The sequence below is a fragment of the Astyanax mexicanus genome, chromosome 13, assembly GCF_023375975.1.
Source record: "Astyanax mexicanus isolate ESR-SI-001 chromosome 13, AstMex3_surface, whole genome shotgun sequence".
Classification (NCBI taxonomy): Eukaryota; Metazoa; Chordata; class Actinopteri; order Characiformes; family Acestrorhamphidae; genus Astyanax; species Astyanax mexicanus.
Window position 1 is genome coordinate 3,538,202 of NC_064420.1, and position 144,179 is coordinate 3,682,380.

At 37.7% G+C, this 144,179-nt stretch overlaps 3 protein-coding genes across 3 annotated transcripts; all 3 read left to right on the forward strand.

The window, feature by feature from the left end:
• The first annotated feature begins 1,177 nt into the window (after positions 1 to 1,177).
• Positions 1,178 to 3,933, forward strand: LOC103037687 (testis-specific serine/threonine-protein kinase 6-like). Its single transcript, XM_007241763.3, has 4 exons — positions 1,178 to 1,462; positions 2,160 to 2,975; positions 3,095 to 3,545; positions 3,658 to 3,933. Exons 1-4 carry the CDS (start codon positions 1,434 to 1,436, stop codon positions 3,709 to 3,711), a joined length of 1,350 nt encoding a protein of 449 aa, XP_007241825.3. The 5' UTR covers positions 1,178 to 1,433; the 3' UTR covers positions 3,712 to 3,933.
• Positions 3,934 to 5,079: 1,146 nt separating this feature from the next.
• Positions 5,080 to 65,109, forward strand: LOC111194087 (uncharacterized). The gene is made up of 17 exons (XM_022677208.2): positions 5,080 to 5,654; positions 7,073 to 7,198; positions 7,896 to 7,970; positions 9,233 to 9,406; positions 10,440 to 10,591; positions 11,152 to 11,343; positions 12,676 to 13,144; positions 14,033 to 14,195; positions 26,045 to 26,156; positions 36,481 to 36,571; positions 39,710 to 39,796; positions 47,772 to 47,924; positions 53,616 to 53,745; positions 53,884 to 53,916; positions 55,807 to 55,904; positions 57,756 to 57,839; positions 64,666 to 65,109. The coding sequence occupies exons 1-17, from the start codon at positions 5,601 to 5,603 to the stop codon at positions 64,768 to 64,770; spliced, it is 2,298 nt and encodes a 765-aa protein (XP_022532929.2). The 5' UTR covers positions 5,080 to 5,600; the 3' UTR covers positions 64,771 to 65,109.
• Positions 65,110 to 80,605: 15,496 nt separating this feature from the next.
• On the forward strand, positions 80,606 to 100,473 carry cbln4 (cerebellin 4 precursor). Its single transcript, XM_022676717.2, has 3 exons — positions 80,606 to 81,453; positions 95,378 to 95,494; positions 96,741 to 100,473. Exons 1-3 carry the CDS (start codon positions 81,178 to 81,180, stop codon positions 96,936 to 96,938), a joined length of 591 nt encoding a protein of 196 aa, XP_022532438.1. The 5' UTR covers positions 80,606 to 81,177; the 3' UTR covers positions 96,939 to 100,473.
• Positions 100,474 to 144,179: the final 43,706 nt, after the last annotated feature.

Sequence of the window (144,179 nt, forward strand, 5' to 3'; positions counted from 1 at the left end):
CTAGGCAGTTGCTAAGTGGTTGCTAGGCAGTTGCTAACGTTTTCCAAGTGGTTGCTAGGCAGTTGCTAAGTGGTTGCTAGGCAGTTGCTAACGTTTTCCAGGTGGTTGCTAAGTGGTTGCTAGGCAGTTGCTAACATTTTCCAGGTGGTTGCTAGGCAGTTGCTAAGTTGTTGCTAGGCAGTTGCTAACGTTTTCCAGTTGGTTGCTAAGTGGTTGCTAGGCAGTTGCTAACGTATTCCAGGTGGTTGCTAGGCAGTTGCTAAGTGGTTGCTAGGCAGTTGCTAACGTTTTCCAGGTGGTTGCTCAGTGGTTGCTAGGCAGTTGCTAACATTTTCCAGGTGGTTGCTAAGTGGTTGCTAGGCAGTTGCTAACGTATTCCAGGTGGTTGCTAGGCAGTTGCTAAGTGGTTGCTAGGCAGTTGCTAACGTTTTCCAGGTGGTTGCTAAGGTGTTGCTAAGTGGTTGCTAGGCAGTTGCTAACGTTTTCCAGGTGGTTGCTAAGGTGGTTGCTAAGCAGTTATTAGGTGGTTGCTAAGCCCTGGCTGGGGTGCCGGGGTGTCCAAACTTTTGACTGATAGCTGCTCCATACAGCAGCTCCTCCATACATTCACAGGACTGGAGGAGCAGGGGAGAGAAGGGGTTCCGTGCGCAGAGCTGCTCGTGTGTGAGATGGAACTCTGGGCCCCCCATTCATTTCTATGGGAAAACTTCGTACGACATTTGTACGAAAACCGTACGACGTATCGTCGAAACGTTAAAATTTTCGGAAAGAACGCGGTAGTTTCTATAGACCGTCCGATTTTTGTCTTTGTATGTCAAAAATTGTTACCTACACAAACGTTCAAAGTTGTCCCCCATTCATTTCCTATGGGAAAAAAAAGCGTACGTTTACGAAGTTTTTACGAAAACCGTACGATGTATCGCTTAAAAAAGCACAAGCAACCTAATCGGGTATAGGTCCTACGATACTGCAAAATTTCGTGATTCTACGTCAAAAGCCCTAGGAGGAGATGCGTATAGAAATTTGAGCGCGGAATAATAATAATAATAATAATAATAATAATAATAATAAGAAGATTACGAAGAACAGTAAGTTGGCTTTTCCAAGCCAACTTAATAATAATAATAATAATAATAATAGGAAGCCATTAAACATGAGAGATACAAAAAAAACATAGAAAATGTGCTGCTCTGTTTTAACATCAGAATCACAGATTTTACGGTAAAACTCTGGCTTGTAAAAAGGCGCAGGCCGCGCAGCTGGTGAAGTGACGTCATTCGCGCGAACGTTCCTCGCGTTTATGACGTCACCGCGGCGCGTTATAAAAGGCGCGCTCTCCGTCGCGAGCTCAGTGCGTGTAGTTATAAAGCTCCGTAAAGCGAGAGATAGAGAAATATAGATTTATTCTACCCAACAGCTTTTATTAGTACAGGATGGCATGGAGAGAAATTCGCAGAATAAGGTATTTATTAATATTACATTGCATATATTAATATTACACCATCACAACAAAAATAAAAACAACACTGACATCACATACAGGGTTCTAGCTATGTCTTAACCCTTTCAGACCCTGCATTTATTGCAATAGACATTATGTATGTTCTATATTGTCAAATGTATTAATAGAGTAATTAACAGAGGCCAATAGTAATTAATAAACAATAATTAATGGAGGCTATTTTTTAAATTAAATGAATGTGATTTAGAACACTTCTTATTAATGTGTTTTTAGGTACAGGTATAGATATAAAATATAATTTATATGATTCAGTGCAGGGTATATAACAACTGTAACAACTGTGTAAATTACAAGTTTTTTCTAAAAGGTGCATCAAATACCTTCATCTACTTTGAGAGGAACTGGTCTCTGTTGCTACTATAGATATATAAATATTCTACAATTATTTACATCATAATATTTACTTTTATTTTGACTTCACATTTTTAATCTCAATCAATCATAGCCTAGGTTATTCCAGCTCAAATGGAATAATTCAAAAGCAGAGTAGAATTTTTTTTACCCAAACTGGCTTTTAAGGGGCAATACAGTGCTGCTAATAGAGACTTCAGTTCCTTATTAATCATCTGTGGCACATGAGGGGTCTGCAGAACATTCTTAACCTTCTAACCCTGTGTTTTTCTTTTTTCATCTGCAGTGCGGAAGTTGAAACCAATCGTATGCTGGAAAGCTTCGGCTACACAGTGCTGGGCAACATCGGCGGTGGGAGTTTTGGTCAAGTTAAGGTGGCCACCTCCATTAAGCACTACAAACACGTGGCCATCAAAATACTGGACCGCAGAAGGATGTCTTCCACCGAAGCTAAATACTTTCTGGAACGGGAACTCGCCATTCTCAGAATACTCAGACACCCGAACATTGTTCAGGTGTATGAAATCATTGCGATGCCCACCGGGAAGGTCTTTATTGTCATGGAGGCTGCCGAGACGGATCTCGCTAAAAAGCTCAAGAGAGTCGCAAACATCCCAGAGAACCAGGCCAAAAAATGGTTCTCGCAGCTCGTTAGTGCGATGGTCTACATGCATGAGAAGGACATCGTCCATCGCGATATTAAATGTGAAAACGTGCTGCTGACCGTTGACAACCAGGTCAAATTTACGGACTTCGGTTTATCTGACTTTTCACTAGGCTTCCCCATGCTAACACAATGTGGGACCTTTCACTACCTGGCACCTGAGATTCTTATGGGTGTGCCCTACAACGCAAAGAAGAGCGACGTATGGAGCCTGGGTGTACTTCTTTTCGTGATGCTCACCGGACGCCTCCCATTCAGAACCTGTCGTCCCAAAGACCTTCTGCGGCTGCAGCACAGAACGTTGGATTATCCATGGTGGCTAGACATTGGGCGATCTTGCCGGGATTTGCTCTCCAAGATGCTGGAGGTCAACCCTAATAAGCGGCCTTCGATGGCGATGGTGGCACAACACCCCTGGCTGCTGCCTTGCTATAAAAGGTAATGAAACCATTCTGCTGGAACTGTAGTATCAAGTTCAAGTTTCATACATGCATTACATAAGAATTTGATTTAACATTTACTTACATTATACTTATATTGTATGTATTACATTTCAGGTTGCTGCTTGGCTGCAGAAGTCCTTCCAGAAATGCGGAGCCCTCCACCAGTAAAGAAGCACCCAAACCTGCACCAGCTGCTCCAAAAGTAGAGCCGGAACTCTTGAAGCAGCAGCCTGGACCTTCATCCTCTGTGAGCAATGAGGCAGAGAGAAAGTCATCGTCTGCCTCGGAGGAGGACGTTTTCTTCTCTGCTCTGGAGCATATCGAGGAAGAGTCTCCAGCTTCTCCTTCCTCAGATAAAGAATTAGTGAATGCTGATTCTGAAGTGGACCACAGTGCAGCAGCTGCTGCAGGTGTGGAGGATGCAAAAGAGAAGTCCGGCTGCTTTGCATCACTTCGAGAGAGGCTGAAGAAGATTTTTAGATCCACATCTTCATCAGCAGAAGATGCTCCCCCACAGCCCACAAAGAGAGAGGGAGTCTGGAGGCTGAGATTCCCTTGGTTTAAAGTAAGTGAGTCCAGTATTTAGTGACTGGGACAGTCCCAGGTTTCATAATTTCCCAGATATTTGATTTAAATGTTTAAGTTGGTTAATTTTGGTCATTTTATCCCTACAACAGATCCAGAGGAAACAGCCTAGAAAACGCAGTGCTGCTAAATGGTATTTGGAATAGCACCCACCCCCTTCATTTGAGTTGGTAATATGATTTCCCACACAGCTTTATTTTAAAGTTTGAACGTACCAGTCAGATTATATTATTATTTATTTTATGTTTGGTGTGCAATAAAGTAAAACAACCTCTTCTATACAGGTTATTATTAAAAGGAAAACATGGCGACACACTTGCTCACTGAACTGAACTGATGCTGACAAGAAATAAATATTATTTGAAACAGATTTACCAGCCTGAGATATCTGATTATTTTAGAATAGGAAATATTTGAAATAAATGAAAAAAACAAACAAACAAAAAAAAACAAAAAAACCCTGCTTTATAGTGTAGCGCCCCAACCAGGTAATGGAGTTACGGTAATTTAAAATATTAAATATAGCTGGGGCCCTGGTTCTTCTGTAATATACAATTAGGGACAGGTGTGTTTTATTAAATAACTTATATATTACAGCTAGGTTAGTGAGTTATAACTTAACTCATACATTAAAGCTAGGTTAGCTAGTCATATTTTATCAATTAAAAGCTAGGTTAGCTAGTCATAAATTAAAGCTAGGTGAGCTAGTCATAACCTATAGATTAAAGCTAGGTTAGCTAGTTATAAATGATAAATTAAAGATAGGTTAGCTAGGTTTAAATAAACACTTATTAAATAAATAACTTATTATTAAATAATAAATTACTTATGACACTGGAGATCTTTTCTAACTGGCTACCAGGGGGTTTACTCTTTAGGATACTATTACTCTTACCTTATTTAAAATCTGCTGAATAATATCTAGTAGCCACTCTGTTTACAACAACTGGCCAGTGTTGCCAACTCCTCAGTAAGGAAAGTAGCTATTGGCTGTCCTAAAAGTCGCTAGAAGTCGCTAAATGACGTCATCGCCTAATTTGCACAATACATGTTTTTAAAGCTGTAAAAGGATTAGTGTGGTAGAGAAAAAAGTGAGTAAAAAAACACCATAAATGGGTTAGAAATGTTACAAATGAACAACTTCTGTTGCTTTTTTAAATAGGAGGTCACTTTTTTACGTGAATTACATAAATTAGTTTTTTGCCATGTTCTTAAATGTTATTATAAGAGCAGCAGTTAGCCGGAAATGTTATTTTACGTTTTTTTTTGTCTGTTTGTTTGTTTTATTTTCTTTTTTTTTTTGTTTTACCTTTTCTTAAGTTTTCTTTATTTTTAAACCTATCATAGACAAATTGTTCAATGGTTCAATAGTTGTATTTATTTATTTATTTATTTATTTTTAGCTTTGTATTTAGCTTTGTTTTATTTTAATTTATTTTTTTACGTTTTCTTTATTTTTAAACCTATTGGAGCCAAAAGTCTCCAATAACACCACAAAAACTCGCTAGATTTGTCGCTAGTCGCTTTTTACAAAAAAAAGTCGCTAAATATAGCGACAAAGTCGCAAAGTTGGCAACACTGCAACTGGCTCTTCTTTAGCGCTGTGCGTTTTTAACTGCTTTTACGTTTTTAACTGGGTCCCTTTTTTTCAGACGGTCCCTTGCGATCTTCAGCGCCTCCTGCTGCAGTGATTCCGTCTATTTTCATTAAATGTTTTGGGAGAAAGGGAAAGTCAGGACTTTTGGGCAGATATAATGTGTATAGTTTGTTTTCTTTTCCTCTGTAGTTTGGAAAATGTAGTTTGGAAGAGTTTATGACGTTGTTTGTGAGCAAGAGAAGGGATAAAAAGCATAAATAAGTAGAATTTAGAGTAAAAACCAGCTGAGCAGCTCGTCTTTCTGCCGGAGTGACGTATTGTTTGCGCAGACAGACAGACAGACAGACAGCAGCAGTGTGTACACCTTGATTCCTCAGCTCCGGAGCTCAGTTTGAGGAAGTTCTCTACAGCTGAAGGCTGTGTTTCTACTTTTCCCTGATGCCACAGACCTTCAAACGAATGGAGGGCAAGACGGGGGTGCCCTTACCTCAGGTAAGCCTCACCTGTACAGCAGAGGCTTCTTCTGTCACGGTCTACTACAGGTCCATTTACTGATGCTATAGCTATAATCACTGGATTATCAGTACAAGAGAGCATGCAGCTAGTGTTTCCAAAATACTGTCCAAAACATTAGGCATCATGGTTAAATTATTGTACTTTAACAAGATTCCTGTCTTTTTTTTTATCTATGGCAGCTCCAGTGCTGCTGTGATTAGTGGACAGGTGTAACAGGTGTTTACAGGTGTAGCCGCCTAAATGCCTAAATGAGGTGTTAAAGTCTAAAATAATGTCTGTTACTGACATTTATGTACAGTCCCAGTCAAAACTTTGGACTAGTGCTGGATGGTATTGTATGTATATCATGGTATTTTTTATTATTTTATTTATTTATTATTTTTACATGACAGGGCTTTTATATAGGTTTGTCCGGACGGCTTTAGTTTCTCGGGGGGTCTCGGGGAAATTTTCTTTTTAATTTTATTCCCATTCGGAACGACCATTTATGTGTTTTTCTCAGACTGTTTTTCGCCAAACTCGTTTTTCGTCCTCCTGTAATTTTAGTCCCATCCGAACTCACAGTTTCCTCACCTCGCGTTTAGTAAAATAGCTATTTATTAAACAATTTGGTGTTGTTTTTCTATTTTTCTCTCGGATAAAATCACTCATAAGGTGAGGAACAGCAGCAGGAGCTCCTCAGATAAAGTTCTGTTCTCTTTTCTCTCCAGGCAGGACAGTGTATTAGCTTGTTATGCTAAATCGTTAGCGATAGCTAGCGAGCTGTGTCTGCTTTTTTGACGGTGCTGTTCTACTCAGCACTCTGCAGCGCCTCTAGTGGTATGGTGGTATGTGAAAAATAAACCGGTATATCGCCCAGCACTACTTTGGACACACCTCTTCTCATTCAATGTGTTTTCTTGTCTTTTTATGATTTTTTTTATTTATTTAATATTAAAATCTATATTAAAGTTATACAGGAACACATGCTGAATTATTCTGTAAATGATTGCTAATTGCCCCTAAAAGCCAGTCTGTTGTTCGCTCAGTCTAAAAGTTTCTGTTACTCTGTCCTGAACTTCTCTCAGAAGAAGAGAAACAGGAAGTTGTAGAAAGTCCAACAAATCAAGTGAAATGACATCATTAATCCATGATAAGCTTGCTGTTCCAGTACTGTTCCTTTGACAGGCCCTCATAGTGGGAGTAAATCACTGTGAGGAATGATTGATTGTTCAGATATGGACACTGACTGGAATTTCCTCCTTTTTTATTTAAAGGTTTTAGCTTTCGTCTTCTGACCACTTCCTCATTTCTCTTCACTGATGGATCCATACATGCATTAGCCTGGCTTTCAATAGCAGATACTCACAAGCATCTCTGACTCTGCTTAATATGTCCTGCTATTTGTTTTACAGCTCAGCAATGAGATGCAGCTGGATATTATGCACAAGGTGAAGAACGGGGAGCTGAGTATCGATGATGCTCTGGACTTGGCCAGGAGGGACCGTCAGCAGCTGCTGCAGAAAAGTTTCGATACCGAGGTGAAGTGGGAAAGCCTTGTTTTCTGTGGAAAAGAGATGTGCTCTAAAAGATACGTTCAATTTAAACCCAGATATCATCATCAATTTTTTATTCCATGTAGCATTGAACTTTTTGGTTGTGAAAAACGTTTGGCGGGAAATGCTACACAAAATACGTGTATATGAGGCCTGTGGCGATGAAAACGTATGAAAATGTATTATGATATGCTTTCCAGTCTGTAACACACCTTATTTAACCTGATGGTCTATGCTGTATTGCAGTTCTACAGCATTTTAAGGCCCATTACATTTAATACATTTTTGATTACCAGCTCTGCACAGTCTCAGAGTTTAACTGGACAGTTTCTATAAATCAAAAACATCCTCAGCGAGTCCACACCAGCAGTTTACTCTAAATACTCCGTGCCTGAGAAAATCTCACACATGGATGAAGTACATAAGTACATTATTACTGTGATACTATTACTCTGATGTCAATTGTGGTGAAATATGAGTGGAACTCTGTGGTAAGATTGGAATGGTTCCTTTAAGGAAGCGAAGAAACTCGCTGGGCAACATTTCAAAGGACTTGTTCAGCCAATCGCAGGCAGACGTTGCGGAAATGTGCATAGTTATTAGTTTATTTATTTTTAAAGGCACGGAGAAGGGCATTTTATCTGTGGAGATCATTGTTTTGTCTTTCATTCTTCCGTTTCAGGAAAAGCAAGCCTTGCAGTACAACTTCAGCGTGCACAAATTAGGCGGCTACAGATGGCAAAAACGTGTATTGCAGGTACCCAAAACACAAACATCTGCACTCTTTTATTCTAATATCTCTATATATAGAGGATCCACCCTCTTGGATGTCTTGTTCCTTAATTATTACTTTTATAAATTAAATCCTAGAGGATGAGCAACACTGTAAACTGCAGAAACAGATTCAGAGCATCTGTCTCTGGATTTACTTGTAGGTAGACGTGTCTAATAAACACCACCCAAATAATAATAGCTGCTCTGTGGTGAGATTTGTGATTTGACTGTGTTTATTAACTATGATTCTAGTCAAATGATGAGTTTCTTTGAATTTACCAAATAAAAAAATCACTGGAATATAATCAAGAGGAAGATGGATGATCACAAGCCATCAAACCAAACTGAACTGCTTGAATTTTTGCACCAGGAGTAAAGCAGCATAAAGTTATCCAAAAGCAGTGTGTAAGACTGGTGGAGAAGGAGAACATGATGCCAAGATGAATAAAAACTGTGATTAAAAACCAGAGTTATTCCACCAAATATTGATTTCTGAACTCTTAAAACTTGAGTATGAATATGAGCTTGTTTTCTTTGCATAATTTGAGGTTGAAAACTTTGCATCTAAAAATTTTGCGTCCTAAATTTCCTTCGGGATAAATAAAGTATCTATCTATCTATCTATCTATCTATCTATCTATCTATCTATCTATCTATCTATCTATCTATCTATCTATCTATCTATCTATCTATCTATCTATCTATCTATCTATCTATCTATCTATCTATTTTGTTATTTAGTTTTTTCAGTTTGGGAGAAATATTATAGAACAATGTTCATTTTACTCAAACATAAACCTATAAATAGCAAAATCAGGGAATCTGATTCAGAAACTGAAGTGGTCTCTTAATTTTAATCACAGTTTTCATGCATCTTGGCATCATGTTCTCCTCCACCAGTCTTACACACTGCTTTTGGATAACTTTATGCTTTGCACTCCTGGAGCAAAAAATCAAGCAGTGTAGTTTGGTTTTATGGTTTGTGATCACCCATCTTCCTCTTGATTATATTCCAGAGGTTTTCAATATGGTTAAATCAAAGAAACTCATCATTTTAAGCGGTCTCTTTTTTCCCAAAGCTGTATGACTTCTAAAGGCATGTGCATTCTACAGAATCAGGAAAGAAAAGTTCAGCTGCACAGTGGAGGTGCTATTTTAAGAGTCAAAGTGTCTCTGTTTTTGAGATGAAATTTGAGATGAAATCATTGTTCCTTCAGGGAAGTGCTTACCCGTGTCTGTTTCTAGATCGACTTCAACACGAAGATGATGTGCAGCATCGAAAGAGGCATTGTGAAGAGGCAGTTTCCTTTCACAGAGGTGAAAAACTGCCACGACGCCTCCGGGTCCAAGTTCACCGTGTCATTCAAGGGCCACCATGACTACGAGCTGGAGGCCATGTCCCCACAGGACAAGCAGAAGGTGAGACATTGTCTGACATTGTGATCACCTAGTTGATAATGGCAACAAGGAAGAGACCATTGTGTGTTAGAACTTAAGGTTTGACAGATGAAACACTAATAAAGATACATGGCAACCACAGTCTTTTAACTAAGTAAAGTAAATGATGTGTTGGTTGGTGGATGCTGCAGTTGGTCTGCAGGTTTAGGTTCAGCAACAGTATGTGCTTAAAGAAAGAATAAGGTCAGCTGACTACCTGAATATACTGAATATAGACCAGGTTATTCTTCCATCAATCTTACCTCGAAGACTTACTAGAACTAAAAATGTCTGCTTCAACACAGTTTATCAATTAGCAATTTAGCAATTAGCAACTCGGCCTCGGTCACGATAACTTTTTTTTTCCCAGGATCTTTTTTCTGGGCTTTACACAGAAAAATAAAAGCGTTTTTGGTTTGTCTTGCATTGAAAAGAAGTTAGATGTTCATGTATTGCTTGATTAATGGACATGATAAAATAAGGTGTGAAAGACTACAGTAGCAGTAAAACTGTACTCCCTCAGAAAGGAGAGAAAATAAAAGCAGGACTGACTACAAGTGAAGTCTTCGCTAAAAAATACAAACACTATGGGCACTATGGTAACGAGGATGGACAAATGTATCATTGTCATGTTTATTTATCATTATGATATGATAATTATGATAACATAATTATTGCAACAGGCCTATTAACAACCGATCCTGAGAACTTGTTAACATTGCAAGATTTTAATTCCTGGTTTTCCCCAGTACAATACACAACAACACATTATCTATTTAAGATAGTTAACCAAATTACTGACACCAGTATGAATTTGAGATTACCAGTGCAACTCAATTATAATAATTAGCTAGTTAGATTAGATTAGGAACACACCTTAATCCCAACTCTGCAGAATGTGAGCTTCCCACCTCATCATTTCTACTTTATTTGTATTCAAACACTTTCCTTAAGACAGTTCCTCATGCCTGCCATTCGCATATAAGGGTCCTTTATCTAAATCTCCTTTCTCTAGATTATGGAACTGATACATCAGATCATCTACAGGAACATCCATCCTGTAGACACACTTGAGGAGCCCAGCAAGCCACCAGCCTCCCCCACACAGCTTCACGAGGGACAGCTATTACTGCAGAGGGGAGGCCTAGCATCATGCAAATGGAAAATGTATGGAGATATTTAATATTTCTGTTTTACCACAAATATCCATATTAATTCACACAAATGTTCATTTTTATTAAGCCAACAAGGCATGTTTGGAGTCTTTAGACATGACTTTTTTAGTTTAGTTTAAATACTTTAATAAGGATCGCTGGTTCGAATCCTGGCTATGCAGCTTGCCATCTGCTGCCAGAGCCCCGAGAGAGCACAATTGGCCTTATTTCTGTACCATTACAGGTTAACCTTCCTGGAACTTTTCAAAATGTTGCTAAAGGTTTTTTAAATGTTCTGTCTCTGTTAGCTGGAAACTCCCATAATCGTCCTGCCATAAACACACTGGCAAGGCAGGTGTTCATCCATATTCACAAGATAACACCTCACAATTTATGCAGGTGTGGGTGTTTCCAAGCCATACCCTTAAGTAAAACTTGACAAACAATTTAAATACAGCTATCCCATGAATTTTGGCATGGCTATGGTGTAGGTAGCATCACGTCACACACATGTGACTTTAATATCAGTATGTATGAAATCCATTCTGAGTTTCTGTTGTATTTTTTTCTTAGGTATGATGCTCACCTGTACACAGGCCAGCTGACCCTGCTGCCGGTTGGCTATCGGCCGGCCTCCAATGACACGGATGTGCCGTTCACTCCCAGCCAGCCGCTCGTCATTCACCTATCAGACGGAAATGCGAGTGTAGAGACCCTTCGGTCCAGTGACACCTTCATACTGCTCACCAACCAGAACGAGTTCCAGTGAGTTTCAGGCTCTGCTGTGTTTAAAGATCATCCTGTTTACTGATTGCAAAGCTTTTTCCACTTAGAAAATGGCATCTACACTATATGTACAAATATATCAATCAATAAATCAATCAATCAACCTTTATTTTCACTTGATAATAATTAATTGGGGGTAACCCTCATTTTTTTTTATGCAGCCGAGCATGTACAACTAAAAAAGGACTGAAAAATACAATTAAATTAATATTTAAATTATAAAAATGATTTAAACAGGTTAGAATAACCCTAAAATAAGAGACATTATAGAAAAAAACATTACAAAAATAAATGGCAAACAATGTAGGATTTAATCAAGAAGAAGAAATAAAATAATTCAGAATAAAAGGGCAAATGTGGACAGCCTAAAATGTAAAGCAATAAAATAAAGAGATAAATATAAATATAAGTAGCTAAAATAACACAAAAATAAATAAAAAGAAAGCAAGTTATGGATATATAAAAAAATAGAATAAATAAAAGGACAAAATACATGAAACAAAAAGTTAAAAAGCCAAAAGTAAAACAAGTAATACAATAAAGTAAATTATGAAATACATAAAATAAATACAATAAATAAAAAGGTTAAAAGGTAAAACAGAAAATTGGATAAATAAAAAAAATAAAAATAAAATAAATAAAAGGTCAAAGAAAAACTCCCACAAGTCCATTTCACATCAGATATTCAATTCAATTCAATTTTATTTATATAGCGCTTTTTACAACAAAGGTTGTCACAAAGCCGCTTTACAGGAAAAACAGGTCCACGCCTCTTATGAGCAGCACCACAGAGATGCCAATTTTATGGTGACACAGTGGCAAGGAAAAACTCCCTTTAAGAGGAAGAAACCTTAGAAGGAACCAAGACTCAGTCCGAGGAACCCATCCTACTCGGGTTGACCCGCTCAGTACAAACAAACAACAAACAACAAACAAATAACAGAACAAAACAGTACAGAGAATTAATGTGAACTATGGCTAATATAACAGGTACTAATTTATGAATATAAAAATGTGATGGGCACAAACTATAGAGCTATGGCTAATACAGAAACAGATACTGAGTGTGTTAATGTTAATCAGTGCAGGGCTGCAGAGCCGGAGAACAACACAGCGGGCAGTGGAGAGCCAGGCTGGGAACATCAGGAACAGGGCATCTCCATACATGTAAAAGAGATAGATAGATAGATAGAGAAAACAGAAAGGAAAGGAAGAGAAAAAAAAAAATGTTAAAATGTTAACTTCAGCAAAATCCTCATCTTAATATAAATATCTTATTATATTCTCATACCTGTACCCATATCTGTCTAGTTTCCGGGTTCCCATGGGTGAGCAGATGAACACAGAGGACACCAGGAGTGAGCGGGACACCTGGGTCAAAGCCATCGACAAGCAGTGCGTGGACTGGAAGCGCAAATCCCAGTATGAAAACATACACAAAGAAGACCTTCACAGCGGACATATGGTACCAGTGATGTTACCCCAGAACCTCTTCAAACCCCTGCCAGCTCCAGTTCCTTTTCCTTTTCCTGAAGCAGCTTTAGCACTAAAACCATCGCCTGATTTCAAGCCACAGCCAAGACCAAGAAAAAAAACCCAGGTCTTTTCATCAGAGAGCAGATCAGAACCAGCACCACAGCTGAAGCAGAGTCAGTCTCCAACATCTCCTCCAGCCCTGGTCCCTCCACCTCCTTTACCACCTCCACTACCCATGAAGAAGAAAAAATCCCAATTAATGAGGACCAAGGCGTTTCACTGGGATCTCCTGTCTAAAGAGAAGGTATTATGTGTTTACTTTCATACATAAGTTTAATCGCTAAACTTGCTAAAGAGTCAGGAAACCCCTTAACAGGCCTTGACACATATATGGGACATATACAGGGGTTGGACAATGAAAATGAAACACCTGTCAATTGGAGCAGCCTGGTGGCCAATCTTCATTAATTGCACATTGCACCAGTAAGAGCAGTAAGAGTGTGAAGGTTCAATTAGCAGGGTAAGAGCACAGTTCTGCTCAAAATATTGCAATGCACACTATAACATTATGGGTGACATACCAGAGTTCAAAAGAGGACAAATTGTTGGTGCACGTCTTGCTGGTGCATCTGTGACCAAGACAACAAGTCTTTGTGATGCATCAAGAGCCACGGTATCCAGGATAATGTCAGCATACGATCAAGAAGGACCAACCACATCCAACAGGATTAACTGTGGACGCTGTAAGAGGAAGCTGTCTGAAAGGGATGTTCGGGTGCTAACCCGGATTGTATCCAAAAAACATAAAACCAAGGCTGATCAAATCACGGCAGAATTCAATGTGCACCTCAACTCTCCTGTTTCCACCAGAACTGTCCGTCACCACAATCAATTATTGTGCTCTAAAACTAGGTGTTTCAGTTTCATTGTCTCTTAATAGATGCCACTGTGGATTAAGTGTTATTAATCAGTATTTTTCCTTTCACTTGTCAGTGGTGCTAATATTATGGCAAGTCTGTGTAGTTTCCTGCTCTTAACATTCCTTCTGCATGCTCCCTCAGCTCATAAATGCATGGGCAGAAAGTGAAGTATGATAAGATCGTTTTTGCCCATGGTAATATTAGAGAGCTGTATTTATTGCCGGTTTCTGTGAAGGCAATGATGGTATTGACTGTTTTTGTCATTCTTACAGATTGTGAAGTCAGTCTGGGCGCGGGGAAGCCCTCGAGAAATTGAAATCGACACCAAGCGTTTGTGCGAGCAATTTGGAGTCAAAGACTCGGGCCACTTTTCTAACTCGGAGTCAAGCAATCATGTTGAAATCATGCTGAGTGTGAAAATTGCACACAACTTCAGTAAGTATCGGCTTTTCTTCTTTGGGTTTGAGCCAAATATACCTGTCAGTAGAATCATAGCATGTGAATATACAGCTGTGGAAAAAATTAAGAGAGCACTTCAGTTGGTCTCTTATTTTTTTTTCCACAGCTGTAGATCACGGGAATATAATGGGAAATGAGAACAGTGTAAATTTTTCTTTTGCTAAAACCCTGATGTAATAAATAGGGGTGGCTGATATGGCACGATATTTCAGGGTAAAATCGTAGCAGTAGCAGTTTTGTCTTTTGTTCTGTGGATTTGTAATAATTATTGATATCTAATGAATCTTGCATTAATTTTGTGCACACTAGTTCCAGAATTTTGATTTAAGTATTTTTGCTTCATGATTTGTTGGGGGAAAGCTGGGCACTGGTGAATTATGAGTGGTGGGGTATGTATCTGCATATCCTGCAGTAATAAGCACACTAAATATTGATTTTTCTGGGAAGATAAGGGTAGATAATGCTGCAGCAGATCAGGATATTGGAAACCCATGACAAATTGGCTTTTGAATAACATCAGTTTCATAACGCTCTTGTTAAACAGCTTTTCAACAAATCTGTGGGCAGAGAAAGACTTAGAGGTTCATAGTTTTGAAAAGGGTCTGCCGATTACAATGAACAACAGTTAAAGATTTTTCTTTCATCACTCCATAATATATTAATGCTGAATAAATCTTGAATAGCCTGCATTAACAAGTTTTACATATGAACCTGTACTAGACACTATACACTGGTTGTTTTTCCACTTCAGGGCCAGTTGGTTAGTGAGGTTATGTTGTAGTGTTCCATGCTGGTGTGAACCTGTTAAACCGGTTATGGTTTCTTTCACCATTTTCTTTGTTGGTAAATCAGAATCAGTTAGTGCACCTCACAGAGACTGTTGTCATTCCTACCCTGATTTCACCCTGAGTTTTTACCCTGAGTTACTAAAAGTGAAATGTAGAATTGTGAGTTTTTGCACTTTGTTTGCTTTTTGTTGTGTGCAAAGCTATGTAAAGCATTTTTTTTTATTGATTTGATTGATTAAAATTAGCCAGACTAATGATTTATCTACCGTAACTAAAACTAATGAATCTGGGATCAGTAAGAAAGCTAATTCTTTCAGCATAGTTCAGATTAGCCACAGTGTAGAATGAGATAATTAATGCTAGTTCTTTCATCATAGCTCAGATCTAGGCCAGAGTTAAAAAATACAATAGCTAAATGAAGCAACTAATCAACTAACTTTAAGCATCATCCAGGATTAGCTAGAGTAAAGAATCAGCCTGGGCTACGAGCTAACTGAAGCTAGTTCCTCCAAAATGGCTTAGAACAAGACCAGACTAAAGCAATATATAACTAAAGCTAATTCCTTCAGCATCGTTTAGAGTTAGCCAGAGTAAAGAATTAGCTAACTGAAGCAAATTTATCTAGAATCACTTTATAACTAAAGCTAATTTTTCCGGCATCAATAAAACGAAGCTAACTAATTAAAGCTAATTCTTTAGGCATTGTTGAGGATTAGCCAGAGTGAAGAATGGCTAACTTTGGCTAACTTAAGCTATTTATTCCAGCATAGCTCAGATCAAGTCCAGAGAGAGTGCAGAATTGGCTAACTAAAGTGAATTATTCACAGATCATCCAGATTAGGACTGAACTGGTGGAATAGCTAACTGAAGCTAGTTCTTTCAGAATTGCTTAGAACAAGCCAGAGTGCAGAATCAGAAAACTAAAGCTTATTCTTTTTAGCAATGTTTAGATTTAGCCAGAATAACAAATTAGCTAACTGAAGCTAATGTGTCTGGGTTTACTACGAAAGAGGCCAACAAAATAAAGCTAATTCTTTCAGCATGGTTCAGGATTAGCCAAAGTGATGAATCAGCTAACTGGAGATAGTTCTTTCAGCATAGTTTAGATCAAAACCAGAGTTAGCAATTAGCTAAATTAAGCTAAATCTTGGACACTTGCTAAGCAAATTCTTCACAGATCACAAAGATTATTGGACTAGACTTGAGGAATAGCTAACAGAAGGAATGGAAGAGATTGTGCTCATTATTTTTATTGTGTGCAAAGAAGCACTAAGTACACTTAAGGAATATGGAACAAAATTGTGAAAAAGAGCTGTTGTGTCTGCCATAGACTAAGAGAAGTACTGGCATGTTGTGTTACACTATTTATACTATACTATACTAGTTATACTATTTCTGTATGTGTATCTCAATAAATAGGAATCGATGTTGTAGCCTATATCAGTCTCTAAATGTTAATTCATTCATTGTTTCTGGTAACATTTATTTTTCATCTAAATAGCTTTGCAATTTCACACTTCCTTCTGGTTTAACTATTTTTTTTTTAAAGAAATGTCCAATATCATGTTTTTCATCCAATATCACGTGGCTCTAGTTTGTGTAATAGTCTTAAATTTTAGGATCTAAGTTATTCCAGTCAATGTCTTTTGCAGTTTTTGTAAATTTGTACATTTTCCTGTTGTTTTTTTTTTTTTTTACCAGGCCAAGCCTTAAAACTAAAACAACCTGTAGAAATAAAAGTCCCAAATGACCGCCAGCAGATGGCAGCACAGCATCAATATATTGCTTTTCAATTTTTTATAATAATTTCTTGCTTGGAGACAGTAGAAAATGAACAAACGACAAACAAACATCCCTGCGATATTTAATGAGTAGCCTCTGCTTATTTAAATGAAGCCGTGTCTAGAATATATTACATGTATTTGTATTGACACACTGACACTGCAGCATGAAATATTCTCATATATCTGGAAACACTGAAGGTTTTTCTTTTCTTGTGTGTGTTTTTTGAGAATGCGTCACTCCCTTTGATCAGTGTTGGGAGATGGATTGAGCGTATCATTGCACGCGGCACTACACAGTTATTGGGCTTGTGCTAATATTTTGCCGACCCCGGGAAGGAGCTCGCTGCAGCACAAACTGGGGTTGTGACTATTGCCGTTGAACTAAGATGACATGGATTTCCTGCTGTCGAGCATCTCACTGTCTGGAGTAACAAGCACAGTCTGCTCATTTGCTGGATTCTCACGCTGAGCTGTTCTCCTCGAATTCAAAGATTTGTTTAGGGGTCTGGGGACAGCCTTCCCCAACCCGCTGTCTCTGCTTTCAGCAAGAATATATATTAGTTCACAGTCACACTGCGCTGAACAATATGAAGACCAGCGTGAGTGAATGTTGTACGTACTGGCTAAAAACACTTTCTAAACACATTTAGGTATATAACTGAAGTTCCTAACATCTTAATTAACTTCTAAAAAATGGCATTGGACTGCATTCTTAACGACCAGATTCTAGGATGGCCCTAATTAAGACTAGAGTGAAGAGAAATAGCTGATTGAAGCTTATAATTTCATAGCTCAAAATTAGCCAGAGTGCAAAAATCTGTGAAATAAAGCTCATTTCTTCAGCATTGCTCAGAATTAGACAGAGTAAACAATCTACTAAATGAAGCAAATTCTTCCAGGATCGCTTTGACCTAAACCAGAGTTAGAAATTTGCTAAAAGCAGCAAAATCGTCCATGATCGCTCAGAATTAGCCAGATTTTAGAATCAGCTAACTAAAGCTTATTCTTCCAGGATATTTTAGAACAAGCCAGACAGAACAATCAGATAACTAAAGCTTGTTTTTCAAGTTTTTCATCAATTAAAATGAACCAAAGCAAATAATCAGCTCCCTGAAGCTAATTCTTCTAGAATCATCCAGATTGAGACCAGACTAAAGATTTAGCGAACAAAGTCTAATTTGTCTGAGATCAGTAAGAACGAGGCCAGACTGAAGAATCAACAAACTAAAGCTAATTCTTTCATCATGGTTCAACATTTCAAGATTGATCGGAATTAGCCAGAGAGACGACTTGGCTAAATAAAGATATTTCTTCCGTGATCACACAGAATTAGTGTAACAGCTTTGTAACAAATCCCTTGGGTTTCTTGTATTTAAATTTTTATATTGGGGTTAATCTACAGTTACAGCAGATACAGGAATCACCAGCCCAATATGCTGTACCTAAACTTCTGCATGAAGCACGTGCACCTAAAAAGGAGTTTGCTTTTGGCACAATACTTTTTTTCCTTTTCTAAAGTACTTTCACACTGCAAATGAACCATATTAAAAAAGTCTGAAGAAACACTTGTATCAAGACCAGAGAGAGGGAATAGCTCATTAAAGCCAATTCTTTCTAGACCACATTAAAGCAGCATTGCTGATCAGGTCAGGTTCCTCTGCTGAGAAGTGCAGAAGCACTGCGCCAATAAAATAGCAATCTGCCAAAGTCTGAGTGCACCTGGCTCTTAAAGGAAATGGCAGGTGACCCGCTGATTGGTTTATTGCACGTTATGCCCAAAATACACCCATGATAATTAATAGATTAAGAGAATTAGTACATACTTTTCAATACACAATAATACTTTTCCTGACGTTGCGATAGCAAGGACACAATGACATGCTCTGAATAAAGCTGTGCACGGTGCACGCTTGACAGTTCGCCTACAGATTAGATGGCTACGGGGATAAGGCCCATAGTCTTTAATAAGCCCTCCCACTAAACTGTTCTTTGGCCCCAAGTAAGGTTAGCTTCCTTTGCTCAGATTAGTTTTTGGCCCTGCAGTGAAAAAGCAGCTATTATAGAGTATCTCCCTGACGAAGCCCAAAGTGAACAGCTGAATTTGCTGGAAAATTAGCTTCAGCCTATTCTTCTCTCTGGTCAAGATTAGGACCTTCCTGCCGTTTGGCAGCAGCTGTAGAGCCTAATGACTGCTGGAGTGTTTTATAGCACTTGGTTCAATATTTTGTTTTCACCGGAGCTCCAGGAGTTCCAGCACACCTTGCAGCAGGATGTTAGCCCTCCTTAGGAAGCAGCAGCGCTAAAGGGTGTTAACCCCAGTCCCAGTGCTTATGCCCGCAGTGTGACAGCGAGAGTGTTGACGAGCGTTGACGCCTCTGCGCTAGCGTTGCGTCAAAGAAATGCGCCGGCACAGGCAGCGCAATTAGGGGAGCCGCATGAAATATGCATGGAACCAACGCCGGCCTGTTTGTCAGCCATGGGATCCTTCCTGAGCGTGCTCTCTCCGGCCTCTGACAAGGCACGGGAGAGAGGCAAGCAGGGCCCAGGGCAGCCCCCAGGCAATCCATCCAGCCCAGTGCAGAGTGAGGCACAGAGAAGGAGAAAGGCGCCTGAGCTCCACTGCGTAACTCCGCATAAGAGTATTAACTCAACCGGACTCAACCAACCATGGAACCGACTGTGTGGAACGTGCAAAAAGACAATCATCACATTATAGCATTATAGTAGAGCTTTTTAGAGGATTTATCTGAAAAAGAAGAAGACTTGTGGAATGAAGCTAAACGAATCCATTCTCATCTTTGACGTCGTCATGAACTGAATGGCATCAGCAACACCGTTTTTCAAGCCAATGTGAGAAATGCTAGCCAGTGCGTCAGCCTGGCTACACAACTGCCCTGGTGTGAGAAACTCTATCATGCCCAGAGGAAGGAGCAGATGTTTGGCTGGTAGCCTGTAGCTGGTTGAACAACCCAACTCCCAACTGTGATGCATTGCATTGTGTGTGCGTTTCATTCCAGCAGCAAGACAGAGAGTGAAACACAAATACACAAATACAGTGTTCAGAACGGAGCCCAAGAACTAACAGTTCCTTACATTGGGAAGACGATGATATGGAACATGATGCAAAATAAAAAACAGAATTTGTGATGTATAACGATAGTATATGTGGCATCACCCAGTTTCTGCACGTTGTTGCAACATTGTTTAAACACAACTACAATAAAGTGTTCAACTGCTGTTGATGCAACTGCAACCGGGCCAGCATTAGCATCCCAGCGCTAACGCTCGGAGGAAAGTGCAGCGACACGGTTCTGATACACTTCAGCTCACAGATGCAGCCTTGTGATGATCAACATCACCCTGGGTTGATTAGGGGAAAGAGCGCCATCTACTGTACCCACCCAGAGAGAGCAAGTCCAACTGTTACCCTTCCTGTTACCTGTCACCGCTTAAAATTCAGTTTGAGGCATAATTTAAAAGCTGCAGAGTTTATAATCAATAATGACTTATTAAAGTATTTGATACCTAATTCTCAGTTGACTCAGGTAATTAACGCTCGACTTTATTCCTAGAGACTTACTGTACGCAGGACAGCTTAATGTTTTGAACTGACACAGATGGCGATTTGAAGAAGGTACAGATGGTGGCATTAACAGATTTTAGGCACTCGATTTCCATCGGATTGTTTTTCGGCTCTCTGGACAGTGGTAGTTTCTGGAAAGTTAACTTTATTTTTTTTGTCCCCGTGTAGCGTTTTAAGGACAGCCAGTCCTGCTGGCTAGAGACCAGTTTAAGGTGAAATAAGCTCTCACTTCAGCCAGTCAACCATTTCATACTCTGCTGCATCCCCGGCATGTATTAGTTCTCTCTGGAATTTCGCAGTTGTAGGTCCTATAAATCTCTCTAATAAGCGCTGTAGCAGAATCCATGTGAGTTTATAAGCTCCAGGCTTAAAAGGCTTAAATTGAAGTCACTTAAGACCCCCTTTTATACCAGGAAATGCTTTTTTAAATGAAAAGAAACATTCCTCAAATAGTGTTTATAACTTTATTTGTGTGAATGTAATGGTGATATATGTAAGTGAATACATTATTAGAGCGAAAGGATCGGTTTACTGGGGAAAACTGTATAAAGGAAGCTTTAGTTCCCTGTTGGGCTGCCTCTAGTCTGAATAGTCCATATTTTTTCAGACTATAAAGCACACTAAAAAACTTAAATTCATCCCAAAATTCGTCAGTGCACCCTATACTCTGGGATGCCCTATGTATACTGTATTAAGGAGCAGTAAAGTCACTTTGCTGAAGTACAGAGTTATAAGGGTGAGTTTCAGTAGAGTTTCTCCAGCACTAAGGCTGGGTGCAGCAGCATTAGCATTAGCCGCCAGTCGCAGCACTAGCTCTTTCACTGTTCAGAGGTGAGTATATTATATGTCCTGTGGGCAGCATCCTGTAGGCAGCGTCTTGTGAGCAGCATCCTGTAGACAGTTTCCTGTAGACAGCATTCTGTGAGCAGCGTTCTGTAGACAGCATCTTCTGGGCAGCATCCTGTAGAGAGCATCCTGTGTGCAGCATCCTATAGACTGTGTCCTGTAGACACCATCCTGTGAGCAGCGTTCTGTAGACAGCATCCTCTGAGCAGTTTTCTTTAGACAGCGTCCTGTGGCCAGTGTCATGTGTGCAGCATCCTGTGAGCAGCATTCTATATTTAGCCTCAATGTCCTGCGGGCAGTGTCCTGTAAACAGCTTTCTGTGTGCAGCATCCTGAAGACAGCATCCTGTGGCCAGTGTCCTGTAGACTGCGACCTGTAGACAGCATCCAGTAGATAGCATCCTGTAGACAACGTCCTGTAGACAGCATTATGTAGACAGCATCCTGTAGACTGTGACCTGTAGACAGCATCCAGTAGATAGCATCCTGTAGACAACATCCTGTAGACAGCATCCTGTGTGCAGCATCCTGTAGACGGTGTCCTGTAGACTGTGTCCTGTAGACAGCATCCAGTAGATACCATCCTGTAGACAACATCCTGTAGATAGCATCCTGTGAGCAGCATCCTGTAGACTGCGTCCTGTGTGTAGCATCCTGTAGACTGCGTCCTGTAGACTGCATCCTGTAGACAACATCCTGTAGATAGCATCCTGTGAGCAGCATCCTGTAGACAGCGTCCTATGGCCAATGTCCTTTAGACAGCGTTCTGTAGCATCATGCAGCATCATATAGACAGCATCATGAAGACAGCATCCAGTAGACTGAATCCAGTAGATAGCATCCTGTAGACAGCATCCTGTAGACTGAATCCAGTAGATAGCATCATGAAGACAGCATCCAGTAGACTGAATCCAGTAGATAGCATCCCGTAGACTGAATCCAGTAGATAGCATCCTGTAGACAGCATCCTGTAGACTGAATCCAGTAGATAGCATCCTGTAGACATCATCCTGTAGACAGCGTCCTATGGCCAGTGTCCTTTAGACAGCGTTCTGTAGCATCATGCAGCATCATGTAGACAGCATTCTGTGTGCAGCATCCTGTAGACAGCGCCCGGTGGGCAGTGTCCAGTAGACAGCATCCAGTAGATAGCATCCTGTAGACAACATCCTGTAGACTGTGTCGTGTAGACTGTGCCTGTAGAAAGCATCCCGTAGAAAGGATCAAGTAGACAGAATCCTTTAGGCAGCATCCTTTGTGCAGCATCCTGTGAGCAGTGTCCTGTAGACAGCGTCATGTAGACAACGTCCTGTGGGATGAGCAACACTGCAAACTGTGCAGCAACAGATTCTGTCTCTGATTTTACTTTATCTACAGGATGTTTCAGCTGTAGGTAGGAGTGTGTACTAGAGTGGAGGACAGTGAGTGATGATTAAACACAGTGTTTAAGAACTCCAGCAGCACTGCTGCTGTATCTGATCCACTCACTAACAGTACCACCAGCACAACACACACTATAACACCTCATACACCACCATCACAATGCTAATCAGTGCCAATCACTGCAGTGCTGATAAAGCGCATAGTATTGTGACAGGGCTAAGTAAGTGTAAGTGCATGCATATACAGGTAATATGCAGTGCACCGTGTATTGCTCGCATGCTTCACTGCTGCAGTGCAGCACAGCCAATTCTACCCTGCATTATCCCACAGAACAGGTCAGTGTGGAAGTGAGAGACCTTTGTTTTGAGCCGCTGCTGTGCTCGCGAAAGTTTGAGGCAGGGCTAAGTTCAGGGGCCACTGCAGCAGTTTGAGTCATGAGCAGAAAACATGAACAGCTCTCAGCAGTGCTGAAGTGCAATCACACACTAAGGAAATAAGGTGAGCGGTGTATAATTTCCCTCTGAACAAAAGTGTCGCGTAAAAGGGCCGAGATCAACCCCCCCAGGAGGGAATTACGTGCGAGTGCTTCAGTTAAGGATTTAGAGATGCTCGAGCTGGAGTGCCGCTCCTTCAGAATGCCTAAATAAAACACTTTCCCCCCCGTTTACTCCGACAATAGCTGAAGCGCTTTCCATCCAGAGGCTCACGACCCATTATGCGAATTCCATAAAGTTGTTCTTCCTCCTTAATTGGCAAAATGAAACTGGAGCGCGGCGCAGGAGCTCCTTAAAAGGGCACAAATGTACTGCTGGGTGAAGGAAGCGAAGGGTTGGAGGTGATGCTTCTGGATGATGCTGAAAATGGAATTTATTTATTTATTTATTTTTCGATTAAGCAGCAACAGACCTTCTTCTTGGTTTACCTTGATGTGTTCCGAATTGAAAAATAAAAAGGAATACATCCTTGGGTTCGTTCCCATCATATAATTTGGACATTTGTTTGGTGGTATGTTAAATTTTTTTAATGAATGAGAAAGAGCTGGCCTTAAATTAAGATTTGTTCAAATCTGGACTGGTAAAAACAAGCCATAATGGTGCATTTTTATGGATGGACTGTCTGCATGAACGAGGGTTTTAACTGTTTAAAAGATTTTTATAGAGTTTCTGTTAAGATATTTCCTAAGAACTAAATGAAGATCATTTTTAGGATGTTGTTAGGATATCATAATTATTTCCTTTAATATAAATAATTTGTTACATAAACTTTGTCATTGGGTTTGTTCCCATCAAATAAATTAGACATTTGAGTGGATGAATCTCCCTTTTTAAGGACTGCACAATTATATCGGAATCATATTGGTATCAGCCGATAATTGCTTTTTGTAAAATCATCGGCTTTGGGCCAATTCCTAGATTTGGTCAATATTTTGAACCTACAATTGCTGAAGTGTTTACTGTATGTCAGAAAAGAACCAAGAGACACTGGCCACACTACTACTATTGGCAGACACTGGCCGCTCTATATTGGCTGCTCTATACTGGCCGCTTTACACTGGCCGCTCTATACCAGCCACTCTATATTGGCCGCTCTATACTGGCTGCTCTACACTGGCCACTCTATACTGGTCCCTTTACACTGGCTACTCTATACTGGCCACTCTACACTAGCCACTCTTTACTGGCCACTCTTTACTGGCCACTCTGTACTGGTCAATCTATACTGGCCACTCTACACTAGCCGCTCTACACTGGCCACTCTACACTAGCCGCTCTATGCTGTCCACTCTACACTAGCCGCTCTATGCTGTCCACTCTGGCCACTGACCACTTTACAATGGCCACTTTACATTGGCTGCTTTACAATGGTCGCTCTACACTGGCCATTCTACACTGTCCACTTTACACTGGCCACTCTATACTGGCCACTCTATACTGGCCTCTCTATACTGGCCAACTGACATTTGCCACTCTACACCTGCCGCTCAACAGTGGCCATTCTACACTGGCCGCTCTATACTGGCTACTCTACACTGGCCACTCTATGCTGGCCGATTTATCCTGGCTGCTTTATACTGGCCGCTCTACACTGTCCTCTTTACATTGCCTGCTCTACTCTGGCCACTCTACCCTAGCCACTCTATACTGGTCGGTATTTACTGGCCACTCTACACTAGCCGCTCTATGCTGTCCACTCTATACTGGCCAGTATTCACTGGCCGCATTGCACTGGCTGCTTTACATTGGCTGCTCTACATTGGCTACTCTACATCGGCTGCTTTACAATGGTCGCTCTACACTGGCCGCTCTACTGTATAGAGCTGTATGGAGGGCTGTATGCATGGCAGGAGAAGAACACAGCATTCCATGACGAACACTTAACTGAAATTGCTGATCCGAACAACCAATGAAAACCAAGGAAACCAAGGAAAATTCTGAACTTAAATTATGGTTGCTTTAAATTTGCCTTGGATTTTTGGTTTTAAGAACAAGCTCCAAGGCGTTTTTTTTTTTTTATCTCTCAGACAGATTGAAAGAGTTCAACCCCCCCCCCCCACCCCACACCCTTAACATTTTCCCAAATTGTTGCTGGCTATGCTTCCTTTGTAGTCATTTAGTTTTATATTGCTAAGCTTGTGGAGGTCAGTGTAGTGTTCCCTCTTGTCTTATTTTAGTAGAAGACTCCACGTCTACAGGAGAACTGTACCCTCCAGTTGCTCTCTGATTGGCCAATCATGGATCCTTGCATTGTTCTGGCTTGGCCCAGCAAATATGAAACACAACAGTGGGGTCGTGATTGGTCCTGCCTCTCTGTTCGAGTTTAAAGCTGATTTGCTCCATGTTTTTTGGGGCTTCTACATTTAGAAGCAGAGTACAATAGAGGTTTTTAGAGGGTTGTCTTTCTTCTTTCTCGTTCTGCCTCTCCTCGGTACCCTTGAACCCAGTGCCGAGGCTTGGGCGAGGCTTGAATATGCTCCGTAATGAGCACTTTTTACTTCATTCACCTGGATGCTGCTGCGGCTGCTGCTGCTGCTGCAGGAATATTCATAGCCCGTCTCTGCGTCTGTGCGTCTCTGCGTATACGGCGCACTGAGGTTATTAGGTAAAACAAAATTCTCATCAATTCAGATTTTGTACAATGCAAATCAGCATGCAGGTAAGGCCCCTAAGGCTTGTGTGGAGAGGTAATTAAGTGCAGGGCTTTTTTGTCTTCAGAATACATTTCTTTCCCAAAGCACGTAGGAAGAGTTCCTGTCAGGAGAGATGCTTTAAAGTGCTGCTGAATGCGTGCGCTCATATGTACCACAGTGTGTGTGTGTGTGTGTAAATGTGTGTGTGTTAATGTGTAAAAGTGAGAGAGAGAAAAAAAATGAGAGAAAAAAGAGAGAAAGAGAGAGAGAGAGAGATAGAGAGAATAACATTTTATTCTTCTGCTCTATTCACAGATATTTTCCTCAAAAGTTTTCCAGTGCAGCCAAAAGAACTCAAGGACAAATTGTTCATTGTTAATGAGGGAGATGGAGGCCTCTCCGATGAACACATCACATCCCTCCGGAGGTATGAAAAATTAACCGCCTCTCAAAAATTCAGTCTATTATATATGCAAGAATGTTTGCAAACAGAGTAGTGTCTGTCGGGTCAGCAGAATGTCAGCACCGTCTCAAAACATGTCTGTTATAATGTGGCACAAGATCTATACCAGTTGACGTAATGTGTCGTAATGTAAAGGTAATTTAATCAAAATAATATTTAATTTGTTAAATAATTGTTTAATAATTATTAAATTATTACAATTTCATATGTGACCTGGGTTATAAGAAATTCTGGTACCACTTTAAAATAAGACTACCTTTATAAAGGGTTTATAAATGGTTTACAATTAGTTTATTAATGGTTACTAATTAGCTTGTAAATGCCTTAAAAATCATTAATAATCAGTTATGTGGCTGTGGGTTCACTATTCGGCAAACAACAGGTCTACGTACATTTCTACGTATGTGTTATAACTGATTATTAATGATTTTTAAGGCATTTACAACCTAATTAGTAACCATTAATAAACTAAACCATTTATAAACCCTTTATAAAGGTAGTCTTATTTTAAAGTGGTACCGAAATTCTTCACCACCTTGGATATGAATTGACCCCCATCATTGGCTTCTATAAATCAAATTGAATAAAAACCTAACAGAGCATTAAGAGCATTAAAAGTATGTTCAAATTAGGTAAAGAATACAAAACATACGTACATTTTCAATTTAAAATATTTTATAAAAATACACATTAAATATACTTTCTCTGTATATATCCATCAAGTGTATTTTTAAGCAGTAATCTTTTTTTTATTTTATTTATTTGCACTCCTGTGAAAGAAGGAAGCAAACAGGAATGCGTATTACAGAAGTGAGGAAAAAAAGACGTGTGCTTATATACAGTATTTTCCCTCTAAATTATAAAACACAATCATAAGAAATGAATAATTGCATACATAGACATATACATATACATATACACACATACATACATTCATATACACATACATACATACTTACACACTAGGGGTGGGCAATATTATATCGTATACAATATATCGTGACACAGAAATATCATGATATTAAAAATCCATATCGTGATAATTCTGTCTTAAAAGTAGTCCATTATTTACTGTGAAGCTTTAGGTTTATTTATTGTATAATTGTTTTAGTTTATAGTTTTTGTTTGCAGTTTATATGCATGAAAATATTCTGCAATATTATTTGCTGCATTATATTATTTTATGCGATATTATTTATTTTGCCACATTATGATTATACTGTTATACTATTATACTATATTCCTGAAATTAATTAATTATTTTAGTTTTCCTATATCGCCAAGTATATCGTTATCGCAAAAATACCCTGAAATATCGTGATATTATTTTAGAGCCATATCGCACACCCCTATTACACACACAACGTTAATACAGTGATAGAGTTGTAAAGAAAGAAAATATACAGTAATTGACCCAATAATTGAATAGAGAATCACTCAATTTTACATATTTATAATATATATCCATTAAGAGGAGATAATGCTTTAGTTGTTTTTATGAAACGACTGAGTTGATTACAGTTCTTTAAATAAGATGGTAGGCCATTCCAAAAATCGTAGGTCCTCGGTAAGCAGAGATGGAACGTAATTAATTACATTTACTCAAGTTACCGTAATTGAGTAGATTTTATAGAGTAATTTGTATTTTTTTAAAGTAGTTTTTAAAGTACTATATAACTATTTAACTTTTACTCAAAGTACATTTTAAATTGAGTACTTTTTACTTTTACTCGAGTACATTTTTAGATGGGTACTTTTACTTTTACTTGAGTAGAATTTTAGCAAAGTAAAGGTACTTTTACCTAATTACAATTATTCAGTACTATTTTTTCCTCCTCTATCGGTAAGATATGGTAAACTGTCTAAGTAATGTTCTATAAAAGGCTGTATACAGTTTATTAAACAGTGTGGATAGAAAATATATATTTCTTGGCATTACATACTGCTTAAAGTGCACTTTAAATGTGTTCAAAAAAGATGGTATGTTGTATTTAAATACTTAGCTTAATAACAATTGAAATATGCTTTAATAGTTCTTTAAAAATAGTACCTATAGTATATATTTAATAGGGGTGGGAATCTTTTACTATCTCACGATTCGATTCGATTCCGATTTTGGGGGCCACGATTCGATTCAAAATCGATTTTTGATTCAAAACGATTTGATTTATAAAAATTTCTGCTTCTGGCTTATGAATCTTATTGAAAAAAAGCCTCCATAATATACACTGGTCCTGGAGCAGGTAATGTGTTACAAAAACAATAAAATGTGCAGGAATGTGGGTCCTCAGTGACAGAGGAATCACTGGGATATCACAATGACGTTAATGAACAATAAATAAATAATAAATAACACTGCTTTATTACCAGGCTACTAGCGGTGGTGTGTAGGTGACGCTGCTGGGCTGATGTGATGATAGCAGTGAAGCGCTAAAGTTCAGGAGCAGCTGCTGATTAACTAGTTAACTTTAAGGTCGTTGTATTTCTTCAGAAAGGGGGCAGGAGGTGGAGAAATTAATTCATATGGTCCATTCCTTAATTCCTCTGTGATGAGGAGCTGAAATTAGCTCTGATTAGCTTATTGTTATTTTTCCGTTCCGCCTTAAATGCTGCAGCCCGCTGCCACCTGTTGCATTATTTAAGGTGGAACTGGAAAGTTAGCTAGTTAGCTAGCTAACAGTTACTGAAACTAACTACTAGCGATCTTTTTTATGCTTGTTATGAAGCATTCTGCCATAAAACATTAAAACTACACGTTAATCTAAGGTAATATAGTGCTTGTTCTGCCATCTTACCGGTGATTCTCATACACCTACGCTCTGTGTGGGTCTGACGGTAAGTTCAAACTGCAGCGGCCACGGTCGCTTTGGGCAGTGGGAGGCGGAGCGAAAAACGCTTCGTGCCGCTGCAGTGTGAACTTACCGTGAGGGGTAGGGCCAAGGGAAGAAATGGGATTGGACCTTAGAATCGATTTTGGGACATTTTAAATCGATTCTGAATCGTAGTAAATGAGAATCAAGATTCTTATGTGAATCGATTTTTTGGCACACCTCTAATATTTAAGTATGTTTTCATTTTAGTGCTAAAAGTATGAACTTTTCCATGTTAAGTGTAAAAAAATATTCTTAAATGCATTTTTTTTATATAGATAATCTTTTAATCTATTACATAGACTTAAATTACTTGATCATAAATCAGATCATGTAATATTTTAATTAGCTGGTATTTGTGTTGTTTATTTAGATTTGTACAGAAGAAAAAAAATATATAAAACAAGCATTCAAAAATATTCAGTAAATAAGGGGTATAAAACAGGACAGGAAGCTGCTCTCCTTGGAAAATATGATAACTGCTGCGTGACCTTGGAAAACAGCAGATGAATATGAGAGCAGCAGAGGCAGCATAAGAGAAGCAGTAAAAAAAACTGCGGATTAATATAAAATCCACTGTTAAAGCAGCGCTTTAAAAAATAACAGCTTTCGAAGAATGCTAAATATATACATAGCTGCTATTCTGGGCTTGACATGCCTCTAACTGCACTGTGTAACTCTGGTGAAGTGGGCAGAAAAGTGCTTACAAGAAATGTATAATACTATATTACCCAAGTTATATTTATACACAGTTATGCACTGTAATATTACTCCTCTGCCTCGGTCCACATGATTATTTTAAGTTTAATGACTGTTCTGTGTTTCTCAGTTTGTCCAGGACGGTAACACTTTATTTTAAGGAACACAAATTAGGCGATTATTAATGTCTTATTATTTGCTTGATAAAGCCTTTATTAGACATTTGTAAATGATTTATTTACTACTTATTAGGCTTTATTCTGTGTTATTATTAAGTGTTATTGATGCTTAATTAGGGGTCTATTATGTGTATAAATGATTAATAATGGCTGTATTAGTTCTTATAGTGCACAATAAACAGTTCTGTTAGCACCCTGTTATTAAGCAGATTATTAAGCATTAGCTATTAGCTAATTCTAAATGTTATTAGTGTATAATTGGCAGCAGTTTGTGAGTTCTATGTGCGTTTGGTAAGGTTATGGCTGTGCTGGAGTTTATTATAAAAGAGTTAAAAAGGGGTTAATAACATAAGTCACTAATAGACCAAGAAGTGCACCATATTCTAAAGTGAGCTTCTGTTCACCACTAATTAGACACAAAAAAGAACTGAATAAATATATATTTAATCAATCACAGACCCCTAATTAAGCACCAATAACACTTACACAGGATAAAGCCTAATAAGTAGTGAATAAATCATTTACAAATGTCTAATTAAGGCTGTATTAAGCAAATAATAAGACATTAATAAGCGCCTAATTTGTGTTCCTTAAAATAAAGTGTTACCAGGATTTATTATGAAAAAATATTTGTTAAACATAGACAGGATTTGGAGTGACACAACAATGCAAAAAAAAAAATAATAATCTCTGAAGGATTTTATTTACTATATTTTATGGTAAAGTTTATAGTTAGAGAGTGGGGACAGGAAACAAATGCTATTTTTATTATATATTTTACTTTTGCAATGAGGTCATATACAAGACAGTGTGCTTAATAATTAAAATATATATTTTAAGTTATTTTTTGTGCACATTTGTACATGTATATACATTTCCTGGGGACAGAAATGACACAGATTCGGTGCTGTTCCAGTGACAGAAGGACCATACAGTGTGCTGCCGTTCCCTGGAAAGTCCAAACTTTGCGTACCCTGTATTGAGACCCTGCACTTTTACACACTTTAAAACGTGTTTGCAGGAAGAATGGGACAAAATAACACCTGAAACACTTCATCTCTTGTTATCCTCAGTGCAAAAACACCTTTTATGTGTTGCGAGAAGGACTTTTAACATTACAAAGTGGGAAATGCTTTAATGTACCAAGTTTTTTTTTACATCATTACTAGACCTAAATTAACCCAAGGCCTGAAATGCAGGAATAGTGTATATTAATGCATAAAATTAAGTTCAGCAGATAAAACGTGAAATATCTCGAATATCTCAATGAAATAAATGAAAAAGTAAGAATATGAAACATTTCATAGGTTCAGAGCAAGGTTATAATAATTTTAAAGGTTTCGTTTTAGTTGAATTTCTTCTAAAATTCAGTTCGTTTGAATTCGTTTTGCAGGATTCAAAAATGTATTGTGAAATAAAAATTGAAAAACCACAAAAGTCCACAGAATACCAGCCTTAAGCCCAAAATGCATGTAATACTGCTGCTTAAAATAGCAAATGAACTAGAACACACATCAACATGAAAAAAAAAACACAAATCATACCAGGGAGAAAGACATTAATAAACTCAAAACCCAATAAACTCTACAGGTTTTACTCATTATCACCAGAATTATCAAAATCTTTGAAAAGAGGCGGAGTCTGACTTCACATGTTTTATAGAAGGCATGGACTAAATTACTCCAAAAGGGCATGGACAACTCATCCAGGAGGTCACTAAAGAACCTTATTTCATTCATTTTCGTTTAACTTTAATAACCTTGATTCAGAGTTGTACATTTTTGATTGTGTTTGCATCAATTTATCAGACTATTCATTCACTGTTACAATCAGTTCGCTGTCCAATGAAAAACAAGGATCTCCAACACTGCATCTTTACAGGAGAGAGAAAAAATCTTGTAAACTTTCAATGGAACTCAATGTAAAAAGAGTTTATTTCAGGTCATTTTGAAGAGTTTCTATTGGTCCGTTCGTCAAGAAATTTTGGCACAGTGTAAGGGCCAGTTTATCTGTTTAAATTATGTAGTAAACAAAAAATCGACAAAAATGGAGATAAGTGTTTTTCATTGGACAGCGACAACATGCTGCACTCTGCTGGTTAGTTTATCATGGTAAGAGCTTTCATTTGTAGTAAATATCTGTAAGTTTCTTATATAACGAGATCATTATCTCGTTATATGGCAAAAACACAATATTGTGGCCAGCTCCCCTCCTCCACATCCAGCAGCATTACTGGGCCAGCCGTGAATGTCTGAGCTTGTTCTGGAGCTGTTCAATTATATTTTAGTGTCCCTCCATGGGGACACAGTTAGCCAAAGGGAAAGTGTGATTCATGTTTACTGGAGTGCTGTAAAGAGCTGGTGGATGGTCTGTACCGCAGTCTGATAAACGCTTAAATCAGGATATTGACTCGTGTTCCTGACGTAAATTCATTAAGTGTGTTTATTTAACGTGCATTTGGACAATTTGATTAGAGAAATAGCTTAAGGACCCATGCAGAAGTTGTCCCAAAGGAACTGAAGATAGTAGTCACGAATATGCATTCATTTATATCATGCTCATCATGCTAAAAAGTCTTTTTGCTTCTTTTTTTCATTGTCTGCAAAATTAGTATTCCTTAGTGATCCCTTACTTTAGGCCAATTGCTGTAAAAAACATGGGCAGTATGGTTCTGTTTTCTTCTGAACAAACAATACGGAGTGTTGAGTAGTCTAGTGAGTAGTCTAAATTGCTGGTTCGAATGCCAGTCATGCAGCTTGCCATCAGCTGCCGGAGCCCTGAGAGAGCACAATTGGCCTCACTCTCTCTGGGTGGGTACAGTAGATGACATTCTTTCCCCTCATCACTCCTAAGGTGATGTGGATCAGCACAAGACTGCGTCTGTGAGCTGATGTATCGGAACCGAGTTCGAAAAGAGGCGGAGTCTGACTTCACATGTGTCGGAGGAGGCATGGCATGTGCCGGGTAGCTGGTGCTGGTAGACCGAAATTAGTCCAAAAGGGCATGGACAACTCATCCAGGAGGTCAATAAAGAACCCAGAACAACATCTAAAGAACTGTATGGGAGAAAAAAAATATGTTGATGATCCACAGAACTTTATATTCCTTAGAACTTAATATTCCTAAGACTGACAAACTTTTTGGAAGGTGTGTGTTCCGATACACATAATAACACAAAATTTAAGAAAAAATAAATCATACTGAACGCTGTAAAACATGATGGTGGTAGTGTTATAGTCTGGGAATGCTTTAATGCTAGTTTCAATGCCAGTTTTTGCTAAAGTTAAAGCTTGATTGCCACCAAGAAACGTTTTTTTTTACTTTAATAAATAAAAGTATAATTCAAAAAGTGCTTTTTCTGATATTAAAGTTTGTTTGATAACCGGAAAAATATCAATAAGTCAAAAAAGCAAAACCAGAAGAAACCTATAGGGAGGAAAATCGTTTTTTTACCATGCCACTGTATGTTGTGCTGTCTTGTTCTCATTATACCAGACCTTATTATCGCCATTGTTATTGCTCGCGGTTTCATAAGACCACAGAAGGACGCACATAATTGGACGTGATGTATGATGTGATGTCGGACTGTAAGAACATGGACGTTGGGAGGGTTTCTGAGCGTTTCTGAGCGTTTCTGAGCGCGCGCTGTTTGAACATGAACAGTCACAGTCGTTAACAGTGACACGCACACAAGAACAAGTCTTAATGGATCCCGCGGAGACCGAGCCGAGTCACTGACAGTTCAGACGGTTCATGTCGGGGAAAAGGTAAAACAGCCAGCTGCCTTTCTTTAATGCTAATGATAAAGAGCATATGCCAGAACCTTTTACTCGAGCGGATCGGGCATGAAACTTTTATCAGTCGGTATTTGAGGAGATGGACACTATTGAGTTGCCCTGGGGGATATTGGTCTGAAAGCTGGAATAAACGTCTCTTTCAGCGTTTCTCTCTCTCAGCTTTGCGCTTGGTAGTCTTTGAGAAACATCCTCAAAGAGGTTCTGGGAGGATTAGCCGCTAGAAGGAAGCGGCACGCTAATGTACGGCCTGCGAGGGCTCTATACCTGTTGAGTCGAACGTGATGTATATTTCAATGTTTCTCTGCACGAGCCCCAGGAACACAATCTTGATAGATGTGCATGCAACACAGCCTGCAATATTAATGAGCGGCGACTGTAGACTCTCCGAGACTTTCCGAAGGTGCGTCCCTCGGCTCATGAAATAATTAGCGTCTTAGGTTCGGCTTTGAAGCGCACTAAAACGGCTGTGAGATGGAGTCCATTTCGGTAGAAGGCCGGGTTCACCCGGGGTGCAAAAGCGAAGAGTAGGCTGAAGCATCAACGGCCCCAACGCTTTATTCAAGCTGACTCGGGCCATCAGCACTACTTGGCTTTTAATCATTCCCCCATTCCTCGGGCCACTGGAAATCACTGTAGCATGAGAGGCAAAGAAAAAGCGAGGGGAGAGATGTCAGAAGAGCAGAGAGTAAAAAAAAAAAAAAAAAAGGGTTTCGCCGATTGAAAGCGGCTTCCGCCAGAAAAAGACCTTCTCTAACAAGGGCTGACGACACCGTCTAGACACCTCTTCGGCATCTGCACCTCTTACTTATGCACTTAAAAATTAGCGCTTCCATTTCCAGGTGCAAACATGCAAGATCAGAGCTCAGAGTTGAAAGCGCTGCTGAAAGGTTGATCTCGGAGTTCAAGGAAATGAGGATTTGGCTCTCTATCTTCGGAATCTAATTTGGAATACTTTATGCTCTGAGGATTTCACATAAAATAGAAATTTGTTCTTTGGCCGGAGGCTATAAAACGCCTTTAAAACACTCTATAGCCAATGAGAGGCTACTAAAATATAAAAGAGATTGACAGCTGTTGAAATTATGATTGACATTAGCACATGCAGGGACCTATCTTATATATCGTACACCCTGCGCAAGGCACGTCGCAATGCTCATTGCTATCTTTAAACTTGTCGACAGTCTATTTTACAGCAGGGTAAAAACATTGTACTCTCTATTCAAATCCCGCTGATCTGACTGGATAAATAAGATCATTCATAAATAAATATATGTATAAATATAAATATAATATTTGTCATATTGCCAAGTTCTTGCCAATACACAGCCGTAATGTGTACACACCATAGCAAGATGGCACAGAATTTACAGAATCAATTTGTATTTTTTGCTGAAATACAACTAAAGTTAATATAAGCCCTTATTCCTCAGTTTTTAGAGATCAGAAGCCAATTGGAACTGGCTTGATAGTGATTTTTGTAACCTGTTTGGATTACATGCCTTGCAAAAAACCCAAAAGCTAGACTTTGGTAGGCATTTCGCTCCAAGGTTTTGGTTTGGTTTGTTTTCACACAGGGAAAATTTCTCGCCTCTGATTGGTCAGAGTTGTCTGAGGAGGAGCAAAAAAAAAAATAAATACAAAAAGAAGGTCCTGAGTTCTGGACTAGAAATTACGAAAAGGGAGAAAAATATACGGAAAAAAAAAAAAAAAACATTTGGAAAATGCTTCATGCTTCATCACTTTCTCCTCTATTAAGTGTACTAACCTGTTAAACCTGCATTACAAAGTTTAGTATACAGTACGTAACCTATAGTATTAGTATGTACTGTGCAATTGTGATGCAGCAAAAATGCAAAAAAACAAAAAACAAAACTGGAATGTGCCACAAAAGAGCTGCAGTAAAAAGACTGTATTCCCTACCGTTAGCCTGATGCTAATTTAACACACAAGTTGAATGCAAAATGTGCCTTGATGCAGTTGAACTATTCACTCCAAAGAAGCGTGAAATTAGTGTTTATTTTACTAAAACTAATATTGGTGCTGAGTTGTGTTATCAGTCACGTTTTTTAGGCTAGCAGTTTGCCAGGTTGGAACTGAGTGTTCAGCTCAGTGTTCACAAAATCTGTGAGCCTTAGCATACATACCCTTTTTAAAGGCCATGTTTAAATAATCCCATAGCTTTGCTCTTGGCGTGTCAGTTTGGATGCCTGTAAAACCTTCCAAGTTTTTCAACCTAGCAAGTTCACATGCTAACGCTATGTCCGTGATTTTTGCAATTTTTTTTTACCATTTGAGCTGGGGAAATTTACTGGAATGACCCTCCAGGATGTAAATTATGTACCAGCATGAATTATCAAGCTCGGTAACAGTCTTCACAACCTGGCTGCTTTCCAGCTGAAAATATAGCTGTACAGGACTGGGATAGTAAGCTTAACTAGTAAACTTTAGCATTAGCTAACTTTTAGCTAACGTTTACTAAAAGACTGACTGCTTTTCTATGGGTAGATTTCACTCCACTCAAATATTACTTGAATTGCACTACTGAGGTAAATTTATGAGTAGAATAGCGGTGCTGAAATAAAGAAATGAGAATAGAACTTCTCTTCACGAATTTCGCCTCGGAAGTTTTCGAGGGTTTGTTTCTGAAAAATAGGGCCCTATCATATCAGTGTTATGATATCATATATGAGTCATATAATATACTTAAATATATGTTTTTGTTTTTGTCTTTTTTTTTTATCAGGTATGTGCCGACGGCTGATGACATAGAGATGTATAAGTCCTATAAAGGAGACGTGAATGAACTGCACATCGTTGATCAATACATGATGGAGGTAAGGAATGCTGGGTAAATATTTATATCTCAGGACTGTGAATCACATAAGGCCATGGTGTGAAAGAGACATGTTAAATAAATATATATATATATTTACTCACACATGCAGTATTTCAGTGAGACATGTGTATCAGCAGTATTTTATTCACCTTCTGTTTCGCTATGTATATATTTAGGGGTTTCGTAACAAACAGCCTCATCTTTCACCCACAGTATCACATGTGTCAGATGCCCATTAACTCAGTATCCCAGGCCCACGCTGAGCGGGCAGACTGGGCAGCAGCTGGAAGTGCTTCAGGCGTTATCCAGCACCTTGTCTTTACAGCCCCTCAGCTCAGAAAACAGTGACACCTGTCCCAGTTGTATTCTGTGGCTTTTGCCTCTTGCTGGTTGTGGCCTGAGATGAACTTAATCATCACTGAAAGGAAGCTCTACAGTACACACTCTGTATACAGTGAATAAAACACCTACAGGGGTTGCACAATGAATCTGAAACACCTGTCATTTTAGTATTGAAGGTTTCATGGCTAAATTGGACCAGTAAGAGCAGAGTGTGAAGGAGGTTCAATAAGCAGGGTAAGAGCACAGTTTTACTCAAAATATTGCAATGCACACTATAACATTATGGGTGACATATCAGAGTTCAAAACCAGAGGACAAATTGTTGGTGCACATCTTGCTGGTGCATCTGTGACCAAGACAGGAAGTCTTAGTGATGCATCAAGAGCCACGGTATCCAGGGTAATGTCAGCATTAACCACCAAGAAGGACCAACCACATCCAACAGGATTAACTGTGGAAGCTATAAGAGGAAGCTGTCTGAAAGGGATGTTCGGGTGCTAACCCGGATTGTATCAATCACGGTAATCAAGAGGAAGATGGATGATCACAAGCCATCAAACCAAGCAAAACTGCTTGAATTTCTGCACCAGTAGTAAAGCAGCATAAAGTTATCCAAAAGCAGTGTGTAAGACTGGTGGAGGAGGAGAACATGATGCCAAGATGCATGAAAACTTTGATTAAAAACCAGGGTTATTCCACCAAATATTAATTGCTCTTCAGTATACTTCCTTTTTACAGGGTTATCTATATCATACAGAATGATAAGAAAGAAACATCAGTCTTTAGAACCTGGCTGACTTGATTACTAAAAGACTAGCTGCTTAAAATTGCAGTACCGAGGTAAATTTATGGTTAAAATAGCAGTGCTGAGATTGCGAGTTGCTGTGTTCTTAATGAATGGTTGTTATAGTGTTACTAAGTGGTTGCTATGGTGACCCCAAGCTATTAAACATTACGGTTTTCTGATGTTCTTGCTATAATTTCAAAACGAGACAAACTGATTATAGTTCTAAAAAATCATATTTTTACTTTGACTTAAGTTTTTTACAGTTATCTCGCAGTATGATTGGTCGAGAGCCACTGCATGAAGTAATTTGATTATCAGTATATTAACACAGTTGTACAATATACCAAAGTCATTCTGTAGGTTTTTGATAGGCGGGATCAGTTCACAGGGTCAGCTGTGCTACAGAGCCCTGCTGATAGAAGGTCATGTTCTGACTCAGAGTCACCCGACACGGCCAAGAACAACAATGACATTGGCAGGAAGGGGCAAAATAAGCAAATGTGATGGGCGAATGGCCAACCACTAACTGCAGGCAATAAATATGATAATGAGTAATAACGGTGGCATGATCTCAATATTACACTCAGTCATTATGCATTATGAGACACTGGCTTGTGTATTATTTTGCAAAAATTAGAGTTTTCATTTTTTTCTCCACACTTTATGAATCAGATACACTTTAAACAGTACATGTATAATATATACTTTATAGTATATATGTATATTGCTCTATGTTTATATGGTAAAAGTAACCAGCATCCTTAAATACCTTGAGCTTCTAAAGAAATCACATTAATGTGAATGATGTTTTTATGTAGAAAAAAGAAATAATACCTTACTTGCAATAAATCCTGAAACAATATAGTGTGCATTAAAAATCATGACCTAAGGTGTCTTAAATGTATTGTAAAAACAGTGGAAATAAGAAAAAAACAACAAAAAAGTTGAAACTGAGTGAACTAAAGTTACGTAAATGATCATTTGCTGATCGTTTGTCTGTTTGTGAAGTTCATGGTCTGTCTGTATCTTTTCTAATTATTACAGTGTTTTAAGGTATTCTGTAGAATACAGTATCTCTGCTATACAATTTAGTCTAGGTGAGTGAAAGACATAAAAACAGGGGAAAAAAGAGAGATGGTAGCTGAGTTTCTTTGATTTTACCAAATTAAAAACCTCTGGAATATAATCAAGAGGAAGATGGATGGTCAAAAGCCATCAAACCACCAAACTGAACTGCTTGAATTTTTGCACCAGGAGTAAAGCAGCATAAAGTTATCCAAAAGCAGTGTGTAAGACTGGTGGAGGAGAAGAACATGATGCCAAGATGCATGATTAAAAACTGTGATTAAAAACATGTTTATTCCACCAAATATTGATTATTTCTGAACTCTTGAAACTTTATGAATATGAACTTGTTTTCTTTGCATTTTTGAGGTTGTATTTTTTTATATTGTAAAGTAATATTAAACACATGAAAACCGTAAATGGGCACATATGGAATTATGTAGTAAATAGTAAAAAAAATATCTGGATCTCTATTCACATGTGTATTTAGTTTCTACATTAGTTCTGTGTTACCAAACGTCGTTTCATCACCAAACGCAGTCAAAGCGTTAGATGCTGTGGTTTCAAGCGGCAAGGGAGGAATCACTCTACATCAGGCAACCTGGCTGAAGCATTAACAGTTCATTTCACTGGAACTAAGGGGCAGAGCACAATACCTGGAAAACAACCACACAGCATTATCCCCCCTCTACCAAACTTTACACATGGTACAATGCAGTCAGACAAGTACAACTTGAGAGACCTGCAGTTTTTTAAATGTTGTTCTGGGACATTTTGTGACCTCCTGGATGAGTTGTCCATACCCTTTTGGAATAATGCAGGTTCTATAAGTTTGATAAAAATGAGAGAGAGAGAGAGAGAAAAGAGTGGAGGTAGAAGATAGACAGGGAATAATAGAGATGTTTGACAGGTTGTGTTTACTGTGTGTCACTTTCTTCTCAGCTGTGTAATATCCCGTACCTGAGCACCCAGCTGGACCTGCTGCTGACCCTCAGAGAACTGCCCATCAGTATGGACGATCTGAAACCGGTCAGTGTCTCTCTCTCTCTCTTTTTCTCTCTCTCTCTCTGTTGCTCACTCTCTCCTCTCTAGACTCATCTCTGAGTGACAGGCTACTCTAAATCTTTCTGTTAGTTAGGGATGAAACTGAATATGAAGAAATGCCTTCTCTCCATCTGTCCTACTAACCAGATCGAGACACTATATTATAAACCCAGCTAATGTAAACCTGAACACACTATTTTATATACAGCAGTGCTGCAGATAATATAAACAGCTTTATATTAAAACTATTAACTATTAAAACTATTTTTATAGATATTAGAAATATTCCCAAAACCAAAAAGAAAAAAAAAATCAGTGGATGCTATGCACTGATCAAGCATAACATTATGTATAATGTATAATACCACATTATGATCATCTTTCTACACCCATTTTTCTTTTCTTTTTCTTTTTTCAGCTCCACTGATCATATAGATTCACTTTGTAGTTCTTTAATAATCACAGACTGTAGTCTTGTATCTGTTTCTCTGCATCCTTTATTATTATCCTCCTTTTACTCTATTCTTCAATACTCAGAACCCACAGGATAGAAAATTAGCTAACTTTTAGCTAACGTTTACTAAAAGACTGACTGCTTTTCTATGGGTAGATTTCACTCCACTCAAATATTACTTGAATTGCACTACTGAGGTAAATTTATGAGTAGAATAGCGGTGCTGAAATAAAGAAATGAGAATAGAACTTCTCTTCACGAATTTCGCCTCAGGAGTTTTCGAGGGTTTGTTTCTTTCTCTGCATCCTTTATTATTATCCTCCTTTTACTCTATTCTTCAATACTCAGAACCCACAGGATAGAAAACCACCACAGATTTATTATTGTTTTATTATTATTATTATTATGGATCAGATACAGCAGCAGTGCTGCTGAAGCTTTTAAACACTCACTGTGTTTAATCATCACTCACTGTTCTCCACGCTACTATTAGATATAATCACTTCTATTTATAGCTGCTGTACTTTGTAGGTAAAGTAAAATCTAAAAGAAAGTCAAAAACAAAAGGAATCATGCATTACACGAGAGATAGGTAGATATCTAGGTGCAATACTCTGCAGGAACAGGACGGAAATTAGAGATAATGTAAATAAACACAGTATAACAGGAGTGAGCAATCAGTAGCTGGGCGAGTGAGAGCGCTGTTGCGTCACGTGATTGGTTGTGTGTCAGAGTTACGGTGAGGGTGCATGCTGGGAGCTGGAGTCTAAGGGGAAAAAAGTTTAATATTCTTATTAATATTACATACATTTTTACGTGCATCTTCACAGCGTGAACGAGCAGGTCAGATTCCAGGTCAGGTTTTTTAAAAAAGGAAAAAATAAATGTTCTGACTTGCATGTGCAGGTTCCACTACGTTAAAAAAACTGTATGAATAATAATAAAAATAATAAAAAAAAAATGTATTCAGTGTAAATAGACCTTCAGACTGGACTTTTCTTTCAGAGGAAAGTGCTCTATTGTAGAGAAGGACCAAGGATGCAAAGATTATTATGCATTATTACGGCAAAATAGCAGAGAGCGAGAGTGTATGCATGTGTCTGAATACCAAGTGATGTGCGAGTGAGTGAGTGAGTGTGTATGTGTGTGTGGATATATGTGTGTGTGTGTGTGTGCACATGCACTTGATTTGTAGTTAACTGTGCATTGCATTGGTGATTATGATTGACAGCGGACTCATAACACGAAATTGAAAAGTTTGTTCTTGGAAAAAAACAATCTTATGCGAAGAGGAAACCGGCGCTGGACTGAGAAGGCCTTACGAAAGTTGCTTCCTGGGGAAAAAAAAAAAGGAAAAAAGAAAAAACTCCCTGAGAAAGAGAAAGGATAAAAAGCTCATTCACTAATGCAAAAGATAATTCCGACGGACAGCAGGCTCCTGGAGAAATAAGCAAAATGGATTTGTGGGAGGGGAAAAAAGAGTCCACGCATTAATATGTAGTGGCTCTGCTCCTAAAGAATCTGCACTTAGAGCCGGGTGAGTCTTTTTTTTTTCTTTCCTAATGGCCAATCTCTTCAGGAGCCCTTCAGGTCTTTTATTGCGGGGAGAAAGGTAAGGCAGGGCCAGGGGGGGGGAAGAATGGCACCATAAGCAGTTTGATAGCCTTTTCTTGCTGAGCGGAGACAAAGAGAAAAGTTTCTGCCTCCAATTCCTCCTCAATTTCCCAGTTGTTTTCGGAAGTTACCCTTTGTTTGACACTCTATTGTGGCTGTTGGTCTTTCTCAGGCTTTTCCAAGTGCATACTTTGTTTACTGAATGGGGATGATGTCGCTGCTCTTAAAACACTTTTCATAGGATAAAAGTGCAGCTTTTGATGTCGTTACGCTAGCTAAACACAGGATGCTGTTAGTGGATTACTCTTAGTCCAGCAGTTTTAAAAGGAGGTGTTTAAAAACTCCAGCAGCACTGCTGTGTCTGATCCACTCAGCACAACTAACACAACACATACTAACATACTGATCACTGCCATGCCAAGCATTGAAGAACAAAAAGAAAGTGAAAGGAGATTTTTTTAGCTTGATTAGTGTATATTTATGTATATATTTATTGAACAAAACAGACATGGACAAAGCTAAATCTTAAATCATCAACTAAATCACAGTTAGAAAACCAAAAAAAAAAAAAAAAAAAATCAGATAGAAAAAGAAACCCCAGAACAAAGTTAGCTCAACTGTTAAAATGAAATAATGCTCAGTATGAAAGTATATAACCAAACAGATGATATGTATATAAAACTCTGGAATTTGTTTTGTTTATATTTTATTCTATACTACGGACAACATTTCTCCCAAACTACAAATAAAAATATTGCCATTTAGAGCGTTAACTTGGCAAACAAGATGCAGCGCTTTCAAACTTCAAATAATGCAAAAAAATATTTATAATGTTTTAAGAGTTCAGAAATCAATATTTGGTGGAATAACCCTGGTGGTTTTTAATCAAAGTTTTTTTCATGCATTTTGGCATCATGTTCTCCTCCACCAGTCTTACACACTGCTTTTGGATGACTTTATGCTGCTTTTTACTCCTGGTGCAAAAATTCAAGCAGTTCAGTTTGGTGGTTTGATGGCTTGTGATCATCCATCTTCCTCTTGATTATATTCCAGAGGTTTGCTGTTTGGTCTGGGAAAGGTGTTGAGCATCATGTGTAACAGGAGGGATTTATCTGAGGTTGTGGTCTGAGGGGATGCACAGCACAGTGGGGGAAATGCACTCAACTCAGCAGTTTTCAGCCATTCGAGGGCTTACACTCTAGCCTCAGGGATTGACAGTAGTGGCAGCAGCATTGGCAGTAGTGGCAGCAGCAGTGGCAGCAGCACTATCTAACCAGCACACAGTGTCATCCATCTGTTTTCAAAAATATTACAGAGCAACATATTTCAGCTATTACTGTAAAAAAACATGTATTACAGTGTAGTTACTATTTAAGACATAGCAGAACATTATTGTAATCTGCTACTGTAACCTTGCAGTGCCAGTGTGTGATGATCATATATTAATTAAGAAATATATCGTATCGTCCAGCACTACAATGTAAATCTGGAAATTGCACAATTGAAAAGTAGTTTGTTAGAACGCAGGCAGAGCGCAGCCTGGCCCTCTGCAGAAAGCACCGTGCCGTAAACAAGATATAGCCCAGGCTTCTATCTCCACCGCTGACTCCAAATCCGCAGGATTGTCTGACATGCTAGACTTTTTAAGCCCACAACATTAAGGTGGATTTACCCGCCATCTGACGGGCAGGGCGCTAGGCTGGAAAATAGGGCCGGCTCAGCTGGGGGAAGGTGGAGAGCTCTCCAGGTGTGACCTGCTGTGTCTCAGCAGCAGGAGGAGAAGCTTCGGCCCCAGAGGTGCTGGAGTTCAGGAGAGCAGAGCTCTGCTGTGCTTAAGAGCTGATGAGTGAAATGAAATCAAATGAAGGAGAGGGAGACGTGGAGCAGGGATATGAAATATGAAATATAGGAACAACGTGATGATGAGCTGTGGATTCACCTCACAATAAATAATAATAGTAATATTAACAATAGTACTATAATTCAGGCTACCACTTTAAAATGAGGCTCATTTATTAAGAGTATATGATAAGTTTATATCCTTAACAACAGGTTTGTATTCTGGTTCTTGTCCTAGTTTGCTAAGAATGAATATTAAAGAAAAAGTATTTTATACACAAATAGAACCAACTATAAAAAAGCCAATATCCCCTTGCAAAAATGTGGAAAAAATTCCAAATTGCAAAGTAAAAATTATGAAGTTCAAATGTGTGGAAAATATTTTTTAAATAAGTTTTAAGGGTCCTTACAAATTTGTGCTAAAATACATTTATGAAGACAGTCCAAATAATGATATAAGTCTTTATTAAAAATGGTTAATCCAGAATTAAGTAGTAAAAAACAGGAAGGATCAAGACCAAATGTCGAATATGTAGGCAAGAGACATATAAGCAAGATATGTGTCATATATAGAAAATATACACAGAAATAAACATAACATGGGCAAGAGAACAACTTTGTAATGACGGAGGAACCAATCAAATATTCGGTGGGTATTTGAGTGTGTGAGATGTAAGTGAGTGAGTGAGTGAGTGAGTGAGTAATGTCAGCGAGTGGTGCATTCTGGGAAGTCCAGAGCTGGAAGATCGCTGGTTGGCACCAGGTGTGACAGATAAAGCCCATCATTGTCGAAAAACTCCAAATGATCAAATCTAAATTCGTCAAAAGAGTCACATTTAATAGGAAAAATTAACATTTTTGAGTGTAGTTATTTCTGAAGAAGAAGTATTGTGGCAAAGATTGAGTCAGTATCAAAGGGCAAGGCAAAATCAGAGATATATATACAGAAAAGCTATATATACACAGAAATGAACATAACTTGGGCAAGAGAACCACTTTGTAATGACGAATGAACCAATCAAATATTCGGTGGGTATTTGAGTGTGTGAGATGCAGAGGTGTACATAGTATAGTGCATGAAACAGGTGAAATTAATACTCAGGTGATTGTCATCTGGGAGGTGTCATGTGAGTGAGTGAGTGAGCGAGTGGTGCATTGTGGTCAATGGAGTCCAGAGCTGGGAGATCGCTGGTAGACACCTTCGGCACCAGGTGTGACAGATAAAGCCCAACATTGTGGAAAAACTCCAAATGTATATAAAAAAGTCAAATTTTATGGGAAAAAGTAAAATGTGTGAAAAAAATTCTAAAGAAGTCTTGTGTGCAAAGTGTGTGCAAAATTTATGAAAAGGTTATAAAGTTTAAATATGTGAAAAGGATTGATTCTGTACCCAATTAACCAATCAAATACTCGACAGGAAGTGAGGGAAGTACAGGAGTATGTACAATAAAGTGCATGAAACAGGTGAAATTAATACTCAGGTGATTGTGGTCTTGGGGGTGTCTGTCAGTGAGTGGTGCATTCTGGGCAATGGAGTCCAGAGCTGGGAGATTGCAGGTAGACACATTCGGCAACTTTGGCACCAGGTGTGACAGATGAAGCCCGACATTGTGGAACAACTCCAAATGATAAAATCTAAACTTATCAGAAAAGTCAAATTTAATGGTAAAAAGTCCAAAAAAGTTACTTTTAGAGCTAAAAAAATACTATATACATTATTTTTAAAGAAGAAGTCTGGTGTGGGTCGTTAGTTTTGCACTGTATCCTTAGACTCACGCTTGTGCTGTTCTATATTATCCTCGTATTTATGTGTACATAAGTTTGATGTTATGCAGTTTTTGATGTAGGAGCTTCAGGCCTGCTGATTGAAATTGGCTTATTTCATGTATTACTGTCCTCGCAGTCCTCTCTGCCTCAGCTGGTGGGAGGAAGTTGTGAGAATGTTCCAGATGGAGTGAGGGTCTCCAGGGTGAGGCAGGTGCCGAGCACAAGGCCGAAGGACACACACTGAGCTGGTAGCCAGATGCTGCGTCTCTGGGGCATTGTGATTGTAGCTCACATTGTGCTGTATTTGTGTGTGTGTGTGTGTGTGTGTGTATCTCACTGCTTTGTGTCCTCAGCATAGAGGACACTAAACCCACTGATAAACACCGACCCAAACAGCATCACCAATGAACAGCAGCAGCAGCAGCAGCATCTCTGAGCAGCTCTGCACTTTCTTTTAGCACAGGCACACCTGTTAGCATCAGCCCGTCCTCAAGAGGGAAATATTTACAGGGGTTGGACAACTAGAACTGAAACACTTGCTTTTAGAGCACAATAATTTATTGTGGTGACGGACAGTTCTGGTGGAAACAGGAGAGTTGAGGTGCACATTGAATTCTGTCGTGATTTGATCAGCCGTGGTTTTATGTTTTTTTTTGGATACAATCCGGGTTACCACCCGAAAAACATCCCTTTCAGACAGCTTCCTCTTACAGCATCCACAGTTAATCCTGTTGGATGTGGTTGGTCCTTCTTTGTGGTTTTCTGATATTACCCTGGATACCGTGGCTCTTGATGCATCACAAAGACTTGCTGTCTTGGTCACAGATGCTCCAGCAGCAAGACGTGCACCAACAATTTGTCCTCTTTTGAACTCTGGTTTGTCACCCATAATGTTATAGTGTGCATTGCAATATTTTGAGCATATTTTGACCTTTTTGTGTATTTAAAGCCTTTGTGGTGTTTGGTTGTCTTGTCTTGTACATTTATAGGTCAGTTCAGGTTGCTTGTGATTTTCTTATGCACTCTGTGTTCCTTTTGTTTACTAAGTTCTAGTTAGTTTGTTTATTTTTATGTCTTTCCAATAAATACTGCACATTCTTCCTTGCTCCTGAACACCTTGACACAAAGTGTAATTTTTTTTTGTCAAAATGTCCAAATTTGTAAAAAAAAATGTTAAAATTATGACGTCAGAAATTTGTGAAAAGTATTCCAAATGAAAAATCCCAAGTTTGCAGAAAAATTATATTTTATGACAATTACAAAAGTCCAAATTATTAATTCTGAAATTTGTTGGATAAAAAAATTAATAAAATAAAATAAATGTTGGTCTAAAAAGGTGCAATTATAAGTTTAAATGTGTGGTAAAAAACATTAAAAAACATTATTTTATGATAATTAAACTTAGTCATAAAAGTCCACGTTGGTCTTAAAACTCAAAATATGTGGAAAAAGTCTGAAGTCTGGAAAATCCTAAATTTTAAAGTCCAAATTTGTGAAAACGTCCAGATTATAACTTTCTAACTTGTGGAGAATCAGTAAAAAGTACATAATAAAATCCAAATAAAATAACTTTTAGAGAAAATTCATCTAAACCTGCATTTAGATCCTTCTGAAGCTCTTTCTGAGTTCTGGTGACAGCAGCATCATCATCATCCTCAGCAGCATCAGCAGCTTCGTCTCTGAGCAGCAGTGCAGGTTTAGCACAGCGCAGCCTGTTTGCAGGAGCTCGTCCTCAGGAGAGAAATCAGCTCGTTACTTGTGGAATTAATATGAATGCTAAACAGGCTGGTGTGTCTAATTTGGAGTAATTAATTAGAGGTAATGGATATTACAGGTTTGGTTGGAGGGTGGTCCCAGTCTGCAGGTTTTTGTGGTAGGAATTTGCTTGTGCTCTCGCTTAGGGAAGAGAGAGAGAGAGAGCGAGAGAAAGAGAGAGAGCAGGAGAAAATAAACACCATAGAGTAAAAAAGTAATAAAGCATGATCTTGATCTTGTTACAGAATTGAAACTTTTATTAAACTAATATTTGCAAACTTTTAATTTAATGAATTAACTGCGATCCCAGCTGAAGGCCTGAGTCGCTGCGCATCTCTGTGGAAAGCTCGCTCTGTTTCCCTACATTACCGAAGCCTGGATCTGATTGTTCATTAACCGCGTGTGCGCCGCGGAACGAGGGCCGTCATTAACGGCGGCGCTCGTGAGAAATCAGTGCAGTGCGGCCGGGCCGGTTTTGGCACCTGCGTGCGAGGGAGGTGACATGTTCTGGCCTTTCTGTTTGTCTCGCAGCTGATTAGCCAGAAGATCCACATGTGCCAGCAGCTGTGGGGCTGTGAAGCGTTCGTCTGCGTGCTGGAGTACCTCCTGACCATCGGCAATTACCTCAACCAGCACGCCGGCAAGGAAAAGGCCAAGGGATTCCGTCTCTCATCTCTAACTAAGGTAAGACCTCTCTCCACCTGCCGGTGACCTCCGGGAGGAGCCGAGCGGACCAGAGGCTAATAAGACTGCTCATTGGCATACAGGGAAAATGCCGGCTATCTCTGTTCACTGGCTCACTGGGTGGTACACACACTCACACTCTCTAACTCTCTCCTGGTCTTTCTCTCTTTCTCATGTGTGCTGTCTGACTCACTCTAATTCTAATTCTGTCTGTGAACTAGTGCTGGGCGTTTTTTAACGGTTAATTCGCTTAATTTGAATTACAGTTTTAATGCAGTTTTAATCACGATTTTACATACAGATATATTATCTGAAATCGCTACTCATATCTAAAGTGTTTATCCGTTTTGCCGTCCATATTTTAATTCCCCTCAATCCAAAGTCTGAACTGACTGAGTCGACTTAACCCAAAGTTTCTGAACACCAAACAGATATAAATATTCGTATATGGTTTGTTTAACACGTAATACTGTTTAATACTAATTTTCACTAAAATGTCAAGGCCTTAAAGTCTGCAGTTTTTGGGCTCTTTTTTAGTGCAGCATGATTTAGAGTGTTTCTGTGTGTCTTTGACAGTGATGGGAGTAACGGCGTTGAAATAAACGGAGTTACTTATGCCGTTACTTTTTTTTTACCATTTCCCACACCCCGTTACTGCCGCTCAATTAACTTTTACGGGAGCGAGTAACACAAAAGTAACACAATAGTTACTTTTACTGGTAACTAGTTACTTTTATAGTGGAGTAACTCTGAAGTAACTACTAACTATACCTAATTACTTTTTCAAAGTAACTGGTATTTGATAATGGTCGTAAGTGTGCAAAAAATATGCATTGCGTGGCTCAAAACATGCAAAAGGCATGAACTAATTCACTTTATTAATCATGGGTTGTTTTTTGTGCATTACGTGAAATAAACCACCACGCTCAGTGTGTCACTTGTCAGCTCTGACTTTGGCGTGTTCGTATCTTGACAGCGCATCGTTTTGTGCGTCTTAGCAGAGCATACTGACCTGCACGTTCACGCTGTGAAGATACACCAGCAGCTCATTTAGGGGACAACAATGTTATTTTACTCTTTATTCTGTTTATTGCTGAGTTAAAAGTCGGGTTTGTGCTCTGCAGTAAATGAACTTATAGGAATAGACTCTTGACTGTTGACTGTTGTCAGGGTTTTAATCAGTCAGTGGAGCTCCTGTGTTTTCCACCACCAAAGACTGTAGCAACATACCAGAAATTCTGGAAATATCTGAACACACCTCACTTCCAGATTTATTCCTAAACTCAAATGCCACGCTATTTTAACAGCGTTGGCACATAGACTGTGAAAATAGACTGTTGATGGGGTGTAAGATAGCAAAGAACATTGCGAAACACGCCTTGTGCATGTTCTACAATAGAGTGCAATAGAGCCCTTTGTTTTCCTCTTGTTTTCTTCAATAGTCTTCATTGTTTTCTTATAAGGTGTTCTGGGAATGACACGCCCCCTTGCTCTCCGTCTCTAAACCCCTCCCTGCAAACTGAGGCTTTAAGCAGTGTGCTCACAAACCATTCTGAACTCAGATAGGTCACTTTCACAGTCTCGTTTTTTTTTTTCTCCTCCTCTCTTCTTCTTTAGGAGGTAAAGGATGAGGGAGCTTGTTAGCCACCAGCACCCCCTCTGCACCCTCCCTCTACCTTCATTAGTTTCACGCTAGCCCGGCCGTGTGCATTTGTTTTGGAATTATTTCAGGCCTGGCTGAGTCGTTAGCGCCGCAGCTGTAATTTGTATTGATTTTTATCGGCCGGCGCTCTGCAAATCCGGCTCCCTCGGCGGTAAGATTTAAGGGCACTTGCCCCAGATGTGAGAAGACTTCCTTCCCGGCTAATGAGCCAACAGAGTCTGCTCCATCTGCTCTGCCGTTAGCTAGGACGCTACGAGAACTTTGCAGCACTATTAAGTTGTTCTGTTCAACAGGCATTCTGAAAAAAAAGAAAAAAAAACACTAATCAACTGAGTTGATTAGTCCAGTTAAAGCTGGAGTAGCTGGGTGATTTTTTTTTAGATAACATTAACAAGTTAGTAAGCCTGTTTCTGATTAAATAAACCACCCAAAAAAAAATGTCACTCTTTTTGATATACCATACAGTGTATCACACAGGACACCCCTCACATGTGTGCAGATATTTAAGTATATCTTTTTATGGGAAACACTGAAAAAATGACACTTTGACGCAATGAAAACTACTCTGTGTGCAGCTTATATAACAGTTTAATTTTATTCCTCCCTCAAAATAACTTAATATACAGCCATTAATGTCTAAACGTGAGTACACCCCTAAGAGACTACACCCCTAAATGTCAAAAATGTGATACCAGGTCTAAGGTGTGCAAAGGGAGCAGGTGTGTTCAATTTTGTACTACAGCTCTCACACTCTCTCATACTGGTCACTAAAAGTTGCAACATGGCGCCTCATGTCAAAGAACTCTCTGAGGATCTTGAAAGATGATTTTTTGTGCTACATGAAGACAGCCAAGGCTACAAGAAGAAGATTGCCAACACCTTGAAACTGAGCTGCAGCACAGTGGAAAAGATCATCCAGCGTTTTAAAAGAGCAGGGTCTACTCAGAACAGACCTCCCATTGGTCGTCCACAGAAGCTGAGTGCATGCTGTTTTTAAAAGATAAGGGCAGGAGTGCTGTCAGCATTGCTGCAGAGATTGAAGAGGTGCTCAGACCATACGCCGCCAATTGGTCTACATGGCTGCCACAACCTAGAAGGTAGCCTCTTCTGAAGTGTGTGCACAAGAAAGGTGATGGACTGGCCAAACATGTCTTCAGAACTAAACCCAATAGAACATCTTTGTGACATCCTCAAGCAGAAGATGGAGGAGCGCAAAGTCTGGAATATCCTCCAGCTCCATGATGACGTCATGGAGGAGTGAAAAAAAGCATTCCAGTGGCAACCTGTGAAGCTCTGGTAAACTCAACGCCCAGGAGAGTTTAAGGAAGTTCTGGAAAATAATGGTAGCCACAGAAAATGTTGGCACTTCAGGAAAGGCACTTTCACTAAGACTTACTAAAGTTACTGATTCATTACTTCACATGGCGTAATAATCAAATGAATTGAAATTTGTTTTGCGTTTGTATTTTAATTATTGCAGAATCACAGTATCGTTATATCGTCGTTATCGTAGGCAAGATCTTGTGATATGATATCATGAGATGCCCTGAGATTCCCACCTCCCACCTATGAGTGTCTACATCTACGCCAATCCAAACTTGATCTGATCACCATAAACAGATGCATTTTAATTGTGTACACTAGTGAATTCCTGCAGTGTATCTTTCCCATATTTCTGTAAACAATGCCCAAGTTGAGAACCAGTGAACCAGTCTGTACGACCCGACTGTGCTGCTGTTGCTTCTGCTTCTGGGCAAAGTGTCAGAGAGTCAGAGTGGAGCAAACTGCCAGCCGCTGTGATAGTGAACCGGCCCTCTGGGATCGGCTTCGGGCTTTAAATTGGTAAACAACACAGCCCAGAAACATCCCAGGATTAGCCGAGCCTCCACTGTGCTTCAATTAAAGCTGTGTGTGAGGAGACAGCAGCACATACAGCTCTATTATTAAACAGTAAAAACTGAAGAGTAGACAAAAGCATTTAATTTAGTTTAATTTAGTTTAATTACAGTAGTCATGGTAGATCAGTAGCACATTGGTTGTTTTAGTTTTGTATTGATTCAAATAGGGATGGTTTACATTGGATAAAATGGTATTTTAGATTGTGTAAAGAAGAAAACAATGATTATTTTATTTCTAGATACAGGAAAAGGTAAAAGTTGTTGCAGAATGAATGTAAATTGGAAATAAATAAATCTGAAAATAATGTCAAGTTTAACGTGACTTTTTCATTATTAAGGGTGTTATAATGCATTGTAACATTTGTTTATTGAATTTTAAACCCTTCCCCCCAATCTCAAATGGAGATTCTGATTGGTTCTGCCTCTGAGTTTGAAGTTCTATTGATTCCTCCCCCAAGTTGAAATAGAGATTCTGATTGGTTACGCCTTTGAGTTAGAAGCTCTAATAGTCTTTCCCCCAATCTTCAGTAAAGATTCTGATTGGTTCTTCATTTGAGTTTAAAGTTCTATTGATTCCTCCCCCAATCTCAAATGGTGATTCTAATTGGTTCTGCCTCTGAGTTTGAAGTTCTTTTGCTCCCTGTCCCAAGATCCAGTGGAGATTCTGATTGGTTCTGCCACTGAATTAGATGTTCTTTTGGTCCCTCCTCATAATTAAAATGGAGATTCTGATTGGCTCTGCCTTTGAGTTTGAAGCTCTAATAGTCCTTCCTCAATCTCCAATAAAGAATCTGATTGGTTCTTCAGCTGAGGTTGAAGTTTTATTGGTCCCTCCTCCAAGCTGAAATGAAAATTCTGATTGGTTCTGCCACTGAGTTTTAAGTTCTATGGATTCCTCCCCAATCTTAAACGGAGATTGTGATTGGTTCTGCCTCTGAGTTTGAAGTTATTTTGGTCCTTCCTCACCCTCCAGTGAAGAATCTGATTGGTTTGTACCTCTGAGATCTATTGGTCCTTCCTCCAATTTCAAATGGGGATTCTAATGGGTTCTGCCACTGAGTTTAAAGCTCTATTGGTCCCTCATCACAGCTCTAATGAAAATTCTGATTGGTTCTACCTCTGAGTTTAAAGTTCTGTTGATTACTCCCCCAAGCTTTAATGGTGATTCTGATTGGTTCTGCCTCTGAATTCGAAGTTATATTAATCCTTCCCCCAAGCTCGAGTAAAGATTCTGATTGATTTGTACCTTTGAGTTTAAGTTCTATTGGTCCCTCCTAACAGTTAAAATGGAGATTCTGATTGGTTCTGCCTCTGAGTTTGAAGTTCTTTTGGTCCCTTTCCTTAGCACCAATGACGGTTCTAATTGGGTGTGCTTCTGAATTGAAAGTTCCCAAATTTAGGTTCTTATTGGTCCTGCCTCTGGTTTAGATGTTCTTTTGGTCCCTCCCCCATTCCCTCCCCAATCTGAATGGTTCTGCCTCCAAGTTTAAAGTTCTGTTGGTCTTTCCCACAAGCTCCATGTTCAAAATGTGATGAGTCAAAGCAGGTGGGATCTACCACACTCCAACCTTCTTACCTTGAGCTGTCATATTCATAACACACCGCCCACCTACCCACCCAGGCCCGGGCCCGGGGCGCGCTGTATTACAGCCTTCTGCTGCAATGCTGCTTCTGCTGCTGCTGTACAGTGGTGAATAGTTACTGTAGGAAGTCAAGGAGAGGCTGTGCTTCCTGCCTACACAAAGGAAGCACGCTTCAGTACAAACACAAGGGCACTGAAATGTTCCATTTTTAGCCAGACTGTAAGTAAAGAGCACATCAGTGAATTTTCAGATAAGTCGTTTTTTTTTTTTTTTTTTCCTTGGCCTTGGGTTTTTTTTACTGTCTCACTCACTCAACATGAATATACACACACACAACAGTTTGTTTACGATTGTGCTCATATCAGGTGCTCTCAGCCCTGATAGGAGTGCTGTGTTAGGTGTGTATAGTGTGTGTCTTGCTTGTGCTTGCTTTTTTGTTCCCTCTTTTCTTTTTTTTTCTTCAGGTGGAAGTGCAGGTGCATGAAAGCCTTCCCCATCACCTCATCACTCACGGCCTTTTCTCCTTCTCTTCTCCTTCTCCGGATAGCTCATGCAACTGCGTGGGAACGAGAGGAAGTTCACCTTGATGCACGCCCTTGTGGAGCAGATCATGTTGCACGAGCCCCGTTTGGCCACTTTTTTCCGGGAGCTGGCGGAATTCGAGACCGTCCCAGGGGGTAAACTAATCAAAAACTGCAATCGAAAAAAAAAAAGCGAAGATTGGAAATGGTGGCGTTTTGAGCTTTGAGGTTTGAATGCTGATTTTTTAAATAGTTTTTTTTAATAGTGTTTTTTTCTGTGGTTTCTCCCTTTAGCTTCAATTAAAGGCCTAACAGCTGAAGTGGATGGTATGTATTCACTCCATTTGTAATACTTTTTAATATTACATGCGAATATGTACAGTACCAAGCAAAACTTTGGACACACTACAACTATGAAGAAAAACTGTTTCAGTCAGTTTTATGCAGTAGAGTCTGCAATCTGGAATTCAGGCTTTTAGTTAACACCTGTGCTGAACTTATCAAGAGTTAATAATTATTTGAATTTCTTGTCTCTTAATGTGTGAAAAAACAATACTTTTAGGAAAAATAAAAGTCAGTCAATCTGAACCATTTTAAAAACTTTAAAAGTATCCTTAAGTGGAGTTGCAAAGATCATCAAAAATGTTATGATGAAACTGGCACTCATCAGGACCGCCCTAGGAAAGGAAGAGCAAGAGTTTCTTAGTTGCACAGGATAAGTTCATTAGAGTTCCCAGCCTTAGAAACCAATACTTAACAGCTCCCTAGATTATAGCCCAGCAAGTGTTTATGTGTTCCTTCATAGACTGGATGTAGGAAAAAACGGTCCAAACTTTTGGCTGGTACTGTATATATATCATTTATTATATATATCATACCTAATCAAAAATATAGATTAAATTATAACCATCATTTAATGTTTTTGTGTCTGAAGTTTTATTAATGTTCATATTCTCTCTCTCTCTTTTAAAATAAAATTAAAAGTTTCGATCTTAGGATAAACTTAAAAAATCAACATTATTTTCCCCACTTTATATGTACATACACACTACCGGTCAAAGGTTTTAGAACACATCTATCTATATTTTAGTATTATATTTTATTTTATCATCTTATCAATTACTTTATTACTTCCCCTTGAAATGCTCATTGCTATCTCTCACCTTCCACCTTCTTCTTTTAATGAATTAAATTAATATACACGCATGTGGGCGTAGTGTTCTGGAAATGACGTGTATTCAGGTACATTTCTGGTGTTTTGCTATTTTAGCAACAGAAAATACAGGTGCTCCACTGACTGAATACAATCTAGGCAGATATCAATAGTCATTAATGTTCATTGCTATCTTGGCAACTCAGGTGCGCCATAAACTCCTGCTTGTTACAAACACACACGGACCTAACGCAGTGCACAAACCCAACTTTTACGTCATTAATAAAGAGAATAATATGATTATGATGAAAGTGTAAAATGTGCTTTGTGTGTTTAAAGTGTTTAAAATTATTATTATTTTTTTAAAATCCATTTCCAAAGCTCAGTTTATTTATTATATTTCCATTGCTGCAGATCAGCTGTAAATTGATGCCTATTTTTTTGTCAATTTCTCTGCCAGGTTAAGTAGGGTTTTAAAGGATTTTGCATATTTCAGGTCATTTTTTGGACCTGAAACTGAGCTTAAATGGCAAACATGAACAGAAAAAAAGAAATTTGGGGTGTTTTAAAACTTTTGACCGGTGGTGGAAAAAAAATGCTTGATTAAGTGTTTCTGGGTATCTGGATACGGCATATCCATAGCCGCAGTTAGATGTTACTTGACCCCCTCAGAAAGATGCACTTTGAAGCACTTTGCAGAAAAGCGGCACCAGACGCTCCCCAAAAAGTGTGGATCTGCATATCGCGGGTAAAAAAGCCGCCATGCCACGTCGGCTACAAACCTGTTGCTGTTTGCTTGAATGTCAGCGAGTAAGTGGATGAAGGCAGGGAAGTATTGCTCGCTGGGATGATTGATGTGCAGCTGTCAGGTTTAACCGTGAGCAATAGTAACTTTCACTGCGCTGATGGGCTCAGATGGCTCGGTTTATGAGCTGAAAGAGTTGACAGTGGTGTAAGATCTCCATTGTGGCCGTGTGAGGCCTGCAGAAAGAGGCCATTTAAAAGAAGGATCTGCCTCAGTGAGCACAGAAGATAGATGATCACTACCTTGTGTCACCTTCTAGTTTTGAAGAATGAGCTACAGAAGGTCATTCAGTACAGGAAAACGTACAAGGGGAAAAACCTGGGCAGCCAGCACACAAAATTCACCAAGGATCTGAAGGTAAGTCTGCATTTTTTTAGGTCTGGATTGTTTGATTTATTCAGATTATTTTCTTGATGGATTGATGTTACGATTAAACCTTAGTTGAATCAAAGTCATATTTGAAAGATAAAGCTGTTAATACAGGGGTTGGACAATGAAACTGGAACACCTGCCATCTTCATTAATTGCACATTGCACCAGTAAGAGCAGTGTGAAGTGTGAAAGTAAAATTAGCAGTTCAAAAGAGGACAAATTGTTGGTGCACGTCTTGCTGGAGCTTCTGTGACCAAGATAGCAAGTCTTTGTGATGCATCAAGAGCCACGTTATCCAGGGTAATGTCAGCATACCACCAAGAAGGACCAACCACATCCAACAGGATTAACTGTGGACGCTGTAAGAGGAAGCTGTCTGAAAGGGCTGTTCGGGTGCTAACCCGGATTGTATCCAATAAAAAACATAAAACCACGGCTGATCAAATCACGGCAGAAATCAAATGTGCTCCTCAAATCTCCTGTTTCCACCAGAACTGTCCGTCACCACAATCAGTTATTGTGGTCTAAAACCAGGTGTTTCAGTTTTATTGTCCAACCCCTGTATGTTAATATTGCACACTATTGAAAACTATAGTTCTTAAAGAATTTCGGAATTTAACAGTGATTCTATATAGAAAAATAAACTTTTAAAAAGCATATGCTGCTAAAAAGTATTTTAATCTTGTATAAAAAAAATAAAACGTTCACAAATTGCTCTGTCCATTTGAATTGAGATATATAATAATATGCAAATACAACATTATTATTCTTACATTTGCTTTTACATATACAGATCTGGAAACAAAAATAAGAGACCACTTAAAATAAAAAATTCTTTAATTTGACCAAATTGAAAACCTCTGGAATATAATCAAGAGAATCAAGAGGAAGATGGATGATCACAAGCCATCAAATCAAACTGAGCTGCTTGAATTGTTGTTATCCAAAAGAGTGGGTAAGACTGGTGGAGGAGAATATAATGCCAAGATGCATTTAAAAAAACTGTGATTAAAAACAAGGGTTCTGCAAATAAATGCTCTAAATGACAATATTTTTATTTGGGAGAAATGTTGTCTGTAGTTTATAGAATAAAACAGCAATGTTCGTTTTACTCAAACATAAACCTATAAATAGCAAAATCAGAGAAACTGATTCAGAAACTGAAGTGGTTGCTTATTGTTTTCCAGAGCTGTATTTCATTCAATGCTTTGATAAAGAACCATCACTTGATGGGTTTTCTTTGGACAACCAACCAGGGTTGTAGGTCTTAAAAGTAAAGCTCCTCCAGGCTTTATCTCCAGAATTCATCCTTTCATTGAACATTTACAGCTTTCTTTCCTTCAGAAAGTAGTACAGGAGTTGCTGCAATAAGAGTTTTAGAGGTCAGTAGCATTAGCATGTCTGCTAATGAAAGGATGAATTCTGGAGATATATATTCTATATATTCAATATAGAAGAGAACAGGCAGATGGCCTTGTGCTCAACATTTACCAAGAGATACCATAAACACGAGCCTTCTACTTTACTTTCTACTTTAAATAAAAAAAGTAATTTCTCTAAATAAATATTTTTCTGTCTTTAAAGACCTACAACCCTGGTTGGTTGTCCAAAGAAAACCCATCAAGTGATGGTTCTTTATCAAAGCATTGAATGAAATACAGCTCTGGAAAACAATAAGCAACCACTTCAGTTTCTGAATCAGTTCCTCTGATTTTGCTATTTATAGGTTTATGTTTGAGTAAAACGAACATTGCTGTTTTCTCTGAGAATGAGAAGATTAGATAGAGGAGACTCTAACTTCCTGTTGCTCTACTTCCTTTTCCTCTCCGGCTGCAGGCGTCCATCGAGAAGTACGAGGCCGATCTGAACCACCTGACGAAGAGGTGCGACGAGATGAGGAAACTCTACACTGACATATTGGTAATCCCTGAGTTATTATTCCAATATCTTTTGTTGTGTTGCCCGGGGAGACGGATGAGCCGGGAGCCCCCTGTTTTTTGTCGAGATGGGCCTTCTCGGTTGTTTCTCTGCTTATCTCTAGAGAGCGAGAAGAGAGGAAGGGAGGGTTATAATTCAGCCGGCCGATTCCTCAAGGTTACTCCACTTTATTTTCTCACTTCTCGCTTGGCAGACAAGAGCCCGTCTCTGTTGTGATGTACGTCCTGAGATGCCCTGTCTATAAAGCTGATGGTTTACTAATACTTTCTGAAACCGACATGTCAGCTCGGAGACTTGTAGTCTGCTCAGAAGACTATAAAACACAAATCCACTGTCTTACTGCGGGCCCGGCAGCTTTCTGCTGAATGTTTGACAATCAGCTCACTGTCCAAAAAAAAAAAAAAAATTTTTTTTTAAACAATTTAACAAGTAGCATAAAAAGTAAGTTTGGCACCCTGGTTACTGCATGAGAAAATTGTAAAAATTAATTGTAATCTATAGTCCAGGGGTCGACAATTAAACCTTGGGTAACACTTCCTATGAACCCTCTATTCATAATGCCTTATATGACATGCATAATACCTTATTATGACTGTAATAATCCTGTATAATAACTCATAAGTACTTACAGCGGTATTCATAACACATTATAAACTACAAGTACAGTATAAGAGTTAATAAAGAAAGGGCTTATAATGCCTTATAATATCTGGTCATTAGTACATTGTACAATGTAGTGTTGTAATGCACTAAAATAACGATTTGGTATATGTTGGTATAATGCATTATAATATGCAGCTAGGATTTCTCAAATTAAAATTTAAGCTTTTATAAAAGTGTGTAAGGCATTATTAAGCCTTATATACAGCACAGTCATAACATTTAGTTCACGTTTAAAACACACTTCACTTAAAGCCAGCAAAGAGCACTCATAATGCTCTATAAGACATTACAGAGAGGCATAAAAAAGTTTACTTCACGCTTATAAATAAAAAAAACACATGAAAACTCACTTTACTTAGTCAGTAATGACTGAAAATTAGGATATTATGATATTATATAAGAACAATTGGTACTTTTAGCAGTGTGGGCAGTGTGCCAAATCCTGCTGGAAAATGAAATCTGCATCTCCATAAAAGTTGTCAGCAAAGGGAAACATGAAGTGCTGTAAGAAGTGTTAGCCAATTAGCTTTATATCACTAACTACTGTGAGAAACTGATCAAAATTAAAAGAGTTCCTCATTTCCAAAAGAGATATAATTAAAGCTTATACATTTCTTTCATATATTAAGCAAAATTCTTTTTTGTGTTGCACTTTTTCAGTTTTAAAAGAACAAAAAGGTTTCTGAAGCAAAGCGTTTGGGAGTACAACAACTTGTGAATGTTTTGTAGCATCTTAAGAGTCTTTCTCTTCTTATTTTGGGGGATGTTCAACTATTTGTCCTTGTAAAATGCCGTTTACCTTACTGTTCATTGCGTCCACTTTTTTATCCAAATCTAAGACCTTGGTTGAAGATCTGAGAGCTGCAGTTGGGTTGCCAAAACTTTTTTTTTACCATAAAATTGTACAAAACAAAATAATTCACTTACCTTTTTTTTAATGCTGAGAACAGCGTGTCTGCTGGAGAAAAGCTAAACTTCTACTCACTTAACTTGATCAAAAAATAAGATTTTCTTTCTTTGGTATAAAACCTCTGTATAAAAATGGATAAAAGTGTAGTTATATCACATACAGTATCAGAATCCATGTAAGCAAGTATGTTTAAGAGTCTAGATATGGAGGTAAAACAGTGTCACCAGACTTTGAAATTTAAAAGCACTTGAATTTTTAGCACTGAATTATTTTACATTGAATTATTGCATGTGATTTGTTTTGCATGTGATTTGTTTTTTACACAGTAAGTGTAATATAGCTCAATATATTTATTTAGACAGTGGCCATTACACTAAGCAACATACTTTGCAGCAAAGTGTAAATAAGGTATTGCTAAACAAACCGCTAACTAGGTAGTATCTTGTCTATAATCGCACAGTCCCACAGCTAACTAGCAAGATAGGTAGCTATAATTTAGCTAACTAAGTTACTATCTCAGATTCTACAGTAGTAATTATCTTCCACACAGTCTGGCTGTATTTATAAATAATTGATCTAGTGTTCGTGTTTGAAGCTCTTTCTGAAATGAACAGAGGAGCTTTATTTATTTAGTTAGTTAGTTTAACAAGGTATATCTGGATATCTATCTTAATTTAATATGTTTACAAACCACAGAGCAAACCCTGGTTAAAGTGAGGATTTCTACACCGTTTAAGTGATATTACATGGCCACAGTGGTGAGGTAAATGCCCTGTTTTCAGCTGTTTTACACTCACCTACTCGAGAGCAGCAGCGGAGGGGGCTGTGACTCGCGTTGAGCGGCTCTGAGCCGTGAGGCGCTACCTGTCACGTGATCTTCGGAGCGTGATGTGATTGGCTGGTTGTTGGCTCGATTGAAGACTGAATCGATTGCACATCCTGTGTGTCCCGGATGTTTACAGCGAATTTTGAGCGTTGTATTTTAGCAGTCGAATTTGACAGGTCGAATTTGAGCAACCTGAATTTATTTTAACTGAATTTTTTTAAACTTGAATTTTTACTTTTGAATTTTTTTTACATTAAAATAAAATAAGTGAAAATGATATACTGAAAAATTAAAGTGTTTAATTCAGAGGCAAAAAAAATCATATGCAATAATTCAATGTAAAATAATTCAGTGCTAAAAATTCAAGTGCTTTTAAATTTCAAAGTCTGGTGACACTGTTTTACTTCCATATCTAGACTCTCTACTGTTTGATTTATATGTGTAATAGTGTACAGATACATCATTGAAAAGTTACTTTTTTAAGTATTTATTTAATTGTTGATGACTATGACTTACCCAAAAATCAGTGTCTCTGAAAATTTGAATATTATATAAGACCAATTTTCCTGCTGAAAAATGAAATCCTCACCTCCAAAAAAGTTGACACTCTGTGTGTAATCTATGTAATGTATGAGTTTCACATTTTTAACTGAATTACTTCAATGATATTCTATTTTTACAGTTTAGCCTGCGTTGGTGCAGCAAGTCTAGACATGAGCTTTAAATGCTGCATCATGCTCTCTTCCATAATGCCACGAAGAAAAAGGACAGACAGGCAGAGAACAGTCCTTTTTCCCCTCTCAGCCTGTAATGTACATCTCCCCAACCGTCCCAATTTCCTCCAGGACTATCCATCATCTCTAAAAGTGTTATTGGTCTTCTGTGAGAGTTTGGCCTGGTGAAAGTGTGACAGTGGTGAGAGGAGAGAGTCGGTAGCCGGGGAAAAGGAATTGCTTTAGTTCCACAATTACAGCCCAAACTTTAGGCCCACAGCACCAATAAAGAGAAGCAGCTCGGGTCAGGAGGAGAGAGAGAGAGAGAGAGAGAGAGAGAGGCCGAGTGAAAGATATAGAGGCCCAGCGAGAAATAGAGGCAGAGAGAGAGAAAGACAGACCGAGAATTGAGCATCAGTGAATGAGGTTGGGGTGTTGGGAGGACGAGCGAGAGAGAAAGAGAGGAACAGAAAGAGAGAAAGAGACAGAGTGCCAAAGGGAAAGAAAGGCAGAGCAAGAGAAAGAGAGGCAGAGCAAGAGAAAGAGAGGCAGAAAGAGAGAGAGGGAAAAAGAGAAAAAGAGAGAGAAAGAAAGAGAGGCAGAGAATTGAGCATCAGAAGTGAACAAGGTTGGGGCGTTGGGAGGACAAGCAAGAGAGAAAGAGAGGAAAAGAGATAAAGAGAGGCAGAAAAAGAGAAAGAGAGGCAGAGACAGAAAGAGAGGCAGAGAGAGAAAGAGAGGCAGAAAAAGAGATACAGAGACAAGAGAGAGAAAGAGGCAGAGAGAGAGAAAGACAGACAGAGAATTTAGCATCAATGAATAAGGTTGGGTTTGTTGAGAGGACGAGCGAGAGAGAAAGAGAGGGAAAGAAAGAGAAAGAGACAGAGAAAGAAAAAGAGAGGCATAGCAAGAGAAAGAGAGGCAGAACAAGAGATGGAGAGGCAGAGAGAGAGAGAGAGAGAGAGAGAGAGAGAGAGAGAGGCAGAGAATTGAGAATCAGGACTGAATTAGGTTGGGGTGTTGGGAGGAAGAGAGAAAGAGAGAGGGATGAGAGGAGTTGGACATTACACTGCTTATGACTCCTGCATTATCAGCAGCATGCTGGCCTTTCCCATGATCCTCTGGGGTTTTGAATGTTCCAGCATGATGATGATGCTGCTGATGCTGCTGCTGCTGGAGTCTGTGGCTGAAGATCAGGTCAGAAAACAGGTCTGGGTTTGCAGGTGATGCTTGTGATAAGGACAGTGATCATCTCCTAATATTAATCCTGGTATTAGAGAATAAAGGCGCTTTCATACAACCTTGTTATCTTACACCCCATCAACAGTCTACAGGCCTGTGTCGTTAAAATAGTGTCAGGAGTTCAGGAATATATTTACATATCGGTGCGCCACTGACTAATTAAAACCCTGACAACAGTCCACAGCCAGCCGCCCAATCAAATCTCAAGCCTCGTTAAACACAAGCACATGGACGCACTGCACCACGCAAACTTGACTTTTACTCAACAATAAACAGAATAAAGAATAAAATAGCATTGCTGTTCCCTTAAATTAGCTGCTGGTGAATCTTCACAGTGTTAATATAATTTTGGTGAACATGTAATGTAAAATCACAGAGAGATGTTACCCAGATATAAGGAAAAATGCATTATATTTTCAGTCCTGCGAGAAAACAGGTACAATTCTTAGAAAGAAATTGTTGCAGGAGATTACAGGTATCATTACTTAATATATGCAGCAGCAAATGGATTTGATTGGCTACCAGAGGAATTAAAAAACTAAATATTTTATATAAATACAGTTTGGTTTGGGTTTGCAGGGTTGCAGCTTAATTCAGTTGAGTAAACTAAATTAAAGTAAATTATGCAAAAAACACAGCAACTGCATATCATCTCATAAAGCCAGGACCACTTGCTAATGCTAATGCTAGCAATACTCTATACTCTAATGTAGTATTCTATACTCTATACTGATACTCAAACAATCATAACATTAAGAGCAGCTGCTTGTTTCTACAATCACTTTTTTTTTATCTTTTCACCTTCTGCTGTTTATAGAGAACACTGTCAAACACCTTCTAACTTGTTCTAGAAAGCCTGTGTGTAATATTTTATATTTCATATCCATCTTTTATTTTCCATCTTTTATTTCATCTTTTATAAAACATGATCAAAAAAGTGTTTAAATCACATAAAAATAGTTAAAATAGGCTGTTACTTTGCATCTATGGCTCTAGTACTACTGTTTTTCCAGGGTTTTTTTTCTGTTTTTTTATTGGTTTATAAACTTGGCTGGTTCATTGCCTTGTTCATGGTCTATTCTGATGAACAACAGCTTTCAAATATTAAAAAATAAATAAATAAATAAATAAAGTAAATACATGATGTCCATTGTAATGGATGCAGGGTCTGAAAGGGTTAAAGCAGGGGTGTCCAAACTACGGCCCGCGGGCCATTTGCGGCCCGTTTCCTTTTTTGGAGCGGCCCGCGAGGTATTTTAGAAATAGAATGAAAGTTGGCCCTCTGTTAAGCAGGTTTTTATAATGTGAGATTCAAAGTTTGAACGCTAGGTGTCAGAAACGGGCCAAAGAGTCTAAAAGCGGAGAGAGTGCGCATTTCTAGCGCAGAAAAACAGGCCAAAGAGTCTAAAAGCGGAGAGGGTGCGCATTTCTAGCGCAGAAAAACAGGCCAAAGAGTCTAAAAGCGGAGAGAGTGCGCATTTCTAGCGCAGAAAAACAGAGCAAAGAGTCTAAAAGCGGAGAGGGTGCACATTTCTAGTGCAGAAAAACAGGCCAAAGAGTCTAAAAGCGGAGAGAGTGCGCATTTCTAGCGCAGAAAAACAGAGCAAAGAGTCTAAAAGCGGAGAGGGTGCGCATTTCTAGCGCAGAAAAACGGGGCAAAGAGTCTAAAAGCGGAGAGAGTGCGCATTTGTAGCGCAGAAAAACGGACCAAAGAGTCTAAAAGTTGCCGTAATTAAGGAGTTTAATATTAAGAGACATCATGAAATTAAACATCAATTTGAAAAATCTTAGTTTACACAACACTGCCAAAGATAGATAAAGATAGTAAGTCATGTAAAATGGTGTGTCCATAAAAATAATCAGGAAAAAAGTATTATTTAAAGTGGTATATTTTATTATTTGTTTTATTACAGAGTCTGTGGCCCGTGACTTTAAATATATTTCTCCTTCTGGCCCCCAACAACAAAAGTTTGGACACCCCTGGGTTAAAGCATTAAATTCTTGTAAAATGTGCAGGTGGCAGCTGTATTCATAGGGAATCCCAAGACGCATTGCGTTCTACAGTTTTAATACAGAACATCATTAAAAAGTAATTTACTGTATGATTGTACTGTAATACACACAGGAATTTGTTACAGTGCATGTATATTTATGGCTCTGATCTTTCAAATCCTGTTGGATATTTCAGTGTGAAAAAATCCCACAGTCCTACAGTAGATATTCTTTTCCAACAAGTCTCATGAATGCAGTGTTGGTACTGGAACGGAAGAAACAGTGTTACGCCATGTTTGGCTGCAGTTGCGAGAGCACAGAGAGCACAGAGAGAGCAGAGAGAGCACAGTCTGTGATATGTAGTAAACAGAGACACACAGCAGGTCTGCATGAACTCTCAGATGATCCCTCACGCTCTGTTTTCTCTGTTTTCTCTGTTTTTCTCTGTTCTTTTCTCCGCAGGTGAAATTCGGCGAGCCGTTGAATCAGGATTCTCAGGAAGTGTTTGGCTGGGTGTGCCAGTTCATCAACGAATTCAAAAGGACTCATTCAGAGCTGACACGCTGAGAAATTCACCCACCTGCACACAAATATATATATATATATATATATGTATATAAATATATATATACAAAAAAAAATATATATATATATATACACATATATAAATATATAGACATATATGTATATAAATATATATATACAAAAAATATATATATAAATATATAGATATATTCTTTTTAGTTTACTTGTTTTATCTTTGACTAATATTTAAATTTGTTTCATGATCTGAAACATTTAACAAGCAAAACATGACAAACATGCAAAAAAAAAAAAAAAGAAATTATGAATGGGGCAAAAACTTTTTCACACCACTGTATGTAAATATATATATATATATATATATATATATATATATATATATATATATATATATATATAATATATATTAAATTAGTGGTGTCAATCGATGAAAAAATAACCGTATTATTGTTATTGCAACAATATTACATATATATTACATATTGCAACAATAATAATGTTTAACTGTAAATAAAAGGATGATTGCAATGTGAATATCAGTGTGGTAAATATTGTGTTTTTTTCATTTTCTGCAAATTAATGCTCTAAATGACAATATTTTTATTTGTCATTTGAGATAAATTTTGTCTGTAGTTTATAGAATCAAACAACAATGTCACCTAAATTTTACTTAAACATATACAGTGGTTGGACAATGAAACTGAAACACCTGGTTTTAGAGCACAATCATTTATTGTGGCGACTGACTCAGTTCCAGCTCTGGTGGAAACAGGAGAGTTGATGTGCACCTTCAATTCTGCTGTGATTTGATCAGCCGTGGTTTTATGTTTTTATGTTTTTTGGATGCAATCCGGGTTAGCACCCGAACATCCCTTTCAGACAGCTTCCTCTTACAGCGTCCACAGTTAATCCTGTTGGATGTGGTTGATCCTTCTTGGTGGTTAATGCTGACATTACCCTGGATACCAGGGCTCTTGATGCATCACAAAGACTTGGTGTCTTGGTCACAGATGCTCCAGCAAGACGTGCACCAACAATTTGTCCTCTTTTGATTTGTCCTCTGGTAATATTTTGAGCAGAACTGTGCTCTGACCCTGCTAATTGAACCTCCTTCACACTCGTGCAATGCTCTTACTGGTGCAATAATGTGCAATTAATGAAGATTGGCCACCAGGCTGCTCCAATTTAGCCATGAAACCAGTTTCATTGTCCAACCCCTGTACTTGTGTGTGTGTATGTATATGAGAGATTCTCCACTTGCTGCTGGCTGCTGGGTGTGATGTATGGTGCTGAAGCTGGAGTTATCCTCTCAAGCATATCATAGAAGGTGTGTCGGGTCCAAAGGCCATTTGAATGTCAGTGTAAACTGAAGCGCAAGGTGTTTTTGTGTGCGCAGCCTAATCCAAAGGGGTTTAGGGAGGATTTGCAGGATCTATTGCTGCGATGGTGTTTACTTTGATTAAAAGTCTCGGGCAGATTTAGTGAGAGAGCGGCTGGCGGACTCTCTCCACTCCATAACAAAGGCCCCGCTGGACGCACTGCTGGCTCAGGAGAAAACGCTCTGTTAGAGGCGGCTATAGATCGCCTGTTACTTTTTCGAAAGAGCTCTTTCAATGGAAGTTAGTGGGCTGGATAAGACAAACGTGGCCTGCCAATCTGCCAGGGGCTCCGCAGCTGGCCGGCGCGGTGGGAGCGTTTCGGCGGCCGGAGCCAGCTGAACCCCTTCCACACACACATTTCTCCAGACGCTCCGGCCGCCTCCCTCTCCCGCCCGACCGGGACGGACATAAGAGCTTTTTCTCTGGGCCGACCGGGAGCGTTTCCAGCTGAAAGCTATGGAGCGCGGTGACATCTGTGGCAGCCGTTAGTTTAAAGAGCTGCGTTTTTGTTCCCTCCTCCTTTCACGTTGGCGGCGGCGCGGGATTGAGGCACTAAGCCACGCTTTAGAGGGGTTCAGATTGATTTTGTCTGAGACTTGAGGGAGCAGGGGTGTCCATGCAGCTCACATTTTAAACAGACTTTAAAAGGTGGAAGACATCACACACATAAAGACACACACACATTTGTTGTTGTGAAGAAACACTTCAAGGATTTCTCAATCTGCTCTGAAACTGACTTTTCATAGACCTCGTTCACACCTGACATTAATATGCGTCCTGACTGATCCGATTAAAAGCGTCCAGCACAAACTACTACAGGTGTGAACAGGATACGGGGTCTCTTGAGGATGAGTGCATCTCAGTAATTCAGTTCAAAATGTGAAACTCTATTTAAAAAAAACTGTATATTCTATAGACGTATTTCTATTATTGTTGATTAGCTTTTTTTTTTTTACAGCCAATCAAAAAAAAAAACAATTGTTACTTTTGGCAGTGTGGGCAGTGTGCCAAGTCCTGCTAGAAAATGAAATCCGCATCTCCATAAAAGTTGTCAGTAGCAGAGGGAAGCTATAAGATATGAAGTGCTGTAAGATTTTGGCGGGAAAACAAAACACTGCACTGACTTTAGACTTGATAATAAAACACAGTGGATCAACACCAGCAGATGATGGACATGTCTCTCCAAACCAAACCATCACTGATTAGTGGAAACTTCACACTAGACCTCGAGCAGTTTGGACTGTGTGTCTCTCCACTCTTCCTCCAGACTCTTCTCCCTTGATTTCCCTTAAATGAAATGTAAAATGTACTGATGATCAGTGATGGTTTGTTTGGAGAGACATGTCCATCATCTGCTGGTGTTGATCCACTGTGTTTTATTATCAAGTCTAAAGTCAATGGTATTGTGGATTTTATTTTCCAGCAGGACTTGGCACACTGCCCACTCTGCCAAAAGTAACAATTGGTCTTATATAATATTCTAATTTTTGGGTTTTCATTGGCTGTAAGCCATAATTATCAACAATAAAATCATCAGGACCACCCCAGGAAAGGAGGATCATCACTAGAGTTCTCAGCATCCCAGATAAGAGCATCTAAATGTTTTACAGAGTATGTATAGATCGCAATTTAAATTGTAATTAAATGAGAAAATCAAAGTGCTATCAAGTTAAACCAATAATATTTTGAAAAGCACTTCTTCAATATTAATCATGTAAGTTTCTAATGATGCTACGTTAGGAATTTGGAGTAATATGATAGCAAATTAGAAAAAAATATATATTTTTTCCTATTTGGTTGTATATATAGCAGAATTCAGCCTCCTATGAATTAAGGCAATCAAAGAAATATCAAAATATGTGTTGAAGAAAACTAATAGTGATAATATTAATGGTATTAATATCAAGTTATATTACTGTAGCATTTTAAAATGATGGGAAGTCAAACTTAGTAATATTTTGAATCAGTTTTGAGATTTTAAGATTTTAGAGGCCTATAAAACAAGCAAATTAAACAATAATAATCAAATGATATCAAAACATTTTTGAAGAAGAATACTTTCTATTATATTAATGGTATAAATATCAAGTTAAATAAATAATATGTAGCATTTTATAATTTGATTAATAGAAGGTCAAACTTATTAAAAACGCCCGTTTAGTTTTGGAAAAAAGTGAATTTCTGGCTGAAAGATAAATATTATACACAGCTGGATATTTTTAGAAATGATTAATCATTTACAAACACTGCTAAACTAACTGGTTGTACATCTAATTTCATTTAATGTCACCGCTGTAAAAAAAAACAGAGCTGGCTTTCAGATGTAGCACACGCCGTAGAGAAGAAAAACAAACCCCCCTGAAATGATTAAATTACCATGTTTTTTTATTTCATATGTCTGTGGCATCTCTTCGGGCCCAGCAGGAGCTTTATAAAGCTCAGATCTTCATCTCAGCCTGGCAGACCAAATCCCTCTCCTCCACAGTGCAGACCCACAATCTGTGATTCTGAGGAATGTCACAACAATGTGCAAAAAAAACAAAAAACAAGATGAAATAAAAGCAGATATGACAATATGTCGTGGTATTTTGGGATGTTTAGCAAAGGCGCGCCATCATATTTCCCACTGAGGGCAGAATGAGTCTTTCATAGCATGATTTGTTTATCGATTTGCCTGTTTTAGAGGTCCGTTGGGATAATAGAACCACCAGTGTTGCGCCCAGAGATTAATTTGTAAATTAAAACAGTGTGAAACGCTATAACGTGTGTCAGAACAGGCGGGTTAATTGGGGTTTTAAGGTCATGAGCCACTAGGGCTGTAAAAATAAATGGTGCTATAAAACATTTGGGGCCATAAATAGCGTTATAGTGTAAGATAGACAATATATATAGTCCTCAGAAACCACAAGATAACAGCCACTGGTCAATCACTTGTTCGAATCCTGGTCAGGCAGCTTGCCGTCAGCTGCCAGAGCCCTGAGAGAGCACAATTGGCCTTGCTCTCTCTGGGTGGGTACAGTAGATGGTGCTTTTCTTTCCCCTCATCACTCCTAGGGTGATGTTGATCAGCACAAGCTCGATCAGCATCTGTGAGCTGATGTATCAGAACCAAGTCAGAAATTAGGACAATCAAAGAATTATCAAATGAAGTATATTACACATTTGGTATGTTTCAAGTAATTATACTGCACGAATTTAAAACAAGTTACCAAGTTATATTGCTGTTGCATTTTGGAGTAATGGAACGTCAAACCTAGGAAAAAGGCCCATTCGGTTTTGCATAAACCAGATTTGGGAGCCCTATAAAACCAGCAAATCAAACTGTTATCAAATGTCATCATTAAATTCTTGAAGAAGACTTTCTATACTATTAATGTCATAAATATCAAGTTATATTACTGTAGCATTTTGGAGTAACTGGGGTTCAAATCTAGGAAAAAATGTCCATTTGGTTTTACATAAACCAGATTTTGGAGTCCTATAAAACCAGCAAATCAAAATGTTATTAAATAACATCAATAAATTATTGTAGAAGACTTTGTTTACTATTGATGATATGAATATCAAGTTATTTTATTGTAGCATCTTTGAGAAATGAGAAGTCAAACCTAGTACAAATAGGTCCACTAGTCCATTCGGTTTTGCATAAACCATATTTTGAAGTCCTATAAAAACAGCAAATCAAATTGTTTAATCAAATGACATCAGTACATTCTTGAAGAAGCCTTTCTAGACTATGACTGATATGATTATCAAGTTATTTTACTGTAGCATTTTGGAGTAATGACAACTAAAACCTAGGAAAAATAATTCATTTGGGATTTTGGAGTCCTATAAAACTAGCAAATCAAATTGTTATCTAATAAAATCAATATAGTTCTGAAAAAGACTTTCTATACTATTGATTATATAAATATCAAGTTATTTTACTGTAGCATTTTGGAGTAATGGGAATTCAAACCTTGGAAACATGGGTCCAATAATCCATTTCGTTTTGCATAAACCAGATTTTGGAGTCCTATAAAACCATCAAATCAAACTGTTATTAAACAACATCTTTAAATTCTTGAAGAATAATTTCTATATTATTAATGATATGAATATAAATTATTTTAAAGTTATTTTACTTTAGCACTTTGGAGTAATGAGAAGTCAAACATAGGAAAAATGACTATATTGTTTTGCATTAACCAGATTTTGGAGTCTTATGAAACCAACAAATCAAATTGTTATCAAATGGCACTAATACATTCTTGAAGAAGACTTTCCACACTATTGATGTCATAAATATCAAATTATTTTACTGTAGCGTTGTAGCGTAATAGGAGGTCAAACTTAGGAAAAAGGTCAATTTGACATAATGATTTATAGTGTCCTTAACCTCTCTCCACTGTCCCTGTGAGGGTTCAACATCACCACACACACGGCGAGATTCCCATCCAGAGCTCCACACTGTTAGTCTGAGAGGATTACCGGAAGAGAGATGTTATTTCCTGAGCCTGGAATCATCCCACCTGTACCTGGGAGCTTTTGAGCTTTTCCAGTGATGCCCGGTTTCAATCAGATCTGCTTGTTATCCTCTAGAGTGCTCGAGCGGCGCCCTGTTACTGTACCTTTTATTTTATATAACCGGCTCATGACTGACTTCTGTTCTGCCGTGTCGAGAGCGAGCAGCCGGCACTTGTTGTTCTGTTCTTTTTTTGTTATTATTTATGGCCGCGTACTTCAGAAGAACAATGCTGAAGGGTTTAACCTATATAGGCGGCTTTTGTGGAGAATGGAGCTGAAGCACGCCGACTAATCTTGAGCCCGTGTTGTTCTTCTCTTCGTGTAATTAATTCCGGACAAGTCAACGGGGGAAACGCTGCAATCCTGGACGAGCCATGAAATGCTACAGCGTGACGCATCTGTATTGCATGGATTTACATCTTATTTAAATACGTTTTTCAGTGGGCAAAATGGACTTAAAATGATTTACATAGGTTGAGAATATAGATATGAATAGATAGATACAGGGATTATGTAGGTATTATGAGAAAAAAGGTATGGAGAATTACATAGTTCAATATGCTTTTACAGACTTTAGTCTTTAGTGTTTTTTTTTTCTTTTCTTTTTTAAGCTTAACCCCAAATCCAAAATACAGAACACGATAATACTTTGTGCATATTATGAACTCATGTTTTATTCACAACTAAAACACAAATCCATGCAGAAAGCAACTCAACTATACTCAAGTAAAATTAAACTATATTCAATTAATAATAAACTAGAGCCCTATCTGGATAGGATTAGATTCTTATGGGGTTTTAGGGTAATTTTCTCTTTTTTTGGGAGGGGGTCCTCTGTGATTTTATTCCTGTCTGGAACGACCATGTACTGTATGTGTTTTTCTCAAATGTCCTCTGAGAAAATAAAAAATTACAGTCTGAATGATCTACTGTTTTTCCCTGAACTCTGTGTTCGTCCAGTAATTTTACACACATCTTTGAGTTTTATCACCCTGGCTTTTAATAAAATCATTATTTGTCCACTGCCGCGCACTGTAATTACACTTTGAGTACGTGTTGCCATTTAAACATATCAGTGGATTAAATAAAGAGATTTAATTGAGCTGTGCAAGGTGTACTTTTCCTGGTGTTACAATAGCAAAGAGAGAAATCATCAGCAAACAGGTGAACTGCATTAGTATTCTGGTGAAGCTGATCTGATCTGTGCAGCAAGGAAACTCAACCTAAATTAAACATACAATTTAAGCCAAATTGAGACGTAGAACACCACAGTTGATCACATGCTATGCGTACATTAGCTAACATTTATTTAGAGGTTAAGTAGAAAAAACGTGGTATATATTTTTTTCAAAGTTTATATTGAACGTCTGTAAAACTGCAGAGTAGGTAATATATGCCCAGTACTGTTTAGAGCTGCAGAAATCTTATTGAACAGTGTTTGGAGTCGCTGGTATTTTATTCTCTGAAATGGGATACAGGGCTGATAAACGCCTGTCAGTCTGTAACTGTATCTTCTTTAAGAGGAGCTGTCAGTCACTGGCTCTGACCCATTTTTACATTTGATCCTTCGCGGTAAAGCATTCAATTAGCCTCACATCGGTCGTGCCTGAGGAGTTTTAAAGGTCTCATTCGGCTAAAATCCACTTTTTCTTGTTCTTTGTTCTTGAAATACTATAGATCTCTCTGAGTTGTACATGGATGCTGCATATGAGAATGTTTCTCAGCCTCTACTGTCTGCTAGTAAAAAATAAAATCCTCAGAAATACAAGTTGATCAGAGAGACGTTAGAGGGTGTTAACGTCAACTGTGACTGTGGGGGGAGGCAGCAAGTTAGCCAATCAGAGGCAATATATTTGCATGTATTCATGCGCCAGATCCAAATTCCTGTCTTACTTCAGAGACCACTTATTCGGTGATCTAAAGCAGGGCTAAATAGAAACACCAGCTCACGTGGCATTCATTCATAATAGAGACACAACTAGACTGTTTAAAATGAATTAAAAAACGATGGAATGAGACCTTTAAATAACTGAAGTTAGAAGTCTGTAGATTTTTGATCTGAAATTGGATTTACAATTCTTACAAAGGAAACTATGTTTCCTTTAACCTGCCACCAATAACCTGAAATCAATCTACAATCCTCTGCATGCCGTCCATTTGTTAGAAGATTGTCCTGCTTGAGCTGCATGCCTCATATTCTCGTCAAAAGTATGAAATCTGAGATTGGTTCAGGTCTTTGAGTCGCAGTGTATGCAGTGGAGTAGGGCTCTTGACCAGCTTTGCATCGACGTATTTCAGGCGCAGCGCTGTGATGTGACCCTGTTGTACGCCCCCCAGATTAAACAATTTCTCTGGGCCTCTCCGCAGGAGCGAAAGGCTGCCTGGGGTGACGGCGGCAGGCTGCCAATCTCCTGTCAGCTCGGCCCGCCGGGCGAGATTGGGCCTCGGAAGCCGCGGCTCTATTTGGGTCACCCCATCAGCTGTGGGTTAACCACCAGCTCCACCCCACATGCTTTAGACGCCGGAGTCACTAATAATGTGACCACAGCGATTATTAGCAACTGCCACAGCTGTCAGATGAGGCGTCGCTACATAAAATAGTGGATTGTGCCATTCATCAAGGCGCAAGGAAGCTTGGCTTCTGAAAAGCTCTCTAAATGTTTAGTATTATTGAACTGCTTGAAAGCTCTGGGAAGGTTTGCAGTTTAATATTTCAGCTCAGAAATAAAAAAGAAAAAACTTGCTTTGCCTGACCATTTCATTAAAACCCCTTGCTTTTTTTTTTTACCTTGAGCTACTTCTCGTTCTGACCGAAGATAAAAAAAAAGTTTTTTAAATCTATAGTGTTTCCACACTTGTAGATCATTTCCAGGCCCGTTCCAACAAGGCAAGCAAACCAATCAATTGCCTAGACAATATTTGGTTATGAAAACACAATTTTTGCGTAACGTGCAATAAACTGATCAGTGTCTCAATCAGCAATTCACTTTAAGAGCCAGGTGTGCTCTGACTTTGGCAGATTGCTATTTCATTGGCGCAGCTACCTGAACTTGTCCAACACTTTCAGCCAAAGAAAACTGATTATTGTTTCTTGTTGATGCAGACGTTTACGTAGCATAATATTGAAAAGCAAAAACTACTGTGGAAAAATGTAAGTGCAATCCACAAGATGCATTGTTCATGCACTATTAAAAGCACTTTTACATTACATTTTACTGCACTTGATCTCTTCATTGTAAAACATTCGAAAAATATTTGAAAGCCAATCACAATGCACAGGATCACATTTCGTCTAGGAACAGCACGGTATTCGTGTCTAAATGAAATGAAGTGTGAGGGTTCAGTTAGCAGGGTAAGAGCACAGTTTTGCTAAAAAAATATTGCAATGCACACTATAACATTATGGGTGACATAGTTCAAAAGTTCAAAAGAGGACAAACTATTGGTGCACGTCTTGCTGCTGGAGCATCTGTGACCAAGACTTTGAGCAAGTCTTTGTAATGTATCAAGAGCCACGTTATCCAGGGTAATGTCAGCATACCACCAAGAAGGACCAACCACATCCAACAGGATTAACTGTGGACGCTGTAAGAGGAAGCTGTCTGAAAGGGATGTTCGGGTGCTAAACCGGATTGTATCCAATAAAAAAACATAAAACCACGGCTGATCAAATCACGGCAGAATTCAATGTGCACCTCAACTCTCCACCAACTGTTTCCACCAGAACTGTCCGTCACCACAATAAATTATTGTGGTCTAAAACCAGGTGTTTCAGTTTCATTGTCCAACCCCTGTAGATTTTGCATGTTTCAGTGAATGAACTCGCTCTACGTCACCATTTCATTAAAACTCCCTGCATGTTTACCTTAAGCAAGCGACTTCTGGGTGTGAGCCAAGATTAAAGAAATGCTCTTCTTCTTTCTGCCTCGGCTCCTAGACGACAGAACGGTCACATAGCCTCAAAAGCGAGTGGCTGTTTGAAATGAGCTAGACACTGGAGGCTGGTGGATGAATTTTAATGTCATTTGCTCTCAGACTCAAAGGCGGCTGAAGAGTCGAGCCCGCAGAGAGGCCTCTTCGCCCACTTTACGAGATGAGCTGGCAGACATACACGCGTAAACACACACACACTTACACACACACACACACAAAACAGCGCGCGTCAATAAACGCGTACAGTCTCCGCGCTAAATAGACAATCTATTGACCGGCCACACCACACAGCTGCTGAAGTGGCTCTGTGTTCTCCATGGCCTCCAGTCTTGTCAGACTCTCCATATCCCGCTGAATTATAAACACGCTTACGATTGGACCCGAGAGGCTTCCCCACCGCAAACAGTGTCAATAGGTTCATATGACCAGGCTCCTCTCTCCCCACGCTCCCGGCCATGCTTACCAAACCGAACTGAAAACATGCAGGTCGCGGGAGGTTGATTCGTTTGCGGCGCTGAGAGCCCTGCTCATCTATCTACAGTCGACTAGGAAAAGACTTTTGCCCTGCGTCCTCCGGTGGGTTTTCTCCTGAAGCCAGCGCTGGCGAAAATCCAATACTCTTCCCTCAATCAAATCTTAATTCCTCATTTCACCGCTTGGGTATTGCCCAGGTTTTAGTTTCAGTTTATAGTCCTTGTTCAAAAAAAATTATTTTACAATAGAGAGTAGAGAGCTTAATGGAATGGGTTCTGTTTTTTGATGGAGTAGCAGAAGTTCCATCCAAACCTTACTTTGATGCAATGGTGTAAAGTTTCTAGAGCTTTGGAGCAATCTTCATTAATTGCACAATGCACCAGTAAGAGCTGTAAGAGTGTGAAAGGTTCAATTAGCAGAGTAAGAGCACAGTTTTGCCAGAGTTCAAAAGAGGACAAATTGTTGGTGCACGTCTTGCTGGCGCAACTGTGACCAAGACAGCAAGTCTTTGTGATGAATCAAGAGCCACGGTATCCAGGGTAATGTCAGCATTAACCACCAAGAAGGACCGACAACATCCAACAGGATTAACTGTGGACGCTGTAAGAGGAAGCTGTCTGAAAGGGATGTTCGGGTGCTAACCCGGATTGTATCCAAAAACATAAAACCACAGCTGATCAAATCACGGCAGAATTCAATGTGCACATCAACTCTCCACCAACTGTTTCCACCAGAACTGTCCGTAGAGACAATAAATTATTGTGGTTTAAAACCATGTGTTTCAGTTTCATTCTCCAACCCCTGAATATGATGTTTCAAACCAAATAATATCAGTAAATGACCCAAAATAGTGTCCATAGAAAAATAGTGAACCTACCCTGTGGCCTCCACAGTCACCGGACCTGAACCCAATCCAGATTTGAGGTTTGGGGTGAGCTGGAGCACAGAGTGAAGAAGGCAAAGGGGCAACAAGTGCTAATAAACAAACACCTCTGGGAACTCCTTCCTTCCTTCAAGACTGTTGGAGAACTTTTCATTTCAGGTGGCCACCTCTTAAAGCTCATTGAGAGAATGATGCCAAGAGTGTGCAAAGCAGTAATCAGAGCAAAGGGTGGCTCTTTTTTTTGAAGAAACTACAATATAAATATATATATATTTAGTTATTTCACCTTTTTTTGTTAAGTACATAAAACTCCACATGTGTTCATTCATAGTTTTGATGCTTCAGTGAGAATCTACAATCTACAATCTACAAAAACACAAAACAAACAGCAAAAAAGGGTTCTAAGGATTAAATTCGATTTAGGTACGTGAGTTTTTAAGGCAGAAAAAGAGTTCTGTTTTGCGAAGGATCTCAATAGAAGGCGTAGAGATGTAGATTATAATAAGAGGACACCTTTAGGGCGCGCAATTAGGCCACGAGCAGCCTGTTTCCCTCTGTGTGTGTGGTCTAATTAATGCGTTTTGCAATGTGAATAGACACTTCACATGTAATGTTACAGGAAGAACTTACGCCCACGCTCGTCTCCTCTCGTCTCACGCAGCCCGTACCTCCTCTGTGTTACTTTTTTAATAGCTAGGTGAGATTCACACGTAGAGCAGGAAGTGGAGAGTAGATGAGCTTCAGGGAAGAAGCTCTAGGTGATCCTGCGTTCAGAATATCTCAAATCTCCGGAGGCTCCACTGTTTATTTGTGTTCATGAGATAGATCATCTCCTCATTAGTCGAGATAAGTTCTAGGGCTCTATCTTACACCCTGCACAAGGAGCGTTGCAATGCTCATTGCTATCTTACACCCCGTCAACAGTCTATTTTTTGATGCCTTCCCTGGTGAAAAAAATATATAAAAAATATATACTTAATTGTACTTAAAATATATTTAGAAATGTCTAAGTATGCTGTTGATATACTAACAGCTTTACAGTATAGAAGTACAGTATAGTGTATTTAAAAAATATTGTAATATAAAGTACACTTTTAGTTTAATGTAATGCAATATACTTCTAAAATACATATTTCCAAATAAAGTATGTTAAAAACAACTGGTACAGTAGTTCCCTTAAAGTACCTAAAATGTATCATGTAACTATTTAGAAAGTAAATTAAATTACTACTACTAATTAAAAAAAAAAATGTAATGTAAATTTGTAGCTAAAAATAGAAGTACAGTATATTAAATATATATTTTTATTGCCAACGAAGTATACTAGAAGTGTGCTACTTACTTAAAAGACAGGAACAAGAAGCATATATATTTGTACTAAAATTATGTAAATATATATAAATAAAATATATAAAATATATTTAACATCAATTCTTAGTATAATTCTAATATACCCAGTGTATAATAAAAATAATAGTGATACAGTTGTAATACTCATGAAATGTATTATAATATATTTACTGTAAGCATATTTAAAATATGGGGTTACATACATGTAGTAGTATGTTACTTATAAAATACTTATTTCCAAATATACTTTTGTATATATTTTTAGCAAAGTGTTTTTAAAACATGTAACAACTGTACTTAAAATGTATCATGTAACTATTTAGAAAGTAAATTAAATTACTACTACTAATTAAAAAAAAATGTAATGTAAATTTGTAACATGCTAAAAATTGTAGTACAGTATATTAAATATATATTTTTATAGCCAACGAAATATACTAGAAGTGTGCTACTTACTTAAAAGACAGGAACAAGAAGCATATATATTTGTACTCAAATTATGCAAATAGATCACATATATTTAACATCAGTTCTTTGTACATTTCTAATATACCTGGTGTATAATAAAAATAATAATGATTCAGTTGTAATACTCCAGCATCTGTGACCAAGACAGCAAGTCTTTGTGATGCATCAAGAGACACGGTATCCAGGCTAATGTCAGCATTAACCACCAAGAAGGACCGACTACATCCAACAGGATTAACTGTGGAAGAGGAAGCTGTCTGAAAGGGATGTTCGGGTGCTAACCCAGATTGTTGAATCCAAAAAACATAAAACCACGGCTGATCAAATCACAACAGAATTCAATGTGCACCTCAACTCTCCTGTAACTAAGCAAATTTAGCAGAACCAACTCATACAATTTTTTGTAGATTCCTGCAAAAAAAGAAGAGGTTTCGAGGGTGTAGTGAACATGAAAACCCTTCCTGACACATGAACCGAACAGGCTTTTCCATAAAGATTAAACGTTATTTTTCTGCAGCGGATCTGATGTAAGGAAACCGAGGCTCGGAGGTGAAATACCTCACATTCATAACGACATAAATGCAGCTTAAAACCCCTGTAGAGTAGACTGTAGAGTAGACGAGATTAAATTCCTTTGCTGTGATCTATTTACTGCTGTAAACAAGGCACTAATACACTACCGCTCATCCAGCGTTTCCTCAAAAACCAAAGGTATTATTAATATCCTTGATTAAATAAAGCGCATTCATTTACGGATGAAGTGAAGTGATGGTACAGCAGCACCAGCAGCAGTAAATCAATCAAGAATTCTAGGAATGGCTTGGAAATGCTCATACCTGTATTAGTTGGGAGATTGGCTAGCATGCTCATGGCAAGGCAATGTGAATTATGGGAGTTGGAGTGACGATGGATAAAAGAAATTCACATAAACACACTACTAAACCTTGTGGAAAGCCTTTCTAGAAAAGTTGAAGAGTTGAAGCTGTTTTAGCTGCAAAGGTGGATGGATATTATATTAAACACTATGGATTAAGAATGGGATGTCACTCAAATTCATATGAGTATAATTTTTGTCAAGTTCATATATGTATACAGCTCTGGAAAAAAATGAAGAGACCACTACAGACACTATTTCTCCCAAATTCTAAATAAATTCTAAATATTGTCATTTAGAGCATTTATTTGCAGAAAATGAGAAATAGCTGAATTAATAAAAAAAGATGCAGAGCTTTCAGACCTCATATAATTAAAAGAAAACAGGAAAAAAGTTCATATCATGAAGTTTTAAGAGTTCAGAAATCAATATCTGGTGGAATAACCCTGGTTTTAAGGTTTTTAATCTTGCATCATGTTCTCCTCCACCAGTCTTACACACTGCTTTTGGATAACTTTATGCTGCTTTACTCCTGGTGAAAAAATTCAAGCAGTTCAGTTTGGCAGTTTGATGGCTTGTGATCATCCATCTTCCTCTTGATTATATTCCAGAGGTTTTCAATTTGGTAAATGAAAATACTAATTGAAATACAGCGCTGTATATACAGTATATATACCTTCACGTGAAACATATATAAAGTAGATTGATGTATTAGCATTGTGTAAGTCCCAGAGTATGCACTGACATGCCATATGTCATGTTTCATGGTTGTGAGTAGGTGTGCTACTATCTAAACCAGCTGAATGCAGGCATTAGAAAGAGTGTCCACAAATATTTGAACAGAGGCGATAGCCGGTGTATTTTTCGGCTGCTTAATAAGGGTGTTCTCCTCCACAGCCTCGGGGTGTACACATAATTCATGGGGCAAAAAATCAGGGTTAGGACGAAGCTCTTGCTCTCCCTCTCTCTGAGCTCTGCTGGAGTTTTGTGAGGGCATGTGAACAGTCCTTACTTACACTTCACATGCGCGGGGGTGGGAACATAGGGCTGCACAGATATCCAATAGAGATATCAGGGTCTTATTAACAGTTTCTTTTATTTATTTAGTTTAGTTCATTCCGGCAACTCTGGCCACTCCATGGACACACCCCCATCTCTGCAGACACACCCTCAGAGATGCCCTGTTACATTACATTATTTTGCACTAGCAGTTTTTGCACACGCTTGCACTGCAAATTTAAATTATTATATAACTGTGTACTGTGTACAGCTAGCTAGCATTTATTTGCAGAAAATAAGAAATGGCTGAAATAACAAAAAAGAAGAGATGCAGAGCTTTCAATCCTCAAATAATTAAAAAACAAACATGTTCATATTTATAGTTTTAAGAGTTTTAAGAGTTCAGAAATCAATATTTGGTGGAATGACCCTTTTTTAAGGACCCCTTTTTTAATCACAGATTTTTCATGCATCTTGGCATCAGGTTCTCCTCCACCAGTCTTACACACTGCTTTTGGATAACTTAATACCACTCCTTGTGCAGAAATTCAAGCAGTTCAGTTTGGTGGTTTGATGGTTTGTGATCATCCATCTTCCTCTTGATTATATTCCAGAGGTTTTCAATTTGGTAAAATCAAAGAAACTCATCATTTTTAAGTGTTCTCTTAAAATCAATATTTGGTGGAATAACCCTTTTTTAAGGCATCATTTTGGCATCATGTTCTCCTCCACCAGTCTTACACACTGCTTTTGGATAACTTTATGATGCTTTACTCCTGGTGCAAAAAAATCAACAGCAGTTCAGTTTGGTGGTTTGATGGTTTGTGATCATCTATCTTCCCCTTGATTATATTCCAGAGCATAAAAAAATTAACCTTACTAATCTTAAGCACTGCTGCTTTAAGTGAGCTGCTCTTTTATATATGTATATATTAATGCAAGGGAAGTGAAGCTGTAGCTGATATCTGGTGTAGAGTGTCGTCTCACCTCACAGTCAGTGGTGGTGAGAGCAGTAGTGAGGAGCGTGCGCGTGCGGAGAGGAGAGAAGCGCGAGGAGGGGACGCATTCACACACACACTCACTGTCTCTCTCACTCTTTCACTCATTACCTATTATCCGACAGTGCGCGCGGCGGAGTGCTGGAGCTGGGGCTGGAGTTGGAGAGGCTGTGGGGCGCTGGAACCACCGGAGGAGCAAAAAGCGCAGAGCCTGGTGCCGCGAGCCAGTCTGCCGCGACTTCCCGGAAACTTCCCCTGGTTTGTAGAGGAAGCTCGGCACGGATACAGGCACGGATGCTGATGCTGGTGCTGATGATGCTGATGCTGGTTCGCTGAAGACGCACGGAGAAAACACTGCAACAGGACGCAGGAGGAAGAAGGAGGAAGAAGAAGAGGAGGAAGAGGAAAAGAAGGAAGAGGAAAAACAGCACTTTTACATTTACCTGTACCTGAGGAGGAGGGAAGCTGCTTCTGCTACTCTTTCTACTGCTGGAAGTTGCGTCGCGCGCTGGCTGGCTTCTGCTGCTACTTCTGGAGGAGGAGAGGGGGGATAATCTGAGAACGATGCCGGGGAACAGGGTGACCCACGACTGCGTGGCTCTGCTGATCAGCGCGGTGGTTCTGGTGGCGGCGCAGAACGACACGGAGCCCATCGTGCTGGAGGGGAAGTGCCTGGTGGTGTGCGACTCCAACCCCGCCACCGAGCGCAGGGGCTCCTCGTCCCCGCTCGGCATCTCCGTGCGCGCCGCCAACTCCAAGGTCGCCTTCTCGGCCGTGCGGAGCAACAACCACGAGCCCTCGGAGATGAGCAACAAGACCAGGATCATCTACTTCGACCAGGTAAGAGTTAAACACCAGTTTTACACCAAGTTATTAATCAATTATTAAAGAGAATAAGAGAGAAAAAAAGTTGAATCAATGTTAAATTTTTCCATCGCTAATGCATGGATATCCGACATCAGAATTATTATACAGAATTTATTCGCGCAGGTCGATTTTACATTGATTCGACACTGATTTAACACGTTTCCACGTTATGGTTTCATATGTAGACTATTGCTTGTATTAAACTTTACATTATGCTTAAATTCATAATAAGTTCGTGCAGTGTAGAATATATAAAAATGCTAATTCATAATCCAAAAGCATTGATTGTAAGCGTAGATAAATGTTTATTCAGTGATCTTTGCTATATCAGCGACACTATCCAAAAGTAATGCAGTATGTTTAATCAACGTCAGAAATGAGCAACATTGATTCGACGTCATGATTTCATATTTAGCTTTTTGCTTGAGTTAAACTTTTCTTATATCAAATCAATTGTAAACTGGGACATTTAAGGAATAAAAAATTATATTATTATTAAAAGCATTAATGTGAGAGTAGCTATAAGACATCAGAGGCCAACCAATCACAGTCTTTAAATGAACGTTGTTTAATGCCTATTAGGTTCATTTAAATGAAGGTGAACGTTGGTGAACGTTTTAGTCAAAGATCTTTGTTATCAGTGAAACTACCCAGATAGCAAAAGTAAGTTGAACCAACGTTACTTTTTCCCATCTCTAATGTATTAAAACAAACAATGTTGATATAAAACAATAATCAATGTTAAATCAACGTAAAATTGATAGGCGCAAATAAATCAGCTCTGACAGTTTTCATTCATCTTTAAAAAAAACTATTGCACCAGGAGTGGCGGCGTAAAGTTATCCAAAAGCAGTGTGTAAGACTGGTGGAGGAGAAAACGATGCAAAGATGTATGAAAACTGTGATTAAAAAACAGGGTTATTCCAACAAATATTGATTTCTGAACTCCTAAAACTTGAATATGAACTTGTTAATGTGAATTATCCAGGTTTAAAACTAGTTTTAAAATCACTGCATACAAACAGATATGATCTCTTATTCTGACTGGTTAATCAACAAGAGATTAATGAGATTTATTGTGAGTGACTGAATGATTAATTCTGAACAGCTATTAGATTATAGGATTATAAACGCTGATGTAGTTATATTATAGGATTACATGCTCTGAATCAGTGACACTATAGGATTACACACACTGATAGTGGTACATACATATAGGATTAAAAGATTTTATAGACAATGGGAAATGTTTAAGATATAAACATTAGGGGTGGATTCAATGGCCCTAAAAAAAGAAGAAATTTATCACAAAACTACAGTCCAGATTATTTAGTGCATGCTATTAATGTGGATTTTTTAATATCACAATATTACTGTCACAATATATTGCATACTGTATGATAACACCTAATAAACATTATATTAAATTACATTATTTACACATTACTTACATATAAAATATAAAAAAAATGTTATGATATATACAGTTCTCAACTTAAATGTAGTGTTTTTTTATATTATTTAAATATATTCTGCATTGTAGATTAATACTTACGTCATCCAAACTAAAAAGAAAAACATATGGAATTATTAAGTACATTTTTTATATTTTAGATTATTAAAAGTAGCTCCTCTTGCTTAGATTAGACAGTTTTGCTGCATTTCTGCTGGATTTTCTCAGTCAGTTTTATAAAGTAGATTCACCTGGAATTCAGGCTTTCAGTTAACAGCTGTGCTGAACTCATCAAGATAAAGTAAAGTAGTGAAGAGGTAGAATTACAGGTATACAGTGAATAGGGAATATTTATAAAGTAATGTTCTAATCCAGATTATGAGAAGCAAGAACTACTCAACTAAGTAAAGCAAAAACAAAAAAAAAAAACTTGAGAAATGAAAGCCAGTCTATCCAAAAAGCTATGATGAAACTGGCACTCATTAGGACCGCCCCAGGAAAGGAAATGCAAGAGTTTCCTCTGTTGCACAGGATAAGTTAATCAGAGTTACCAGCCTCAGAAACAACAAGTTAACAGCATCTAAATGCAGAGTATTTACAGAGTATTTTGGTTTGTTTAACACTTTTAAGTTACTACATGATTCCTTATGTGTTCCTTCATATTATTTATCACTTCAGTATTAATTTGCAAAAAATAAAATATAATAAAAACATTGAATGGGAAGGTGTGTCCAAACTTTTGACTGGTACTATAATGAACTATTGTATTTTTAAAAATAGGAATAATGCACTTTTGTGATGATAATGATGATGATAAAACCACCTATATATGAGAGTGAAGTCCGACCACAGCACTGCTTTATCAGCTATATCAGCTGCTGTAAGCTCCGCCCACTGGAAAGACTGCAGTAGTGAATTAAGTCTCTGCAAACTGATAAAAATAAATAGTGTATCATTTTAATCATCACTGTGAATATTATTTCACAATTTTACACAGTGTTAATTTTGTTGTTTTCTGAATTCCAATATATTTCCAATTGGCTCATGGCATTATTTATTTGAATAATTGGCCAAAAAATTAATTTTAGCAAAGGAAAAATTTACACTGTTGCCATTTCCCATTATATATCTACTAGAGACCAGAGATTATATCTGTCCAGTATTATTTATTTTAATTTAATCCTGGATATATGGAGATATTGATATGATTTTGTATCATTGACTCCTGTTACAAATCTGTGAAAAAAATGGTCTATTTTCATACATAAGGTGCACCGGATTATAAGGCACATTTAATGCGACTCTAGTAAGAAACAGAGGTGTAATTCCTGAAAAAATTATATTTTAGACAAGTCAATTAACAAGTCATTAAACAACTGACAGTAAGCTATGATTTCCAGATTTCCACTATAGCTGGAGCTAGCAGGTAATGCTAACGCTGCTCCAGCAGTGCTAGCTGGCGTCTACAAGCCGAAAATGCTCAACTCTGGACGGGCAAAGAGCTAGTGCTTAGTGCGGTTAGTGGCTAATGCTAATACTGCTCCAGCCTTGGTGCTGGAGAAACTTTACCGAAACTCCTGTATAACAATGGACTTTGGTGAAGTGGCTTTAATGCTTCTTAATACCTGACTGGTAGAATTTATAGAATTTATGAGACCATATTTTACCGGATTATAAGGCGCACTGTTGATTTTTGGGATAATTAAAGGATATTAGGTGTGTGTTCTAGTACAAAAACTCTCACACAGAGTACTCAACAGTCTGAAACAGCGTTTTTTTTTCTCTTAGAATTTCCCCATAAAATGACATCAGTTGGTTACAGTGTATATTCTATTATGCTCTGATCCAATATGTGCTTTATCTCTTTTTTTTATAACGCACGGGAGTCTAAGCTTCTGCTTCTGTTTCTGCAGTATCTTTACTTCTGTCATTCTGTCACTTCTGCTCACCTTGCCCACATACGTTGCTTTGCTTCGGCATCTTCTCCCACTTCCCACTTCCGACTTCTTCTGCTTCTGTCATTCACTCCTCACTCAGATCTATCACACGGCAGCAGCTGGGCGTATTGTGTCGGCATGCCGTCAGTTTAGATGTGCGGTTCGAGCTGGCTGAGCTGCAGAGAGCTGACTGCATTATCAGTCGTTTAAGGATGTTCGGTGTAGAGCCTCTACTAAAGATTATTCAGGTAGTTGAGTAATCTGACAGGTATTTTTTTTTCGATTAGTCAATTATTCGATTAGTCATTGATTATTTCTTTTGTTCATTTTACTCCATCTCTGCTTTTTTTGAGTAAGGCTTTGGCCCTAAGCAGATTTTAATTTGGAGCCAGAAATTTACGAACACCTTAGTAAGTATCAGATGCTTCATTATTCCACAGGCTACACTATATGTAGTGGAATGTACCATTATGAAGTGGAACAAAAAGGGTTTGGGGGTTGTCTTTACCAACTTTGTGCATCTAGAGACTGAGATTTTTTTCATCCAAGTTCATACAGCAATTTTCACATTTTGCCCCTGAAACTCAATTTGCTCTAAACCATTCCACTGTAATGCCCTGGCTTTATGTTTAGGGTCATTGTCTTGCCGGAAGGTAAATCTCCATCCTAGCCTTCAACAGGTTTTCTTTCAGGATTGTCCTTTATTTAGCTCTATCCATCATCCTATCAACTCTGACCAACTTCCCTGTCAGTCAATCTATCTACCTACCTACCTACCTACCTGAAATATGGATTAAATCTCATAGCTAACTCTCACTGTCTTACACCTATATCTATCTATCTATCTATCTATCTATCTATCTATCTGTCTGTCTGTCTGTCTGTCTGTCTGTCTGTCTGTCTGTCTGTCTGTCTGTCTGTCTGTCTGTCTGTCTGTCTGTCTGTCTGTCTGTCTGTCTGTCTATCCATCGAGCTGCTCTGGAGTAATATTAAGGTCTTATATTCCAGTATTAGAGTTTGTATATGTCAGGTGATTGAGCTAATGTTTTATTGGGCTAATTTTAGAGATGCACCCCTGGGTTAAAGTAATTCATACATGGTGATAAGCAGAAGGAAATCACTGAGGCATCCATAAGGATGTGGATATGAGGGTATTCTTGTAGGCCCTAAAGGTTATTCCTACAGCTTAATTGAACAGTTGAGCAGATGGACCGTAGCATATATTACCGGTTAACGATGCAGTGTGTTAAAGCACACCGCTGGTATACCTTTCCTCCCTGATGTCCCTCTTCTGTTTTCTTTTATCTCGGCTTCCGCAAAGACAGCAGTAATAGCTGTACATTTTGATGCATGACACAAGCTAAAACCCGGCTTCTTTTCTGTTGAGATGCACTCTGTATAGGCTGCCCTTGAGGTCCTCTTATTCCCTACTCATTATTTTGGCTGGAGGGGCAGGAGGGGGGAGCTATGAGAGAAGGTAGCTTGACCATCTGCTCTCGGCCTCTAGTTTCTGCAAACTTTGACGCATAGATTCTGGACGGTGAACCAGCAGTGTAGCCGTGCAGCCGGCCGGCCTGTTCTCAGCCTCTGTCCATCCTGTGGACTGAAACCTCTCGAGGCCTTTATGTAACTCTCTGGCGAAGGTGCAAGTCATGCTGGCCCTTCTACATATTGTTTGAGAGCTCTGTGGTTGCCAGTTATGCTCCCAGTGGGAGCAGCTCTGCTGCAGATGCTCCTTAATCTTCTCCTGCACTTGCTGGTCTGAGCTGGCTGGGTTTGGACAGGACTATAGTGTGTCCACTTGTGAGATATCTGGAGCGCCGTGATAGGCCTTCGAGCGTGTCTTATCTGTGTCCCGGGATGGTTATTGGAGAAAAGAGCTTTTTTTTGTTGTTTTTTTTTGGGCAAGGACTGTTTGATGCAATTTTTGAAAAAAGCTAACATATATATATATATATTTTTATTTTTGTTCTTTTTTTTATTAAAGTAAAGACACTTTAATAATTTAATTAATTTACCATTCTGTTTATCAATCGATTACTCAGCAATTGCATCACATGCATCAAAACTATAGACACAAATGAACAATGAAATATAATTGCGTTGGCTGCCATTCGGGAGATCAGGAGATTCCCAGTTCGAATCCTGTTCATGCAGCTTGCCATCAGCTAGCGGAACCCATGAGAGAGCACAATTGGCCTTGCTCTCTCTCTTTGGGTGTGTACAGTACAGTAGATGGTGGGCTTTTTCCCCTCATCACTCCAGGGTGATGTGGATCAGCACAAGGCTGCGTCTGTGAGCTGCTGTATCAGAACCGAGTCGATGCGCTTTCCTCCGAGCGTTAGCTCTGTGATGCTACTTGACAATAACGCATCAGCAGCCGTTCAAAAAGAGGCGGTGGCTTTTTTCAACTTCACATGTAATAAGTGGCCTTGCAAATATGGGAGAAAATTGGAAAAAAAATGAATTCAATTGAATTAAATGCCCTTTAAATGCACAGAAGTTGTCGTTTAAAATGATCATATATTTAGGGAGTAAATGTGTAAATCTGTGGTGTTTGTCACTTTTAAAGTCATAAGTAGTGCTTTACAGATACAAATAATTGATTAGTCAACAATGAAATTTGTAGGCTCCAGTTGACTACATTTCATTTGTTGATATACTTTTCTAAATTGCATAAATTGTACTGTTATTACTATTCTATTACAGTTCTGCAACAGGCGATTGTTCATGGTGTAGACAGAATGGTCTAAAAGTAGTAGTTATAAAAGGCTAAGTCTTTGAAGGGCTTCAGTTTGTAACAAATGCATGAGAAAAAAGTTTTATTGGACAGGATTTGTATATTTCTACCTCTTTAACCCATATCTACCTATTAAATTGCTACTCAGCTGTATGTCCCCCATCCCATGCCCCAACACAAGGAGGGAATATGATATGAATATTTATTTTATTGCAGTTGCAGTAAATTTTTTTTAATTTTTTGAGTATTGTGATTGTGATATTAATTTAGCATCATATCGACGACCCATATTCTGGATCATACTTTCTGCTGCCCGGGTCACACACTGATTCTCACATTTATTTATACAATAATAAAAAAAAAACTTGCTCTATCTGTGTGACCCTCGCTGTCCCCATTACTAAGCACAGTTCTGGTCAGCATGGCTGAGTTTTGGCGGAATTAACAGAATTTAATGTTCTTTTTCAAGCTGTTCAGCTGTCTGAGGAAGTTGCATCAGCTACACTTCCAAAAAACGCTGGAGTTTGCAGAGCTAGCAGGTTAGCCTCACGCTCACAGCGCAGCGTTTACTGCTACTGAACATATAATCCAGAGTAATACGAGGCTCTTCTGCTGGATTAGAAGAGCAGGATATGGAAAAAACTAGGATAGGAAATATCACTGTTGGATATTCTCTCTCTACCTCACTCTGCCTCACTCTACCTCCCATACTTTGTTCTGCCTCACTTTGCCTCCCTTGACTTCATTTTTCCTCACTCTACTTCACACTACCTCACTTTTCATCCCTCTACCTCACTCTAACTTACTTTGCATTGCTGTACCTCACTCTGCTTTGCTCTACCTCGGTCTATCTTCCTCTGCTTAACACTGCCTCACCCTGCCTCACATTACCTTACTCTGTTTTGCTCTACCTCCCTTTGCTTTCCTCTACCTCTGTCAAAAAGTAGGCTATGAAATAACACTGTTGGATATACTCTCTCTACATCACTTTTCCTTACTCTACTTCACTCTACCTCACTCTGCCTCACTGTACCTCCCTTGACTTCACTTTTTCTCGCTCTACCTCACTCTGTCTTGCTCTACCTCAGTCTATCTCCCTCTGCTTAGCTCTGCCTCACTCTGCCTCACATACTTTGTTCTGCCTCACTCTACCTCCCTTGACTTAACTTTCCCTCACTCTGACTCACTCTACCTCCCATAATGTGTTCTGCCTCACTCTGCCTCCCTTGACTTCACTTTGCCTCACTCTGCCTCCCTCTATCTCTCATTACCTCATTCTGTTTCGCTCTACCTCAGTCAAAAAGTAGGCTATGAAATAACAGTATTGGATATTCTCTCTCTACCTCACTTTTTCTTACTCTACTTCACTCTGCCTTACTCTGCCTCACTCTACCTCCCTTAACTTCACTTTGACTTGTTCTACCTCCCTGTACCTTCCATTACCTTACCCTGCCTCACTCTACTTCACTCTGCCTCCCTCTACCCCTCATTACCTTACTCAGTTTCACTCTACCTCCCTCTGCCCTGCTCTGCCTCAGTCAAAAAGAAGGCTATGAAATAACACTGTTGGATATTCTCTCTCTATCTCATTTTTCCTCGCTCTACCTCCCATTCTTTGCTCTGCCTCACTCTACCTTTCTTAACTTCACTTTGGCTTGTTCTATCCCCCTCTACCTCACTCTGCCTTGCTCTACCTCAGTCTATCTTTCTCTGCTTAACTCTGCCTCATTTTACTTCACTCTGCCTCCTCTACCTCGCATTACCTTCCTCTGTTTTGCTCTACCTCCCTCTGCTTTGCTCTATCTCAGTCAAAAAGAAGGCTATGAAATAACACTGTTGGACATTCTCCCTCTACCTCACTTTTCCTCATTCTACCTCCCTCAACTTCACTTTGCTTTGCTCTACCTCCCTCTACCTCAATTTGTGTCTCTTTACCTCACTCTACCTTTCTCTACCTCAGTTTATCTTCGTCTGCTTCTAACTCTTAACTCTGCCTCACTCTACTTCACTCTGCCTCCCTCTACCCCTCGTTTACCTTACTCTGTTTCGCTCTACCTCACTCTGCCTGACTCTACCTCCCTCGACTTTTCCTCCGCTCAACTGTGCCTTACTCTGCCTCACTGTACTATACTGTGCATGCCTCTACCTCATATCTACATCACTTTGCATCGCTCTACCTCACTCTACCTTTCTCTACCTCAGTCTAACTTCCTCTGCTTATCTCTGCCTCACTCTACCTCTCATTACCTTATTCTGGTTTGCTCTACCTTACTCTGCCTCACTCTACCTCACTCTACTTCACTCTACTTTACTCAGCCTCCCTCTACCCCTCATTACCTCACTCTATTTTGCTCTACCTCACTCTGCCTTGCTGTACCTCCGTCTATATCCTTCTGTTCAACTCTGTCTCTCTCTACCTTTCTTTACCTTTCTCTACCCAACTCTAACTCCCTCACGTTACCTCACTTAACCTTTCTCTTCTACCCTCTATCTTCCTCTAGTTCAACGTTTGCCTAGCTCTACCTCACTTTTCCTTCACTCTACCTTAACCTACCTCTCTATTAGCTCTCTCTAACTGCCTTTACATCGCTCTACCTCACTCTGCCTCTTTCTAAAGTGATAACAGAAACAAAGGAAAAGCCATTTTGGATTGTAACAGATTCAAGTTTGGCTTAGCCAGACGTTTTTTAGTTTTGTTAGACAGCTGGTTTTGTTAATTATCTTATTTTCTGCATAATCGTGCATCATCCCTCTCGTTTAAATCTGCTAGCCACAGTCATTTCCCCTCTTCTGTTCCTTTGTGAATTCCTAGGGTTTAAATCTGCACTGTAATACAGGAGTAAGTCTGAGGAGGAGGTGTGGCAACTGTGTTTTTCTCTGGTCCAAAAAGGGTGTGAAAATATTCTTTCACAAGTAGATTCTAAATGTCAAACCCCCCTGTTGCGCTTCTCCCCTGCTGCCATTACAGCCACTGTCATTTTTGTCCAACAAAATATCAAATGGTTGGCAAATAAATAATGTTGGCATTAAAGCGTTAAATTGCTCTGGCACCAGTAGGAGACTAGAACCATATGAATTAAAGATGTGGTTCTTTTGTTTTTGCTTTTTTTATCTGATGTTTTTCCTCCTAAAGCAAAATCAGGACTGTTATAATAAGGTTATAACAGGTTATAACCAATATTGACTCGATCCGATCTGTGTGATCTTTGTGTTTGTATAAATAATCACACAGTGTAGATAAGATGTGCTGCTGATTATTACATTAAAATCACTTTATTATATATAAAAAGGCAAAAAAAAAGAGTCCACTTAAAAATTATGAGTTTTTTTATTTTACTAAATTGAAAACCTCTGGAATATAATCAAGAGGAAGATGGATGATCACAAACCATCAAACCACCAAACTGAACTGCTTGAATTTTTTTGCCCCAGAAGTAAAGCAGCATAAAGTTTTTCAAAAGCAGTGTGTAAGACTGGTGGAGGAGAACACTGTGATTAAAAACCACCAGGGTTATTCCACCAAATATTGATTATTTATGAACTCTTAAAACTTTATAAATATTATCTTGTTTTCTTTGTATTATTTGAGGTCTGAAAGCTCAGCATCTTTATTTCAGCCATTTCTCATTTTCTGCAAATAAATGCTTTAAATGAATAAAACAACAATGTTTATTTTACTCAAACATATACCTATAAATAGCAAAGTGCAATTTTTTTATATTTAGTTTTTTTTTTAGAATTCTGCATTTTTAGAAGGAGGCAGTCAACAAATATTTAATTTTATTTTTTATTATTGTATTAAAATGATTTTAATTAATCACACAAACAAATCACCCCTTTAGAATAATCAATGAATTAGTTTTTAGATTTATCAATTAAAATTATTTGTTAGGTTCAATCCTTCCAGCTACACCAAATTTGTATTTTATCATTTTATTTTATCTCATGTATTTTAGAAGTTCTGTAGATTAATGATATGTACATATATATATACTGTATTTCTTGCTCTGGGAAATAAGGCTGCTGAATGTAATGAAGGAGGAAAGCTGCTGCAGTAGAATACACCACACTACACACACCACACAACCAACAGTGCTGCAGTGAAGCTCTGTCCGTGTCCCTCTCTGTACACTGACTGAACATTACTGAAAATCTGTAGATCAGCCTGAAAAGAGCAGAGCAGCGAGACGCTCCCAGATCCTCCCAGATCCAGCAGCTTCAGACAGTAATAATAGGAGAAAATCCCCTAAACAAGATTTGAAGGCTTTCTTCACAGAGATCTTACAAACTGACAGACTCGCCAAAGGGCTCTTAATAACTACTGACCATGCAGAATACTCTCACGCTCACCTCAGGCCTTTTCCCTTCTTTATTAGGTTGAAACTGTAAAAATATATATTTTTAAATATTAAAACTGGGTAATTGTTAACTGTAGACCTTTTTTAAAATCAGGTCATTTTTATTTCTGCAGTTATTCACAATAATACATATACCAGATGGATGGATGGATGGATAGATAGATAGATAGATAGATAGATAGATAGGTAGATAGGTAGGTAGGTAGGTAGGTAGGTAGGTAGGTAGACAGGTAGATAGATAGATAGATAGATAGATAGATAGATAGATAGATAGATAAACAGCACAGAAAGAAATGTAAGAGTATATAAGATTCCAAACTGAGATTTGAAATGTTAACTATACCTTATAAGATATAAGTAAAATAAAAAGAAAATGTTAAACGAAGAATATATACATGAATACATAAATTGTGCTGTTAACTTGCGGTTTCTGAGGCTGGTAACTGTCTATTTTAGTGATCTATAGGAGAGCCGATTCAGGGCGTCTCATTGTGTCTTTGCTATCGTAACCACAGGAAAAGTACACCTTGCAAAACTCAAAATTTCACAAAAGGCGTGCACTTATTCTCTTCATTACCCTTGTAAAAGAAAAATGTACTAAAGTATAAAGTATATTAGATAGATAGATAGATAGATAGATAGATAGATAGATAGATAGATAGATAGATAGATAGAAAAGTACACCTTCCGCTACTCGAAATGCAAAAATAGGCGTGTGCTAACTCTCTTTATTAATTATGGGTATGTTTTTGGGCATAAGATGAAATAAACCAATCAGTGTGTCACTTGCAATTCCCTTCAGGAGCCAGGCATGCTCTGACTTTGGTGGATTGGTATTTTAATGGCGCAGTGCTTCTGCTCTTCTCGGCAGAGGAATGAACACCTGACTGTTGTCAGGGTTTTAATCAGTCAGCAGCGCACCTGGGTTTCCCGTAAATATAGTTTAAAACTCTGGTGCTATTTTAACAACGTGGGTGCAAAGCGTGAAAATAGACTGTTAATGGAGTGTAAAGTAGCAAAAAGCATTGTGCGAGGCGCCTTGCTCAGGGGCCCTAGGTCTTTATTTCTTTTTTTTTATATTTTTAATGATTTCATTAGGCCAGTAAATATATAAAAACCCAGCAAATATAAAACAATATTTTTTGTCTATTAGTGCTGCTAAAGTAGTGCGACAGCCCTGCTGATAAACCAGTACAGACTGTATATATATCTCAGCATTACAAATAAAAAAAAAATCACTCATAATAAGGCAAAGTCCCCCAAATCCCTCTTCTCATTTCAGAAGAGAAATGCTTTTTGGGTTTGAGGTTCTTTGCAGCCTAAAAGTGGCACAATAAAGAGGGTGAGCCAAAATCCCTACGGGCCTGAAAGACAATAGAGTCAGAAGAATCAAAATATATATCTCTCTCTATATATACAGCCATGTTGCAGAACTGAGAGGAGCTTAAAGAAGAAGGAAACACGACTTATTCAGCACAAAGCATCAGTTCAAACTGGACCGTCCTCGCTTTTATATCCTGCCCAGCTTCATCAATAATCACTGTAAAAAAATATATATATATATATATTTATATATATTTTTTTACTATTCAATGTTCTGTGTCTAAGATAATTTACTGTAAATGTGTGAAGGTCTTTAATCATGAGTTTTATTTAAAATATGATCTCATACAGGCCTAAAAATATATATTTTTATTGGACAATATATTGTTCCAGAAATATAAATGCGAATAATGATATTTTCATTTTAAGACATTTTAATTTTATGCCATTGATATAATGATCATATAATAAGCATTTCAGATTTTTAAAAGATATTTAACATATATAATGTACATTGCTCTACCTCACTTTACTGCACTCTTTTTGACTGTGCCTCACATTACCTCTCTCTACCTTCCTCTGCCTTGATCTGTCTAGCTCTACCGCACTCTACCTCTCTGTGCCTCACTCTACCTCACTCTAGCTATCTCTACCACATGCTACCTCACTTTGCTTCACTCTAACTGGCTCTACCGCACTCTACCTCTCTGTGCCTCACTGTACTTATATCTACCTCACTCTGCCTTGATCTGCCTAGATCACTCTGCCTCCCTCTACCTTGTTCTGCCTAAATCTACCTCACTCTCCTTTGATCTGCCAAGATTTACCTCATTCTACCTCACTCTACCTCACTTTTCCTCTATCTACCTCACTGTACATTGCTCTATCTCACTGTACCTCACCCTGCCTCGCTCTTCGTTACTCTGTCTCACACTACCTTAGTCTGCCTAGATCTGTCTAGCTCTACCTTACTCTATCTCTCTGTGCCTCACTCTACCTCACTCTAGCTATCTCTACTGCACTCTCTGTGCCTCACTGTGCTTAGATTTACTTCACTTTGCATTGATCTGCCTAGATCTACCTCACTCTTCCTCACTGTGCTTTAATCTACCTCTTTTCACCGCACTATACCTCACTATGCCAAGGTCTACCTCACTCTGCCTTGATCTGCCTCACTCTGTGCACTCTACCTCACTGTGCCGCCTCACTCTACCTCATTTTACCGCACTATACTTCACTATGCCAAGGTCTACCTCACTCTGCCTTGATCTGCCTCACTCTGTGCACTCTACCTCACTGTGCCGCCTCACTCTACCTCATTTTACCGCACTATACCTCACTATGTTTAGATGTGCCTCACTCTGCCTTGATCTACCTCACTCTAACTTGTTGTGTCACATGATCACAGTCTGTAGTGTAAAGAGCGCCCTCTGTTGCTGCATGCGGTGATGCAGTTAGAGTTTGCTGTAATTCACAATATTATTGTAGTTTTAAACAATCTGACATTCATGTTTATGGGCTCTTAATATAATAGAGCAAAGATTTTATTCATAAAAAACTATGAAGCAAAAAAAAATATTAATGCTGTTTTCATGTAACGTTCGATAAGTCGATTATTATCACAGACCCGCTCTCATATCACACAGTCACTATCATTAGTATGGCAGATCACAAGCGTATATATATTTTCATTCTGCTGCAGTAGAATCTACCTCACACACTGTGGCTTTGTTGGGAATAATTGATCCAGCGTCGCTAGACTGGTCTGGACCGTATTCACGCTGAAGAAATGAAGCCGTGAGGATGACTCACTCGTTTAGATTGAGTGGAAGAAATCCTGATTATTCTTCGACTGCAGTGAAGCATGACAGCGAGGAAATCCTCGGCTATGCACGAGCGCACGTATGAATCTATTGAAGTCTATTCCCATCTCACGCTAGTATTTTCAGGGCTTTTAGTTAGCGTCTGGAGAGAGAGCACAAAAGAGAAATACACCCTGGCTGAGATATTTCTTCATAATGGTGTTTTGCTAAATTCTTAGTTAATTTCATGCTTTGATACCTCTAAAATATTTCTCCCCCTGCAGGTTCTCGTCAACATAGGGAACTATTTCACTCTGGATTCTGTGTTTCTGTCCCCTCGGAAAGGCATCTACAGCTTCAACTTTCACGTCATTAAAGTATACCAGAGCCAGACCATACAGGTAAGATGATATATATATATATATATATATATATATATATATATATATATATATATATATATATATATATATATATATATTTATACAGTGGCGTGAAATAGTATTTCCCCCTTACTGATTTGTTTTGTTTTTGCTTTTGTGTCATACTGATATTTTTACAATGACAAAAATAACCTGGTTAATACACTGCCTGGCTGAAAAAAATTGCAATTTTAGAATATCCAATTTTGGAAGAACTTGCAAACTCCACCCAGATAAGGACTTGAACCCATGACCCCAGTACTGGGAGGCGAATTAATTAATTAAGACCTACTGTTGATCAAAAAAGATAAAAAATCAGCCAGTAAAACAGTATCTTAGCCCCGCCCACTGCAGTGGATCTATCTATCTATCTATCTATCTATCTATCTATCTATCTATCTATCTATCTATCTATCTATCTATCTGTCTATCTGTCTGTCTGTCTGTCTGTCTGTCTGTCTGTCTGTCTGTCTCTCTGTCTCTCTGTCTGTCTATCTGAAATACGGATTAAATCTCATAACTAATTCTCACTGTCTTACATCTCTCACCTATCTATCTATCTATCTATCTATCTATCTATCTATCTATCTATCTATCTATCTATCTATCTATCTATCTATCTATCTATCCATCCATCCATCCATCCATCCATCCATCCATCCATCCATCCATCCATTTTTTATTATGTTTAGGAAGATATAACATACAAAAAAAATCTTAGCTAATTGGATTTATTTTTATATCGATTTTTTATTAGAATAGTAGTGTTTAATTGTATGTGTATTACAGAAAGAAAACACTCTTTTTTTTCTTATATTATTCCAAATCTGGAACATAATTCAAGTCTAAAATGGTTAAAAATGAATAAAATAATAAAAAGGAATAAAAATAAAGTGTTACAATAACATCATTTTTATTTATTACTTATTTTCTTGGCAGTCTTGGTCTTCTCTTTATTGTTCATGGCTGTAAGTTAGAGAATTTTGAGGTGACCCTTAAAAAAACAGTCTCCAGTAAAAGCTGCTGCTGCTTTTAGATCAGTCAGGTCGTTTTACTGTATATCAGAGGGTCGCCGTTGTAGGACGAGCGCCGTGCGTTTGATAGATGAAGTGGCGTAGAGTGTCCCTCGCTCTTGATATATAAAGTCCGGCTGCACTTGTTTGACCGTGATCTTAACTTTAACTTCATGTTCTTTGGTGTGGCTCTGCCCTCCACTGTCTTCCAGGTGAACTTGATGCTGAACGGGAAGCCGGTGATCTCGGCCTTCGCGGGGGACAAAGACGTCACTCGCGAGGCCGCCACCAACGGAGTTCTCCTCTACCTGGACAAGGAGGACAAGGTGTACCTGAAACTGGAGAAGGGAAATCTGGTGGGTGGGTGGCAGTACTCCACTTTCTCTGGCTTCCTCGTCTTTCCTCTGTGAAGAAGTGGCGGCGAGCGCCCGTCTGCCACCTCCGCCGCGGGCCAGCAACTTATCGTCATTTTGTAACCAATCTGTCAGCATTAACTGGAAGCACCTGAACGGAGGCGTTCTTCCAGACGCTCATTAACTGTTGCCTAAAGGTGGAAAAGGGACCGATGGGGACATGCGGTGGCAACTAGATGTCCTGAAAGTACGCGTTCCCCTTCTCACGATGCGAAACCATCAATCTGGGGGATTGCTGAGAGTCATTGTTGCCTTCATATAAATATATATATATATATATATATATATATATATTTAGCGAATACAGCAGAAACATTTATCTTCAACTTTTAGACCTTTAGAGAATTTATGTGAATTTATTTTACTTATTTATTTATTTATCTATCTATTTATTTGCTTATTTACTTATTTATTTATTATATACAGGGGTTGGACAATGAAACTAAAAAAACACCTGCTGTCATTTTAGTGTGGGATTTTAGGTTTCATGGCTAAATTAGACCAGCATGGTGGCCAATCTTTAATTCTTTCATTAATTGCACATTATTGCACCAGTAAGAGCAGTAAGAGTGTGAAGGTTTAATTAGCAGGGTAAGAGCACAGTTTTTCTCAAAATATTGCAACACACACAACATTATGTGTGAAATACCAGAGTTCAAAAGAGGACAAATTGTTGGTGCACGTCTTGCTGGAGCATCTGTGACCAAGACTTTGAGCAAGTCTTTGTGATGCATCAAGAGCCACGGTATCCAGGGTAATGTCAGCATACCACCAAGAAGGACCAACCACATCCAACAGGATTAACTGTGGATGCAAGAGGAAGCTGTCTGAAAGGGATGTTCGGGTGCTAAACCGGATTGTATCCAAAAAACATAAAACCACGGCTGATCAAATCACGGCAGAATTCAATGTGCACATCAACTCTCCACCAACTGTTTCCACCAGAACTGTCCATTGGGACAATAAATTATTGTGGTCTAAAACCAGGTGTTTCAGTTTCATTGTCCAACCCCTGTATATATATATTTTTTTCAAACCATGCGTGGTTCACAGTCTGCCGGTTGCGACTGATTTCATCAGTCACTCGTCTGTTGGGGTCAGTCAGTCCGTATCCTGTATCGTTTTTATGGTTGATCATGCATTAAATGTTTGAATTAAATGTTGCCAGCCAAGCACTCTATATGATATACTTCTTTGGAGTGTTCTAGAGGAGGAGCACAGTGTATCTCCGTGTGTTGTTTCCGAAGCAAATACACAGCAATACGCTGCAGCACACAGGAGCCGAGTGAGTGAGTGGGCTGATTCGAATCCCGATCATGCAGCTTGCCGCCAGCTGCCGAAAGCCCCGAGAGAGAGAGCACATAATTGGCCTTGCTCTCTTTTTGGGTGGGTACATGGTAACAGTAGATGCCGCTCTTTCCCTTTATCACTTATAGGGTGATGTGGATCAGCAAAAGGATGCATCTGTGAGCTGATGTATTGGTGCGCTTTCCTCCAATGCTGCATCATGTGTTGGAGAAGGCATGTGCTAGTCTTCACCCTCCTTGTGTTGTGATATCCATCACCTGTGATGGGGGATATACAGCTGAGTAGCTTTTGAATGGGTGGGACAATTGCATAGCCTAGCTAAATTGGGAGAAACAAATAAATCTAAGCCAAAACTTTTAGTAGCAGTATATTATTGGTAACCATGGCAAGAGGAGGTTATACTACAGATATAATATAGTTGAAATATTACATATATACTACTGTACTATACACCTACCAGCAGCATTTGTATTCTGTATTAGCATCTAAAAGGTTAGCTAACAGCAGGTCTGCTGTTTGGAAAGAAAGTTTGGGTGGAGGATCATGCCTCTAACCCTGCCTCTTGCCCTGCCTCTTATTGAAGACTTGATATATGGTACATAAGCTACAGGTAGATGGTATTTACAAGGTTATATATGTACCCTACATCAATGTAGGGACGTCTTCGCACCCCTACATTACCCCATCTCCTCCTTATAATTCTCGTCTTTCCTTCCCAAAAAAATAGCATTGGTCAAATCGCTAGCTCCTAGTTTCCACTCCTTATTAGCAGCAGTGACAAAGCATAAAACACAGTGGATCAACACCAGCAGATGTTGCACATGTCTCTCCATAAAACCATCACTGATCATCAGTATATTTTACTAAATTGTATTTGTAAATCAAGGGAGCAGAGGCTGGAGGAAGAGTGGAGAGACACACAGTTGTCCAAACTGCTCAAGGTCTAGTGTGAACTTCTTGTGTATTGCTATCTTGGCAATAGAAAACATAGATGCACCACTGATTAATAAATGAGCTGCTTGCGCACCCTTACAGTGTGTACTGTGGAAAAAAAAGAGACCACTCAAAAATTATGGGTTTTTTGATTTTAACAAATTAAAACCTCTGGACTGAACTGCTTAAATTTTGGAACCAGGAGTAAAGCAGCATAAAGTTTTCCAAAAGCAATAAAGTACCTTTACTTTGCTAAAATTCTACTCAAGTAAAAGTAAAAGTACCCATCTAAAAATCTACTCGAGTAAAAGTAAAAAAAGTACTCAATTTAAAATGTACTTTGAGTAAAAGTTAGATAGTTACTTTTAATTATTTGATGTAAAAAAGTAAAAACAAATAATAAATTACATTTTTTATTATTCCACATAATAATTTGGACCTTTCAGGCAGTATTTGTTCAGACCACACCATAAAACAAGTATAAAACTGTACAGGTTTCTATCATCCATTTTTTTTTCTTTACTATTAAAAAGTTATGGTCATATATGTGACTATAAACTGTAATTTTATAGTTTTACAGTTTTACCCATTGCTCTGCTTTAACTGCTATTTACATGTTTTGAAAGCTGACAGCTCTGTCCGGCGGGGCACATTATTTTGTATTTTTTTGCCCCCATCATTTTATTTTTTACTCAGTAATTGGGAGTTTTCCAATGTAGCAAAGTAAATTACTTGTGTCAAAATGTATTTGAGTAAAAGTAAAATTACCTATTTTAAAAAACTACTTTAAAAACGACAAATCTACTCAATTACAGTAACTTAAGTAAATGTAATTCATTACTTTCCAGCTCTGTGTTTAGGTCTAGATAATATTGAATGCCTGCTCCTCTTGAATGGAGAGACGGTAATGTATCTGCCAGGCATCATAAAGATCTGCGGGGAGATGTTTAGCAGTTCTGACTGAGAATGAGGAGCTGAATGAAGTGCTTTGCTTCATTTACTATGATATTGATTTGTGGTCAGAGCTGATGGATCATAGAAAGGAATGATATCGAAGTTTTACCGTCCGTTTGGCAAAGCGTCAGGCTGTCTGTTGGAAAGCTGACAAATGGTCCTGAATGTTATATGAGCTGAAGACAGACTGAAGAACGACTAATAATAGTTCTCAGCCTGGAAAGCTCAAGTTCTGACCGGTGGGAGCGTGCACTGAAAAAAATGATGCGTAAAAAGAACTTTAAACATTTTTCAACTTTCTGCATTTGCTTTTTTTTAAGTAAATTTAATTTCAGATCAATTTAAGTAACTTTAACTCGTTTTCAAGACTTAAATAGAGTTACACAGAGTAAATAAGTGAACTGAACTTCAGTCAATCCTTTCTTTTAGTAAACTTTACTTCATTTCTGCATACAATATTATACCTAATTGTAATTACTTCATTTATACAATATTGTTATATATATTTTTAGTTAAAACACACATTCAATTATTAACATAATCTCAAAGATTTATTTTCTAAACAGACCAAGTCTCACTGTCTCAACACATGGATGCATGTAATACATTATTTTTAGTATAGTTAAAAAAATTCAGGAATTTTAATATATTATGTATCATAAATTATTTGAGTAATATTAAGTAATTAAGTAATTGTAATTAGGTAATATTATATGCAGATATTAAGTAGTAAGTTTACTAAAAGAAAGGATTAATTCAGGAAAAATAAATTAAGTAAAGATTAATAAAAGAAAGGATTGACTGAAGTTCAGTTCACTTATTCACTCTATGTAACTCTATTTAAGTCTTGAAACCGAGTTAAAGTTACTTAAATTTACATGAAATTAAATTTACTTTAAAACAAATAAAAAGCAAATGTGTGTTCAGGTAAATTTCTGGCGTGTTTCTATATTGGCGTCAAGAAATAAACAGGTGTAAACGCCACTGACTGATTAAAACCCCGACAACAGTCAACAGTCAACTTCCAAATCCTGTCTTATCCATGCAGGAGCATCGTGAGTGTTGCACGCGCTCAGCTTTTAACTAAACTATAAACTATATTTCACAAGTAAAATGGTCTAATTGTAAGGCAATAAATCATATTTGATTTCTGATGGCTTCTGATTAGCTTGATTTAGGAATAATCTGTTAATTCTAATCAGTCTTACTTTGAATTTTCACCTTATTTTAAGTAATATGAACCCAAAATAAGGACAAAAAACTCACCAGTCAAGCTATTCTGATTCTTATGTCCACATCTAAGCCCAAACATAATTTAGTTTGAATACCATGAACCATTTTCTTTTTTTTTATATCATATATCGTCGCTGTCCAATGAAAAATAAGTATGTCTATTTTAGTTTAGTACATAATTTTAACAGACAAACTGTCCTTTACACTGTGCCAAAATTTCTTGATGAATGGACCAATAGAAACTCTTTAAAATTACTTACAAAATAAACTTCCACTGAAAGTTTAGAAGGTTTTGGAGGTTTTTTCATTGGACACTACAATATGCTACAACATGAAAGTCATAATTGAAGATTTTATAAAGGTCATTATCGCTGTTTTATTTTCACACACAAGAACTTTTCCGAACCCTGGATTGATTGTGCAATTCCGTGGGTAGTGCAATATGTTGAAACAGGGTCATGTTACAAAATGAACCAATCACCCAACCCCACACCTAGCACAGGGAGCGAAAAGCTTACAAACCTACAGCAGACTGGCTGCATCAGAGTTTACTGGAAATTAATCCCAGAACACTAAATTTAGAAGTACTTTGAGCACCAATCCAGGCTTAAAAGCAGCTTTCACACTTGACGAAACCTTCCGTACCTGTGGAGCAAGCTCACATTTTTTTTTAACCACATCTGATGAGATGTTGTTAAGATGTTATGTATGAAAAATAGCTTGTGTGAAAGTTCTGGTCACTTCATTTCACTACAGAAAACAGTTATAATACGGTTGTAATTTGGAAAAAGGTCTTTTTCAGAGCAGTTGAGTAAGGCCCTCCACGCACAGTGTAATTATTAATGTTGCTTGATATTTTATAGCAGTCCTGTTACAAAATGAACCAATCACCCAACCCCACACATAGCACAGGGAGCGAATAGCTTTCACACTTACAGCAGACGGCTATGGCTGCATTAGAGTCAGCTGTAATGAATCCCAGAACACTAATTTCAGGAGTACCCAGGGATCGATACTCTGGACCAATCAGAGCTCAAAAGCAGCTTTCACACTTGACCAAACTTTCTGATATATACCGTATTTTATATAAATATAAAATACGATTGTAATTCGAAAAACGGGCATTTATTGGTGGAAAATAAATATATAAGTGAAAAAGCAGTTGAGTACGGCCCTCCACGCACAGTGTTGTTCTTAATGTTGCTTGTGTCAGTTGTAATATTGGCAAAAAAATATAAAAAAATATAAATATATATATATATATATATATATATATAGATTATGTTGAAGATAATATCATTAATGACTTTGCGTTTACCATTAAGAATGTAAAGAAAGTCAAAAAAGTCAAGAAAGTCAAGAAATGATGCACTTACGCCACTTATTTATGTTTCATTTATATTATTGATGAATTAATTAATTTTATTTTTGGTATTTTTACACTGTTCTATATATATATATATATATAAATATATATGATATTTTTATTTATTTTATTTATTTTATTTTATTTTTTTACATTTGTTTTATTATTTTATTAAAAGTATATTCATATATGATAGTAGGAATATGAAGTTTATTTATATGGACATTTATTTATATGACATTTAGAAATGAATAAATGAATGAATGAAGTGTAAACTTGAATTTTCTTTTTTTTTCATGCTTGGCTGGAGGCTTTTGTGAAATGTTTAAAAAAAAAAGAAAAAAAAATAATAGCCCTGTGTTGTCGCCATCACTCCAACTGTTACTGGTTCACTGATCTGGGTTCAGATCATACAGTTTAAAGCAGAAGAGAATGCTCGTTTTTCACCAGCAGATGCAAAGAGAAAAACTGCAGAAACTGCATTGTTTTGCATCGGTTTCATGTCAGGAGGGACTGTGATTGAGATCTATGGTTATTTCCAGTGTTTTATAAAGAAAAAAAAGAAGAAGAAAAAAAGAGGAGGAGAAGAAGCAGGATTTGGCACCGTTGGACCTGGTTGTGTAAAACACCACAGCGAATGCAGAGGGACTCGTATCTGCGGTCGTCAGGGGCGGCTTCAGCGACGCGGCAGATGGAGGTGTATCGCTGCCGAGTGCAGCCTGCCACTTTCCGTCCTTTAACGCTCCCCCTTTCATCGTTTGGAAAAACGTGATTGTGTCAGACGCCACTGAAAAAAATAAATAAATAAAAAATAAAAAACATGCGCTGGTGCTGCAGTGCGCAAACACGATGCGACGGGACGCACTGCATTATTTTAAACAGGCATTTAAAGACAGCGTCTGGTTTGTGTAATCGATTTCCGACCAAACAGTCTGGATTCTGACTGACTTTTTTTTTCTTTTCTTTTCTCAAAAAAAAAAAAGCCTTTAAAGAGTCATTATGTGTTTCTGTCCAATTAAATCAAAGCATCTGTGATTAACCGTGGTCCCTGTTGATTTGGAAGTCGGCTCGAGGCGAGGTACGGACACGTTTTCTATTGCATGCGAATGTCTGCTTTCATACTGCTTTCATACTGTAAAACAGGGGTCAGCAATTAAGTTTGGCCATGGTCCAGATATTTTCCAAGCCATTACGTGGTGGACCACACAAAAAAAATCAGTTTTGGAGAATGAAGTAGCTCTCCAGCCCAGAGGGTTGTTGAACCCAATTGCAGAACAGTTGGTCTTAAAGCAGGCCAACCCAAGAAAAAAGAAAAAAAAAAAAAAAAAAAAAAAATATATATATATATATATATATATATATATATATATATAAATAAATAAACACACAGTGCCTCACGCAGTATTAAACCAGTGTTGTCAGGGTCGTGGTCCAATACACTATCGCTGCCCCGGCTAGTGAATTGGGACACGGCCGGGAAAAAAAGACCTTATAAGGAGATAGGTAGTCAAAAAACGAAAACAGTGGAAACTAAAAAAGTCTTTTCTCAAAAAAAAGCCTTTAAAGAGTCATTATGTGTTTCTGTCCAATTAAAACAAAGCATCTGTGATTAACCGTGGTCCCTGTTGATTTGGAAGTCGGCTCGAGGTGAGGTACGACACGTTTTCTATTATATACGAATGTCCAGCTTCTTTTATACTTTATATCAGGGGTCAGCAATTAAGTTTGGACGTGGGTCAGATATTTTTCAAAAATATTCACAAAAAAATTCAGTTTTGGAAAATGAAGTGCAATGGGATGGAGTAATGAAGTGCTACTAAAGAAAAGCAGCTCTCCAGCCCAGAGGGTTCTTGAACCCAATTGCAGAACAGTTGATCTGAAAGCAGGTAAACCCAAGAAGAAAGGAATAAATAAATAAATAAATAAATAAATAAATAAATACACAATTGGGACATGGCCAGGAAAAAACGTCTTTATAAGGAGATATGGAGCCCAAGAACAGGTGGAAAAACAAGAACAGGGCGGAAAATAAAGTCACGCTGAGAGCGACAGAGAGAGAGACTGGGGAGGGATGTAAACAAAAGCTCACCAGAGAAACATTTTATTTATTTTTTATTTTTCTATTATCGTTTATTATAGTTTAAACAACCTCACGTTTCATTGGCTGCCAATTGTCGACCCCTGCTGTGGAGCCTGGAGGGACAGGGAAGCAGAATCCATACTCTGTAATTGTGCTGAGACCTGAGACCATCATTCCATCATATCATCCTCCCATCATTCTATCTAATGATCAGAAAAAGGAAAGGATGATGCAGGTCTGAGCTGTGTGAGTGCAGAAAAGACTTCAGAACAGCCTGAAAAAAGAAAAACTGTATTGCTCAAATCTTGATAATTGATGTCTCACGAGACGTATGTGTGATTCTCACTCAAATTTCACTCAAATATCAACTTTTTTAACATTTGCTTAGGAGAAACATCATCAGAATAAAATGAGACATGAGATTCTTCTGAGGTTAAAACTGTGAGTCAAAACTGAGAATTTAGGTTTTAGGGTGTTTTCCCACCTGTAGTTCGTTTCTATGGTCTGTATCAGTTGATGAGTTTGTTTATTTGGAGCGTATTCTCCCTCTGTTTGGTTTATTTTCACACAGGCACAAACCTAAACGCACCAAAATGCGCACCAATAAACCACGGGAGCAGGCTGTGTCCTCTGATTGGTCAGAGCTGTCTGGCGTGGGAGATATAAATATAAATATACGAAAAAAGTAAGTATGTAAGTCACTCAATAAAAGTAATATGGCGATTAACATGACAACAAATAAATATAATATAATATAAAAATAAATACATACACATAAAAACAAATATCTTAATTAATTGTTATTTATGGGTTTCTTTTTACTATCATTGTTAAATTGTTCTTTTCAATCAATTGTTTATTTATTTACATAACTATTTATTTCTGCATTAATTTATTTCCCGATTTATTTATTTTTTGATTTTCCTTGTCCTTATATGATAATGAAGGGGCTGTCCAGCAATGACGTCACCGTGTCTTTCCTATTGCATTCCTATTGGTTGATCGGTGTCAGATACCCTAGATCGATTGTACATGTCTTGCCCCTTCGGCGGTAACTTTGGATGCAATGAATGCAGAAATAAATACGTATATAAATAAATAAACAAATTAATCAAAAGAAAAAAAATATTTTTATGTATTTATTTTTTATATTAATTATAATTATTATTTACCATTTTAATCACCATATTACTTTTATTGGGTGATTTACTTACATTTTTATTTATTTATTTATTTTAAATTTTGGCAGTTTTACTCCTGATTATGCTCCTGATTACTTCGTTCTAAGTAGGTATTGGTATCCGCGAGTACAAAAATACAAAATACAATACAACAAAAATACATGTGCTTGTACTCTTTGGAAAAAAATGGTATCGATGCATCCCTACTTTTGGCAAAACAGAGTATCTTCAATCCTGATTATACTTTAATCTTTTATCTTCCAATCCTGAAAGCATTTTGACTTTACTATAATACCCCAGCCTCACACTGCGTCTCTTCCAGGAGGAAAGCAGAACGTCCTGAAAAGAAAATCAATCTGAAAAGGCAAGAGTGTAAAAAAAGAACTAGCAGAAAAAAGTCACAAAGGAAATTGAAATTGTCTGAATGTGAGCATTTCATAATTCAATTCAGCTGAAGAAGATTTAACATGCTTAGCATTTTTATCAGTTCATCCCGCGCTAATGCTGCAGTGCATGCACAAGGTTTTCCTTTTAATTGCGAATGCAGGTGTAGTATCTTGAGCTGTGATGCCATGTAGATGCATGAAATAAGTCTTCGCTGATACTGTTCTTTGTATATAAGAAAATTTATTACAGAAAAAAGAATAATTAGTACAAAAGATAACAGCATCATTAACAAGCAAACCGGTTTTGCAGGGAGAGAGCTCTTTTCCCAAATCTGATCCGTAGCTCTCTGGCTGGAATTGCTGAAGTCCAGCCTTTATGTTTGAAAAACACCTCACAGCTGGAAACACTTAACATACGCTCCTATAGCGCACATACATAGAACATACACAAGTTAGTCTGACGCAATGCATGGGAGGGGAAAGAAGTGCTCCCCCACACTAGCCTATGCTTGAAAAAACAAATGTGTTTAAGTTAGGGCTAACTCCATCTGTTCCCTGTGGTCCAGTGGTCATTCTGTGTGGAAAATATATATGATAATGGTGAATATGGTGAATATCCCATGTGTTTACACCTGTGTATGCTCAAATATACGTCACAGGAAACGTGCTTTGTGGTGTCAGTGAGAAGAGGAGCGTGAGAGCATGCACGCAAGTGAGAGAGAGAGAGAGAGAGAGCGAAAGAGCGAGGACAATATTTAATCGACTCGCGGGTTTATAATAAGAGCCAATTCACATCCTCTTGTATTTCTGCCTGACGAAAAAGTGTCTCCAAGCCATCTCCAGCATGACTTCTCTACAGGAAAGGAGGGAAAAGGTTATTTTAATAAATTAATTTCCATCAAAATCTTTTATTTTATCACCCCAAGTCTTCTGAAAACCTGTTTTCATACAGTATTTGTATCAACAAACACAGATTTCAGCGCATAAATAATAATGTATTATATAACCAACTAAAACCTTACTGAAATCATGATTTGGTACAAAAGCAGCATCCTGAGTCACATTCTTTGAGGAACATTAATAGGCAAAGAAATCCCAGTTTATCAACAAATATGTGAGAAAATTATTTAAAATGTTTAAAAACAGTCTTTCTCAAAGAAAGATTGGATAGGATTTTCATATTTCTCCATCTACAGCCCATAATATCATTAAATTATTCAAGGAATCAGGAGGAATTTCAGTGTGTAATGGGTCTCCAATCCCTCAGAAGCACTGCATCAAGAACCATCATTTAACAATACAGTGGTGAAAAGAAGTATTGGCCCCCTACAGATTTCTATTGCTTTTGCTTTTTTTTTTTTTTTGGTCATTTTTTGGCACCTCAAGCTGAACTTCTTAAACCTTTGCACCAAGAGAGGCATAATACCCAGTCTAGTTATCCAAAAGCAGTGTGTAAGACTGGTGGAGGAGAACATGCCAAGATGCATGAAAAAAACGTGATTAAACATCAACAATGTTTTTTTACTCAAATATAAACCTATAAATAGCAAAAACAGAGAAACTGATTCAGAAACTGAAGTGCTCTCTTGTTTTTTTCCACAGCTGTATATTCCAAACCATCACTCCTTTTTGTCCATCACTTTTGTCTGTTCATCTACCCACCATCTACCCTCCAGTCTGTGAATACGTCCTTTGAACCTCCTAGGACATGATGTCCACATGTGTGGACATCACATTTTGGGTTTTCTAGACCACAACTCTAAATTTTGCTCTACAAGGGCCTGGTGTCCACTTATGAGGCCATTATTCTGTCACCTAGTGGTGGCAGAAGAGTTTAACACGTTATCAAGTCCTCATATGTGGACATATAATTTTTTCTCAGAAACTACATCATGTAAAAAGATCATTTCTTTTTTGTTTTAAACTAATCAGGTGCCAGTTTGCCCAAATAGCAAAGAGAATTAAAAATGCATGGCATGCAAGAGTTTGGGTCTTAGGAAGATATAGGTCCTTCCACAATATTTCGATTGGATTAAGGTCAGGACTTTAACTCGGTCATTCCAAAACATTAACGTTATTCTTCTTGATGAAGCATTCTTAGATAGAATGACTTGTGTGCTTAGGGTCATTGTCCTGCTGCATGACCCACCTTCCACCAAGTGTCAGTACACCTCTGTAGTGCAGCAATAATGCAGAAAAGCACATAAAAGCAAGTTCCTGTAGACCAACATAGTATAGAGTGTAGAGAACAATGTGTCAACGACCCTGTTTCACCAAGACAATGCAAAACCACATGCTGCACAAACTACAACGGCATTGGCTGCAGAAGAAGATGGTATTGGTAGTGGATTGGATTGCCTCTCCTAACTGAAGACCTCAATAGAGTAACAACGTTGACCTCATACTTTCTTTTTTTGCACTTTAAGGTGTGTTTAAGGTGTTTGCAGGAAGAATGGGACAGAAATAACACCTAAAACACATTGCTTGGTATCTTCAGTGCTAGAACATTTCGTGAGAAGTGTGGTGAGAATGAATGGCAAAGTGATAAAGGTGTTACAGGACTGGAATCAGAAAATGAAACCAATGAAACTAAGTTGGCCAAGCAAAACAATAGAGAAGTCCTGAAGTAAATTAGATCCATACTGTCAGCAAATCAAATAAAAGTCACTGTGAATGTAAAAAAATAAAATAAAATATATATTTCTGATGTTGGGGGTTGTGTATATTTCACTTATTCACCAAAAACATATTCTCATAACCTACTAACCCTTACTAAAATCATGATTTGATACCAAAGCAGCATCCTGAGTCATCTGAGTCTTCGAGGAACATTAATGGGCAGAGAATTCCAGCTTATCAATAAATGTGTGAGAAAATGATTGAAATTGTTTAAAAAAAAAATAAAAAATCAGTGTTCCTTAGAGAAAGACATAGGTAGGATATTTTTTATATTTCTCCATCTATAGCCAATAATATCATTCTAATAACTATTCAAGGAGTATGTCCAGTCCCTCAGATGCACTGCACCAAGAACCATCATTCAACATATATATATATATATTTATATTTATGTTTTTCAAATTATCAAACAAACTTTAATATCAGAGAAATATACCCTAAGAAAATATGAAAAAAAAAAACATTTTAAATGATAATTTTATTAATTAAAGTAAAAAAAAAAACTGTGTGGAAATTCTTTTCAAAAAAGTATATGCCTACTACAAATTTATTTTGTTTTTGTTTTTTTCTTTTTTGTCATATATAGATTTTTCATATTATCAAAAAAACTTTAACATCAGACAAAGATAACCTAAGAAAATATAAAAAAACACTTTTTAAATGATAATTTTGTTTATTGAAGTAAAGAACTAAAAAACTGTGTGAAAAAGTTTTTTGTCCCCTAAATCTAATAAAACAAAGTTGGCAAGACAAAACAATAGTGAAGTACAATGGAAAAAATGATGATAGAAAGATTTACATAAAAAAAAGTTTCCTTTTTTTTTTAAGTTACTTTTAAATTTATCTGAAATTAAACTGACACAAAAAGTTGTGAAAGTTTTTTTTGAATAAATTTTACGCATTTTTTTTTTGTGTACTGAAGTAACTTGGATCCATACTGTCAGCAAATCCAATAAAAGTCACTGTGAATGTATATATATATATATATTTCTGATGTTGGGGTTGTATACAGTATATTTTCACGCAGGAAAGACGTGAGTAATCACCAGCTTTGACGTATTGGTAGACAGATCTGCGTCTCTGCACGGTCTCCTCCATAAATATCTCAGTGCTTGTGAAAGTTTCTTGCTCTGCAGAAGCTGAAGCTCACTACAGCGAGCAGCACCAGTCCAATTACTCTAAATATTAAATCACCCCAGAGCAACAAAAGCATGCCAGGAAACCCCGCTAAATGGATGCCTCCGCCGACAACAGCCAGTTCTGCACATTTTGGACGCTGACATTATGCAGAATCTGCACTTTCTATTTCTGAATAATTGGTCAATTTGGCCATTCCCCCCACATGGTCTTAGAATGATAAATCTGTTTTTCTGGAGGAGGAACGCATTAGAGCGCCCGGCAGCCAACGAGACCCTTAACAGGTAGGATGAATTTGGCTGTGGGATTCCTTCTCAAGTCCCTGTTTACTGGATTCTCCTCATTTAATATTAAACACAGGCCTTATTACTGTGACCATTAGAGAGGATGTGAAAGCAGCTGAAGAGAAGCTCTTCTGTAAGAAAGTTTAAATTGAGGTTGAAAGGCTACAGTGCTCCAATTAACCCAGCTATCACCCAATCTACCCATCCATATATTCATCCATATATTCATCCATCTATCCATCCATCCATCCATCCATCCACCCATCCACCCATCCACCCATTCATCCATCCATCCATCCATCCATCCATCCATCCATCCACCCATCCATCCATCGTATTTTTCTAATTCACTCATACATGCTCACATGGTAACACTTTATTTTAAGGAACATAAATGAACCACTTATTAATGTCTTATTATTCGCGTAAGAAAGCCTTAATTACACATTTGTAAATGATTTTTTCACTACTTATCAGGCTTTGTTCTGTGTATGTGCTATTGGTGCTACATTTTAGTGGTCTTTTATGTGAAAATGATAAATTAATAATGGCTGTATTAGTTCGTATAGTGCACAATAAACAGTTAGGTTTTATCTACCAGAAAACAGTAATACAGCTTGAATCAATAGAGAATAATTGTGCTAAAATGTGTTTTCTCTTATTATTATTTCATTAGGACGATTGCATTTTTAACATTCAACTTCTGTACATGAGAAGTCAAACACACAGTTCTTTTTAGTGTGTAATTAGTGATAAACAGAACTTTACTTTAGAATATGGTGCATTTTATGGTGTATTAGCGACTTATTAATCTCTTATTACCTAAATTGTGATGCAGATTGACTTAATAAATGTTTATAATGTGATTTTTACTGTCTAATTAGTGATGAACAGAACCACACTTTAGAATATGGTGCACTTCTTGGTGTATTAGTGACTTATTAACCCCTTATTAACTCAATAAACTCAAGCACTTGCCAAACTCACATAGATCAAGCTGCTGCCAATTATAATAACACTAATAACAATTAGTAGAATTAGCTAATAGTTAATAATGCTTAATAATCTGCTTAATACCAGGGTGCTAACATAACTGTTTATAGTGCACTATGAGAACTAATACAGCCATTATTAATCATTTCCAGATAACAGACCACTATAATTAAGCACCAATAACACTTAATAACACAGAATAAAGCCTAATAAGTAGTGAATAAATCATTTACAAATGTCTAATAAGATATTAATAAGCCATTAATAAGCACCTAATTTATGTTCCTTAATATAAAGTGTTACCGCATACATGTGTCCATCCATTCAACCAATCTATACATTCTACAGTCAAAGGTTTGAACTTAGCAACTTATTATCCAGACTACGAAGGAGCACATAAGGAAACAAACAATAATTGATATATGAAGCATTTAGGTAGACTTTTCCCACTATCTTGGGTGCTGTTAACTTGCAGTTTCTGAGGCTGGTAACTCTGATGAACTCTCAGGCTTCCTGCCCTGGGGTGCTTCTAATGAGAGCCAGTTTCATCATAACATTTCTCATGGTCTTTGCCAATGCGCTCGAGGATACTATCAAAGTTCTAGAACTTTTCAGATTGACTGACCTTCATTTCGTAAAGTTCCTTATTTTTCTAAACGTAGTTGAGTAGTTCTTGCTTCTCATAACACTTTATTAAGAGGCAAGAAATTCAAGTTCAAATTCAAATTGACTCTTGATGAGTTCAGCACAGCTGTTAACTGAAAGCCTGAATTTCAAGTGACTCTACCTCATAAAACTGACTGAGAAAATCCAGCAGAGATGTGCAAAACTGTCTAATCTAAGCAGGAGGTGCTACTTTGAAGGATTTAAAAAATATAAAACAGATTCGTGGCTTAATTTTTACTAAATAATGTTTGACTTTAGTATTAATCAACAATGCAGAACATTTTGAAAGAATGAAAACCTCTAAATTTAAGTGTGTTCAAACTTTTGACCGGTCCATTTACCATCCATCCATCCAACCTTCCTTCCATCCATCCATCCATCTATTTGTCCTTCCTTGCTACCCTGCCATGCACATCATTGTCTTTCAATGTTCTCCTGATGGTGAACATTACCATTAGTCAATGTGAGAGAGGCCTTCAGTTGCTTAGAAGTTAACCTTTGGGTCTATTACACGCTTTTACTGGATCATTTTCCTCATAAAAGTATAATAGTTTGTCTCATTTGTGTAACTGGGTTCTCTAGGTCTACTTTTAGGACTTGTGTGAAAATATGATGATGGTTTAGCTCATATTTATGCAGAAATATAGAAAACAAACACAATATTTGTATTGAATGAACACTTAATGACCTTAACTTGAGAATTTAAGACAGAAATAGTGTATTTACTGATGATGTTTTAATGTATGAATTAAGTTTTAACAAAAAGTATGTTTTTTTACAGTGTAGATTTTGACGCATTGCTGTGAGGACTTAATTGCATTCTGAGATAAATTCAGTGAGCATTCCAGAGAACACCCTCTAGTCTTGCCCACACCTGGCATTAGGCATGGCGCCAACAGGTTCATGCTCCTCTGCTCTACAGAGTCTACTCTATTCTATTGTATTGCTGAATGTATCCATTAGAAGGGGTGGCCACAGATATGTGGATATATATATTGTGATTTAAATGCATCACTGTGCAGCTCTTTGTCTGAACTACTTTGTCCGTTTCACTGGCCGAGCTTCGCTGTGGTGCAGAGCTTTAGGCGCTGGTCCCGTTTAGTTTGCATGAGATACAAGCCGAGGTCCTCAGTCATTACGGCCATGATCGTAATTATTCACAGCTGGTGTAATTAGTGTGGAATGCAATGCAATATCCATTATTCATATTGGGTTTGCTATTGTGAGCGCGGCCAATTCCTTTACAATAACACCATTCAGATTTAAAAATACCCAACAAAGGTATGTTTTGGGGAAAAAAGGCGCTGCGCTGGAAAGGTCAGTGAATCGGAGGGAAAATTACTCCAGGAAATTTCATGCTATGCACTAGCGTCTGAGTCATATTTTATTTGAACACTGCTATATTTAAAGGGAAATTACGAAATTACGAAATTAAGAAATTAAGGAAGCATGCAATAAAAAAGAAGCAAGAAGTTCAAGCACTGTACAGCTCTTGTCTGCAGAGCTAAAGCCAGTATTTTCTTACTACAACTATGTGGTTCTGCGCCTCGGCTCAGAACCGCCCACAGGCGTAACTTACTGCTTCTGTTTACAGAGCTAGTTAGTGTTAGCTATCTTATGTAAGAAACTGTTGGTTTAAATCGGATCTCCGGTTGATTCTGCGTTTTACCGAGACCTTAAATAAACACTAGAGAAGTTTAAGGGTTAACTTTACCTAGCACTCACTGCTATATCTTTACAAATAAGGCTGTATCTCTGAAAACATTTTGTCATTTGCTGTAAAATTGTGGGGACTGTGGGGAAAAGACAGGTAGGCGTTCTCTGCTGCAGTGCTTTCTGTTAGCCAATCAGAGGCGATATATTTGCCTGTATGAATATTCATGTAGACAAGCCAAACCCCCTGATTTATAGTATAATAAGTCAATAATATAATTATTCTGACAGGTCTGTTTTTTTGGGTTAAAACAGGGAATCTTGCAATAGAAAGAACAGCCCTCAGGTCCTCGGGGTCAGGCTGCATATTCTGCCAGCATGTTGGGTTTGACTGGCAGTGTGGCGCAGATGGCCCTGAGCGCGGCAGCTCAAGGTTACAGCGCACCCGAGCGATTTCACTCTGCTGCCTCCGTAACACGCCGGCGCCGAACGCCACATTTTAAAATTCAAACAGATTTCCTGTTAGCCTGAATAGTAAAATTAATGCACGCGTGCAGAATAACTGTATCTGATTACATATTTTTTGGCAAGGTTATCAGAATCTCACAGATGGGCTCGGGATCTGAAGCTTTATTGCCAGGTGAGGCAGACACAGGAACAATGCTGAAGAAGCTCAGGTGTGAACTGAAGTGTAATATAGGGCAGACAGTGGTGTAATAATAACACAGAAACACTGAAATACTGAAAGTGAGACTCAATCATTCAAACATCCACGAGTTAAAGTATTAAAGAACAGATAGTTAAAACATATAACAGTACTTTTACACTATAGATTACAGAGCATTCATTTTATTTATTGTGCTCATTTATAGAAACATGTCATAGATGTGTGCGCAGTTATTAAGTGGTTGCGTAAAGTGAAAGTAAAAAGGCTCACATGCTATTTTACAAGCCTATTTACAACCCTGTTATTTAGCTTTAGAATGAAACACGCTGTTTTTTTCTTTTTAATATATCAGATAATCTTAACCCTTTTCCCTAGATAGATAGATAGATAGATAGATAGATAGATAGATAGATAGATAGATAGACCCACTAAAAGTATTTTCTTCAACGCATTCTGCCATGCTGGTGTTCTGTCGAGTTATGCTACCCATCGATATGTGCTTCCTAAAAATATACATTTTTTCAATTTTTTTTTTACATTTTTTTTTCTAGAATTTTTTGTGCATTAAACAACCTGGAATTAAATAATAAAAAAAAATATTATCTATAAAAAATACAAAAACATTATAATAAATTCATTAATAAATTAACTAACATAACTTTACCCTGAAACTGTGATTTAGGCTATCCAAAAACAATACATGAACTTCTACTGGAAACATGCGCTAATATTGTGCTTCTTTTGCCTTTCATATTTTTACCTTTAAATATATACACAAAAGGAAGCACGGTTTGTAACTCTTCGTGTGGGCGTATCTGTGATGATTTTAAATTCAAATCAAGCAACAGATGTAGTCAATCATAAGTTTTAAGATTTTTAATTTTGAATCAACCTCACTGTGATTTATAGTTGTATAAATCCATATTTTGCCATTTTCAGCTTTTCCATGATTGAAAGATGCCTGTTTTGTGTGTGTGTGACGCTCGTATGCACGCGGCCAGATTCATTTGAATAAAGTTGAGCTTTGCTGAACTTTTTAGCCGGAGGTTGGGGCTGCGCTCAATGCAACCCAGCATGCACCGCAGCATGTGGTGACTCTTTTTTGTTTAGGATGTGTTGTGCTGGTGGATGGGAAGAGGATGAATCTGATTTTGACTGGTTACCTGGCAGAATGCTGTAAAGTTTAATGGTTTTCCTACAACAATATCATTAATATCTTTATGTCTTTAATTAGAGCTGAGATCATTTATTACACCAAGCTCTTCGTGCTCCAGACTCAGACACTCTTAAAATCAGAAAGTCCCCAAAGTCCAAACACTCCAACCGAACAGACTTATGATGAAACTTTGATGGTTTGTCTCATTTAAATATATATTTCAAGTCATTGCATAACCGTGCTGCCATCAGCCTCAGAAGGATTCTTCAGTGGGTTTAGAGAAAGACGGCGCTGGTCGCTGAGGAGCCGGCTGATCTACTGTAAGTGCTTTGATGAAGACCCGGCGTCACGAAGAATCACTCGGGCTTTATGTGTGCTCAGGATCCTGTCACACACTCAGAGACACACTCACACTGTGAGGACACTGGAGTGGCGTCCCCTGGTAAGGTGCAGAAGCCTGTAGTATTACTAAAAGCCACATTAGCAGCTTCCATCAGATTTATTGGTACCACTTTAAAATAAAACTTCCTTTATAAAGGGTTTATAAATGGTTTACAACTAGTTTATTAATGATTACTAATTGTACTAGTTGTAAATGCCTTCAAATCATTAATAATCAGTTATAACACATATGTAGAAAAGCAATAATGACCTGTTGTTTGCTAAATAGTGAACCCATAGCCATCTATATTGTTGCCCTTTCTATGTATGTGTTATAACTGATTAGTAACCATTAATAAAATAATTGGAAACCATTTATAAACCCTTTATAAAGGTAGTCTTATTTTTAAGTGGTACCCATTTATTTATTCCTTTCAGACCCTGCGTCTTTTACAATGTAAAACGCGTGTTTTCTTTTTTTGTTTGTTTTTTTATTGCAAATAATAAATTTTTTGGACAGTATAGAGCAGGACTAGGCAGCAGACTTCTTCTGAAGGAGGGATCTGTACCTACTGTCTGTGTGTTTTTTGTGTGTGTTTTTTTTAAGAATGACCCTAAAAGACTATGGTAGAGTATATTATCACAAGTCATTGAATTTACCTCTACCACTAGATCAAGTGAAGAAATGCCATTTCAAACATTTTGGTTAAGAACGTTGTACAGTACACAGCAGAATTAGCTAGCAGACTTCTTCTGAAGGAGGGATCTTGTACCTACTGTCCATGGCAAGTCTTCTATCACAGTTAAAGGAGAATAAATGCTCTAAAAGGCCATTGTAGAGTATAACATCACAAGTGGTTGATTTAAACAATTCCAGAAGGGCACTGAGGTGGTCATCCCTTATCAGTAGTCTGACACAGTCAGCACTTTCTTCTCCTTCACACTCCAGGCTGCCCCCCAGGCCCCCGATACACAGCAGAAAATCCACTATTGAATTTGCAGTGTTGTGAACTCTAGGGTTTGTGTAGAGTTGATTTCAGAGCTGCTCTGCCGGTTCTCAACACGTTAAGAGCGTTAAAAGATAACAGAAAAAGGTGTTGATAGTGAGTGATGTAATTAGATAACACTCCCTCAGAGTTTAATTAGTTTAAGCTCCTCTCGCACTCTTTTGTTCCAGAGCGCCGTTCTATTTTTTATTTTGTTGATTTCTGGCTTTGCCAATGTTCAGAGGTGAAATATGGCTAAAATTAGCATCTTACTATAGAGAATAATAAAGATACTTCAACAAGGTCTAGAAAATAAGTATATATAAAAAGTTATATAATATAATCAAGATGCAGCCATCAAACCAAGCTGAACTGTTTGAATTTTTGCACCAGGAGTAAAGCAGCATAAAGTTTTCCAAAAGCAGTGTGTAAGACTGGTGGAGAAGAACATGATGCCAAGATGCATGAAAAAAACTGTGATTAAAAACCAGGATTATTCCACCAAATATTGATTTCTAAACTCTTAAAACTTTATGAATATAAACTTGTTTTCTTTGCAATATTTGAGATCTGAAAGCTCTGCATTTTTTTTCTCTACATTTCAACTATTTCTCATTTTCTGCAAATAAATGCTGTAAATGTTCTAAAATCAATATTTTTATTTGTAATTTGGGAGAAATGTTTTCCATTGTTTATAGAATAAAACAAAAATGTAAAATTTCCCTCAAATATATACATATAAGTAGCAAAATCAGACAAACTGATTTAGAAACTGCAGTGATCTTAAAGGAGACATATTATGCAAAACTAAATTTTTGCCTGCTTTTGTATTTCCACTTGGGTCTGAACTGCCTTTACAAACTCCAAGCTCAAAAAATCCATCCTTTCATAATCATATTCCTCTATGAATCGTTTGGATGCTCCCTTATTGTGACGTTACAATAAGGAAACCTGCATAAAACCACTCTGGTCCCAGAGTGGTTGAGAACCTCAGAAGACTTCGTTTGAGGGAGGGATCTGTATCTATTGTCCATGGCAAGTCATTCATAGCAGTCATTCAAATAATGGGTTTTGTGCTTTTATCACAGTTAAGCACGAGCTAGCTTGTTTGTGTTTTGCCATTTAGCACAAGCTAACATTAACTTGTGGTAAACACTTACATATACAGCATATACATTGGGTGGACAGCAACAGCTTATTTGCATAAAAGTGACAGAGCCCTTAAATGGCTTGTTCTGAAATTGGTAAGAATTTAAAAATTTTAAAGCTGGAATTTAATACAGTTTTAAGATTTAATATGTGAAACCCTAAAACAATAATACAATAGCAAGACAGAGAAAGCAGGAAGATTTTTTTTCAGGTTTTAAATTAATTAATTAGACACGAATACACATTACTGCAGGCTTTTAGGCAACAACAACAACAACATATGTCTGCATTTATTTTTTTCCACAAATGTGTGTAATGTATATTTGAGTACTCGCACCTTTCCCTATTGGCCTCTAGCACTGTCTATTTGCATATTCGGTGTGATTTCCACTCTCTCCTCTTTTTAACCATCATTGTGTAGCCATTTCCCCTAGACTGTTTCCTTATAGAGCATTTTGTACTGAACTGTAACTCGCTAAGCCATCACTTCAAATAACCATTATTAAACCAGTATTAATGTTATATATATAATATATAATGCAGACTCGATATGCGTATTATAACATCTTCGAGAGATACGACTGATAAATGGTAAGTGTTATAATATGTCTTTTTCAGAGCTTTTCTTTCAACACTATGTTTGTAACACTGATATGAGTCATTAAAATGAACACAGAGTTGATTTAACACGGGAGGTTTTGCCATTAATAGTGGTTTACCATTTTACTTTTGCACATTTTAGTTTTACACATTCTACAATTAGAGAATAAAGAGTTTGAGTCAGAAACAAAAAGGAAAAAAAATGATCTTTTAATGAGTTTCAGAGATTAATGTTCACTTCAACCCTTTAACCCCACTGACGCAAATTGTGTAAAAAATCACACATTGTTTATTCAGCTTAATTACTTAGGAATGCGTTAACGCAACAACATAATTTATACATTGTGACAAACAGGAAACCCTATTGTTTCTTAAATTAGCACTGACATCAAGCTGAACTGAAGTGTTTTTGAGAAATCTATTGTGAAATACACCTAAAGAATAGGCTTACCTTCCTATTTCCAAGCTTTATTCTTTTTTTATAATGCCATTTATTGTCTCAAAACTGGTGCTGCTCATGTGTTCTGTCACAGCAATAAACCATATAATAATAATGATAATAAAAATCCTTATATTTTTCACTAATATACACTTTAATCTAACTATTACTGAAAAGAAAATGCATGTGTGAATTGATTTAAACATTCAAAAACAAAAAAACAGATTCTGGAAGCATTTACATCTGAAATTATGATACCCACTGTACCCAGTGATGTACTCTTGAGAGGGGTATCTGATTAGTTTTCTGATACTCACTATATTGGGCTAAGTAATATACTCTTGAGAGGGGTATCTGATTAGTTTTCTTATAATCATTATATTGAGCTGAGTGATGTACTCTTGAGAGGGGTATCTGATTATTTTTCAGATACTCACTATATTGGACTAAGTGATATACTTTTGAGAGGGGTATCTGATTAGTTTTCTGATACTCACTGTAATAAGCTGAGTGATGCACTTTTGAGAGGGGTATCTGATTAGTTTTCTGATACTCACTGTAATAAGCTGAGTGATGCACTTTTGAGAGGGGTATCTGATTAGTTTTCTGATACTCACGATATTGTGCTGAGTGATGTACTCTTCAGAGGGTATCTGATTAGTTTTCTGATACTCACTACATTAAGCTGAGTAATGTACTCTTGAGAGGGGTATCTGATTAGTTTTCTGATACTCACTATATTAGACTGTGTGATGTACTCTTGAGAGGGGAATCTGGTTAGTTTTCTGATACTCACTATATTTAGCTGTGTGATGTACTCTTGAGAGGGGAATCTGGTTAGTTTTCTGATACTCACTATATTTAGCTGAGTGATGTACTTTTGATAGGGGTCTCTAATTAGTTTTCTGATAATCACTATATTAGGCTGAGTGATGGACTCTTAAGAGGGATATCTGATTAGTTTTATGATACTCACTGTACTGAGCTGAGTGATGGACTCTTGAGAGGGGTATCTGATTAGTTTTATGATACTTACTACTCTTGAGAGGGGTATCTGTTCAATGTTGTTAAAAGTATTCCCACTGTTTTCTCAATGAGACACATTTGTTTTAGACATTCTGCAAATATTTTTATTGCAAACATAGATCATAAGATGTACTGTAATGCATAATATGATTCATCTATCATGATTGATAATTTGCAAAATCAACACAGTGAACAAACAATTTTTTTTTCCAATCTCAGATGAGGAAAATTGAGCAAAGCTGCAATTGAAATTATAATACCCATCATCTGATTATACTGAAATACATAATTGCCACATAATTTGTCTATTAAAAATAAAATTACTAATCAAAAGTGTGTTCCCATGCTACTAACTTTTAGCTGTGTGTGCATTTCACCACTTTTATATCCTCTGGAAGTAATAATAAATCAAATGTACAATCTTAAAAACTTCAACAGAGTTTTTTATTTTATTTTATTTAGCCCGGCTCACGTCTGTAGCTCTGCCAATGCAAATATTAGAGCTGAGACTGGCTGGAAACTTCGCTGTGGATGATAAATTGTGCAATACCTCATACTGAAATATCACAATATTAAAGGTTTCTCATAATTTAGATCTCTCTCCCACCTGAAGCCACCCCCCCCCCCCATATTCATCTATACTGTCTGTCTGAGTAGAGCAGCACCACTGTTCTAAATATGAATTTTTAAGCCAATCTTTCAGTCATGCTGCACACTCACACAGCAGAGAACTGCTGCTCTACGCTTCTTTCATTTTCAGTGCAGAACTTCTAAAGAGAAGCGCTCTTTAAAAACTGTCCTACAGAGATCCATAGAGTTGTTGTTTTAAATTGATGCTTAAATATCAATTAAAGAAGCTTAAAATCATAAAGCAATTAAAAAAACAGCAGCAACAACGTGCTGTACGTAGCAAATTATTGGATAAAAACTTGTAAAATAAAAATATAAGTATCAATAAGAATAGTTTAGATTAATCTATAATACAAGTGAAGTAAAAGTAAAAGTACATTTATTTGAATTGGATTTGAATTGAAATCAATGCCATCTGTAGAATGTGTAAAACTAACGGGAAGCAGAATAAAGAGTTCTGATACTCACTGTCTTACTGGGCTGTGTACTGAGTGGTGTACTCTTGAGAGGGGTATCCGGTTAGTGTTGTTAAAAATATTTACTCTGTTTTCTCAGTTTTGAGACAAATTAGACTCTAAAATGCAATGAATACTATGATCAAATGATTGGTCAATTGCAAAATAAACTTTTTTTTGATGAAGGTGGCACAGCTTTTATGCTTTGCTAGTGCCATGCGTTATATAAGCAGGCTGGAACATTTCATCTATATAGGTATTTATAGGTATACTATTTATAGGTATACTATTACTATTAAAATACTGTTGTTTGGGGTCAATTTGACAAGGATTTTTATCATTTTTAAAACGTTTAGAGCCCTAAAATAACAAAATTATATCTGTATTAGTGCAAGAAACACTGATAGTTCATTCGACATGAGAACTTTCAGTGGAGGAATATATTGTTCCCACAAATATATTGATAGTTTACACAACATAGCAGTAATACAGAGATATAAATCTAGGTTTTGTAGGTTTTTACAAATCAATTTTGACCCCAAACATAATAGTTGTTACTATTTTACATTTCTAAAAGTTTTATATTACGAAAAGCTTTACTTAGAAATAATAAGAAGACAATAAAATACCAATACGATCTTTATTTTCATTTTTTGTGGAAGTTTCTCCATAGTTGCATATCATGTATTCTGGTTATATAAGGGGGGAGGATGAGGGTATATATATATATATATATATATATATATATATATATATATATATATATATATATACATATTTTTTTTTTTTTTAAATGGTTACTTAAATAGTCAAAAAACACATATAGCATGTGTCATAATCTTGAGTAAATATCTTAGTGTTATATAATAATTTTCTCTGTCATTTAAAATAGCATAACATAAACATAAACATAAAAGATGTTATTAAATTTGAACATAATAGGAGGGTTAAAAGTTTACAAGGTTTTTTCTCTCTCCTGTAAAGTTGCTGTGTTGGAGATTTTTTTTATTGGACAGTGACGGTATGTTCTATGATGCATCTCGCTGGGAGGGATATTGTTTTGCATTGTGCTCGAACGAATAAAATGATTTTGAATGAATTTTTTTCCAAATGCAATATTGTGCTGTGTTGTTACGCACATTAATAGGCCTGTGCACTTGAGTGTCGTCTCATGACGGCCTGCTGGGAGGCCTGATCTGACGTCTAATAATCCAGTGTTTCTCATCAAGCTGCCAGACCAATAAACAGGTGAAGTGCAGACTTCTCAATGCAGACTATCACAGTCCGGCCTGAAAGAGGAGAGAGAAGAGTCCTCATGAATATTGGTGGGGATCTTTCGTCTAACGGCGAGCGCTGATGACTGACAATCCCGCTTTTCCCCTCTAATGGCTCGGCGGCGGATTGCGCCGTGCTCCGAGGACGGCTTAAAGCGTGGAAGTGTCAAGGTGAGACGGGATGTTTCAAGAGATTGTAATGGAATCGGTACAGCCTGTTGACTGGCTTTGTAAAGCAGGATGGAGAACTTAATGGGTGCTGACAGCGTGGGCCTCTTACATTTTACAGAGAACCACCAGCCAGAGCAGCAAAGCCACGTTCACCTACAATACGTGATATTCTTGTGAACTCGTGAAATTACAGTGGAATACATCAAACTTTTTTTAATAAAAACACTTCAAAGCATTTTAGAGAAGTTTCTATAGGGAACGGAGCTTCTGCGAAAAGCATGGCCCAATCAGATCTTAGCGATGACTGACAAGTAGCCAGATGCTGATGCTTCAGAGGCAGTAAATCACTGCTCTGATAGGAAGACTAGAAAAAAAAAACTAGAGAACTGTTTCAAATTCAAACAATTTATCAATTAAAGCAAATTTCACTCCGCAATGTGATTGGCTGAGAGACATTCTGGGAGCGCCAATACTGCACACTAATGGCCCTAGGCACAAATGATTTGTATGTTAGCCAGATAATAAACTAATATAAAAAAATGTTGCTGTTTACACACTAAGAGCATGGCATGTGCAGCGTTCACTCTCCTCTTTTCATTGAAAACACTGTTTAAAAGTGCAGCAGAAGATATACACACAAGAACACAGAATCTTCTCACTGTATTTACTTTCTTGCTACCAGACCAGACAGCTCTGACCAATCAGAGGAGACAATGTGCTTGCATGTTTTTTTGAGAAGCATTTTGGTGTGTTTATGTGTGTTTACACCAAACCAAAACAAACTGATTGAGGTTATATAGTCAGCAAATTAAGTTCTAAATCAAAAAGCTGAGATGTTTATAATAAAGTAAAATAGTTTCCTCTATCCAATTTATCATGCATTCTTTATTCCAGCGCCCCATGTCCAGGGCTTAATCTCTACTCAAATTTACAAGTATGTACTAGTATTTTAATTGACACTACTAATGTAAATATAATGACATTTTCTATTTTTTTTCCTTCAAATATCCACTAGAAAAAACTTGTGTCTTAAGAAGAACAAGTGTGATTCATCAAAGTTAATCACAGAATATTTTTTGATTGACGCCACTAATTGCAATTGACTTTTAAGTTGAGACATTTACTAGTCATTTACTTTGATTTCCTTGGGTTGTCCTCTGCAATTTTTACTAAATAAAGTTTTGGTCCCCTGCCGATTTTACTGTCCAAAAACAATGTCACCCTATATTAAATGGAGGTGGGTGGCTTTACCGGAGCTTTAGCTCTGAGCAGTTTGGGTACGGATGTTTGGGTGAATGATTTAAAAATGAATCTATATCATCTGTACACGAAAAGGGTGCACAAACATTTGTACCCCATTCATTTCAGAAGAGGAAAAAAATACTGTATTTTTCGATTATAAGAGGCACTTTCAATGAACGTCTATTTTCTGCTCTATTTTCATACATAAGGTACACCAGATTATAAAGCACATTTTAAGCAACAATAGTAAGGAACAGGGGTGTCACCATATTTCCCTTCTTATTCAGAAGGTATTGTCGCTGGGGGCGCCCAGGTCAACAAAACTGGAATTCTTAAATAAACATTGAAAACTGAAAACTGTTTATTTGGGTGAGTAAAGCACTTCTGTTTATTTACAGTAAGCTTAGATAGTCAATATTTTAACAGCGCAGTTAGCAGCAGTGCTAGCCGTGGTTAGCAGCAGCGCTAGTCGTGGTTAGCAGCACTTTGCAAGACTGAGAAACCCTGCGTGTACAGGTAAACCAGGGCGCTATCATCTTAACGGCTAACGCTAATGCTGCTGCACCTAGCCTTAGTGTTGCAGAAACTTTACTGAAAACTCTTTACATAACCCTTATAACACTGTACTTTAGCAGAATGGCTTTACTGCTCCTTAATACCTGACTGGTAGAATGCATACATAAAGTGCACCAGATTATAAGGCACTTTTGGGAAAATTTAATAATTTTAAGTGTGGTAATCCTAAATCTCACAACCTGACTGAACCATCTAGGCCTGAGACAGTGTTCCAAAATCTCAAACAAGCCTCAGAATGATATTAGTCTAACAATAGTCTCCTCTTTTCTTCCACCCCTGAAAACGCATGTTAGGAACAGTGTGGAAGGGGAACGGTGTCCATCTGATTTATGATCATGTGCCCTGAACCCAATTTTACTCACATGACTTATTATAGTGTCACACATTCGTTTCTCATTTTTGACTGAGAACACCAAGAGCAAGGGGTGAACTAATGTTATAAAATAAAACATTCACAATTTATTTCAATTTACTGAAAACGATCAGAATTAATTTAATGTGTTCAGATTCCCTGAGTGAGAAAAGTCATGGCAGTTCATGATAAATCAGATCAAATCAACTGCAGTCACATATCTTCATAAAACAAGTTGGAATTCACTGACATGCCGGCTGACATGGAGCAGAAGCTATTATCATGTCCCATGACTTTACCCATCTTCATCTCATATGGCTTTCATAATTCACTTGTTCACTTGCCTTGAGCATGCTTACACAAGATAACACCTGACAACATATACAGGTAGAGGCATTCTCAAGCCACCCCCTGAGATAACAATTGATAATCATTTTAGATACTGCTATCGATGACTTTTAGCATGCAAATGTATACAGCTCTGAAAAAATGAAGAGAGCACTTCAGTTTCTGAATCAGTTTCTCTGATTTTGCTATTTATAGATTTATGTTTGAGTAAAATGAACATTGCTGTTTTATTCTATAAACTACAGACAACATTTCTCCCAAATTCCCAATAAAAATATTGTCATTTAGAGCATTTATTTGCATAAAATGAGAGATGGCCGAGCTTCCAGACCTCAAATAATGCAATGAAAACAAGTTCATATTCGTAAAGTTTTAAGCGTTCAGAAATCAATATTTGGTGGAATAACCCTGGTTTGTTTTTAATCACAGTTTTTTTCATGCATCTTGGCATCATGTTCTCCTCCACCAGTCTTACACACTGCTGCTTTTGGATAACTTTATGCTGCTTTACTCCTGGTGCAAAAATTCAAGCAGTTCAGTTTGGTTTGATGGCTTGTGTCAATGGGAAACGAGGTTATTTCAGGTCAAGCTGACTGAGAAAATACAGTAGAGATGATCAAAACGGTTTAATCTAAGCAAGAGGTGCTACTTTGAAGAATCTAAAATGCAAAACATATTCTGGTTTGTTTACCTGTTTTTGTTTAATAAAATATTATATATGTTTTTCTTCATAGTTTGGATGACTTCCGTTTTTCATTGATCTACAATGCAGAACATTTGACTGGAACTGAATGTAAAGTTAAAAAAAAAGGAAATATAATTTTACTATTTCATGCATTTTTAATTTTTTAATTTCAGGATATTGTTTATTCTCTTTCTCTCACCTTTTTTATCTTTCATCATGATTTTTTTTGGGTCTCTCATGAGGAAACTAACTAGTTTTTCTAAGCAGTTAAGAGGTTAAATGAGCGAATATGTATTCAGGCAGTACGTCTGAGCGATTTCTCAGCAGCTCCGCAGTCTCTGAAGCATCTTGCGTGATGAATAATCCTCAGGGAATAAACTTGCTTGGTGTTGTAATGATCTCGCTCTGATTTACAAATTAGATTTCTTTCTTTTTCTCTTTTTTTTTTTGCCTTAGAAAACTAATAATAATAGACAGCGCTGGATCTGGAGAGATTAAATTCGCCTGTTTTTGAGAAGACGGTCTGCTCTACATTCACATCACTGGAGACCTCCGCCCACACATCTAACGGAATAAATACACTTGTAAAGCAATTAAAGAGCACAATATATCTTCTAGTTTTTGGGGAAATTCTCATTTAAATGCGTCTTGCATGAGCAGTGTAAACAGTGCTTTGAGTAATTGTATATATATATTTTTTTTGTACCAGCATGTACGTATCTACATGTGAACATTTGCATTTTATATAAATATGTAGGTACTGTATGCCTGTAACAATAATGAAGTTATCGAATTCTCATACCATATAAGGACATGACAGTGATCAGTCAGTATATTACCTTTAAAAAAAAACCAGTTGTTTTATGTATATTTTATCATTTTAGTTTAAATATTTAAACATTTTAAAATTCCAATTTTATTATCAGAATATTTTTTTATTTTTATTTAAATTGATTATTATATACCAGTGCATCTCAAATAATTAGAACAAAAAATAATTTTAAAAAGTTACTTTATTTCAGTTATTCAGAAATTCAAAATTATATATATATATGAAATTTATATATTATATATAAATATATTACACACAGAGTGATCTATTTTATTTTATTTTTTTTGTACTTATTTTATTTTTGATGATAATGACTTAAAACCAAGGAAAACCCCAAAAATTAGTGTCTCAGAACATTATTGTATTTTGAATATTATATACAGTAAGACCCGTTGGTACTTTTGGCACAGCGAGAGCAATGTGCCAAGTCCTGCTTGAAAATGAAATCCGCATCTCCATAAAATTTGATTTAGGGTGTGTAAAATATGGCGTGTGCAGCTCAGAAAGTACTAATTCTCTTATAATAATAATAATCTGACTGTGGCGGATTGCTATTTTAACAGAGCAGTGCTTCTGCGTTTCTCATCAAATGAAACTGGGTACTACAATGTTAATATTTTTTGCATTCTGTTTTATTGTTGATGTAAAAGTTAGGTGTCTTCGTGTGAGTGTTAGGAGTGAAGATGGTGTATGTTGAGCACGTTGAGTACTCTTAGAGGATCTGCATAGCTAAAAGAGGTATGGACATTTGAAGGATGACTGTTGCCAGGATTTAAATCTGTCAGTTGCGCACCTGTGTTGTATGTACCTAAACACAATTTACTTCCAGACCACCACACCCATCAGTGTAGATTTATACTTCTCAAACTCGGTTGCTGTTTAAAAGACATGTGCATGTGCGAGGCTTAAAAAGAGCACGTGGGCAGGGTGTAAGGTAGCAATGAGCATCGCAACACGCTTTGTGCAGGGTGTAAGATAGGGCCCCTGATGTTAGATGTTCCATTTTTGAAGTTGTGCAAGCATTTAAAGGGTAATTAAACCCCCTGATTTTAGCTGACTCCACCCTTAGCTCAAATGTGAAAAATGCTAAAAAAAAAAAATGGGAGGAGAATTTTGGGAGGGGCACTGGGTGATGTATGAGTGTAGAAGTGTTTTTTTTTCTGTTCTCTTATGTTGTTTTGTGTTCTGCATCACACTTATAGTGCACGGTATCCGACCACAAGCCACAGTCAGGGTAAACGTTGTTAAAAGATTATGCAGAATATTTTCATTTTCATTTCTTAATTTAAAAATACATGTATTTTATTACAGTGTACAGCCAGTAGAGCATCATTAAGCACAATGCTGCTGACTCAAACTGTACAGCGCTTCTTCCAGGCTTTATATATTCACTATTCTCCTCAGCTTCTCCAGATCAGCCACCTGAGGAAACAGACTACAGCTCTGAGGCCTGGAGGCGGCAGCCTGGGGAATACAGTGCAGATAATGCAGCTCTGTGACCTGTAGTTAAACTGCAGTTAAACTCCTGAGTCACGATAACAGCAGCGCTATCTGTCTGAGTTACAGCAAACCTGTGTCTCAGTTTAGACACTGTGCACTAGTCCTGTGTGCACTACACACTACAGACTTCAGGCTAATCAGAGCCTACAGAGGTTTATTGTGGCGACAGACAGTTCTGCCGTGATTTGATCAGTCGTGGTTTTATGTTTTTTATTGGATACAATCCGGGTTAGCACCCGAACATCCCTTTCAGACAGCTTCCTCTTACAGCGTCCACAGTTAATCCTGTTGGATGTGGTTGGTCCTTCTTGGTGGTTAATGCTGACATTACCCTGGATACCGTGGCTCTTGATACATCACAAAGACTCGCTGTCTTGCTCACAGATGCTCCAGCAAGATGTGCACCAACGATTTGTCCTCTTTTGAACTCTGGTATGTCACCAATAATGTTGCGTACATTGCAATATTTAGAGCAAAACTGTGCTCTTACCCTGCTAATTGACACTCTGCTCTTATTGGTGCAATGTGTAAATAATGAAGATTGGCCACCGGGCTGCTCCAATTTAGTCATGAAACCTCCCACACTAAAATAAAAGGTAGTTCTATAAGAAATCTCATGCAGCTAAAAAAATATGTTTTTAAACCACAGTACAGTAGTATGCAAATAATTCACCAATTTTGCCTACATTCCTGTGAGTGCTGTGGGGCAGCTAAGCATATTTCAGGGATGGCTGCAACACCCCCAAGATCCCCCTTGGTGCTGTGATTGATCATCTGGGTATTATTAACAGTGCACACTCTTTCCTGTGTCATTTCCTGGTGTTAGCACTGTTCTTGAGCTAAAACTGACGACTGTAATACAGGTCTTATATCAGGGTGACAAACTCTGATAGGTTTTCCAGAGACCAATTAAAGGCATTTAGAAGACATTGGGCCCTATTGCTACCATTACCCCCCATAACAGTCTATTTTCGCATCTTGTGCCCATGTCGTTAAAATAGCATCAGGTAACTTTCTGGTGTGTTTCTTGTATCTTGGCGGTGGAAAATACAGGTGCCTGATTAAAACCCTGACAACAGTCAACAGTCAGCTGCCCCTAATCTTAGCCATGCAGGAGCATCCAAAAAACACCAACACACCAGAGAAAAACCAACACTGAAAGGTTATATAAGGTAATGAAATGGAAAATTATTAATCATAGCCAATAATTTATTCACTCCTAACAGAAGCTAACAGTGTGTAACTACTCGAGCGCCAAACGTTTAAAAAAAAAAAAAAAACAGAAAAACGTGCAATGATTTTTTTTACTCTTCTAGCGCATTAAACTCGCTGAATTCTAACTGATGAAGGCTTCGCTAATGAGCCGACGAGTTGAATCAGATGTGTTAAACAAAGTCGGCTAAACTCTGCAGGGCTGCGTCCCACCAGGACCCGAGTCTGACGCCCCCGGCGTACGCGTACGTCCTCCCTCTCCGCGGTGCAGAGCGATACACACCTGTTCTCAGGCTTCAGAGAGAAAAGGAAAAACAAAGAAAAGAACAACAGCTGAAAAACAGGCCACTCCACCCAGACCGGCTTAATTGCCGGCGTGTGTTTGACTCGCCGAAAGCTGCCGCCTGCTTTGTGCCGTCGCTCTCTCCTGCATATCTCCTGTATTCCCTCTCCAGGCCTCAGCGCTTCCTGTTCGCGCTCGCTCTCGACACCTTCATGACTATGCAAAAAGCTGCCGAGAACAAGGAAAATGTGGTCTGTGTGCGCAAAGCACCATCCATCACGCCGGCCTGTCCTCCGAAACGCACACCGGCAGGAGAAAGCAGATAAAAAAGAAAGAGAGAAAGAAAGAAAGAAAAACGCTGGACGGGTGGATTCTCATCTGTCTGTCGTAATCTTTACTGTAGGGAGCGGGGTTGCAGTGTGTGGACTGTGTATAAGACTCAGCAGAGCGCAACAGGTGTGTGTCTCTGTGTGTGTGTGTGTGTGTGTGAAGAAGTGGGTAATAACTACCTCCATTTACTCATGGAGCTGTTTAATGTACTATGAGTCCATATACTGTCTGATTTTAGTGAGGGATTTTAGGTTTCATGGCTAAATTGGAGCATCTTGGTTTTCAATCTTCATTAATTACACATTATTGCACCAGTAAGAGCAGTAAGAGTGTGAAGGTTCAATTAGCAGGGTAAGAGCACAGTTTTACTGCTCAAAATATTGCAATGCACACTATAACATTAAGGGTGACACACCAGAGTTCAAAAGAGGACAAATTGTTGGTGCACGTCTTGCTGCTGGAGCATCTGTGACCAAGACAGCAAAACATATCTTTGTGATGCATCAAGAGCCACGGTATCCAGGGTAATGTCAGCATACCACCAAGAAGGACTAAAGAACCACATTCAACAGGATTAACTGTGGATGCTGGAAGAGGAAGCTGCCTGAAAGGGATGTTCGGGTGCTAACCCGGATTGTATCCAATAAAAAACATAAAACCACGGCTGAATTTAATGTGCACCTCAACTCTCCTGTTTCCACCAGAAACACCACACCACACATTACGCTTTATTTGCAGTTATATTTGCAGTTATATTTCTCCGCTCAACCTTTGTTGAGAAGAAGCCGGAGAGCAGAAGAGCCTGTGGAAGGTGATCACTTCAGACAGAGTGAAATCTGCAGCAAAACTCCCCACTAATACCCGCTGTTTTATAACCACGCTCCTCCTCCTGACTGCTAACCTCCTGTAAAATCTACAGAACAGAGCAGAAGTCCGGCAGATATCAAAAAAAAAAAAAAAATAGGATTTAAAGATTTTTTTAAAGAGCTTAAGAAATAGAAGACGGTGCAGGGTCTTAAAACCTCCCACTTCACAGCGACTGCACCGTCATTATATGATGTAGGTCACAGTCTAGTCATGGATGGATTACTGAACTGGACAGAGCTCTGGAGATTGGGAACAGTCCACCGCAGACGTAAAAATTAGATGAAAAATTGATACGTTTTCAAAATGATTGAAAGCATAAGGTGTCCTGTCACCTGCTGCAAGGATAAAGCCAATAGTAAGACCGCAGTTCTCAGTTCCCCAGTCTTATATATATATATATATATATATATATATATATATATATACACCATGTTTTGTGCTTTTCTTATCATATAAGAGCCAATCCAGCGAATGGGCGCCATTTACTTGTTGCTTGTTTTAATATTTTTTAACTCTGAATCTAATAACACATATATTTAACTATTCAAAACATGTACTGGTCAAACTCAGGCAACTTTATTTTAACTCTACTTTTACAAGGTTTCTAAGCTCTAGAAAAAAGAGAAGTCTTTATTTTAAAGAAATGGTTCACTGCAAGCTTAAATAATTGATATTCACCACAAAAAAATCTCAATCTCTCCTGTTACTGGAATATAGTCGCAAAGTCTCTAAAGTATTTTAATAAATATATTTCATGATAAGTTATAAGTTTATAGTTAGAAAGTGAGGACAGGTAAAGAAAGCCATTTTTTCAGTGTTCTAACTAGTTTTTATGTATTTTTTAATTACATATCTTACTTTTGCAATTACTTTTGTCAATGTACAAGACACTATGATAATAAATAATAAAATGTCTTAAAAAGTATTAAAAAGTAATTTTGTGTACACATTTAAACATGTAATTTCCTGTGGATAAAAATGGCACTAATTCTGTGAAATGGCCCATAAAATAATGCTAATAATAACTCAAAAACTAAAAATGTATTTACTAATTAAAACAATATATATTCCATAATAATGTATAAGTAATTGTTGGTATTGGATAAGTGAAAGTAGAAGCTTTTAGAAATTCTTGTATACATTTTAAATTAGTAAGTTGTAAATCTAACACATGTTTGTTTGACACAATGTAAATTCAGTGTTTTTTATTTCCTTAATTATTAAAATGTTTTGCATTGTAGATTACTATATATGAAGACAAATATTAAATATTATTTTCATTTTATTTCAGATTCTTCAAAATAGACACCTCTTGCTTGAATTAGACAGTTTTGCACATCTCTACTGGACTTTCTCAGTCTCAGTCAGCTTTATGTGGAATTCAGGCTTTCAGAGCAGATATACAATAAATAGCCCTATTAATAAGAGTAATGTTCTAATCCAGATTATGTAAAGACGTACTCAACTCAAGTAAAGAAAAAAGTATCCTCAAGTGCAGTCACCGCAAAGACCATCAACAACGTTATGATGGAACTGGCACTCATCAGGATTTCCCCAGGAAAGGAAAAGCTAGTAGCTAGGAGTTACATCTTTTAGATAGTATAAATTCATCAAAGTTCATCAGATTATAAACCAGATTAAAAAAGTTAACTAAAACAGTTCCACAGATACAGTAAGTATTTTGGTTTGTTGAACAGTACTTTTTAGTTACTACATGATTTCTTATGATATTCCTATTCATTTACTATGTAGGAAAAAAAAAAATAAGTGGTCCAAATTCTTTTCTGAAGCTTTTCTAAAGCTTTTTTGGGATATTATTTCAAGGGCGAAACTGTGTTTAGTCTGAAAGGGTGGAACTTTCAAGGAATCGCCAAGAAATCCATGAGATTTGCGACAACTGCTTTATATTTATTAACAAAGGATCTCCTTATCAAGCCGTAAACTTGAAATCTGTCCTCAGTGTGGTTGAAGATAAAAAACACAGGCTCGCTCTTTTCTATTTTCTGCTGCTCCTAAATAAAAAGTGCAGCATGATTGGTTGGGAATGGGAGCAGATTTACTGTGAGGGAAAGCGTGGCGAGCTCACGGCCTCATCTTACAGGTCTTTATAGAAGTATTTACCAAAGCTGATGTGAGCATTGTGCCGCAAACGACGTGATAAATGAGCTCAGATTCAGATGAGCGATCAAGTGGCCGGTCTGTTCTGCCGGGTTCTAGCGGTCCAGCTCTCGCTCAGACGCTGATTTGTGCTTTGATGTGAGGATGAGCTGCTCTGCTGATACAGCGGAAACTTGCCAGTAAGTTTGGCAACGTTTTACAGTGTGAACACCATGAAGAAAAAGAAGAAGAAGAAGAAGAAGAAGAAGAAGAAGCAAGTCTTTATTCTCTCTGTAAACAACTCCCACCCGAACTCACACAGACTCAACACAGGCCAGTCTCAGCGAACGCCTGCTGGGATGGAATGAACTTAATTTCACACTAGATGTGCATTTATCACTGCGGGAGGTCATTAACTAAATTCGTCGACTTAAAAACGAAGTTCTACAGCTCTCTCTATTACAGACAGTCTCTTCTCATCACTCGCCAAGCATTTCCATCACATACAGAGGTGTGAAAAAGTGTTTGCACCTTAATAATTCCCATGATGATTATTATTTTGTCTCTGTTACAGTGTTTTAATTTCGTTGACAAATAATTTTTGCCACAGTTTTCGCCTATAAACAAAAACGAGACGATAACTAAATATAAAAACAGCATAAAATAAAAATGAAAAAAAAAAAAAAAAAAAAAAACGATGACGAAATTAACTGACATTTTTGTCAAGGAATAAAAACAAGACGAAAATGTTTGACAGGGAAGATATCCAATCAGAACTAATTTAGTTCTGTTAAAGGTTTATATAAACATACACAACTGGTTAATAAATGCTTCATTTCTGTTTTTTTTTTTTTCGATTTTGAAAAGTGAATCAACGTTGATTTGGCAACGCTGTTTCAACATCATACGTTCAACCTTTAATAACACATAGCTCACTAAAATGAGAAAATCCTATGGTTAACAAAGTGTGATTATTGAACATCTGATCTCAAAAACACTAAAACAGTAAAACTATTAAAACATGAACATGATATTAAATTTTAAAAAGTAGTTACTGCAAACAGAAGTAGAACACTGTTTAATTCCTCCATCCAACCGTTTTTAGAAATGATATGGTGATAAAATATATAAAATGCTGATTTAAAAGGCAGAAGGTTGAGGACATTATGTTGATTCAACATTACATTTTCAACGTTAGCACAACCATTGAACGTTAAATGTTAATTCAACGTTGTTTAAAGGTGGGTTGTGTGCCAGCAGGGAGTGAATAGTTAATAATTATAATAATTAAAGGGAGCTGATGAAAAAAGCATTTACATTTACACCTTTAACATTTTACTCAATTAAATTGACTGTAGTTTTAGTCGACTTTATTCTTATGATATTTAGTCGACTAAAACTAGACTAAAACTTAAAACATTTCAGATGATTAAATTATGACTAAAACTGAATGGCATTTTCGTCACAAGTCTATGACAACAAATTGAAAACAAAATCAAAATTTGCTGTCAAAATTAACACTGCACTCTTATTATTTTTTCACTTTTTAATCTTTAAGATCATCAAACAAATTACGTTCAGTTTTATTAAGGGTATTATTAAGGGAGATGAAAAAAAAAAACCTACATGGCTTTGTGTAAAAAAGTATTTGCCCTCTAAACCCTCTAAAGGTAATGTCCCTGTAATGGACGCAGGGTCTGAAAGGGTTAAACACAGTGTTTAAAAACTCCAGCAGCACTGCTGCATCTGCTGCATCCACTCACTGTACCAGCTATAACAACACACAGCAACAGCAACACTGTGGAATAAAGTGTATATTACAGAATTATAGAGCTTCATTCTACATTCTTACTGCACTGTGTGTGTTAATAGAGTGGTCATGACCTGAAGGTTATAGGTTTTTTTTTTCTAACCTGTTGCCCTCTGGCTGAAATAATTGTCTGTAGCTCTCCCGTCTTTCCTCTCAGCTCCAGGAACTGTAATAGATTATGAGTTATAGAGACAGGAGAAGGCGTTTGTTGAGATTTGAATGAAACAGCTCTTCTGTGTTCAAGTTTTAGCCAACTGACAGGTCAGACCACTGGGAAATCTGAGGCCAGCGCTGGCCTGGAAGAGAATAATACACTTTTATTTTCACATTTTTTTCTGATTGACTGACTGACTAACGCTCTTTGTCAAAAAGCAAATGGGCAAGGACTCCCATCTGGCATCTCATAGCTGATTTACAGAGGAATCAACATCATATTAAGGTTGAATATCTGTTGCATTATGCTTTGATAACTCAACATTGATCTCTCAGCCTTGGTTCAACGTCTTGTGTCTCAATAATCGCTTGTGTCTCCTGTTTAATAATTATGTTCCCTTTGCATTCATCTTGTTCACTCGTGAAGACAATGGTGTTCTATGGAACCATCAATGCTTTAAAAAAATAATAATAATAATAATAAAAAACATCTGCAGCTGAAAAATATTCTTCAGATTGAAGTAAGACAAGTCTGTCCAGAAATGTTATTATCTAGTTTCTTGTTATTTTTTATAATTTTTTAATCACATATATCAGATAGTTGTAATAATCGTATAATTAAAATGTAATAGAGTAATAATAAGCTCATAATATGATTATTATGGTGGTTAAACCAAAAATTCCAACCTTAAGCTAAAAGTATTGATTTTTCATAAACAACATTACATTTTTCAACATTTTTCAACATTTTAACATTATTTTAACCAAATTCCAACATTGAACGTCTTTTTATAGCTACAGTTATGCTGATTTATCTGAGTTTGTTTCTTTTCTTGACAATTTAGAGTGTTTACACAATTTAAAGTCCACTCTCAGCTTAAATTTGAAAAAGCCTAAAAAATGGGAGGTGTAGTTTTAGTTTGTGAAGAGCACTGGGTGATGTATGGGTTTAGAAGCATGGCAGGAAGAAGAGAGCTGATTGGCTGAGCTGCTGCAGCAGCAGTGTGCCTTTGATAGCGAGATGTCTATGTACTAAAGTACATGGAAACATCATCCTTGCCTGTAATAGCACAGCTGAACCAGAGAGGGTGCTGCAGAGGCAAAAAATTACCACAAGAAAAGCATTTTTTTTTTAAGTTAAGAAATCAAAACATTAACCAATTTTTTTTACTAGCTAGCTAGCTAGCTAACTTTCCCGTTCCGCCTTAAATGGTGCAACACAGATGGCAGGAGATGTAGCATTTAAGGCGGAATGGAAAAATAAAATAAAATAAAATAAAAGCTAATCAAAGCTAATTTCAGCTCTTCTTCACAGAGAAATTAAGGAATGGACAGTAACAATTAAGTGATTTCTGTACAATCTTCTGTACCCCTTCCTGAAGACATATAATTAAAAATACGCCCTAAAGTTAAGCAGGTAATCAGCAGCAGCAGCTAGGTTACTGAACTTTAGCGCTCCTGATGACGTATCGGGTTCTTGTAAGCTTGTGTTGTTAATTGTTTGTCTTTGTGTCACTTTATCTTTATATTTCATCTGTTTATTTTTATGTGGCACAAAAGTCTTCCATGCTAATAGCAGCTAGCTGAAGCTATTAGCTCTAAACAAAGGTAGCTAGCTAGAAAACCAATGCTAAAGAGCAAAAGATCCTATAGAAATTCATCATTCTCCAAACAAATAACTGGCTATTGATGCTATCTACTGTTGTGAGTCTCTTTATGGCAGAAAGTCATTGAGGTTTGTGTTCAGAGTTGAAATATTAGTTGTCTGTGCCCTTTGTGACTGTTTCAGCCACAGTGAACAATGGGTATTGATATAGTTGAGCTAATATAGTTAATAGCACTGTCTGCACTCCTGTAAATGTGCCTTTGACTCGCCAAACTCGGAGCTTCTTTAAAAAATGTAATATACAACATTTCTTCCAAATTCCAAATAAAATATTCTCATTTACAGCATTTATTTGCAGAAAATGACTGAAGAAATGGCTGAAATAACAAAAAAAGATGCAGAGCTTTTAGAATTTTAAAGTTTTAAAAGTTCAGAAATCAATATTTGGTGGAATAACTCTGGTTTTCAATCACAGTTTGTTTTTTAATGCATCTTGGCATCATGTTCTCCTCCACCAGTCTTACACACTGCTTTTGGATAACTATATGCTCTTCACTCATGGTGCAAACATTCAACAAGCAGTTCAGTTTGGTGGTTTGATGGCTTGTGATCATCCATCTTCCTCTTAAATATATTCCTGAGGGTTTTTGTATTTGGTAAAATCAAAAGAAACTTAAAAACATAATTTTTAAGTGGTCTCTTATTTATACATCACCCAGTGTTAACCCCCTCCCAAACTACCCCTCCTATTTTTAGCATTTTTTAAATTCAAGCTAACAGTGGAGTCAGCAAAAATCAGCAAAAAATGCATAAATAAATCGGGTGCGAATAAAATATAGATTTTTACATACTTATTATTCCACCTGGTGTGTCAGACAGGAATCAACTCTTTTAGTCTTTCAGAATATTTGATCTGCTTGCTTCTGAATTATTGGCAGAAAACCTGGCATTTTCAGACTGCAGTCAATCAGTCCATCTCATCTCTCTCTCTCTCTCTCTCTCTCTCTCTCTCTCTCTCTCTCTCTCTCTCACTCTTTCTCTCTCTCTCTCACTCTTTCTCTCTCTCTCTCACTCTTTCTCTCTCTCTCTATATATCTATTTCTCTTACACCCTCTATATTAGGCCTAATAACTAAAATAATTAACTGTAATAAAAAATAGCTCAAGTTATTTAAGTAAATTCAGTTCTACAGTATATACATCTCTGGAAAAAGAATAAGAGACCACATAAAAATGATGAGTTTCTTTGATTTTTACCAAATTGAAAACCTCTGGAATATAATCAAGAGGAAGATGGATGATCACAAACCATCAAACCACCAAACTGAACTGCTTGAATTTTTGCACCAGGAGTAAAACAGCATAAAGTTATCCAAAAGCAGTGTGTAAGACTGGTGGAGGAGGAGAACATGATGCCAAGATGCATAAAAACTGTGATAAAAAACAGGATTATTCCACCAAATATTGATTTCTGAACTCTTAAAACTCTTAAAAATTTGTTTTCTTGGCATTATTTGAGGTTTGAAAGCTCTGCATCTTTTTTGTTATTTCAGCCATTTCTCATTTTCTGTAAATAAATGCTCTAAATAAGAATATGTTTATTTGGAATTTGGGAGAAATATTGTCTTTAGTTTATAGAATAAAACAACAATGTTCATTTTACTCAAACATAAACCTATAAATAGCAAAATCGGAGAAACTGATTTAGAAACTGAAGTGCTCTCTTTATTTTTTTTTCCCCAGAGCTTTTATTATGTTTATGTTTATGTTTATTATTTCCATATTGTAACATCACTTTTGACCCTCCAAAATGGCAACTTCGCAACAGAAGAAAAGGTTTTATTTTATGAATCAGTTTGGAATGTTTCTATTGGTCCATTAATTCTGAAATATTGAAACCATAATAACAAAAATTACCTGCTAGATTTACATTGTCACCATGTAATAGTTTTGAACAGCGGTATATCTATACATTATACTATTAAATATACGGCATTTTGAGTGAACGTATGTTTAAAATCTCGAGAGTCAGAAGGTTTCAGGACGGAAGAAGAAATAAATAAAATAAAATTTGTAAATCGTAATTGAAGTGTGCCAGTTTCTACCCAGTGTGATGCTGCTGTGAACTGACATTTGATGTAGAGCTCTTAAGCAATTAAATCCTGATTTTATGAATTTTTGCCACTCAGATCATGAATACTTTAGAGAAATGATCCCTGCTGGGCGAATCTGTGTGAGAGGCTTATTTTTCCCCGTATGCCGTGGTTTTTGAAATTTAATACACATTAATTAACTTGATTACTAATTGATGACTTGATTGTTTTGTGAGGTTGTGTGTTTGTGGGGGAGGAATTCTGAACAACTTCAGGAAACTTAACTTTAATGTTATAGAGCTCGCAGTCACACTGATACCTGAATACGAGGCCTAGAGTTAAAACGTGTTGGGAAACCTTGTTTCTGTAAATCTGCAAAAAAAAAAAAAAACAGAGGAAAAGACAAAAAAATCAACTATATTGAGTTAGTTGAACATTTGAGGGCACTTTTAATACAAATAAACTGAGATCTTTGAGTTGAACCAACATATAATATCTGACTAATGTTTAGTCTAATGTTTAGCCAATAGCAGCTTCCTTTTCATTGGCTTCTGGCACAATCTATTTGCATACTGGGTGCCCGACTTTGCATTTTCAGCCATTTCAGTCAAAAATGTGGAAATCTAAGCTTACTGTAAACAAACAGAAGTGTTTTACTCACCCAAATAAACGTTTTTTAGGAGAGAAATTTGTGTAGATTAAAGTCCAGCGCTCGTTTGACTGAAATAAAATGTTTTTTTTTAAGAATTTTTTAAGAATTAAAGTTTTGTTCTCTCACGGCGAGACCTGCAGAGTTACAAAAATCCACCTTATATTCAGCTTAAAATACCCAAAAGATATTAACTGTAAAATATATACACATAAGCTTTTATTTTCATAATAACAACAACTTTCGAATTGCTGGGCTTATTTGTTTGTGTGGAATCGTGTCTTTGGCCGCACCGCCTATTGGAGACATCGCGTTGGGATCCAGCAGCTTCCAGTGGTGTTTAATGATATCGCATTTGGTTTGTATTTGGTTTGTAAGCGCTGCATCGTTGCTGTTACCTGTTTGTGGCGGGGTAATGCAAAGAGAGCTTTGGTTACAGTGCATAATTGGCTGATAATGTCACTCTTAAAACAGGTAAGGGTCTAGTGGCTCTTTAAACCAGGGAAAAACCAGGTAAACTCCAAAGACTTTAGTGGGTGTGCTACCATTTTCAACACAGATGATCGAATTCAGAAGAAAACTGAAATGCAGCACAAGTACTGGCTGTATGATGTGTATAATGCCCCAATATTTTCCTCTGTGACTTTTCTTTATGTAATTTTGTCTGAAGTATGATAATATTGTGCTTTAACTTCAAAGTTTACTTTTTAAATGTGTCGTCTGTATGCATCATTCTGTATTTTGGAAATCAGGTCATCTTTTTCTCACTTGCGCGCCGCTGTAAATTTCCTTTCAGGCACCCATCACTTGGCCAGGACATTTATAGTTTTCCCAGGTACTAAATTTAGCTGTTCATTACTTCATCAGGCGTCTCAGACAGCTTTTCCTCCGGGCTGTAAGATAAGCAGAACTCGAGCTGGGGAGGCGGATGTGGCTGTAGTTCACTCTGAACAGACTCTGCTAGAGGCCGAGGACGAGGGACAGAGTGAAGCATCGTCCTGTTGACCTGCTACCATCCGTCTATCTTACACCACCAAAGCCGTGAAGACCCAAAATTAATACTATATACTCCCTTTCCATCTTCCCTGCTCTTTACTGATCATTTGCAGGAGCAGAATCCTCAGAAATTGCAAGTTTATCTGGTTTATCCAATTGTTCCACCCATTTAGCTGCTACTCACCTGTATATCCCCATTCATCACTAGTGATGCCCCAACACACAAGGAGGGTGAAGACCAGCACACACCTCCTCTGATACATGTAAAGTCAGACTCCGCCTTTTTTTTTAAACTGCTGCTGATGCTGTAGCATTGCAGAGTAGCATCACAGCGCTAACGCTGGGAGGAAAGCACAGTGCAGGTTTCGTATACATCAGCTCACAGACGCATCCTTGTGCTGATCCACATCACCTTTTGCAGTGATGAGGGGAAAGAGCGCAGCCATCTACTGTACCCACCCAAAGAGAGAGAGAGCAAGACCAATTGAGCTCTCTCAGGACTCTGGCAGCTGATGGCAAGCTGCATGACCGGGATTCAAACCAGCGATCTTCCGATTACAGTGGCAGTGCTCTAGAACGCTGGACATTAGAAGCTTAAGAAGGCATGCCATTATAGACAATACAAAACATTTACTTCGTTGGGTATAAAAATATATATTTTAATATACTGTACTACTGTACAAATTTACCTTAATGCTTTTTAATGACTAGTAGTAATAGAATTTACTTTCTAAAAAGTTATGATACATTGTACTTTAAGTGAACTACTGTAAAAGCTATTTTTAATGTACTTTGTTAAAAATGTACAAAAATATAACAGGAAGGGACTGAAGACGGGACATTGGAAAACAGACTGGAAATAAAACAGGGATGGAGACGGGACAAGGGACACGTTCTCTTAATTAATAATTAGTGATAAAGGTATTTAAATCAATAAAACTTTTTTTTGTACCTGCCTATTTTTTTTTTTTTTTTTTTTTTGGAGAATTATTGCACACTTTATGTAAGTCCTATAAACTTCATTTCAGTTCTCAGATATCACTGATCTCTGTGTCCATCTGCTATATGATATATTTATAAATAAATAACTAAAAATGCTGATCTGAACAACCAATGAATTATAAAAGAAACTCGTGAAAATGATCAGCGACGCCCAAACTTTTTTATACCACTGTATTTATAATAAATAAAGAGTAAATGACCTGCAACTCCCTCCACCACCCCTAAAATAATAATAATAATAATAATAATAATAATAAAAACACTGAAATAAAAAGTCTACAGCACAAAGGAAATCTCATAATCATTCCCCTGATAATTACTCAAAGCCCAGAGTCATTTTCTACAAATCAGCATCAGAAGTGGTTCCTTATTTCTGATTTTTATGTGATTATTGTAATCAGCTGAAGTTGCCGGAGCAGGTAGACGCTTCTAAGTGTTCCGTTATGGTACTTCACAGACAATCAGCTAATCATGTTAATGCCCTTATGTGCTCGCACTTCAGCAGGCAGCTGTACCGTTCCCTACCTCCGCCGCCTGCTACTTACTCAAGGTGATTATTTGGGGCGCTAATAATAATTTGTATGTTTATTCCAGCAGGTAAAGTCACTTCCTTCAGTGGAGAGAGTCAGAACTTTCAGTACAGTACAGAAACCAAAACCTGCACTATATTACCAAACATATTCCCATTCCCATATTCTTAATCCATAACCTAGTGAATAAAAGTAGATTAAAGTACACTAAGCATTATTATGCTGTATAATTGTGCTTAAAGTGTACTTAACTGTATATATAATACATATAATAATGCATATTACAAATGTATCACTATTATTATACACCGGGTATATTAAAAATGTATTAAGAATTTATGTTAAATATGTGTGATCTATTTACATTACAGTGCAAATATGCTTTTTATTCCTCCTCCAAACTTTCCACTCTGTACAACACAGTCTGACAAGTACCATTGTCCTGGCAACTTCCAGACTTAGACTCCATTGGATTACTAGAGAAAGAAGCATTGTACATGAAGAACATGCACTGTTCTTCTTTTTTTCCCAATCAACTAAACTTATAGTTGACTATGGAATACCTAGTGGTGGGGAAACGCCATGACTAGACTTGTTGCACAGGTGCTGCATCCTATCACAGCACCAAACTGGAATTCTTCAACCCATTCTTTCACTAATATATGTAGAAGCAATCTGTATGCTTAGGTTAAGTGCTTGCTTTTATACACTTGTTGTCATGAAATACCCTTGGCAGTAGAGTGTATATACAGGGTTTAGACAATGAAACTAAAACACCTGTCATTTTAGTGTGGGAGGTTTCATAGCTAAATTGGAGCAGCCTGGTGGCCAATCTTCATTAATTGCACATTAATGAACTTCACAGAGTGTGAAGGTTCAACTAGCAGGGTAAGAGCACAGTTTTGCTCAAAATATTGCAATGCACACAACATTATGGGTGACACATCAGAGTTCAAAAGAGGACAAATTGTTGGTGCACGTCTTGCTGGAGCAGCTGTGACCAAGACAGCAAGTCTCTGTGATGCAACAAGAGCCACGGTATCCAGGGTAATGAAGGACGAACCACATCCAACAGGATTAACTGTGGACGCTGAAAGGGATGTTCGGGTGCTAACCCGGATTGCATCCAAAAAACATAAAAACACGGCTGATCAAATCACGGCAGAATTCAATGTGCTCCACAACTCTCCTGTTTCCACCAGAACTGTCCGTCACCACAATCAATTACTGTGCTCTAAAACCAGGTGTTTCAGTTTCATTGTCCAGCCCATGTATGAGGGCCTGAGTTACAGATACTTCTTTAGAATCGCTTAAAGGCTAAACGAGAAGAAGAAGCAGGTGAACGCAGTCGCAGCCAAACCAGTGCTCTGTCCATGCAGAGAGTAATCGCCTACATTAAGATGCTCTGAATGATACAAAAGGATTCCAGGTGATTTGTGTGTCAAGTGTGTTTTTTTTAGCATTGGAAAAGACATAAATTACTTGTGATGCATCAAAAAATATATATATATATTTGTCCAAAACCAAAGAAAAACAGTTAAAAACATAGAAAACTACAAAAAATAATACTAACAAAGCTCATTTATTACAATATTTCTACTAAATACACTCTATAGCGAGTACACTTCCCACATTTCTGCAAATGTATATTTTGTATATCTCTTCCTGGTATAGCATTCTATAAATCAAAAATTGTACTGTCCTCTAGCACTGCTGTAAACCTCTCGGTTATGGAAAATTCACCAGAGCTAAACAAGTTTCCACTGGACTTTGGTGAAGCCTGGTGAGGTGTGTTCCTACTAGAACTAGTTTGGGAAAACTGCTGTATGACCTTATCAATCAGTTTCAGAGTGTTTCCAATCTTCTTATAGCATAGGCCATCTTTTTTTTAGAGAGGAAATTTTTTTTTTCTCACATCCTCAGAGAGCTCTTTGCCATGAGGTGCCATGATGACTATCCAGTGGCCAGAATGAGAACATTGTACCTAAAAAAGCACCAAATTTACCAGCCTTGTTCACCTATTGTTAGTTCAATCCTATCGTTAGAGGACACACTGTAATTTGTTTACTGTATGACCTTACCCCATCAGTTTTTTAGCCATTTTTCGACAAATACTTTTGCCTTCCCAATATTCAGTACATCGCTTTGAATTCCACTCCAGACCCACTTGAATAAAACAAAAAAACAAACAAAAACAGCTTATTACAAGCTAAAAAAAGTGCATCCAGTCAATTAAGATAATGGAACTCTACCAAAGAGACGATGGGAACGCTTCCTTCACTGTCCGCA

What these genes read in the sequence shown, in the direction of transcription:
- cbln4 (XM_022676717.2), top strand. Translation starts at nt 81,178, where the DNA reads ATGCCGGGGAACAGGGTGACCCACGACTGCGTGGCTCTGCTGATCAGC. An exon ending in GGATCATCTACTTCGACCAG is followed by an intron (nt 81,454 to 95,377) that starts GTAAGAGTTAAA and finishes CTCCCCCTGCAG; the next exon opens with GTTCTCGTCAACATAGGGAA. An exon ending in ACCAGAGCCAGACCATACAG is followed by an intron (nt 95,495 to 96,740) that starts GTAAGATGATAT and finishes ACTGTCTTCCAG; the next exon opens with GTGAACTTGATGCTGAACGG.
- LOC111194087 (XM_022677208.2), top strand. Translation starts at nt 5,601, where the DNA reads ATGCCACAGACCTTCAAACGAATGGAGGGCAAGACGGGGGTGCCCTTA. An exon ending in AGAAAAGTTTCGATACCGAG is followed by an intron (nt 7,199 to 7,895) that starts GTGAAGTGGGAA and finishes CTTCCGTTTCAG; the next exon opens with GAAAAGCAAGCCTTGCAGTA. An exon ending in CCCCACAGGACAAGCAGAAG is followed by an intron (nt 9,407 to 10,439) that starts GTGAGACATTGT and finishes TCCTTTCTCTAG; the next exon opens with ATTATGGAACTGATACATCA.
- LOC103037687 (XM_007241763.3), top strand. Translation starts at nt 1,434, where the DNA reads ATGGCATGGAGAGAAATTCGCAGAATAAG. An exon ending in AGAGAAATTCGCAGAATAAG is followed by an intron (nt 1,463 to 2,159) that starts GTATTTATTAAT and finishes TTTCATCTGCAG; the next exon opens with TGCGGAAGTTGAAACCAATC. An exon ending in TGAGATTCCCTTGGTTTAAA is followed by an intron (nt 3,546 to 3,657) that starts GTAAGTGAGTCC and finishes TCCCTACAACAG; the next exon opens with ATCCAGAGGAAACAGCCTAG.